This window comes from Tinamus guttatus, unplaced genomic scaffold (genome assembly GCF_059628265.1).
Source record: "Tinamus guttatus ecotype Peru unplaced genomic scaffold, ASM5962826v1 Tinamus_guttatus_pri_ptg000314l, whole genome shotgun sequence".
NCBI lineage: Eukaryota > Metazoa > Chordata > Aves > Tinamiformes > Tinamidae > Tinamus > Tinamus guttatus.
This window is the reverse complement of record NW_028288848.1, coordinates 5,668,404-5,788,127: the sequence shown is the minus strand read 5'-3', so window position 1 is coordinate 5,788,127 and position 119,724 is coordinate 5,668,404. Positions and strand designations below refer to the sequence as shown.

Genomic DNA, 119,724 nt, shown 5'->3' with positions numbered 1-119,724 from the left:
ACAACGGGTCAAAATGTCCAACAGTGACTCTTGTTCTGTGTTGGGAACCAGGCTGGAGAAGCCATCGTCTTGGGTAATGTGCATAGAAAAGGAGGTTTGACATCTATCCCAAGACCTTTTCTACCCAGAGCAGAAGCTTTTATGTGACTAGTAAACATGACTCCCCAGCAAGAGCCGTACCAGGACAAGTCGCGCTTGCTGGGCCTCCTGTATTAACTCTTGGCAGAACTTGGGCCACTAGGAAACATGAGGATTGCAAAAATAATTCCAGGATTTAGAAAGGATTTCCTTCGTGCCCCAGACTGCTTATCCTGACCTCTGCCATGAGCAAAAGAGGGGAGCGATTAATTCACTATTTAGGGATTAAACATATAAATAATGCCCATAAACATAGTTTCCTGGAAAGTCGCCTTGCCAAGCCATCCTCCTGGGTTTGGGTGCGACCATGAGTCTGACAAGTCTGGTTTACCACAAATTCCAACAGTGTTTTGGATTTGGAGCTATGTAGTGCCATGAGATATTCCTGCTTAGGGAGATACGGTGGTTTTGGGGACCAGACGCTAGTTAGTCCTATTTTATTGTGTACTGATGATGAAGCCAAGGCATTGATTAATTTGCCCTGGCACATCCCTCCCTCCTTGCCTATTTACTTGCAAAGTCTTTCATAAAGTCCCTAAAATCCCATCCTGGGAGGTGGTGGCAATTAGCTCTCGTCATCAAAGAGAGTCATCCCAGGGCGAGCGAAAGAGCAGATGGGGCAAGGGGGCTCCCACCTGCAAAAGTCTTCATTAAAAAGGCACAAATCCCCACAGGGGACCTTTTATTTCTCCAGCTTTCCAGAGAAAAGAGGCACCCAGTGCTGCTCCAGCAGCGAGACCCCCGCATGTGACACGCATATGTAAAAAGGCCACAGCTAAAAGACACGGGGGGTCCACAGCCCCGTTTCCTGTAAATCCTTGGCATTTGGGGGCAGGAATGGGAGGCAGCAGGAGAAAAAAACACAAATTCACACGAGTGACACTGCGTGTCGGTGTCTGCCTGGGCCTGCGGGCCGCGGACAGGTCCCTGGACGCAGCCTGGACCCTCCTTGGCGGGGCTTACAGGGAGCCGGTGCCATTTGGGGCAATTTGGGGTGTTCTGGGGCAATTCGGGCCCGATTCGAGACGGCGCTAGGGACTCCCCGCCATTCGGCCCCGGCCGCTCGTCGGCCGCGGGGCCGCCAGGGGGCGCTGCGGCACCGCCGACCGCGCGGCGCGGAGGGGGCGGCCCCGGCTGCCGCCTCCCCTCCCGCCCCCGGCCCGCGGCGGCGCCCCCGGCGCCCGCACCGGGACGCCCCGCCCCGCGGCACGCGCCGGCGCCGGCCCGCCGGCCGCGGCGCGCTGCCATTGGTCGCGCCCCTCCGAGGCCCCGCCCCGCCGGGCGCCAGGCGCGCCGCCATTGGCCGCTCTCCGCGCGGCGGCCCCGCCCCCGCGCGCCTGGCGTACACAACGGAGTCACGCGCCCCCCGCGCTGGGGAGGTCGGCGGGGCGGGCGGGGGCGGGGCCAGCGCGGCCCCGGCGGAGCGGCGCGGGCCCCCATTGGCGGCGCGCGCCGGCGGGCACCGCCCCCGCGAGGCGGGCGGGGGCGGGGCGGCGCGGGCAGCGGCTTGAGGCGGCGCTCGGCTCGGCCCGGCCCGGCAGTCGCCGCCTCTCGGCTCCCGCGGGCAGCCCGTGCCCGCCGCCTCGCCCGCCGCGCCGCGCCCGCCGCCGCCAGCGCCGCCGGGGGAGCCGGGCCACGCCGCGGGCGCCGCGCGGCGATGCGGGGCCGCGGCGGTGCCGCGCTCTGACTAAATATGGCCGCGCTGCCCGGTGGGAACATGGCGGGGGGCGGGCGGGGGGCGCGCGTGGTGCTGCTGCTGCTGCTCGGCGGCTGCCTGGCCCGGCGGCCCCCGGCCTCCGCCGCCGCCGCGCCGCCCGCCGCCGGCTCCCCCCCCTCCTCGCCCTCCTCCGGGCGGGCGGCCGACGAGGAGACCGTGATCATCGGCCTGCGCCTGGAGGACACGGACGACGTCTCCTTCATGGAGGGGGGCGCGCTGCGGGTGAGCGAGCGCACGCGGGTGAAGCTGCGCGTCTACGGGCAGAACATCAACAACGAGACGTGGTCGCGCATCGCCTTCACGGAGCACGAGCGGCGGCGCGGCGGGCGCGCGGCGGCGGCGGCGGCGGGGGGCGCGGCGGGCCGCGGCGGCGGCGCGGGGGCGGCGGCGGGCGGCGGCGGCGGCGCCCCGCAGCGCTGCGGCATCCGCACCTCGGACATCATCATCCTGCCGCACATCGTGCTCAACCGCCGCACCTCGGGCATCATCGAGATCGAGATCAAGCCGCTGCGCAAGACCGAGAAGAGCAAGTCCTACTACCTGTGCACGTCGGTGTCGGCGCCCGCCGCCGCCGCGCTGGGGCCCGGCACGGCCGGAGGGCTGGCGGGCGCCGAGGGGCCCGCGGGGCCCCCGCCCTGGGGCGAGACCACCTGGATCTACCACGATGGCGAGGACACCAAAATGATCGTGGGCGAGGAGAAGAAGTTCCTGCTGCCCTTCTGGCTGCAGGTCATCTTCATCTCGCTGCTGCTCTGCCTTTCGGGCATGTTCAGCGGCCTCAACCTGGGCCTCATGGCCCTGGACCCCATGGAGCTGCGTATCGTGCAGAACTGCGGCACGGACAAGGAGAAGAACTACGCCAAGCGCATCGAGCCTGTGCGCCGCCAGGGCAACTACCTACTGTGCTCCCTCTTGCTGGGCAATGTCCTGGTCAACACTACGCTCACCATCCTGCTGGACGACATTGCCGGCTCTGGGCTGGTGGCCGTGGTGGTCTCCACCATCGGTATCGTCATCTTCGGCGAGATCGTGCCGCAGGCCATTTGCTCTCGGCACGGCCTGGCCGTGGGCGCCAACACCATCTTCCTCACTAAATTTTTCATGATGATGACCTTTCCGGCCTCCTACCCAGTCAGCAAGCTGCTGGACTGCGTCCTGGGCCAGGAGATCGGCACGGTCTACAACCGTGAGAAGTTGCTGGAGATGCTGCGGGTCACCGACCCTTATAACGACCTAGTTAAAGAGGAGCTCAACATTATCCAGGGAGCCCTGGAGCTGCGCACCAAGACGGTGGAGGATGTGATGACTCCACTCCGAGACTGTTTCATGATCGCTGCTGAGGCTGTGCTGGACTTCAACACTATGTCTGAGATCATGGAGAGTGGCTATACCCGCATCCCAGTGTTTGAGGGTGACCGCTCCAACATTGTGGACCTGCTCTTCGTTAAGGACCTGGCTTTTGTGGACCCTGACGACTGCACCCCGCTCAAGACCATCACCCGCTTCTACAATCACCCGCTGCACTTTGTCTTCAATGACACTAAGCTCGATGCCATGCTGGAGGAGTTCAAGAAAGGTGGGACATGCTGGTGACAGGGGTGTGGGGGGGAGGTCTGGCTCAGGGAGCATCCACTGTGTGCCAGCCTGGGACATGGGGGTTCTCCAGGTATGTCCTTTCTTTCCTTGTCCCCAGAGGGCCCTGGGAAGGTTTGCTCAAGGTGGCCCCTGCTTAGGAACGTGTCACATCTGCCAGCTCCCTGACCTGAGAAGCTGGTATGTGCCTGGCAGGTGGCGTGTGTGCCCCCTACCTCTTTCCCCAACGATTTTGAGGGGGGTGTGTGTCTGTGGGCACAGTACCAAGCCAGTGTCCCCCTGCCCCATCCACCTGGGCAGTGGGAGCTGCTCATGTGAATCTGCACCCGTTGCTTGGCGGTGTCTTCTCGGCCTCCTCGGGCAGCAAGGAGGGGGCTGCTCGCTAGGTCTCTCCTATCTTTCAGGCTTAGTGTGCACACATGTGTGGAGATAAACAAGGCTTTTTAACTCCATTCATAGGTCTGCCCGGGTGACTTCCATTCCCTGCTCCAGCTATTTCAATTGACACTCTGGTCTTGTAGCTTGTAAATAGTTGCAGGGTGCTCTTTCTGCATGAGTCTGAAAATATGTTTGAGCGTGCTTGTTAGTGCTGTTCTTTGGGGTTGCAGACCTCCTTACCTAGGCTCCCTGTGCCACAACGGTTGGAGCTGTGTAAGTCCTCATCCTTTTCTCCTCTCGCTGGCCTTGCATTAGCTGCTTCCAAATAGGACTGAGGCTTTCCAGTGTCATCCTAACGGTGGGAGGTACTGACCTGACAAGTGCATCTTAATTCCCATTACCTTTCGCATTACCTTAATTTCCATTACCTAATTCCCAAACCTTTGTTTATGGGAGAGGAAGAAAATATTGCTTTTTAAATGTGTCCTTTTTTTCAAGCAGAGTAATTGTGCAGACTCTATATCCTGTGCAGGAAAGTACTCAAACAAATAGTAAATATCAAATATTTCTGTACTGCCTGAGGTAATGTGAGTGCCATGGGGCTGATCATACCCGTGGAGTTCTGATCAAAGTACTGCTGAGCAGCTCAGTCCCTGGGAGATAACCAGACTGAAAGAGGGATCTTTATGGTGGCATTGACACGCTGTGCGGCTAATGGAGCATATTTAAGTTAACCTTTTATGAGCTGCAAAAGTTATCTCAAGTAGAACTTTGTAAATGGCATTTATGGTCTTTCTAGGTAATAAACTCTACCTTAAATTTCCATGTACTATTCAATCCACGCACTGAGCCTGGACAGCATGGCACTTGAGCTGTTTCTTGTTGAACACAATTTCTGTGATTTAGGGGATTATACCATTGGTTTTATGATCTCTATTTCATCTTCACAAATAAAAGCAAATGTGTTGTTCTAATCTGGTCAGTAAGAAGTAGAGGAAAATATTTCGTTTAACACCCCTCTACCTCTGTGTAGAGATGGGGATTCCTCCTTCGGTTCTGAGCTGTTGGAAGAAGAGATGAATCTGTGGTCTGGAGCTACAGAACCCGCAGCTCGGATCTGAAACGAAGTTACGTCACTTAACTGCTGGCTGGTTAAAGGAAATTCTGCTGCACGTGCGAGTAGAGCGTTTTTCCCCAGCTCCCTCTTCCCCAGTCCTTCAGACCCAAGGAGATGGCATGCCCATGTGCTTAACCTCTAGTGAAATCTGAACTGTTTTGTTTGTAGCAATGTGTCTAAGGCGTGAAAATCATTTTGGGTACTTTATTTTCTCCTGTCTGAAGGAGATGAAACACAGTCCTGTGTGTTAACAAAGAAGTCCTTTTATTTAACTGCAGGGAGAGGTAGGTACTCATTTTAATCCTGCATGTGTGGCTGTGCCAAATACTGTTTCTTACTTTAAAAAGAAAAAAAAAATTGCCTAAAAGAGGCTTCTTAAATTTTTCTGGGTGTCTTGGAAGGTACAAAGGAGGGATTGCTTTCCTGGGTAGTTGGAGGGCTTCCCTTGTCTGCATGAGGAAACTTCCCATTGCCGCAGTTCCAGGATGATTTCCTCGTGTGTGTGTGTGTGTGTGTGTGTGTGTGTGTGTGTGTGTGTGTGTGTGTTCCCTCCTGAAATCACCTTTTGTTTTTTTCCCCTCAGAAATAGTCTCTGTGGTAGTGAATTAACTCAGGATAGCTCGAGCTGCAGAGTTTTGCTCCAGAATATCCATGCTGGGTGGTTTGTATGGACAAGCCCTGATAGCAGAGCCAGCTTTGTCCTAACCAGTTTCTCTTTGAAATCACAGATATGGTGGAAATAAATGCCTTCCTTTGTGGCTTTTGAAATGAATGTAAATAACTGATAGCCTGCTCAGTCTGGCAGAGCCCAGAGTCTTTTGCAAGAGTTCTTCAAACTCTTCCTCAGGGCAACCTTGCCAGATTCCCATGAGAATGTACAAATTAAGGGGGAAGAGTTGAATTGCATGTTGCTCTTTACTATGGCGTTGAAAGTAAACACACTTGCTGTTTTTAATCATTCCCTCCCTACCACATCAGCCTTTCAGCACAGCAGACTTGCTTGGCGAGCCCTGTGCGATTCTACCCTGACCTGGGTTCCTGCTATTGCAGTAGGGTGCAATGGGCAGCTAGTGCTGCTGGCAACGGAATAGTTTAATTCATTTAAAGGAAGAGGTCTGCTCTCTGAGAAGTTCAGTGGTTAGCTGGGCACAGGGATTCGAAGCTCAGTTTGGGACAGGAGCAAAACATTCTTAGTTCAAACTTCGAATTGAGACTTAGGAGGAGATGATTAAAAGACAAATGTGGTAGGATATAAGTACTTGGACTGTCGTGGAAGATGAATCTGGTAGGTCTGAACTTTTTCTGGTGTTTAGGCTGAAAGTTGGAGGGTTTGTTTGTGAGCCCATTCATTAATGTTCTTTGCCCACAGTTACAAAATAAAAATCTGTTTTCCTTCCATGCTGCCAGGCAAGAAATTTTAAATCGGAGAGCGCTCTGCAGCATATTCCCCTCCCTTGTTGCTTAAACCTCTTAAAATATGAATAAACATGACTCCTGATGAGTCTGCAAAAAGGCTTGTCTTATAAAAAGCATTGCTTATTTAAAAATAAATTAATAAGAAGCTTCTGGAAATGGAACAATTTTCTGTCCTGTCAACAGACCATGAATCTCTACCAGTACTGTCAAATCTCTTTGCCTGCAAATTGTACAGGATAGGTTTTAGCTTTCTTGAATTCAGCTCATGTTTAATAATGCAGCGAGGTATAAGGTACTCTTTATTTTAGTCTAAGAAATGACCTGCCTGACTTTGCTCGGCACAAAGGTAGATCTCATCTGAAATAAGTGCGTTCCCAGGTAATCTGATGTTGGCTGTTGCTGTAAAGAGGAGTAAGGTGTTATCTCTCCCAGCATCTGAGTGTGTCCTGGCTCCTAAGCTGCCCTGGGGAGTGAGTGAGTGACAAAGTCTTATTTTGGGAAAGAAGCTGGTCTACTGTTTCCCCTGTTTACAAGCATGTGGGCTTTATATATTATATATATATATAATGTTGCAGTTTTCCTAGCGCTTTACTGCAGTGCTCTCTGGCACTTTGCTCTTGGTGTTTTTCACTGGCTGATCTCCACATGTGTGATCTGAAATCCAAAGTATTCTATTTCTAGCTCCCCGCATGCCACAGCTACAAGAATTCAGCTTGAAAAGCATTGTGTTGTAATACTAATATTTTAAGATTGGCCCCCGTACTATGAGCCATTGTATGGCTGCTTTCCTGGTGGCTGGGACAGCTTAGGAATGCAGGAATTTCTCAATCAGAGTCCTCCTTATCTGTTGCCATTGCAGATCTGGGGACTTTGAGTCATATGTTTTGATCTTATTTTTATCTGTCCCATTATTACGTTATACTAAAGATCAGTTGTTAACCTGTTACAAAAAAAGCCGTGGTAGGTAATTGTGTTCAGTAGTCCTGAGATCTTTTTCTCGGAATTGCATGGCAGCCTTGAGAAACTGACTGGATTCCTTACCCAAATCACTGTCAGTTGGACCGTAAATATTTTTCTTCTCTGAAAACCTTGTCAGATTTTGCATGCTGAACTTCTCTCTGTACTCTGTTGATCTTGTGTTGTCTGTTTTTAATAGTGTGTGGCTATATTTGGTTTAGATATAGGAGCTTTAGGGAAGCTTTCTCTTTCTTTCCAATTCCTCCTCTCTCTGCAAAGACAACCAAGGTGCAGCAAGGCTTAAACCCACAAGCTTTATTTTTGAGAGGAGCAAAGAAGAATACCTAGATCTGGTTGCTCTTGCATGGATCCCCTCTTGGAAGTGAGTAGGATAGTGAGTGATTGGTGGCCTTGGGAATGCAAAGCTCTGCGTTATTGTTCTGGTTTGAGTTTTCTTTCTGTCATTAGGTCCCACATCTCTCTTGCAGCTCAACCCCAAATCTGTGAGTGGTTTCTTTTTTGGTCTCTTGAAGGTTAGATGGGTTCCCATCTTGCTGAGTCTGCATCCAGACCTGCCAGGAGTGACCTTTGAATGCTCTATTTTTTTTCCTAGTTCATCTACTAGATATTCAGTCTCTTTAAGTCATTTTTTCGTTCAGGCTTGTGATTGCAGCAGTGCAAGGAACTGGAGGAAACTACATAAATCCTTTCTGGATTATCAAAGAACTGTTTGGAAGACAATACGATCTTCAAGGCTGTGTGGCTAATAAAAGGGGTCTCCTTTGGTTCAGTTTGGAAAAATTCTCACAAGTGGAAATGTGTTGAGATCTAGCATGGACAGTCTTTTAGGAAGAAGAGTAGGAGATGGAAGTGAGATCACCAGAAAGATACAGAGAGCTGCAGAAATGCCTGCAGATTTGTTCCCCGAAGGAGCATCGCGTGGTGTGAGGAGGTGCCACGGGGCAAACGGTGGGTGCTGGGCTGCCAGGAGCCTCGCTGGCCCCGCAGGGCTCCGCGGGGACACTGCTCATTCCCCTGTGGAGGAGAGGACGGGGTCACTGCAGGTAGCCCTGGGGCTGGTGTGCCCAGGGGTGAGCATTGGAGAACAGCCGCAGTGCTTCTGAGCTCCCTGCTGGGAAGCTTTTTTATAGGGCCTGTGGGAATAAGAGAAGGTGCTGAGGAGCAGCCCTGCTTCTTCAGCCAGTCCTGGTGAAGATCCTGTCTGGAAGCTAAGTTTTGTTGTTGAAAGCAGAATGAAACATGGTTTATGTGGCTGACAGGGAGGGGAGTAAATTAATTAAATGCCTTCATGAATGTTCTGAGCAACACAGAATCTGAGCAAAAAAGTCATACCTGTGCTGGAGGTGTGTATGGGGTGTTCTCTGTGTTCCTGTGGTTTTTAAAGTAGAATAGGGAGGAGAGATTGGATGCAGACTTCCAGTTGAATTCAGTAGTGCACCAAAAAGATGAGGTAATGTAGCCATTGCAGGATTCCCCCAGTGGAGCTAAAGGTATTGCCTTTAGTAAAATAGTCCTAGATATTTTTCCTCTCTGTGAGTGTGTTTAATAAACACTGAACTTGGTCAGCTCCTGCTTGCATGCAGGTGAACAGCAGTAGTGGGGAACCCCATTCTGCTTCAGGGTGTTCGGGGTGGTTCCCCCTGTGTTCTTAACCTTAGAAAATGCTAAATGGGAAACTGAAATGCTATTGTACTTTTGCTGTTTAGTCAGTCAATATTAGGAAGTACTAAAATTGAAGTAATCTGTACTACTGTTATTTGATCTTCGACTGTGCAAGCATTGTAATGCAGCTTCTAATTAGATTATCACAGACTGTCTTTTCAAGACCTCTGGGTAGCTGTGTGATGCAAGAAATTAGTTTGAGACATTCTTATCAGCTTCTTTTAGTGCTCTGCCAACACAGATATTTGGGCCAAAAATCATCCTCTGCTAACCTAATATATTAGATCATCCATCTTTATTTAATGTAGCAAATCCATTCTGATGCTTATGTATTAGGCTATTAGCGTGTACAGTTGAAGGAGAACTCACCACAAAGCCATCCAATGATAAATTTATTTTTGGCAGACTGCAATATCATTCTGGTAACTGAGGAAAGGAGGGAGTTGACTACTTTATGTGTATTTAAAAGCTCTAGCTCTCTCCCTTCTTTACTGGAGAAATCCAGCCCTATGGTAAGCAGGAGTACAGGCAGGTTATTAGGCCGATTAGCTTGCAGCATTAGTGCCGTAGAGAAGACCTCATTTCTGTGCTGTTGAAGAGTAGTGTCAAATTTTGTCTTGCCTCATTTTGAGAACAGACATGCTAGTGCAGAGGAATTAGGTAGAGAATCTGAAATCCCACCACTTCATTTCTGCTAAACACACTGCATTGTATATTTAATATTAGAAATCCCAAGTCAGTTTTACAGCTACGTCGGCATCATAAAGTAAACCTAGAATGAAAGGAGCTGCCGAGCCCTGTGTTGAATGGATCTGTCTGGTCTTGGCATAACTTTTTCCATTAATATTTGAACTAATGACAAAGAGCTGTTATGTTCCTTTCCAGAGCAGTGGTACAACTGCCAGTCTGGGTAGACTTCCAATATCGAGTCCCTCCTGATTCACGAATGGAGACTGTAAAACTGGCCCTCAGCACAGAGGACTGCAGTTCACCAGACCGCAGTGTGTCTGGTGGGCATGACTTGGCTCCCTCGTTGTTTTGACCACGTCCTGAAACACAGCCTGCCAACTACAAATGGGAGAGTAAATACTTGGTGCTAATGAGGTGCAGCCGGCAGCACATGCTAACAGCTCCAGATCAGTTGTTTGATCCCAAATAACTCTTACCAAGGTCACGGAATCAATCCAGGCCCATCTAGTGAGGGGCTTTTGTTTCAGTTTTCTGTGATTATGTACTGCCGAAGTGGGATGAACTAGCCCTTCAGTAACCTCCTCGTGGTGGAACCCACCTTTGCCTTTGGCCTAGGAATTGATATGATCCAACAGTTGTTGGCAGAAAAACCTATACTGGGTATAAACTGGAGCTAAGCGTGGTGGTATAGAAAGAATTTGTGCAGAAGGGCACGAAAAGTGAACTTGGTTAAGGGACCGTAAGGGGTAGAGATGACCTGGTTACCTTGGTGTATGTCTTAAAGAGCTGGATACAGGAAAGAGGAAGGAATGGCCTGGAACAAGTAAGTCCAGAAAGCCCCATGGTGTTCAAAATGGCTTTTTGTACATCATGGGCAGGTTGGGCAGGTAGAGAAACTCAAATCTGCTAAAAATTTTCCTATGGCTTCTAAAATAAAACATGACAGGATGACTCTAGGACACGCAACCATGCCGTTGTGTCACAAAATTGACTTTGTAGAGGTAGGTCTCTGTGTGGCAGTCCTGCCAGGAGGAGAGTTGGCAGAGATACGTCTCTTCCAGAGAAGTCCCTCAAACTAGGGATGGGATGGCTCCTGCCTCTATGGCTGTGCGTACCTGATCCACTTACTGCCGTGGCCAGCTCGGCTTATCTTCCCTTTTGTGGCTTCCAAGAACTTAGAGGCTTTCTTTCCAAATTCCCTTTTTTGTCTCCCTTTGCTCAGGTTGCTCTTACCCTTGTATTCGAGTCTTCTGTACTAAATTTACACTCTGGAGAGTTGTAAGTAGGGGACCTTGGAAAATTTTGAGCACTCACTTTTTTTGTTTTGTGCTAAAATTGCTTAGGAGACCTGTGGAATTTGGGTAGGCAGCCAGTTCTTGCTGTACAGAAGAGTGATTTCATAGATGTTTGCCATGCTCCCTTGTTGTCTATGGGGCATCATGCAGGGGGTCTAACTGGCCTGTTTTAGGAGCACAGCCTGTAAATGTAAGACATATTTCTTTGTCTGGGCTGGCAGGAATGTTGAAAATTGGGATTCTTACAGGAAGTGTTTGTTGTGGTTATATTTGTGGTTTGAAGCTGTGATTCAGTCTTGTTCTTTACCCGCTAATGATGATATCCTCTTGAGAAGCCTGGGGAAATAATACTATAAAAGCAAGTTGTCTTGTAACCAAGTTCTCTTAAAGTACCTGAGCCCTAGATTGAGCAGAAACCTCAAAGCTAAGAAGGCATTTAAATGTGAGCAGGACATCTTTGTTGTCTCTTCCTATTGAAGTATTTTTGTCTCTTAAGTCTAGTTAAGTGCAGTAATTCCAGTATGTGAATGTGAAGCAGCCGCTATTTGTTTTGAGGGACTGTAAGTTGAAGGACAGAGCTAGAGCGATGCCTGTCAATCTGGGAACTGGTGATTACTAGGGCCTCCAGGGTAACAAGTTAAGGAGATTCTGCTGTAGTTACTAATTAATCAAGCAAGAGCCTGGCTGCAGCCAGAGGAGCTGGGCCAGAAGATGAGCGCATGCGTTAGTACAAAAGACCTACACAGTTGTGTTTTCTGTGGTGCCTTCCGTTGGGATTGCACCATGCCTCCTTCCGCTGGCAATCCCGAAGGAATCCGCTCTTCAGGCGAGAGCGATGTTGTAACGTTGCTCCGTGCCCTCGGGAATGGGCTCTCACTTGTCTGAGGTGCTCTCCTGCAATGAGAGTGAATGAAAGGGTTCCTTTATAGTGTGTTTTATGGGGGTATAATCTCCTGCAGCGATATGGCAGAGAAGGCCACGACTGTTGATCTTCGTGGATGTGAACAGAGCTTTATTTTACCCACTTGTCGGTGAGTTATCAGGGCCATGAAATGCTGACTCTGCCTCTTGGTTGTATAGTCTGCTGCCATTGAACAATCTTAACCTTAACCAATCTTAATCTGTTGCTATTCCTGGTTTCCTTCCAGTTTTCCACCTCTCGCCATTGGAACGTTGTCCTGGCAGCCCTTTGTACCAGGGAGTTCAAAGTGCAGGAGTGCAGCCCTCCTTGGCTGCAAAAGAGCCCGCAGGGCCCCTTGCATGCAGCACTGGTGTGAGGACAGAGCTGAGCCCTTACCCCTTTTTATTGCTTGTGAATTGCTTGTCAGTAATTTCTAGTCTTCTATTAAAAAAGGAAGAAAATATCTTGCCAGTGTGAACATGTCCTTGATAAAATTTGTAATTTGGCACGGAGGGTAGGTGTGGCTGTGAGTTTTAGACAAGCTGCAGGCTTAGTTCTTGCTATCTAGCTTGGGACATCTTTCCATTTGAAGCAAGGAATAGAGCTCTTCAACGGTCACAATTCCCATGCATAGCAAGTGCAGGCAAGGGCCTGAATTTAATATTACAGGGTATTTATTAAGAGGCATCGAATAAAGTTTATTAGTTAAAATAGGCCTAAATTGTGACTTATTTGGTAACTGTGAATAAGTCGCTAATTGTGACTGCTCAGTAGCTTAGAATTATTCAGTAGCTTGAATTCCAAGGAACCTCATTATTTATTTATCTATTTATTTTTCTTGAAGGTGGAAAAATCGATGTGTAATACACTTTATGTGAATGTGTGTGTGGTTTTGTTTCTTTGTTTGTTTTTGCAATTGAGGTATGAGTACAATAAAGCTGACTCTTGACTTTTTTTGATGCCCTGATGTAGGTTTTTTTGTTTCCTTTTGTTTTTTTTCCATGCTCTAAGTTGTAAACGTTAGAGGGAGGTTGCGGAGGAAGCGCTGCATCTCCTAAGACAGTGGTTATATAAGGCTGCTCGCTTAGCTGCTCCAGCAGAGCAGAGTTTGGGGGAGGCCGGCAGCGGTGCCCGTGCGAGTGACTCGCTACGTGCATTACACTGCTGTAGCTGTATGAGCTTCACACTGCTCTGGCAGATGTGATTTGATCTTTGCTGCATGCTGGTTCCCTGCCCTCGTGGGGAATAACTTATCTTCTCTTTGGTATTCCAGTTTGCCCGGAGCCTTTGGGGGCGGTTAGGTTTGAAAATGCCAATAACACCCCAGACAGATTCAAGGACTTCACACTGCTTGGTGGGAGGTTTTCTTTCTTCTTTCTTCTCTCTGTGGAAAAATTGCTTGTACCATGTGAATGGAATTTTCTTTTTTCTTTTTTTTTTTTTTTTTTTTTAGGCAAGAATCCTGTCAAAGTCACAGTTTACTTCCCTCCCGTTGACAATCTTGTGCAGACAGCACCTCGGCTACTAAGGCCTGAGTGCTCACGTGCAAGAGAAATGAGCCTGATGTTTTCTTACAGCAAACACAGAGGAAAAGCTACTTTTGTTTCTTTAGCCCATGTGTATTTGTGTTTTTTCTTATGACCCTTACAGAGGTCACAGCAAGGTTAAAGTTTTATTCCGTTTCCATCTGCATCTTTTTCATAGAGCAGGAACTGAAGGTTCTTTGGGGTGTTTCCCCTTGGTAAGGGTACAGGGGGGGTTATGATCGCTCCTGTGGGACTGTTTTGGCAGCAGTTTGCTGCTTTAATCCAACTGGTGTTGCGTTGACTGAAGACTCCTGGGAAGAATTTGGAGACCAAGAAGCTGCCCAGTTCACCCCGTGGGCAGCCTCATGAAGGGGGGAAAGTGGGAACCCCCAAGGTTTAGAGCTTCAGGAACATGGCTGAGCTGGTAAAGAAAAACCAAACCAGAACAAAAATAAACTTAATTTACCTACATAATCAATGCAGTTTCCAAGAGCTACAGCAGTCTGTTGCTTGATGCTAGTCATAGGGTTGAATCTCTTGAGTGCCACTGTGCAAGTGAGTATTGTAGCTTCCCTCCCTCCCTTTCTCCAGTGCCTCTGGAGTTACAGGTGGAGCTGAAGGACTCCCTGCTCTGCGTGATGCATCACAGGTGGGAAACTGGTCTTTCCTCCGCTTGGCCGGGACATACCTGCTGTGCAGGCTGAGAGGTTTACCAGGAGAGCTCTGCTGTCCTGTCAGTGGCTCTATTCTGTCGTTAATGTGTGCTCTTTGTTTTCTGTTTTCTTTTCTTTTTTTCTTTTTTCTTTTTTTTTTTTTTCCAGAACAGCTGTTCTGAATTTTCCAGTTTTTGCTGTAGTCTTTGAAACGAGCGTTTTCTCCTATGAGAGACTAAGCTGGGAGGCAGGGGGGAAGATACACACACACACACTGGAGCATTCAGGGCACTTTCATTTCTGACTCCTGGCTTGAGAGTCAGGTTTGAGCTTGTTGTCTGCCTGCTGCTTGAACATGGTCCAGTGCTAAGAGGGTTTACTACACTGCTGCTTTATAAATCATCAACCTCCCATCTTCCTGTAAAGGAAGGAATTTTGGAGTGTATCTTCCAAGAGTAATAGCCCTCCCAGCCCCATGCAATGCCCAGGCTCCAACCCAAGAGTTTCAAGGAAAGTATTCAGAAAGGGGAAACTTCTCTAGCTAGAGATCAGCATACTCTGAATAGCTCAGAACAAAGAAGTTGTTAAAACATCTCTTATTTTTCCAGGTTTATACTGATGATATTATGTAGTAATTTTGCCTTTTTTTTTTTTTTTTTTCTCCTCCCTCTGCCCAAATTCGAAGCATGGAAGTACCAAGGGCTGCATCTAGGCACCCTGCTTCTTAAAGTAGAGAAAAATCTCATCTCTAGGTTGGTATTTTCTGTGGCTTTGGGGATGGTCAAGATGAGAAATACGTAAAGATGTAACTGCATACAAAAGTTCTGTAAACAAGAACAGGCTCTATCTTTACCTCTAAAAAAACTCGGCTGGACACACAGGAGGTCAGATATTCCTGTTCCTGTTTGTTCAATTCTTCCACAACAAAAAAGACAAGCCAAGGAAACCAAGGGCATAACTCTGCTTGAAGCGAGTTGGAAGAGTGGCAGACAAGCAGAATGTGGGTCTCTTCGCACTTAAAGCTCTTTGAGTGGCCAAGCAAGTGTATCTGACAGAGCTGGTGGGGAAGTTGGTGGGGAGGAGCCTGCGTAGAGGCAGAGTTTGTCCCAGCTTCATGTGAGATGACAGCAGAACCACTGCAGCTTGCCAAGGTTGGTGGTGTTTGCCATCTTTACCCAAGGAAGCTGAATCCTGCCCATCTTAATGTGTCTCGCGTTAATGCGACCCCTTTGCTAGTGCATTAGAGGACAGCAGCCTGTGGTGGGCTGCTGCTGTTGTCCCCTTCCCCCAAATATGTTTCCACTTTCTCCTTTGCCCTTGTGTGAATGTTTGATGCTACAGTGAGCTACAACTGTTAACCCTGGAAAAGATTTTTTTGCTAGGGTAGCTATGGAGTTAAGTGAGCAGCAGATGTGGTGCTGGAGGTGGAGCATGAGAGAGGGTGAGCTCTGGCAGTGCTAACTTAAGCATTGTATCCTGAGACTCCTGAAGACTCAGCAAGATCTTTCCCACTGCAAAACATTGTGGTGTGTAAGAAATTGCCATCTGTTTTCCCCTTAGCACTTTCCTTGAAGTTTGCCTCTGTCACCTGGCATTTTACACCTCAAATTGTTGACAGAAGTGACAGTGGCAGCACCAGAGTTCAGCCAGAGGGACAGACATTTGGAAAGTCACCTGAAGTCAACCTTCTTTGATTCATTTCTAGAGGAATTAATGTCTCCTCCTGTTTTTGTAGAAGGAAAGTCTTTGGGATGGCAAGTAAAAATAAAGCATCCTAGATAATATAGCTGCCCTGGGAATTGCAGGAGCGAGCGAAGTACAGTCTGAGGGCAGGAGGGGTTGTGTTGTCTCATGCTCAGGCCAGAGTTAAGTGTTGGAGCCTTTGGATTTCCTAGTGTTGTCCAAAGTTGAGTACAAACTGTGATGCTTTCTCTTTGTGCTTCTGTTTCTTTGCTCTAGAATAAGCACTGACATTTTAATCCTATTCCCTTGCATCTATTGAGCATTTTACTGGGAACCAGTCTGTTTCCTTTTCTTCTGTAATTTAGGATGTATAATAAGAAGTTAGGCCTTAGTTTACAGGCCAGAACTCCTGTGTATGATGATGATAGCATCTTTCTGTATGCTGACAGTCCCTCTAGTGACTCTTTTTTGTTTCTCTTTCCTGTCAGCATCTCTCTTAATGCCTTGCTCCCCTTTCTGCAGATCAACATGTACTTCAGCCTGGCGCTGTTTGTTGGCAGAGGGTGAGGAAAATCAGATGGGAGAAAGTAGCTGCAGTTGAGGTGCGAGGCCCCCCATTAGACAAGGGTGCGGAGATGCAGTTAAGGTGAATGTCCTGGGGTTAGCGGCTTGCTCTGTGTAGCTTTATGGGTACTAAAATTACTGTCATAAAGTCGAGTATCTCATGCTTTTTAACCCTTTGCTAACACAGGAGCTTTTATTCTGTCTTTGTTAACTGTTAGAGGTACCATAATCCTTTTATCCTGTGTGTCTTGGCTTTAGTTTAGACAGCTGTAAAGTAATAGTTTATGAAAACCTCTCTCCCTTGTGATAACTCAACCTTGGAGCAGGGTTGTGCAAGGGAAGCTCTCTCTGTGCCACACTGTCCCGCTTTATTCCGAGGATGCTGCTGGAGAGTGGTTTCTGCTGCCTCTCACTGCCGTGCGCTGTAGGAAGAGGCTGCGCAGGCCTTTTCACGTCGGGGTCCAGGCTGTGCTGGCAACCATGACATGGGATTGTAAAAAAATAATCTGTCTTGCTGATATCACTGTCACTATGTTTCTTTGTGCTCTCCTTGGTGGGTTTGACATGCGCCCAAGCTGTGTGTGGGCACATGTCCTGCGCGCTGCGCGAGCACGTGGGGGTTGGATGCTGTTGGGGTCGGGCTGCTCTGCCTCGCTCCACCTCGGGTCTTTGCTGGAAGAGGCGGGGGCAGGATGGAGGAACTGTGAATTCTGCTGCTTGTTCTATTCAGAAAATGGATGCGACTGGGACAGTGGAGACATTCATTTTTTTTCCCTCTTTCTCTCAGGGTTTAGGTTTATGCAGTGAAGGTGTGGATAGCCACTAATTTCTCTCTCCCTTAACTGAGTGAATGGTGTCCCCTGGTAAAGTGCAAATGCAGGCATTTCATCACAAGAATTGCTACCAGAATGACAGAAATTTCTTTCAGAGCTTTTTTTTTTTTTTTTTTTTTTTTTTCTTCTTCTTTTTGAAACCCTTTGTCTTGGAGCAGGGAAATAAAGGCAGTGATGAACGAGCTGTGAAGGCTTCACAAGGAAGAGGTGGGAGTGTTGCAACATTTGCAATGTTAAACTTTGCAAGGTGCATGGAGTAGGTGGCTTACAGGCGGCCCTAGTCCCAACTTAGGCACATTTTTACCTGTGACACACCAGGCAAATTGCCTTCTGTATCAGCAGTGGTAAAGGGTTGCTAGACCTGTTTGACTTCGAGTCAGTCATTCTGGGGATTCTCTTTATCTGCACATGTGAGGGTCAGGAGGCTTTGAGAAGCCACCCTCTGGTCCCTGTGTCTGGCCTCCTCTCTGGAGGACCAGTGCTTAATACCAAAGCTGTGTTGGGAGAGGACGTTTTAGAAAGTGCTCACAAAAATAGTGTAGACAGTCCCTCTGCGGTCAGGTAAGGAGGCTGCAATGCTCGTGGGAGAAATCTGCAGCCACCTTTTAATAAGGCAGTGACTTCTAATGGTGGGAGGGTGCTTTAGTATGGGGTTTGAGTATCTTATTAGAAGGGGAAGAGGGGAAAGGAATATTCAACTAGCTTGGTAACTTCTGATTTAAAAACTGATAACAGCATTTACTGCGACTAGATGCATGGAAAGCGCTTGGCAATTCTTAAGCCTGGTAGTCATATGTCTTATTTTCCCTCATAATAACCTGTTTTTAATGTAAGTAACTATATTAATGCCCAGCAAAAATGCCAAATTCAGCATGAAGTGGTTTATTTGTATTGTGTAAGCATCAGTGCATCTTCGCAGCGATCATGTTTCTTGGTATATGGCATTTCTGCAGCAGATGACAATAATTATGGAACAAAGCAATGATCTTATCTATTTGCTTCTATTTTTATTTCTTCCAACTATTGCAGACTTCTATCAGATTGCTGAGATAAGCTGGAATCTTGGTGGGGGTAAACATTCAGAAACTCTGCAGTAGAGGACAGTGTGCAAGAACTGCTGTTATTTTCCTGTGTACTCCCATGCCTGGGAGACACGTAAGGCATAAAATATAGAAAATGTGTAATAGAAAAATAATATTTAGGCCTCACTTTGCCTTTGTGCTAGCTAGCGAGCTCCTAGTGTGCTCATCTGTATATTTGGCATGTCCGAGCGCTCCATTTAATGCCCCTGCTACCAAAACAGGTGCCACATAGGCACAGGCAAACGCGCCTGTTCCACCACAGGATGTGACTCATTGCTGAAGTGATGGTTCACTTAGTGCAGCTATGTTAAAAGGATGGAAAGTGTAAGGGTTTCCAGTGATAACTGTTTTCTTTGGATATTTTTTCTGTTACAGACACAGCAAGGAAATGTTTGAGTGTGGGCACTGGTCTATTAGGAATTAACTTGTAGCCATAAGCTTAATTTATGTGAGCCTCATAGGACAGGTAGCTGCTTCATAATGGCAGCTGAGCTACACTTGAGCCTATAAAAGAGTATTAAATTGATCTTCTAATATATTGGCTCATTTTGCAGTCCTGTTTTTCTACTTGGATATTTTAATTTTAAGACCTCTTTGGAAAAGACACTGGGAAAACTTGCAAACATTTTTCAAACAAAAGATGGTTTGTCCTTATGGCTGATTTGGACTCTTGCTCTGAAGTTTTTTTGTTTGGAAAACTGAAGTTCTTAGAAGTTAGATGGCCTTGGCTTTCTTTGTTCTTTCTCCTGTCTCAGACATCTGTATCGGCTCTCTTGCCGAGCTCTTTATCTTACTTGGCTTTTCTGTGGATGCCTGGAGGCCTTGGCTCACATTCTCAAGAGTGTCCACTGGTTCAAGAAGCCATCGCTGCTATCAAATTACCTTGACAGCTGTTGTCCCATTTCATATTTGCCATCCCCTCCCCCTGGCTCCCTTGTGATTTTTGGCAGAAGCAGTGGCTATTGAGCAACAAAACTTGGATCTGTGAATCCTGTTGTTGGTGGGAAAACGAGAGGAGAGTGTGCGAGTTAATGCCTTGCAACTCGACTTCTTGCTGATGTAAAATCAGTAGCGTCTTTATTTAAAAACAAAGCCTACCACCAGCAACTCTGTTTGTGGATCAAGTGAGTGGTCCATTGATTGCTCATCTGGAGCAGTGTGATGGGTGCCTGTTTCTTAAAATAGCATGTGCTTTTTATAGATGTAAGTGACCAGACAGACTCTTGATTTGGAGCCTTTGGCAAATTCTGGTACCTACAGACTGCAAAATAGTGAGGATGCTCATGCTGGCCAGTAGGTAATCGGGAAGGGTGCACACAGATCTGAGTTTGGAAGAGACCAGTCTCTCATTTTGTAGTCTTACTAGTTTTGTTCACAAGCTTAACCTGGAATAGAGCTCCTTTAGTGCCATTTAGTAGATACAAAAATGACCCTATAAGAAACAATTGCTCTTGCTTGAATTTGAACTACCAAAATACAGAGATAATGTGTTTGGAGATAGCTCCTTTTTGTGTGTGTGTTTAGGGAATGTAGGCACTTTTCTTTCAAATTCAACTGTAAAATCCTTTTGACAACTGATAGAAATGGTGACCTTGAGACCAAATGTTGTAATGGAGCTGCTGTTTCTCTTAACCTTTTCTTTTAAGATGCTTTGCTTTTCCTCTGTTGGTTATCTGAGAAGCTGGCGGATGCGTAGCAGGTTTTAATCTCTGCTGATGATCCCTCTTGCCCCTGTTGGGACATGCCAGGAACTGATTTCTGTGTAACATGCTGGAAAAATTAGGAAGGAAGGAACAAATCTTAATTGAAAAGATGACTGACAGAAAACAATTAGTGTAGCCAGAACACTTAGTTCTTAGGAGCACAAATAGGAAAAGCATATAAAGAATTGTTTTGCTTATGATGTGTGTGATTTACTATCTGATAACATCCGTGTGAAATGTAAAGCTTGTAAAAGTCTGGATCAGACCAGCCTCGTTGCATGTCTTACAACTTCTAAATTACTGTGCTGAAGGGGCAAGACTAAACTCCTACGGGAACACGTGCTAAGGCTGTTTGGTACGTGTCTGTGGAGAAGGGTATTTTAAGCAGTTGGTGAATAGCTCTGTTGTGTCTGCAGTGTAATCATGATTTTGGTCAGTGGCCATAAACTTAAGGGCTGGCGCCTCCAGGCCGTCCTGGTAGGAGCCAGTGGGTTGTTGCACATTATGGAGTCTCTGTCTCGGGTATTGCGGAGTTGGCTTGGGTTATGCCGAGGAGGAGCCAGGGAAGAAGTGTGACCAGCTGGGAAGTCAGGAGGAGGGGAAACGACTTGAAAAAGATAGGGTCGGAGATGATGTCCTAGCTTTGAAAATCACGGTTATGTCCACATAACCCAACGGAAAAAGCAACATAAAGAAGTAAAAATAAAGAGAGTGGACTACATCTACGGGGAAAATGTGTGAGGCTTCCTTCCCCTCGCTGTAATGTGAGAGTCGCAATGCAGGATGCTTGGGTTCTCTGTTGAAGAGTGTGGAAATATTTTCTACTGTCTTCTTCCCCCCCACAAAGCAGGAGGAAAAATATACCCTCATCAGACCTCCACTGGGTGTGCAATTTAATAAAAGGGATTTAAAGAAGGCTTTAAAAGGAGGTTTATCCCTCCTGCCCTGCATCCCTTGCTATCTTGACATTTAACGTGGGTTAAAGAGGGTGCTGCTTGGCTCGGCCCGTTCGTGGAGATCACAGAAAGCGCTAGAACACTTGGGTTGCTTGCAATCCCTGGCACATCTTCTGTTATGTCCTTACGGTTATTGTAGCAGTGGGGGAGTTGTTAGTTTTCCAACTGCAGTTCCCAGTGAGGGTGTCTGCTCCGCGGTGCAGTCTCCTGCATGCTCAGTGTTAAAATAGTTCTATAGCTTTCAGGCATCTTGCATTTCAAATACGGGTGGAGCAACAAGTGCTGGCCTTTAAGGCAGGGGTTTCAAAGCTTTTTGATATCAAAGGCCATGTTGACAACTTGGCAAGCGCTTGTGGGCCCATGTGTGTGTTAGATCTTTAGGGTATGAGCTGATTTGCTGCAGGCGTTGGAAGGGATGTTTTGCATTGCTGAAATGTGTTGTCAGGTGTGTTGGGCCCTTCCTCTGCGGAGCGGTAGCTGGGATGGACCCTCCTTTCACACGTGCCTTGCCTCGCTTCCCTGCTGGCCACGGGCCTGCTGAACGGGCTCCTCCAGCTCGCCTCTCGCTGGCCAGGCCCTGCTGCTTAAAGCTGCTTTTGTGGGGAGGGCTGGCTCCTGTACCCTGGGCTGCAGCGTTTCGTGCTCGCCGCAATGCCAAGGCCGCCAATGGCAAACGGGAGCTTTTCTGGGGACACGGTAAAATCAACCAGTGAGTTGCAGAGCGGGCACGAAAAAGCTCAACTCGGAGCTGTTTCATAGCCCTCTTTCCAGTGTGGGAAGCTGGTAGGATTCTGAACACCCAGGGAAGCAGCCAGCTCTGGCAGGGCAGAGCTTGTCCGCCCTGGTCAAGGTCTCCGAGGTCTCGCCGGGTTACTCGCTCGCGGAGCGTTTGGAACGCCGGCGTGTGGGACGTCCGCTCGGCGCTTGCAACTCCCAACCTCGCTGGGCTGCTGCTCTGCCCTCTTGCAGAGGGAGCACCAAATTCACTAATTCCCTGCGGTATTTGAGCAAATGTGGATGACTTTTGAAAAATGTTACCAGTGCTTAATGAGCTGACTTTGCTGTTCATCTGTAAGGAGGGTTATTTTGCTTTTGCTGTGAGGCAAGGGAGGTCCGAAGGGCAGTGCTACAGCACAGTGTAGGAGGGTAAATACAGCATGCATAGATGTACAAAAGCTTTTTAAAACAGCGTCTCTGAGGCTGCAGGCTGCGTAGTGGTGGCAGTGAGGGGTGCAGGCAGGTTGGTGGTGCGAGGAGGCTGCAGCTTCGCTGAGCTCGGCCCCATGGCTGGTTCACCGGCCCCAAGGAGCGAAGCCGCCGTGGGCATGTCCGCTTTTAAATGCGGTCACAGGCTTTGGGCTGAGGTGGGAGCATGCTTTAAGAGCTCTGCTGTTTTGCATGAAAGGCTAAACAACAAATCTGCAGCAGTTCGGTGCAGGAGCCAGTTCTCCTAACTCCTGGTCATGTGCTTTCCCCACAAAGACCCTGTTTCTTCTTTTACTTAACTGAAGAATTCCATTAGATCAAAAGCTAGTTAAGGAAAATAGAGCCCCATGTGGTCCTGTGCGGTTACTTAGGCAAGGGCTATTTTTAGGAATCCCAGTTGAGTAAGCCCTGACTCTTGCTGCTGCTAAAATCCATGGAAGCAAAATTAAAACTTCCACCTTCATCTCAACCGCATGTAGGCCACTTGGCTCCAGCCATCTGGTAGTTGCATTTGTCCCTCCCCCAGCTCATTCCCTGCCTTGCGGGGATTTTTACCTTTCCAAGGGAGAGTTAATCAGTTTCTTGGGTGTGGGAGATTCAGAATAAAGTTGGTAGAAAGTAACTAGTTGTTCCTGCTGTGTGTGTGCCTGGGAGGACCATTATAAGGAGTTGCTAATGAGCTCATGCCCTCCAGTGCTAGGGTTTTGCTTAACACCACTCAACCGTTTCTCATCGCTCAACTGTTTCTCCGCGCTTGAGCTTCTGTGGCCAAGTTTTGTTGATCTCTAGAAGATGCTCACAGGCTGCTTCCCAGCTCCCAGGAGTGAGGAGCCCGGGTGTGCAGCATGGCCTCTGCCCAGCTCTTTCTCCTTGGTGCGGCTGAAGAATATGTTTTGCTCAATGTCTTGTATGCAGTCTTGCCTGGCCAGCCTGTGGGAGCATTTTCAGGTGGGATCATAAAGACAGATTGATCATAATCCCACTTTATCTCAAGATAGTTATAAGAATCCAGTGCCTCTCTATTTATTTATAATTTTTTTTCTCCTTATACATAAGTGTGTGGTAGTAGGCAAACTCCACGGTTTCATGTCCCTGCTAACAACAGAGAGCAGGGATGTCCTTGTGTGTGTGTGTTGTTTTTTTTTTTTTTTTTTTTTTTTTTTTTTTTTTTTTTTTCTTTCTCTCTGAATCAGAGCAGAAAGACAGTGGAGGGGGGAAGGGGAGGCATGGCCTTGTGGACAGGAGGAAAAATAAGTCTAAAGCCTGAAGCAGCTTTGGGAGCATGGCCTTGGGGAAGGCCTACTGAAGCTTTTGGAGATGAGTGGTGACCGAGAGGGTGGGAATACCAAGTGGATACAATCTTTGTTCCGATTCTTGCTGTGTTTGTATAAATGTCTTTTCTGTACTTTTCCATTAAAAAAATCATGAGAAAATTGCTCTGTCACGAGTGTTCCTGTAAAAGAATAAATTTGTAGGCCTGAATGTTTAGTCAAAGCCCTTAGCTCAGAAGTGACAGTGAAGAGTGTTGAGTCTGAAGACCCTCTATTCTGATCGAGTTATTTGTATGGTAAGCATGGGATAGTAGTTTTCTCCAGGTTGTGATCTCTGCTTGAAGAATCCTTTTTATATGGAAAAAAAGCACATCTCCCCCCCCACTCCCCCCCCCCCAAAAAAAAAAAAAAAAAAAAAAACCCACCCAAAGCCTTCTGAAATTCTGTGTCAGGACTAAAATTAGATGTGCTACCAGGCTGTGTGGAGAAGGCATGGCAGTATTCTGTGAAATATCTAAGGTCCATTTAAATGCAGAGCAAGTGACTGGTGACCTTTTAAGCTTGGTTGACAACAGCATGCTGAAGGGATCGGAGGTTGGTTAGGAATGATAATTGCTGGTATAAATACAATTAGATGTCTGAACATTTCTTAATGGCTTGGCTTTCTCTATTTACAGTTCTGACTTGGGTTTGGCCAGCAAAAGAGTGGCCTCACTGATAGGAATTGCATGTCTCCTCAGTTGGGCAGTTCTAGCTCTATCAGTGATGCTTGGAGAAGATGCAGGTTGCTTAGCCCGAAGTGATACCCTAAAAACATATTAGGAAAGCGTTAACCCTGAGACACTCATGGATTGAAACACCCTTGGCTATGGTCAGAATATGGCATGTGCACACACACACACACACACACTGTACTAGCAAATCTTCTGCGTGTGACTGTCTTAATGCAAAAAGGCTCAGCAATATCTAACTGTCAGGTAAGTGGCTGTTCTTCCACACATGCATGCATTTGGCTCCTTATTCCTTCCCCACCTACAGCTAACTGACCATCACAGCTATCTGCAGAGTTGGGACTTTGTGTGGAGCTCACTGCAGCCCTTGCTTCTGTAAAACTGTTCTACCTAAGCTCAGCTTTCTTCTGAGTATTTATTCAGAGAGACCAGAAAGGATGTGGTTACAGCTCCTCAAAGCTAGGATCTTTTTTCCATCTTGAAAATTGGGAGGCTTTACAGAATGACAGCCCAAGTAAATACTCCCAAATTCTTTGAAAAATATGTGGGACGGATGTGCTGAGCTGCCACTTATATGGACTGGGGATCAGAAACAGAATCGGGATTGAACTGCCACAAAGGTCGATTAACAGCGCAAAGCTATAGGGCTGGAAGCTAGGAATTTAGGTCTGACAATTTTAATCATTTTTCTTGTAGAAAAAAGCAAATTGAGGTAACATCTCGTTAGTGCAGAGTTTTCTTGCTGCAATTTAACCAAGGAATAAGACATTATCAAGCCACAGAATGAAATCAGTGGAATGTAATGTCCCACAGTGATAATCATAAACTAGCTGGCAAGATTCAGCATCAAGCACAGAGACTATAATTTTCTGAAACTTTGGAAGTAAGGTAAACGGAACAACTATAGCATTTTGTGCTTTTAGCTAGAGAAGAAAATGTGCATTATGATGCTCTTTGGTCTGTCAAACTAGTTTTGCAAATGTGCTTTTTGCCAAAACTCCCACATTCTGGGTAGCATTGCACTAAGTCTAGCTACCATGCAAATAAATGACTTCCTGAATTGTTGATTACCCGGTCGAATTTTCCCATCATTTTTATTAATCTTTGTCTCCAAACTAATTTTTAATACTAGCCTTGGGAATGGTTTTCACCTTATCCCATATTCCAAAAGGAAGTTATCCAGGGCATCATCTGTGGCACATATCTCTCTTTAAGAAAGATGCTAACTTTGAGTTAGAAGTTTTGCAAGAGACAAATGAGAAAACAGCATCTTTGAAGTGGTGCAGAATTAAATTCCAGTAGTGTTGGTAGCTGTTTGCTTCCGATGGGAGTTTGTTTCTGATAGAAATCCTCTGCGTGGTGTTGCCGTGCTGCATGCTGGCGTTCCAAAGCAGAATGCAAAAGCTGACAATATAAACACCTAGGAGCAACAGTGTTCGTGCAGTGTCCTATTTGCCTCCAGCTGAAATAAGTGGAGATGACGAGGCCACACAGTGTCTTTTAAGTGGCTAATAGCATGGCTTATTCCTACCTTGCTGTGGTCCCATGTTTCTCCTCTAAGGAAAGAGGGTGACTGGTGCTGTTAAGTGTCGAGGAGGAGCGTGACGAAGGCTGACAGAAAAAGGCCGCTAAGAAGTCGGCAAAGAGCAGCGCAGCAGCAGGGTTTGTGCTCTTGCATAAGCAGTTCACCACCTACTGCGGAAAGCATCTGTAGTTCTTGTTCCCCAATAGATGAGATAGTGCTAGCAGTGGGCAGGGAAGGCTCACTGCATCGAGAGCTGTAGCATGAGAAGAGATGGCCCCGCTTTGCTGCCAGCGCTAGCCAAGCTGCGCGGCGGGAGAGCTGACTCACCGCAACCTGTGCGACAGGCTGCTTCGGGGAGAGCACGCGGAAAACTGTGTCACTTGGGCCCAAGAGAGCTGTTTGAGTGCGGTAATGTATTAAAATTACATCAAAGGCTTTGGGAGATTTTAATGAGATCAGCCCCATATTTATTTTCATGTTTAGGAGCAGAAATAACTGTGAATAATGTCATGGAAATATTCTGGAATGAGGAGATGTAACAGCCAAGACTGTCTCTAGGCTGGTCAGAAGCGTCATTAATTCCAAACCAGCTCCTTCAATTTAGGACATGGGAGTTGTGGCTAAAGGATTTGGGCAGAGCAACCCCATGCCTAAGGCCCTAGAGGAAGGGCTGACACTGGGTGAGCATTTCAGGGTGCTCCCCACGCTAGCTCCCCTCTTCTGTCCCACATGCATCAGCAGCGTGGCCAGGTTCAGCATCATTTGGGTCAATCTCTATTGCTGGGGATATTCATTTGAAATGGGTTATAGCTGCTTTTCCCCCCCGAGTTTCTCCAGCAGAGGGTATTTGGGCCCTGTGCCCAGGGCCACAGCTCCCTCTTCCAAGCCAGCAGTGCAGTGGCTTGCGTCTGCCCTGGAGAGAAGCACGGTCTGACCCTTCTCAGCACAAGTTGCTCCTCAAAGGCTACTGGATAATTCAGTGGGATTGAACTCTTGGTCATTTCAAGTCCCTGAATTTTTTAAGGGTCCTTCAAGCTACAGGGAAACTGGCACTTTATTTGCTGCTTCTTGATGGTATCGGAGCCCAGTACCAGTTCACCCTCCTCTGTGTCTTCCCTCCGTCCCAAGCCCATTCCAGCTGCCAGCAAAGTGCTGGATTCTCCACCCGCAGGTGCCTGGGCATCGCAAGGGTGCTGCAGGAGGCCTGTTGCTGAAGTGGGGTTGTAGAGCAGGGCTTCCCGTATCCCCTTGCATTGCCGTGCTGTCAGGAGCATGCATGGCACCAGTAGGGCTGTGCATACTGTTCTTGTCTAGGCAAGAACTTAAATGTTTTTTCCAGATTTATATTTCTTCTGCTAGAAGAAAAATTAAAAGAAGTGGTTTTATTATTATTTTTAAGTGTTTGTTTGCTGTGCATTAAACTACGCTGGTCAGAGGTTTTTTGGAAGCAGGGTTGCTGCGTGTGCACGGCCCTGATAGAAGTGCACGTATCTAATCTGGCCATCAGCGTGCTGCAACTGTTGGTTTGTGGGCTGGAGAGATTATCTTTGTACGGCATTTCGGCGGAAGCAAAGGCTTTAGGCACTAAAGCACGGGCCCTGTTCCTGCCATTTCAGGGCAAAACATCAGCTTCCATTTGACTGGTTTGCAGATAGTGCCCAGGAGGGGCTTGGAAGCCATGGACTGAATTGGCAATGAATGCATTTTGCAAAATGTTTTCACCTCTCAGGGTTGGTTAAGATGACAGTGGCTTGCTGGGATGTGGAAGTGAGGCTGGAAGAGTCTGTTTTCATTTGGAAGCAAGGCAAGGAGACACGAGGAATAGAGACTTCTTAAAATAGGATCCACTTCTCCCTATTAGATGACTAAGCCAGAAGATGAAGTAAGGTTATTCCTTAGGCGTTATAAAGCCCTATTTTGTAAAAGGAGGTCAGTAATTTTTTTTTACCATATTTTTTTCCATTCTTTTGACTTTTAGACATAAACCTCTATAGTACTGGGAGTACTTTTTTTTTAAAATAATGCAATTCACTTGATTTTTAACAACAGCTTGGATAATTTACTTGCTTTTCCTGCCTCAATCTTGTATGCTTTTCTTCTTGCCTTCAGCCACACAGCGTTTGTCAAACTAACATTGTTTATTTTCTTCAGGGGGAAATATATTTGGAAACTCAAGGGGGGCACTGGAGAGTTGTCTGTAGAGAAAAAGACCTCTTATATAAAGAATAGCAAAATTCTGCACTTAATAAATAGTCACAGAATCACAGAATCACAGGATGGTTGAGGTTGGAAGGGACCTCTAGAGATCATCTAGTCCAACCCCCCTGCTCTAGCAGGGACACCTAGAGCACAGAGTATATAGTCCTTCAGGTCTCGTTGGTTTTTTTTTTGGGGGGGGGGTTATTTTCATATATTTTAAAATATATATTTTTAATGCCCAGCAGATGTATATATTTTAATGTAGCAGGACAAACTTTAAATGAATTGAACAGCAAAAGTTAATACAAAAATGCCCTTCTCGTGCTTAGTCCAAAGAGAGCCTATGTGCTTTTTTTGCCTCCAGCTCCCCGTCTCCACTGGAGCAGTTTCACTTTGAATAGATGAAGTTTAAAAGTCACGCAAAGCAATCCTTGTGATTATTCTCTCCTGTGTTTCATTAAAATTGTTTATGGATGACTGCTGTTTTTCTCCTTTGAACAGGTAAATAGTCTGGAAAATTGTTAACCAGATGGTAAGATTCAGTCTTCCTCCATGGTTGAAATCAGCAAACGGTCAGGAATACTTCAGGCTCATAAAGGTGATGTCAATAAAAGTCCTCACTTCAAGCACAGGTGTTTGTTCTTTTGGTGGTTGTTGTTTCTTCCCCCAGTTTATTCACTTCCAGTAAAACTGCCTAAACTTCTATAAAACCCAGGACAGGGCTGTAGACTTTGGACTTGTGAATATCTTTCAGCGTCGGCTGGCCCTGTGTAGGGGCAAGAGTGCCCCGTGTCTTCAGGATCCGTGGTTGAGTTGTGCATCTGAACTGGTGTTCCCTAAGCCATCCTCTGGTCCCATCCCTTCTCCTGGGTGACTTCCCTGGGAGGAAGCTTGGCCCTGTGGAAGGTGGGAACAAGGCCTGGTCTCTTCCCGGCCTGGCCGGAGCCATCCTGAGGGGAGGGCAGTGGGTGCATGGGAGGGGTGGGTTGGGGATGGCCTTGTCCGCCAGGACCAGCTTGATTCTCTGTGGCCTCCACATGCTTCTGAGGGAACGTCTGTAACCTTCCATCAGTCACTTTAAAGGTCAGTTCCTCAGTGAACTTAATTCCATACTGGTGATCTTTTTTTAGGTCGATTCGGGCATGTTGTCTGTATATGAAGAAAGCACAAGAGCAACTCCCTGATCTTTTCCTCATGCAGCAAGTGATGTTTGATATTGTTCCTACTCTGCTTTAAAATGCCTGAAGTTGTGCTCTGCTTTGGTGGATCTTACAGAACTGCATCTCCGTATTGCCTGGGGGGAGGCTTTGCCATGCTGTCTGCTGCCTTTGGTAGAGTTGTTACTTCAACATATGAAGACTGAAAATTGAGCAGGCTCTGGCAGAGCAAATGAGGATGGCAAGTTGGGAGGCTCTTTGAAAAATGGCTTAGGTCCAAATCTGCAAGTCTCTAGGTACCTGATTCCCATTACTTTCAAGGTGAGTCATGCACCCTAATACTAAGTGGGGCTGCTGCTGCTAAGGAATTTCTGTGGAGTTGGTATTAGCCCAGGTCCTCATCTTGTATGTGGCCCCAAAGGAGAATTCCCGCTTAGTACTGGCTTGTCCTTACTTTGTCCTGTTCAAATGGAAACACTGTTAGGAAAAGACATTATACTTTGACCTTGAAAGATCACATTAATCTGCCTTAGACCAGAGAAGAAAGGTTTTCTGAATTCAGAAACACGTTGTCCTTTTGTGGCTCAAATTGAATGCGTAGTCTTGGGTATGTTTATTTGGGCTCCATAAAATAGAGCGTGAGGGTCATCTTCATCCTGAGCAGGCAGCATCACGTTTTTACAGAAAAAAAATTATAGGATGTGACTGCCTGAAGTGAGCAGCAGCTTCATTTTGCATGCCGGAGCAAATCAGCGTTCCTCCCATCTCTCTTCCTCTTGACAGGTAACCTGCCAAAGTAGTCAGTTACCTTGTAGGATGAAGATTCAAGGTTAGACAAATGGTACAGTGGGGTTAATAGTGTTTTTTTTTTTTTTCTCTCCCCCAGTAGCTCAAATTTTCCCTTTGGAAGTTCTGGCACATGATTTCAGGTGTCCTAAAATACACTGTGGGTTTAGAGTTTCACTAGGAGATTTCTAATTGCTCTTTTTCTCTTCCCTGTCATCCCAGACACCTCTTAAAAAAAAAAAAAAAAAAAAAAAAGGGGGGGGGGGAGGAGGGGGGACGTGGAAATGCAGCTTTTCTTAAAGGGTTTACAGTGCTCATGCAACAAGTTTGGCTCGAGTATGTTCCAGGGCCAACGACAAGAAGATCTATTCCATTATAGAGCATCTTTTCTAGAAATACTTCTACCTCTCAACCCAAGCATTTCTATCGCTTTCTAATGCTAACAGTACAGCATTATACCATTAGATCAATCATTAACTCTTTGAAGCTTGTTAGCACACCATTCCTAAAGGGGAGGAAACTCCCAGTTTGTTAGAATAAAGGAATAAGCAAGCGGCTGAACAAAACCCAATGTTAATTTTGAACAGAGATAACAACTGACTAGAGGCAATTACTGCATGTTTTGGAAGCCAACACATTTGCTGAGTGTTGTGAATGTGTAAGGGTTTTGACAAGTGACTTTTTGGTTGTTTCTGTCTCACGAAGTGCCAATATACCAGTAAAGGTTCCTGGTTTTTAGGGAGTGTTTGGAAGAACAGGTCACTGAGCGGGGAGGTTGAGCAGCTGGGAGAACATTTGAAGAATATCAGTCAATATCAGTCCATGAGGCTGTTCTAAAACCTGAGAAACTAACTTGGCCCTTGGTTTTGCTACCTGCCAACTTAGTTCCGTTTGTGCAGAATAGCTCTGCTGCTTTTACTTCAAAAGGATAAAAGTAGAAATACTCCCCTCAAACAACTTTTTGCTTTACTTGTAGTACACAGTGATTCGACTCCTGCACCTAATGACTGAAAGGACCCAAGTCCTTGAAGAAAGGCATCATCTAAAATACTACCACATAAAACTTAAAGTTACAAGGTGGTGGAAGCTAAAAGCCAAAAGTTGGCCAATGGTCTTCAAAGCAATTCAGCAAAACTTCTAACTAGAAAATACTTGGATAAATGGTCACAATGTCGTCATTGAAGCCCACTGCTGTTTAATTTGTAGTATTTAAATTAAAACTGTGTGTGTCAAAATGTTGGTAACTTCCAGTAACACCCATAATTATTGCATTGGGTTCCCCCCCAGAAGATATTTGCACAGCACAGAGGGTAGATTTTTGGAACTTTGGACAATGATGTCTCTCTCTACATCATTTGGACAATGATGTAGAGGAAATGCTGGACAAAAGTAGCTTCTCTTTTGATGTGTTGAACAATTGCTCTTGGATATGACTACCTTAAGGCTTCAGCCTTAATGATACATGCTTTATAAAGGGGTTAGGGTGGGCTTCAGGGCTTGCAGCTGTTTATGATCCTTTGACTTAAGCAGACCGACTGGAAAGGGGCAAACTGAGTCATGCAAGAGTTGTGCTTTATTTTGGAAAAAATCCATCCCTTGAAGGGATAGATTGCCAATCTTTAGGCAGTGTGCTGGCTACAAAACTGGTAGTGTTTACCCTGACAGTCGCATCACTTTCTCTTTGATGGCTAATTACTATCAAGATGAATTTTGGACATTTTTGTTCTGTTTTGCTGTTGGATGCTACCGATGGACACATCCTAATCTCCATTAGTTACTAATCAGCTTAGCAGACGATTGTACTCTGCTTTGTGTCCTATAAACCGCTTTTAAAAATCTTGCAAGAATAGAGTCCGCTCAGTGTGCAGAGGTAAAGTGAGCAGCAAAATGTCGTTTAAAAAGAGCCCCTCTGTGGCCTGTTCAGGCTATTGATTTAGGGATGTCTTTTCTGGTTTGAACAGAACTTCCCTGACCTACAAAATGCTCCCTCGTGGGGCAAGTTGCCTTGTTTTGAAGCTAATGTGGCAGTGTGGCACTGCTGGGTAGCAGGGCTCCTTTCTCTGATTGGCGCCTCTTGGGGACAGCCATCGAGCCATCGTATACTTCGCAGAGCACTTGCAGGGAGACACTATAATTTGGGGTTTCTCAGTGCATCAAGAGTTTGTATAGACTTTTTTGTCATCTGAAAATGAAAATATGCCTGCGGTGAGATGGAAAGATGTTAAAGACTAACATCTATTCAGTGATCCCTTTGCGGTCAAAAGAGCAACACCCAGCAGTGCAGCAAAGGGTAAGTTGCGCTACTGCTGCTGAACTGAAGAGTGATGTGTCAGTCGAGTGACTTTGGCCAGCATGAAATCTACTTAAAAGACTTGTGTTTTTTTTCCATAGCCTAACGTGGTGTCTGCTATGAGGCATCTCGAGCAGCAGAGCTGCTCAGACGAGCTATGAATGTTTTACTGCGTGAGCTGGGGAGGACACGTGTGTGCCAGCTCGCTGTGTGTGTTAGGCCGTGTGTGTGCAGGGGTGTTCTGGCCTGCTTGGTCCGTCTGCTCCAGCTGGAAGGCCCAAAGCAGAAACTGCAAGTTACCCTCAACCTATCCTGTCCTTTCAGATAATTTGTCCAAATGATTTTCTTATCTTGCCTTCATCAGAAGGGGACCAACACAGCATAAAGATAAAAGCTGTTCTCCATCTGTTTTATCTGTGGTCATTAATTAGAACCTGATAAAAGGAACTGCCTTTGGTTCAAGGCTGCTGGATTTCTTCCTTGCAGTTCTGGCAGCCCGTACAGAAAAGCTGGGAGTTTACGGCCAAGGAAAGCCTACAACTGAAGTGGTAAGACACAGGGCTTGTTCACACCACGATTGAGGCTTTGTATAAGCTGGTAGTGTGACACAGCGTGGTGTACCCATGTGGTACATCTCCATGTTACAACTCTGACTTCTCTCTCACCTTCTGCATTCCCCTTCCCCTCCTTCCCCTTCCTTGGAGTGGGATTAGGCAGAGGGGCGGCTTTAGCCTCTTCCATCTCACCCTGCCACTGAACTGGAGAGCTGTGTGTCCTTGAAGATGCCTTGTAAAGATGTTTTTATTGGTTAAGCAAAGCACTTTCCTGCATAGGCAGATGTCAAACCAAATGTACAATGCAAAGAAAACTGCACAGTGGCAAGCAGTCCTGGATGGATCCAGGGTCAAGGATGCCCTTTGGGAGAGCACGCTCAGCTTGGAGCCTGAAGTTTCAGGGGCTGCAATCTGCAATGAGTTCATGTGGTTACTGCAAAGTAGCAGGAGAAATAAGGTTTTATTTGTGTTTTGTGCAGCTTTTTGAACATCTACTTTAAGGCAAAATGATCAAGCTGCCTTTTCTTCTCTCTCTTTTTTTTTTTCCCTCTTGTATATAACATTATTTTATCTGTATAATGTATCAGTAGCGCAGAGGACTATCGAGGATTAGAGAAATGGTACACAAAGCGAGGTCATGCTGCTGAGAAGTAACTAAATCCTCCTAGGGTTGCTGGGCCAGATAGTGACATTGTAAGGAGGGTGTCCTCTTCTCATTTCATATTGATGGCCTGCAGGAGTTTAACTGACCTTCCAGGGTAGATGGGAGAGGTCATCTTATGTGTAACCTTGTGTCCTTGAGCTGAGATCCCTGTGGGAAATGGGGCTTGTTGCAGCAGAGAAGGATGAGCGGGAAGCTTTATTTGCTGCTGGTGTCACTTGGAGGGCAGGGTCTGCTCTTGGGCAGGAAGCGTATGTTTGACCTTTCGCAAAGCTGTGGTCCTCGTGCCGGTGGTCATTAATTCCATTCCTTCTAAGGCAGTGGCGAGATTATCTTGATGTCTCAACCTTCCTTGGCTTCTGCTGGATAGTGCTGACCTGGGTGTAGGCTGGAGTCTCTTGGTCTAAAGGCAAGAACCCACTCCTGGCAGCCTGGAGGTCTGTGTCCCTAGCTGTATTGTTTGTCCCTGTCAGCTCTCTCTGCTGGAGCTCTGGGTGACAGGTTTCCTCTGCTGTGGGGAGATCTAAGCTGCTCTGGCCTTAGGTGGTTTCATTCTTTTCCTTTGTGGTCCCTGAAGGCCAGTGCTAAGTAACTGTTCTGCCCCAGGACCATGGTGCTCGCCTGCCTGCTGCCGAGGCTGCAGCTGGAAGCACCGCTTAAGCTGGGCCTCTCAGCGAATCTCCCTCTCCTCTATCCCACCAGGTGTGCTCCAACATGTGTTCCTCTTGAGCGCCTCGAAAACCTTCTTCTGTGCTAAATATAGCTCTTTAGCTCTATAGCTAAATGTGCTCTTTGCTTAATTTGGCTAGCTGGCCATCTCAGCTTGTCTTATAGTGGAATGCAGCTTATCTGTAAACCGAACCAACAAGTAAGGATGTAGAAATGAGATGAACAAGTTGGCTTAAAACCTGTTGTCTGGGAGGACCATTCTGTCTTTCTCTGGGCAGTGGGTGCTGTGCGGTCGGACCTGCCGAGCTTTGTGGTGCAGGGATGCTGCTGCTGGTGATGGGACATGGGCCTTCGGCCTCGGTGCAGCCGGTGTTCGCTGCTACGTGTCCTCATCACCTGAGAAGACTCCACGTTGCTGGAGTTGCTCTTAAGCAACGTAGGCTTCTGTTTGAGGAAAATGAAAACCTAAACGTAATAAACTCAAAGGCAAAACCAACCAACCTTATCTTCAGGCGGCTTTTAAGACTCTTTTGTACCTCCTGGCATTTGTACCTAAACTTTTCTTTAGTTTAAAAAAAAAAAAAGTGCAAGGCAGTGTTTGTGTATGTTATAGGGGAGATCTTCAGTAATATGAGGCAGATATATTTGATCTCCATTACACATTCCTTGTGACTCAGCTTGGGAGGATGATCAAAATGGTAGGAGATCAAACCTCGTGGTTTGTCTGGCTGAGATGCCACATATTGGTACAAAAGCAGGCATGTTTTCTTTAAGCTCTATGCAGCTCCCATTGAAATGGGTGTAGCAGCTATTGCTGTGCACAGAATCTGGTTTTGTTTCTTCTTCCTGTATGCAAGGTTGTCTATTTGGTGATATTTGGAAATTTTCCAGTGCTTCAAGTTCTTGTATTCAGGGTCTAATTATGTGATAATGATGCAGGGTAACACTGTTTCCTTAGACAGTGACCTCTGCAAGGCCTCAGCGAGGGTGAAAGTGTGTTTTGCATGTCTGCATCCTGTGCAGTGGAAAGACATCCTGATATGGCTGAGCGGCAAAGGCAGGGTTTTCATTGCACCTTGCCCCTTTCACAGCCAAGTTTGAAATTACTTAGAAGAATAATTTAGAGAAAAAAGTATAATGGCAAATACAAAGAATCCTGTTCCTTTGGGGAAACATCTCTTTGAATGGTGATTGCAAGAAATACTTCGACTATACAGTGCTGAAACAGAGGCACCTTAGCTCAAGTTAGGAAAGAGTTAGGACCTCCTGACTTGCCCAGATGCTGGCTTTTAGCATGGGAAAGGTCTCCTGTGCAGATCCTGACCCTACTGACTCCACTCTCTGTACTTTGCAAGCCCCAAGCTGATAACGTAGATGCTGATTCTGAGTTCCACTGAGATAACTCAGATAAAAATTCTATAAATCATCAGATAGAGTTGATATAGTGGCTATAATTAAGGAATATATTCCCCTTGAAACAGAGGAATTTAGAGATAGAATCCAATTACTTACCTTGGGATTTTGCCAATGTACCAGTTAGCCTAAAGAGAAGGTGCAGCCTCTGTCCTGTAAAACAGGCACATTTCTGTGGTTGACACCGAAGGTCTCTCAGGTGGCACCGTGTGTCCCAAGAACTGCATGTGCGAAAGTCACTTACCCGTGGAAATAACAGGCCTCATTCTGCCCCCATGCTCGCAAAGCCAGTCTGCCCTCTGGGAAGAAATAAAGAAGGGGCACTTACTTTGCCCTTGGCTTCTACCACAGCCCTGTCAGCTTCCTGGCGCCTCTCCAGGCCAGGGGTTTTGTAGTTCAAGGCTCTCTTTCATCCCCCGAATAATATAGAGAAGTAGCTCCTACCTCTCTTCTTTTGTCTAGGAATAATGGGCAGACTGTAGCTCATGGCTTAATTTTGGGTGAGCACTCTTTAAAATCAGGCCTCTGCTGGGTGGTGCCAGCACTCCTTTATCTGCCAGCTATTCTGGAGTCAATAGGCAGCTCCTAAATACTCAAGCAGCTCATCAAGCCCCGACCCTTCCTATTGTAAAATGTGCTGACTAGTGAGGTGCAGATTAAGAGAGATAAAGAACTGTAACTGGAACTTAATTTACTTGAAAATTCTAGAGGTTGTTTTGCTTTGTCTCCTTTGGACTGTCTGTGGAAAAAGCAGTGTCATATCCTAAGCAATATCACCAATTTGTCAAACTCCTTTCTACTTTACATTATTTCCTCCAGGTAGAGCAGGAAGGTATTTTGGCTGCTAAAAAGCAAAGCAATCTTCATTTCCAATGATGGCTGCTGCACGGTATCTGTGATGCTAAACAAAGAGTTCATGTAATAATTACACTAGAATTTAGTTTGGAGTTTGGAAAGGATTTAGAAATCTTAGCTTGCATCTTGACTCTTTAGATTCACATTCACAGAATGGAGTCACAGAATGGTTGAGGTTGGAAGGGACCTCTAGAGAAAATCTGTTCTTTTCCTTTACCCTGTAAGGTTTTGACATATCTTCTTGCTGACCTTGTTGCACAGTGAAACCCTGCCCAAAACCTTTGGGCAGGGAAATACCTTGTGTACCTCAGTTTTTAGGATAATCTCCAAATAATTTAGCAGCTTGCTTGCAGCAGTTCTTTGAAACTGCCATGGTGTTTGAGTGGGAAGGCCAATGGCGAAGCAGAGGGAAGTGCTGGAGAATGTATTAAGACTTGAATTTGCTTGGAAAGCTTTGAAACAAGGGAGGATTCTCTTTCTACTTCCAATTTTCTGTTCTTTCAAACCAGCTGGACTGAGTTTGTGTGTTGCGTGAGTGTGTGTGTTGGAGAGGACTGGGACCGAGACCTTGATGATAGTCTGTCAGGGTAACTTGCAAATTAATCACACTTTGATATCCCATATTAAGTAAGATCATCTTTTGAGCCTTTCTGGGTATAAGTGTAATAAATCTTCTTGCCTTAATTTCTAACAAGAATGAAGAGATGCTGTGACAAAATCCTATTCTATAGGAAAGTAGCTTGTATTTCTAGCAACTGAAAGACTGGCTGTTTTGGCCACTCTTGTGTAGGAGCCTGGAGACTGACTGAATCATATTTCTGTGACTTGCATCTCCTGCATTTCCTTCTGCTGTGGATATCTCTGCAACTTCAAGCCCAAAACAATTCTTGGGCTTCTGAGAATTGACTACGGTACTTTTTCGTTGCAGAATGTGCAACAAGCTTGAAAGGATATGTAAAAGTTTAGTTGTGCTTATGTGAGAATGTAGCAGTACATTGAGTGCTTTCATCTCTTGGATGAGAAGGGTCCCGGATGCCTTTTTCCTTCATTCTCAGGAATTCTTCCTTTGCTGGGGATGTTGGGTCCAGTCACAGCCTGGGATGCTAGGAGGCCTTGGCTTCATAACCATGATGCTGCTGCATCAACTTGGACAGCTGCTGCAGAAATGGTCACTGCAGGTTTGACAACCTAACTCACAGAATTGGTCTTGCAAGTGTGTGTTCTGAACCCCCCGAAGTAGCTTGTCTTCGCGAAGCAGTGATTATTAGTCTAAAGTAAAGAAAAAGAGGACAAGCTCTAATGCCTTTGGGGTTTCTGGGTCTCAGTGGGCCATGATTCATTCCTTAAATATCAAAAATGATTTTTTTTTTCCGAACAGGGGAATATCTGGAAGTTGCTCAACCTACCTACAATGGCTTAAGGAGCCATTTTTAAACAGAAATAGCACCCTGAATATTCACACAGTAGCACGTTCTTGCAAATCACTTGAACTTTGCCAAGAGTTTCTGACTTTATTTCCTGATTCCTTTTCTTCACTCAGAAAACGCTGTGCCCTGGCACTCAGCTACGGAGCTGACCCCTCAGGAGCGTCGCTGCTTTCCTTTGTGGTGGTCACTGCTTGCCAGTGGCAGGACACAAACCACCAGGATGGGGGGGAGAAATAGACCACCTGTTTGAATGTTAATACAACATTATCCTCACGTCAAAATGTGAGATTTCTTAACCAAATACCTCTAAGTGGCGCGGTTGCTGTTGATATAACATAGTAATGATTCTCACCATCTCATGGGGGTCCAAATATCTCTGCTGATGTACCTGGTGATGTGGTTAAAGAACTTGGCTGCTTGGATGTTTGCTGAGTCAAATATGTCCTGTCATTGTCAGCAGTTTTTGGTTGATAAAACTACTCTGCCCTCCCTTTGCATGCATGCATGTTTTCATCATCTTTTTTTCAGTACTCAGGTTGCTTTTAGGTAAGTCCATACGTAGATAATCCTGATGCTGTTCTGTATATAATTTTTCTCCTCTATAGATCAACTATCCAGAAACAAAGGAGAGCAGATAATAATCTCTGAGGGGAAAAAATATATATATTTGGAACTCTTAATCATCTGGATCTTATACGCAAAGTTATATCTCTGGTTATACATCTTGAACTTCCAACAGTGTGCACCATAGGGCAGGATGGCTGGTTATTCAGTCCCAGTCAAAGCCTGAGAGGATTAGATTTCCCTAGACAGCAGCTGAACCTGCCCTGCATACCTGGGAAAAATTATTTCTGATGTTGAGACTCTTTAAGGCGAAGTAAATCTCAGGTAATTAAACTGAGGTCTGGCTGGTTACTGATTTAAGAACCATGCTGGTATTTCCCCTCCCACCCCTTGACCTCGGAGGCCAGTTCAGCAAGGCTTGTGCAGGAAGCTCGTTCTCCTGCCGACGGTGCCTGCTTGCGCTGTAAGAAACTTGCAGTGCGTGAGAGAACCCAAGGACAACGCTCTAGAGCTTTGCTAGACCTCTCTTGCTCCCATGGAGGCATCTCAGTCATGGAAAAAAGGACTTTTATCTCTTTAGAAAATGAGAGAAAGCAGGAGGTGGATGATCTTTGTTCTCTTGAACCCTCTTTTCAGTTTCTACTGGAATAAAGCAACATCTGGTTCAACTGTGTGCTCTATATCATGCATTTTGGGTCCCAATACCACAAACCTTTTGAGTCCCCCCGTATCCGCTGTGGGGACAAGCACGGCGCTGGCTCCGCTGGCTGCAGGGAGCCTGGATGCAGGCAAGGGCTGTGCCGAAGCTCCCCGTTTTTCCTTTGAGATCCGTCTCCTGCTGCTACATTGCTTTGCTTTGAACATCGCTTCATCTTCCTTTGCATGTGGTGCGTTGAGGCTTGAGGTGCTTTATCCCTGGGGGTTGTCTCTGGCCTTGCTGGCCCGCAGGATTTGGGGGAGGAGGCCAAATCCTGCAGTTTATCAGGAAGTTCCCAGAGTGTGTAAACTTTGCTCAGCGCTGCGCTATGCGCTGCGGCTGGGTACATTCCCACAGCTTAGCCGAGACTGTGGAGCTTTTATTGGTAATTAGCTCGTTGTGGCTTTAGGGCTTTCGGACGCGAGTAGTTGTTTTCATCGGGGGTATTAATTATGAATCACAAACCTGTAAACAGCTATAGCCAAGAATGTGCACGTTTGCAGATACGACTGTTTTGCTGTTCGGCTCTGGGTTAGCTCTACACTGCCCTCATTGTTGTTGCAGAGAAGTGTATGGAAAATATGTTTTTAACCTCCTAGGTGCTTTGGAGTTCCTGTTTAGCAGGCTGCAAAACTGTGGGAAAAACTCTCCTCCCGTTTGCTTTCTATGCTGTCCGCTTTAAATAGGATGGTTTGAACAAGACGAGTGCCCTGAGAGCCTGCTTTTCAGGAAGGCTATGTTTTTAAATTCATCTTCAAAATACACTTTGAATTAATTTCACTTCCACTTTTCTTGAGAGAAAAAAGAAAAGAAAGACTTGTTTACACAGTACAGTCTTACGAGCTCAGAGGTCTTTTTGCTGACTTTATCTGCAATGTTTACTTCACTTTCTGCAAGCAGTGGTACCTAAGAGATGAATTTAAATCCATTTCCCATCACAGCTGATCACAAATCCACCTTTTTAATTGAGTGGAGCTTAGTTTTTACTCTGTGTGGGAAAGGTTTGCTTACTACTCAAAGAAACAGGATCCTTATTATAAACCAGGACTTGTGTAGGGCTCCAAACAGCTTCCACTGCCTGTTCAGAACGAGCAAGAGGAACCAAATATTAGGCCTGAGTTAAGGTTTCTGCTGTTGATCTAGTCTCTGATCTTGTGGGATGAATAGTTCTTGACCACCGGATTCATCAACAAAAAGGAAAGAAAAAAGAGGGGAAAAAAGAAACCCAAACCAGAGTAACTCCTCTTTGTAGCTCTGTGGTTATGAATCATGACATAGCAAGAGCTATATTAATTTGTGTTGTATTACTGATGCCCATGACAAAAGGAGCTGCTGTTTTGGGAAGAATAGCGCTGCCCTTTGCAAACTGTCTTCCTTTGGTGAAGAGAGAAGCTGTATCTTCCTCTCTGTTGGATTCTGCTTTGTGTACAGTCCATGAAAAGCTCCGTTTGTGTTAGCCTGGAGCCAGTCTTCCTCAAAACCCATCAAAATTGTCAGGTTTGCTTTTTTCCCCCCTGTAAATCCCTCCTTTCCCGACTTGCTCTTTTGATTTTACTAAGAACTCTCCCAGTACCTGTCTAACCTCAGAAAGCCTTGACAGACTCTTTGGAGAGGTACTCAAAGCTATATCATGAGCTGGCTTTTAAAGAAAAAAGAAAAATAAATCTTTCTCCAGGTATTTTCCTATCCTTGTAGGAGGAAGCATGGAAGCTGCTTGAAATATAATTTGCTTTTTACTGCAAGCTTTAGCAGAGTCCTCCTCTCTCCTAGATTTATCCAAAGGGATAGGGGAAGGTGGTTTTATCTGTTGTTTTCTGCCCTCCCCCTTCAAGTTAAGAAACAGATGGTTTGACCTGTATAGGATTTTAAATTTTGGAATGGGCATCAATATCTTTTTAAGGATTGTTTGAAAAAACCCAACACCCAGGAAGCATGATGTCTTTGCTCAGTGTGAAAGCTGGTCTGTACAAAAATATCTGGCTCGCAATATGCAGTGAGATGATTCTGCTGACCTAAATAAGGAGAGCGATTACCTGGGATCGGGAACAGAGCTCTGCTCCTCTCGTGAGCAGCTCCCGACCGCAGGAAGAACTGCCTGCGTGTCCGTATGCACTTCCCCTAATATTCACACCAACGTTGCAGCTTCAAACATCTCTTGAGCTAAGCACATGTGTGTCCTGAACAGCAGCTTGGAAGTGCACCAGGAGGAGGGAGTCATTGGTAGTGTTGGTGCTGGAATGTGTTTACCCCATCTAATCTAGAGAGAGACAATAAGCCATGATTTTAAATTAAGTCTAAATTTATTTCCTTTTTAAGTTAATGTTTCCTGAAAATGAAGATAAGCTTTGGTATTCTTGATTGCAGGCAGTCAGATTAACAGTGTTGGAGCCCAAGCGCCGCAGCAGATAGATTTGTGTTGTTTCCTATAATGAGTATATTGATTTCCTTGGGTGATACTGTTGATGAGGAAGAAATGCTTCAGAACTGAAATCTGTTTAGCTCTTGTGTGTGGTTCATCCCCACAGTGAGATTCTGTTTTGGATCTCAGAATCCAGCCAAGCCTCCTCAGTGCAGCACAGCTAAGGTATTCTGTAAAGCCTGCCTACTAAATCACCGTGGCTCAGAAAAGCAAGAGGCACATAAATGTAAGGTTAAACAATGTCCTTGCATTAAAAGCATTAAATGTCAGCCCTGATGATTAAATCCTGGTAGGATATCTTTGGATGGTCCTTACTTGCATTATGCTTCTTGGTAATCCTCATGAATGTGGTTATTTCTTCAAATGAATGAAATTATAGAGGTCCCACTTCTTTGTTGTTGTTGTTGAACTATCGTAACCTTGTTCAATCATTAATTTCAGCATGGGGAAGTTGTCCAATTTGTGTTAGCTAGTGGCTGCCTTCACAGTAGCCTTCTGCACAGCAGTGCATGTTACTTGCTCAAAAATTGTCTAACTAATGAAGTTGCAGAAGTGTGTGTGTGTATCTGTTTAAACCACATCTTGTATATGGCATTTAGAGAAGAGATTCTGAGTTGCAGAGCTTTAAAAATTCCTTATAACAGAGTGAAGAGGCAGTTGGTCAAATTAATCCTGTGTGTTACCTATCCACTTGCTCTCTGGTGATTCTTAAGACTAACCTGTTTCTTTTCAGGTAGAGATTTGCACAGTGAAGCCATTAAAATCATGAACAACCTCAACTTTTTAGTTAGTTTAAAGGTTATGGATAGCATCAGCTGTCCTGGTTTTGAACAGCATCTCTTGTTCTTGTAGAAAGTAGCCAAGTTCTCGTTTATACAGTTTTGTTACCTTGAGTAGGAGGATGCTGACCTGATAGCCCTTCTGTCTATCAAAAGGCTAAAAATAAGCATAGACCTTCGTAATACTGGTGAACAAAGGTTAGACCTGGATCCTTAGAATTGACAAGCATTGTACTGAGGAGACCATCTTGTCTCTTCCTTTCTTGGCTTGTGAACTATTGGCCAGACTTGTTAAAATATGAGTTTGTACAACTGCTATGTCCAATATAAGGACTCCTTGAGCTAGGAAGGTTGCTCATGTACTTTCAGTAAACCGTAAGGAGAATAATATTAGCCCTTTAGCTTATGTAAACTATTATTTTCCTTCCATAATATGAATAGATTTGAGTTTTGATGCATAGGGCTTCAGGTCCACAATTTCTGTACTGCATATGTGATGATGGAGTGTGGATGTTAGGAGGCTGCTTTGGCCAGAGACGGTTTTTGTCATCAGTTCCACATTAATGCTGTGGCAGTGTCCCATTCACTGCCTTAGCACTACCTTTAGTAGTTGGCCATTAATTTTATCTTTTCTTGTACCTAGGGAAAACTCAGCCTGGTGGCTAACTATATGTAAACCCATTAGAATTTGTTTTCCATTGAGCACCTATTAACCTATTTCCCTCCCATCACCACTTTTCCCCAACCCCAGACAGCTTGCCATCATGAGCAACAAATGACATGTCCAGCACTTGCTGCACTCTAGGAATCTGGGTCTTTATTTGTGGGTCTTTATTCTTCTGCAATTCTGTAAGAAGGCTGAGGATTCACCTATCGTATGCCCTGCCTGACAGGACCAGAACAGATGGCTGTGGAAGGACATGGGAACAGGGCAGTCATATGGAGACACTTCCCCTGTGGACTTTCCTAAGCTCTATAGATCCTTCCAGTAACTGTCATCACTGGAGTCCTTGACATCAATTCTAAACTGTCTACTCTGTCATTTAAGAGCAAAGTGATGCTTTTCCTCTATTTTTTGTTTTGTTTTGTTTTTTGAGAAATGCAGCCCTTTTCCCCTGCACTGATTGCCCAAAGGAATCTTTCTCTGAGGGTGTGACTGAATGACAGACCTGGCCTCTCAGAGGTCACAGCCTTGGAGTGAAAAGGTGATGCTGAAGGGTGACTTCACGTGCAGTCTTCAGCTTGGCTGGTGCTGCTCATCTCCGTCACGATGTTACACTGTGCAGGGAGAACTAGTCTCCAGGAGGATGGTTTAAAGCCATATAGGGCTTGAAGTCCTCAAACTTGTGGCTGGCCCACAACACTCATCTTTTGAGCCTGTTTGTGCTTGCCATCCACAGTACACTGCAAAAAGGACCCAGAAAAAAAAATATAGCCTGGATTATTCTGTTAGTAGCAAGACCCAGGAACCATGAGGCTACAAGAGTGCCCTAGGGAGTACTGCTGCGTCCTTGCTCTGTCATCTTGTTTCCTAGGTGTCAGCTCGTGAGCCTGAGGGAGAGAAGGAGATCTGTTATATTTGTAGAAGTTTATAGCTTCATTTCTTTAGATTGACCACTCAGCTCTGTTTAAGTTGAAAATGTAGGCATAACTCTGCTCTTCAGTTATGGTTTAAAAGCATATATGACAGTTATATGTGGCTATGGTGGCAGTGCAGGTGGAGAAGAGGGATGGTTTGCTTATCCACTGCTGCAATTCTAGAGAGCAGTATGGAGAATTGAATTAATCTATCAATTGGAGTAAGAATAGCTACTTTAAAGATGCATTTAGAAAAATCTATCATAATCAACCGACTCCTTTCTGAATTAGGTGTGGTTGTGTCACACCTTGTGTCCTTCTACATGCCTGTTATGGACAGTTACCTTGTCTGCAGCTGCTTGGGCTGTTGAAATTTCCTTAAACACAGTGTTCACTTTGCTGTTGCTTCCTTTAAAAAGTGGTATCTGGCGCATCTCTAACTGAAGCCAAGTGCTTGTTGAGCAGACTGAAAATTGTTTGATCTTGCTTATGTTAGGATATTTGCTACCCGGAGCTGTAATGTTGGCTTTTGTTTCTCCATGGCAGGCCTACACAGGCCGCTCACCTAGCAGGGTGACGAGCGTGCTAATCGCAACGGAGCTTGACCCTGCAGTGCAACTGGAGCCTCGTGTTTACTACGAGGCAAGAGTTTCCATATAGGCAGTTGGCCTCGAGACGTTAATGAGCTGTGAAGACACAGCTGCTTGTAGCTTATCTGTCACCGTCATTGAGAACTTCATAAACTTTTCAGTGTTTCCAGCATCATAGCTTTCTCCACTCTGGGCCCTTTGGCGTCACATCTGCACCAATATTCCCCTTGATCTAAATGCTTATGCTTTTTTTCCCTCCCTCTTCTCATTCCCCACTCCCCAAGAGCCACAAATATTGATGTAATTTAAAGCCAATCTAACTTATTTTTGGCTCATATGTGAGAAACCCTTCTTAACCCTTCTTTTCAGAAGCAGCAAGCCCTTTTACCTGAACTTCAGTGATATTGTGGATTTTGTTCTGTTCCTCTCTGTCTTAGGACAGTAAGTCATACTGAAGCCTAAAACCAGTCCACTTCAGTGCGGATGTTGATCTGCTGCTATTTCGGTTCTGACCTGGTAGAGAAAAGTGAGGTTCTTGTTCTTAACCAGATCATATGATTCTGGCTTCTAGCTGCAGAGACACCCACACCCATAAGGTAACTTTGAAATGAAAAAGGAAAATACAATTTAAAATGATGTGTCTCTGTGGAGAACTATTTGTGACCTTCATCCAGAAAGATGTTTGGTTGTATGTGTGGAGGTGTCAGATCAGTGGCCAATCTGTGCCTGCCCAGCTGTGCAGGCTGCGTTCCTGTGTGGAGGTTTCTTGATGGATTTGTGCTTTTGGAGTGTAGAGATAACCAGGTATGGCTTAACAATATTCAACTAGTCTGCTAATCAGATTTTGAAACCACCAGTATTCTTCAGTGCAAAATTGAACAGGGAAGTACTTTGGCCCCTGCAGAACAGTACTGGAGTCATCAGGGATCGTGGAAGGTACCGGATACTTGCTGAAACCAAGAATGTTTAAGAAAAGTTCATGAGTTTAGAAGCAGCTAATCACAGGATGGTGGAACTTCCTCTGTCTGTGACTTGGCTTGAGCCACTGACACAAGCTGTGAATGGGCAGTGAAAATCATGAGAAGTTGAGGGCCTCAAGTGCCTGTTGTTTTACAGCTGAGGGGGTTAGGACTCTGGCTGAGCCGCTTGGAGATGGGCAAGGGCAGACCATGCAGTTCCTGAGCAGGGCAGGCCCTGCTGTTTCTCTGGTCTTGGAGGAGAAATGTCTCTTCCATGTGATGCTTCTGCTGTGGAATCTCTTTCAAATGCACAAAACTTCCTTCTTTATAAAGACCTGGGGTGCTGATAATCAACCAAAAGAGTTATTCCTCTTGCTAGGCTAACTGCAGATACACCTTCAAGTCAAGGTAGGTGTTGAACTTCAGCTAGGAGTAGCATCTTGAGGAAACTAAGAAGATACAGCTAGTGTGATACGATTGTCCCAGTACACAGAAACTCAATCTCTTCCTGCCCTTTCCCTCCAGACCTGTAGTTTGACCTTTGCTACTTAAATGATGGTGAATTCTTACAGAATTACCAGTTACCAGTTTTTCTTTCTGAATTTGCCTCACTGTGACTGTAATGACTTTAATGGCAGCTACTGCTGCTTACCTCTGCAAGGGAGGAAAATTCAGGTTATTGTCGTCATTGTTGTCCCCCTGCTTTTACCAATACTTAATTTCTTTCGGGAGGGGGTCATAGTAACTGCTCAGGTTTTGGTGAGAAGCTACAGGACTGCGATTCCACAGGAGGCTACTTGGTAATGCTAATTTCACGCTTGATAAATACAGTCCCTTGTTGCCTAGGCAACAAGTTACTGCACAAATGTTCATTACTGCATTTCTGGTTAATGAGTCTCCAGTGTTCTGAAAAAATTACAGCCAGAATTAAGTGGGTTTGTTCACTTTAATCCTAAATCACCCGTAATCTAAAAGACCAATCTGTAAAATGTTTCCAGTTAGGAGTGGTACCCAAGTGCAGTAATGATAGAGCAGCCAGCAAAACTCGCAGGAATATTCAGTACATTGTTGATACTGTAACACAGTGTCACAGTCGTACAGATCCTTCTCCATCGCTCTGCACCAAAGTCTTCACCATTTTAAAGGTCTGCCATTCTTGTTACCATTTTATTAGGCTGAGTTTGTTATGACCAGTAGAATATTTCCTAGTTACAAATCGAAATCCCTAGAAATATCCCTCTTGTAGGCATTCATATAGTCTTTCTTAGTATTGTGGAGCTTGGGCAAGTGAACCTGCTGGGTTCTAATGAAATTCAAAGTCAAGCTTTTGTGTGCTGACAGCGCTTTGCAGCCTCTAGTTCCAGATTTATCGTGAAACAAATTAGGGCATATCTGATTTGATGCCTGGAGGCAACCTTAGTATTTTCCGATATGAATGTGTCAAGAGCCCTCTTGCTAGAGTCTGGTTTTGTACCATGTTCTGTTTCTTTTCCTGTAGAAGAATTGAGGTTAAAGATTTCTGTTCGGATTGAGTCAGTCCACATGTAATTAAGGCAAGAATTCCTTGGTATTCAGTTTGTTAAGAGGGGCTCTGTTTGTTGACCTTCCTTTGGTGGCTCAATGTGGGGAATTCAACACTTGCCTGCTGTGCAGAGACCATTGTTAACTTTTATTCTGTTGTTATTTTTCATTTAAAAGCTATTTTACTCCTTCACCTTCAATCCCTGTCATGCACATTATTCCAGCTGTTAAGTAATATGAAAGTTTGTCTTTGGCAGGCCACACATGTCATCTTGCCTTGGGAAATCAAAAGGGAGTATTACATAAGAGCTGACAGTAAGTTTGGCTACAGAACATCATTAAACTAATGAATGTTGAGTTTTCTTTCTCAAAGTTCAAAACTAAAGGCTTTCAATCTTGTTATGTGAAATCTAGGATGTGCTTAGGTGAACTTCAGAACTTTGGGAACCTTCTGATCCTGCACTATTAAACAGAACATACCCATGGGTATGGAAAACATTGGAAATACAATCCAGACATATCGAAATCGGTTGTCCCTAAGTGAGTTTGGATATATTTGACTTTTTTTTTTTTTTCCTAGACTTACTGTCACGGTTGCCTAAATCTGACATGGTTCTGGTATTATTCCTCTAAAAGAATCCCAAAGTACCTATTTGAATGTGGAAAAGCACTGCTTTTTTTCTTTTCCTCCTGTGGTTTTATTTATTTATTTTAAGACTAACAACAAGCCAGCTTTTGTTGAGATCTGATTTTTAAGCACTGGTTCTATTTTGTTTCATTGAAGGCTAGAGAATTTTAGAACATAAAATATCCAAGAAGAAAAGAAATCACATGCCTAGCACAACCACTTATTTATTACATGCTCTCAGAAGCATAAGCAGCAGTAGAATGAAATGTAGTTGCAGATACATGAATTTTAACTAAAACATGCAGTTTTGTCCTGCTCTGTTCACCCTATCATTCTAGTTCCCTAAGATCTTTTGAAGAAGAAAGAAGGGGAATTACTATTACTATTCCTATTTAAGAAACAAAGACAGTTCTACCACGTCTCAGAACTTACTATTTCTTTGAGATTTATCACAAGAATGCAGTTGCTTGAAAAGAGATGCTGTATTTGCAGAGATGCAACTTTGTAACTTCTAGAATTTAGTATTAGTCACAACCTGTGTTTGCACAAAGCAACTTGTTACAGTCCTGCAATTAGTCTTTGAAGGATTGAAAATCTGCTCGTCTTTTGAGAGGCTAATGAGAATCAGATTTGCAAAACAGAGGAGGATGTAATGGGATAAGTGGGGGCACGTGGACTGCTGTTCAGGATCCTGTACACTAGGACGCACTTCATTATTCCTACCTAATAACTTGCTCATCCCAGAAATCATGTTGTAATTTTTTATTGTCACGGGAGAAATAGAATATGAAACATTTAAGCCCCCCTTTCTCGTTTTGCGTATTTCAAATAAAAATTGTGGTTTTGATGTTTAAAATGAGTTTGTCCTGAATTAAACCAAGTGCATAATGGAGATGAGGGCAGTGCTATGCCCACACTCCGTTAAACTACCAGCTTGAGTGTTCCCCAGTGTAGATGGGTCAGCTGTGCATGTTTATATATTTCAGCAGCCTTTATATGAACACAGTAACCTCATATGAGGTGAGGTAACTGTAAGTTTGTTCAGGCTTTTAAATTGCTCTTGGATAGCAGGGAAGTCTATTTTGACCTTATTTCTATATCTCTTTCATGATGCTGGAATTTTGTGGAGTTAATGTTTTCTTGAAATCTGTTCTGAATCTGCTTAAAACTAAGAGGAAAATAAGCAATGCGCGTTCCTTTTGGATAATGTGGTGCTTATGAGTTTGTGCTAGCACCACAAGTAATCTCATGGTAGAATGGATCAACCTGGGAACTGGGATCATCTGTAAAGTATATGGATTTTACTAAATGTTTGAACCTGCAGGCCAATTTTACGTACTAGATCTGCTTACCTCATATGCATAGACTACTCAATATTCAAAGGCAAGAATGTGTTAATTCTTCTATAAAATGCTTCAATCTGGATGTAGTGTTCAAGGTGCTGACCAAGTGTACTAAATGTTGAGGCCTGCTGCCTCAGGGAAGGCTGTCCCAGGTGCAAGCTAAACCAGTAAGCTGTGAGGAGGGAGAGCTAAAGAACCTGCCCCATAAGTGCTGGCATAAAACAGCCTAGGGCAAGGCCTCCAGTTACAGAAGGTCTGGTGAGCATCTCCTGAAGGAGCAAGAGTTCCTGCCTGGCACCCACCTCACTACAATGATACCTTCACCTGCAGAAGTCTCCAAGCTGCAGATATATAACAATCTTGGAACATCTAGGTAAGGTACAAAATATACCCTTACCTAGATGTTTGCTTTTGACTGTCTCTGTGAAGCATATGTTGGGCTAAATGGACCTTTTTGGGATTTGACTTGGCGTGGCTCTTCTGTTTGGGAGCTCCTAGTACAGTGTAGAGGCAGCCCCATGACTCTTAGACTGCAGTTTCCAAGCTGATCAAAACTGGGTGATGCCTCCTTGAGCCAGTTCAGTATAGTAAAACCAGAGTAAGCTATTCTCTCAAATGTGATGATAGTAGCTCTCCTGGATGACCAAGATTCTCTTGCTTTCTCACTCGCTTTCTCTCTTTCTCTCTCTCTCTCTCTCTTTTTCACTCTTTCTCTCTCTCTCTCGCTCTTTCTCTCTCTCTCTTTCTATGTGTTGGCTTTCTCCAGATCTAATGCCCTGAGCCAGGAGAGGGCAAGAAGGGAAGCAGTGTTGGAACTAGGAAGGAGGGGACAAGATGAGAGTGGGACTTGACGGAGGGGAGTGGGACTGTTCCAGCCCCTTCATGGGTTGGTTTGTCATCATGGAGCAATAGTTCCATTTGCATTTACGGAATAGAGAGGTTGCTCAGATACTTTGCCTGTCAGGAGTGGTACTTGTCACTGACGGTATTAATGTCAGTATGTTAAAGATAGCTGTGGGCATCTCTGCTCTTCTAGGTAGCAGAGTAACTGGAGGTTACGGAAAGCAAGTTGTCATTTTATGGGGTTTGTATGTAATGATGCCAGCACAGTAGTGCCCTTGTCAGGAAGGCGGCTGCTGCTGCTCGAGCTCGAATGTGGTGATAGTAGCTTTACTGGATGACCAAGATGAGCCCGTTGTTATCTAGGCAGAAACAACATCAAAATAAGGGTGCTGTGATCTACTCCAAAACCCATATGTGATAAGTTCTAAAATATTGGTAAATTTTATAGACCTTTTTTGTAGAGACCAACTTCTGTTTTTCTTGCTATTACTATTTATTTTTGATCAAAAAAAACTTTCAGAAAAGCCATTAGAACTTAGGTGTTTGTTATAGTGTGTGTGTGTGTGTGTGTGTGTGTGTGTGTGTGTGCATGCTCAGCTTAAAGGAAAAGAATAGGAGAGAGTCAAAAAGGCTCTGTGTTTTTCATCTAGCCTGCTGTGCTTCCACAGCCTTTTCCATGGAAAAGGACCAATGCAAGTACTACAGATCTTGCGTCTCTTCTCCCTCTCTCTTTCTCTCCTTCCCCTCTCAAATGCAGGGACTGAACAGTGCTTCCTTCTTTTTGCCCAGTGTACTTGACTGCCCAGGAAATTTTCCTTCCTGAAGAAAGGCAGAGAACTCCACTAATTCACTCTTATTTTTTCCAAGAAAAGCAGGAAGACTGTGCGCAGAGGCAAGTTGCCAGTCTAGGTCGCCAGTAGTTCAATCATCGCTTTCAGCTAGTGATCGTTCCAGTCACTGTTAGGGATACTTAGTAGCGGAACATCCAGGTGAAATGTGAAGATGTTGGAAGTTATTTAAGGACAGGGATGTCAGGGATTTATTGTCAGCAGTGTCTGATAAGCGTGGCAAAGGCCACCTCGGTGCCGTTTCTGTGTGATAGCCCGTAGCTGTTCTGTCGCTGTGTACATCCGTCCTTCCAGTGCTCCTACTGCAGTTACAGTGTAACTAGCTTATATCAGCCTGACCTGCTGCCAGGATCCCTGCAAGATCCCAGTATCCCTACGGATGCCGCAGGGCCGTGGTGGGAGAGCTTGCTCTTAGTTCTGCTGGCCAGTCTGTTTGATAAGACAGTTGCTGAGGACCTTTGCTGCTTTGGCATTTACACTGCTTGACACTCTTCTCCATGAATGCTCCGTGGGAAATGAGGCTGAAGAGGAAGCTGTAGACCCCAAAAGCACTGGGCCATCTGAGCCGCCACCGTTGTATTTCCTAGGAACCTCTTCAGGCCCTGCTCGGTGTAACATTAGCCAGTATGTCCCTTCCTTTGCTCCAGGCAGGTGTGTTGCAAATCTCCAGCTGTGTTTGCACCTCTGGGTGAGCCTTCTGGTTGAGATTTCAGTATTACTGGTTAACTTGAGTGCTCTCACCCCTGTTTCACCAGAGGAAGCTTCTAACCCTACAGTTTTGAAGCAAAAGCTGCATTAGGTCACTTTCAACATGTTAACGTAGCCAGTAGAAAATGTGGTGGGAGGCTGTTGCTTTAGGCAGAATGGCTGTAGCTGACATGGGGAGCTGTTGGTTTGCATCTGGCAGGCTCTGGGCATGACGAGCTCTGTCTGGTGGTGATAAACTCTTTGCTGGGGTTGGACTGTTCCTGCCACTCGTTCATCTTCCTTAACTTCTGATGGCTTTTGCTGTGTAACCTCTCCAGGAGAGCAGTGTTCTGCTGCAACTGTGATTAACTGTGTTAAGAGCAGTTGTTTTTAAGGTGGAGGTCTACATTTATCTTCTGTCAGCTGACAAGATTATATCCTGTTCTTATTCAAAGAGCAGTGAACCCTCAAAGAACTAATTCAAAGGATGTTTTTTCCTTTTAAGCAACACTGTTCTGTTTCTAAAATGCTACATACTTGTTTCTGTGAAGGGAGCTTGTCGCAACATATGTCTCTAATACCCGCATGTCTTATACCAGCATAATTTAAGAAAATGTGCTCATCATTTTCATGTGGAGTCACAAACTGTTTCTTAAGCCTGATTAGGCCTGACTGTAATTAACTCTGCATTGAGCTTGGGCTTGTGGGGGGTTGCTGCTTTTTTTTTTTTTTTTCCCCTCCCCTAAGAAAATGCTGAAATAATATTTCTTGACTTTATTGGGAAGGATTCTCAAATACCAGGATGAGGTGTCCGGCCATAATGAGAGGGGAGAATAATCCTAGCTCTGGGTTGTAGCGTTTTATTTATGTGCAGTAGGATGGCAGAGCGTGAACTTCAATTTCCATTCCCTTGGGACTGTGGTTCCAGAGTCTCCTGGGAGCCACGTAAACCTGAGCAGAGTCATGTGCTTCTCAGGGACCAGCTCTTCTAACACTGGGTTAGTAAATCTGGTGGCTGGATGAGGCTGGATCTAGTCAAAGCAGCATCATACTGGTTTTGTCCTGCCGCAATGTTCCTGGGTCTCCATGTGTGGAACAGCCATCCTGAGTGAGACCAAGAGCACATTCAGCTCAGGATCATGGTTTGAGTAGCAGCAGAGAGCAGAATTGCAGGAATAAAAGGAAGAGCAGGGCAAGCATATTGTGGTCCATTCCCACTTTCTCTATTTCATGGGACCTGCAGCTCTAGACCTTCCTAAAGCAGCCACAGCATCCTTGTATTTAATAGCCTTCAATGGATTTCTCTTCCTTGAATACTTCCAATTCATTCTTTTAACTCATGTTTGTTTTTATCATCCACAGTATCCTGCATCAAGACATTCTCATCCACAGCTTGAGTGCACGTGGCAACATAACTTCCTTCATTGTTTTGACCTTGCCATGGGTTCATGTGCCTTATTTCTTCTGGAAAAGAGCACGAGCAGTGCTTTCACCCTTTCCGTGTCACTGTGACTTTCATAGACCTGCAGAAGCCACCGTGAATCTGGAAGTGCTTATTCATTTGAACTGCTCATCCTAAGGGTACAATGCGAGCATATGATCAGTGAAAAAACTGAACCAGCAAAACTGTGAGTCTCCAGCTGACCATAGGAATTCATTGCTTGTTCAGGTTCTTGTTCCCTGATTTTACTCAGTAATTTTCTTTTTTGTTATGTTCTCTTTGAGTTGGGCTAGACTGTGGAGCTTGTTCAACGGGACAGGATAACACCATGTCCTGGATTGTTTAAGGAATAGAGTCTGAAGCTGCAGAAGGAGTTTTTAAATGGTAAACTACTCCCTGAAATAACTGCACCAGTGCAATGGGGTGTTAATGCACCCCTCCTCCTAAGGCAAGCAGGTAAAAGGCTTAAATACCATCTGTGAATATTTAAGTTACATATTACAAAAAATAATCTCAGAGCAGTGGAATAGGTTACTTTGGATTTTGGTCAGTGCTGGAAGATGAGGAAACTCAGGTTTGAGATTGGTGAGAAGGGGGAAATAGGATCACATCTGCCTGATTAGATCATTTCCCTCCACCATTATTGGTCTCGGGTAGAGGTAGATATTACAGGTGTTTGGTGTGTGGGCAGTAAAGTATTTTGGTTTTGTTCATTTTAGAGTAAACTATTCCCTTCTATTTGCTAACAGTACATATTCCTCCCCTGTGTAGAGTTTTCCCTCAAAACAATATATTTTTATTAAAAAGTTAACAAACCTTGTTTATATTCTCTCTGAGAGTCTACTCGGAAGGTAGGAAGGCTGTCACGTAGAGTAAGAGTGAAAATGCGATTTACCTGATGATGCTCTGGATAGATCAGCTTAATTCTTCACATTACAGCTGTTGTTTCTGTAACCATAATTACAACACAGCTTGTTTAAAATGCCAAAGAAATAGGACCACTTTAGAAAAACACTTAGGAATGCAGGATTCAGATGTAATCTAAAGTGACAGAACTATCTTAGCTCAAGGGAGGTTCAGCCTGCGGTTTGCATAGTGCCAGTTCCTTTATGCTTATGTCCCGGACAGCTTGGCTCCATTATTAACCTATGATGTTACTGCTGATTGTGAAAAATATCTTATTTTAGAAACCGCTAAAAGCTGTGCTTACATGAATAGCTAAATCGCGCATTTTCCTTAGGTTAGGCAAATGGTTCCCATTGTTGCATTGGTGCTGTCCACCCATGACATGACTCCTCAGGCGTGTCTGGCAGAATTCCTCTTCCCCCACTTCTGAATTATCTTTCTCTTTTTTTTTCTTTTCTTTTTTTTTCTTTTTTTTTTTTTTTAAATAAGTATTTACCTAACCTCTCACTCATTTCTCACCCCCCGCCCTTGTTTTCTACTGTGTTTAATATAAGTCTTAATTAATTATGTGTCATAATTTTAAAATCCCTTCTTCCTGCTTAGTCATGACGACTTTTCAGAGTTTTCCAGGAGGACTTCTTTACATGTCTTAAAAAATATAAACCGTGGAAGTAAGATGTTGCTGGAGGCGGCATGACACAACCCAACAGTGTTTAGCTCAATACTATTCAGTAAAAGCTCAGATATTTTTAAACGAGCAGGTACAGAGCTTTCCTTGGGGTAATCTTCAAAAAAAAAAAAATCCAACATCAAAATACAGGAGATTCCAGTGGTTTTCATGGCTGGATGTACTAGCTTCAGGCCCAAGGCAACCTACTTCTGTTAACGTACTGTGGTGCTTGGGCTAATGAGCTGCAGATCTGTCCTAGGCTGAGTTGTCTTTGCACTATTGCCTTTTTTTCTGACCTAGACATGCTCTTTGGATGTGCTTGATCCCGATCAAGTAGGATCTGTGACTGGGAGTACTGTGGTGAGGGGGATTATTTCTTGGGTGGAGGTAAGAGATTATGGTGACTTTAGTATTTTAGGATTTTTGCCTTTTTCCCCCAACCCTCTGTGTCTGTACATGCTTTTCTGATGGACCATCAGAAAGTGAGGGTTAAGTTCTGACAGGCTTAATATTCCATTGTTTTCAGTCGCAGAAGGACCCGTCTCTACCTCCTGTCTTGAAACGCTAAGTAATAAACTCTCTATGGGTTATATCAGGTGTATTTGTGTCTCTTGATTTGCCTGGTACCATTCTGTATTTTTTTTTCATGCTGTGGGGAGGCTGGTGATTAGTAGCTTTAAAACTAAATACAGCTAAACTAAACTAAATACAGCTCGCACTGCTGCTCTTGGCTGTTTATTCTTTTATCTGGGATGCCTTATAGTTAGGTAAACCCAGATGATGTCTCCTTTTTCTATCCGGAAATGTTGCTCTGGTAAAATTTCATGTTTGTCTTATCTGGGTTTTGTGAATAGACAGTAGCCTATTCTGGTTGCTTTGGGATGTTTGTATACAGTGGTTGTTTTTGTTTGTTTGTTTGTTTTACTCTCTGCTTTAGGTCACCTTTTCCTAGCATTGTCCCTGAATTGTATGGATGTCCCAGAGTACTTTGACCTCAAAATCTGTAAGCAGATTTTGCCTTGCCCGTGGATTTATTTTTTATTATTATTATTTTTAAAGATGCTCTTTGAGTAATTCAGCTGTCAGGATGTTGTTTCATCTTCTGGCAGCACTATGTATGCAAACTACTAGAGTTGGGGGAAACATGGGCACGCAAAACAGAGCTGCAAGGTGTCTCGAGTTTGCAAGTGAAGGAAGATGCTTGGCCTCTGTGTGCACTACGTCACGTTTCAGAAGAAAAACTCCCTTTGGACAATGTGAGTCTTGTTTTCTCTGCTGCTCTTCCTGAGGTAGCGCTGGACCACAGTGCCATTTTCAGGTGCATGCTCTTCTGAGGCACGCAGGGCTCACCTCACTGGATGTGTGTAGGGCTCATTACCCGGTACCTGAGGCCCATAGTGGGATGAAGTCAAATCAAGAGCCCATCCTGCCTGTGAGGGCGTCATTGCTGCATTTATTGCAGCTGTGAGTGTTGGTAGCCCTGGAGCAAGGTCCCTTGGTGTAGGGGTATGGCCTGCTGCAGTGCCCTGCCTTGGCTCCCCGCAGGTTAATCCCTGCGGGCAGGGGAAGGGGCTCGTGTGGGAGCTGTCTCTGTGGGGACACACAACATTTGGCACCACAGCTTTGAGGAGGCTTTTCTGTGGCTATGCTGTCCTCAGTCTGCATGTGCCAGTGCTGCTCCTCCAGCCAAACTGGCCTTGGAGTCAGAGGCAGTGTCTAGTTTGGCATCAATCAACCCCAAATCTTGGGTGACTGATTTTTTTGTGGGAATGCCAAATTTAAAAGGTGTCCAACACAACTGGCTTTGCAAAATATAGACTGGACTGTGACCAAACTGTTCATTCTGGTCATTTCATTTTCTGGAGAAGTAAGTTAGGAATAGGCTGGGGTGAATGTGAGCCTTGTCCAGTCTTTCCCCTTCTGCAGAGAGGAACTTTGTGTCAGCGGGAAGACATGGAATTGCTGGAGCTTGTCAACTTTGGGAGAGGAGGATCCGAGCTCTTGGCTGGTTTGCTTTGGAGTAAGTCTTTGTAGAAAAGTCTCATGCCCTTGAGAAGAAGTTGGGATTTGTTTTACTGTCCAGAACCAGGTTGTGGTTCTGCCTCTCTCCTGACAAGTAACCTCAGGATAAAGAGTGAACTACTTAGTTAAAACCTTCTTCGATACGTGTGGGGCTCTGAGTTTAGAATTGTCTTGGAGCAGGCATGGAGGGCCCATAAAGAAAAGAAAAATAAAGGCAGCTCCATGAGATCTCAGGTGGAGAATACTAGGCCTGAGAATCGTCTGGTGGTGATCCAAATGCAAATGCCATTGTCAACCATCCTGGTATACATAATTGATGTGAACAGCACCTTATACTTTAAGGTTAACGGTTTCCACTTCTCTCTGGTATTGAGTAGCTGTCCTGTGACAGTCTCCCTAAGCACACAGGTGATAGTGTCATGTTTTGAATTCCTCCCTCATCAGAGACGTTCAGGCTCGCAGTGCGGAAGGGAGTGTATTCCAGTGTGTTTGTGCCCTTCTCCGAACATGATGGGCCCTGATTATGTGCAGGGCTGGATTTAGCTGCCTCTGGAGGGATGACCCAACCCTGCGGCCTCCCCCTTGCTGTGGGGACAGCAGTGTGTGCCATGAGAGATGGCAATGCAGATGCATGAGCTGCTTCCTAGAGTCTTCTTGCTCTGTAAGCTGCTGGGCCCCTAATTATGCCCCGTAAATTGTAATGTGAAATAGCTACGTAATGCAGTTAATTTGTCCAGCGTCTTTGCCCTATAAACTGAAGATAAGGTGCTGATATAGTGGAAACATGTCCAGAAAACAAGAGGCAATCTCTGTAGATGTGTTCTGATCCAAATTTTTGTGGCTCCGGGAAGCTCATTTGACACCCAGTGTGTCAAATGAGGAAAAGAAACAGAAGCAGCATTCTTATGGGATGTTTCAAAGGGCTCAAAGTGTTCTAGATAAAATATCTCTGAAAAGGATGCTAACAGTGTTGATAACCATATATTTTTGTGCTCACTAGCATTTTACTGTCATAGTCTGAAGAGTGGACTGCTCCTTCTCCCTGATGCTTGTGCATAGAGTGAAGCAGAGCCTGATTAGTGACCCAGCCTGGTGAGCGAGTCTGTGCTGCTCTAACCTCTCTGAGCTTTCAGAAAATGCAGTGTTGGAGGGGCCTTTAAGAAAGCCCTGATTTAACGGAAAAAGCCTGCATGCTAATTGCGTTTCCTGATATGTCTCATTGAACAGTAATTGCATTAGAGGCCCTGCTGTCCTGGCCTCTGGAACACCAAGTGGCCCCAGACTGCCCCGTTTCAGCCTTGGTGACTCATGTGGAGGCCGGAGTTCTGCCAGGTCCTGAAATTCCAAGCTCTGTAGATGTCCTTCGAAAGGCACTAGGGTCAGTGATCACCCCTCCAGTGCATCAGCCATGAACACGCTCCTTGCATTCATAAGAGAAGGCTCTTGCCTTCATAAAGAGAAGATTGTGTTATTAAAAGGTAAGCAGCAGACTGTGTGAGCTTCTGGGAAATGTGTGTCATCCCTATTCTATTGGTAGCTCTCTTCTTGACCTTCTCAGGACTCTTCATATCAGGCCTAAAAAGTAGTGAAATGCTCCCGGAAAATTAAGGAAATGGGGCAATGCCTAATTCTGGTATGTGGAACTGTCTCTTTGGAGATCTTTTTGGTCTTGTTAAAGAGGTAAGATTTTTTTAATCGACTTGTTCATCTGTAAGTCTTCAGACTGCTTTGTTTCTAATAGAATAACAGAGGAAAAGTAAAATTGGCTACCTTGATGGGTCCTGCATGATTCTTCATTTCCAAGTGGTCTCAGCTTCTCTGATATTTTAAAACTAGAGTGAGTTTTTAAAATTGCAGAATTGAACAAATGCAGTTTATTAGGGAAATGAGTCTATGGTCTGGTAATTTGTAGCTTATTAGAGAGGGGGAAAAAGGGAGAGAGGGAAAAGAGAATAGGCTGTTGCCTACAGGAATTGTGTGCTTGATGGCATCCCAGAAACATGGTAAACCTTTCAGCAGATGTTCAGGAAAGGAGAAGCAACTCCTGTTGGCATAAATAGTTTAGTGAAGTATCTGGAAGGGATTTTGATATGGGGTAAAGGAGCAGACCGATGAGGCTCTTGGTAGGTGTTTGGGCTCATGACATTTGTTGCTGGTTCACTCGTTGTGTGGCCATTCACTGTTACTCCCCTCTCACAAACAGTTTTTTTGTGAATTATTTCTACATCCCTACATAGACAGTTTCCTACTGTTTCTTTAAGTTAAGGCATTTGTCTTATCCATGCTCTTGGACAGAGTTGTCTTATATAGCTAGCTCACTTGGAAGGCCACCTCTTTCTTCAGAAACTGCAACAGGTTTTCCTGAATACTTAGGCTGTTTTTCCTTTCTACCCTGTTTGAAGGAATCTTTAAACACACAGTCCCAAAATATTGCGCAAGAACAAATATCCATGACCTGTCTGTACAAGAAAGTTGCAAACACTGTCAGGAACAGCTTCCCCTCTCTTGACTTGATAGCAGCCAGTTTTAGTTAGTTTGAACAGGTCTAAGGCAAGAACTCCGCTGTTGGTTTGCGCAGTATCCCAGCAGGATGAGGCTGTTTGCTCGGGAACAGCCTGGCTGTGCCGTTAAGATGGGACTCACACTCTGCAGGCAGGAATCAGTGATGTTCTTTTAACGGCATAAATTATTGCTTTCCTTCATCACACATCACATACCTGTATTGACTGAGCATCTTTTAGGGTGAGGATGAAACCCATCCTGCTCTGAAGAGCATCCCTTGACTCTTGCCTGAGAGCATCCTGCTAATGCATTTGAGCTGCGAGTTGTAAATTCTGGGGATTAGTGGATGGGTGTAATCCCACTACTCAACCCAATCAGTTTTAATCTCATTACCCTGCTCAACTGATTAAAATGGATGGTGATTATGGTCAAGATACAACTTTCTCTAACCTATTTTCAGCTCTTCTTGGGCACAGTTTTGTAACCTGCCCTATGCTCCTAGGAGGTGCCGAGTAATTCACTCCTTTGCTGTGCACCTTGCACAATTAAACCCTCCGAGGACTTTGTGTGTGAACATCATTAGTAATAGCATTTAATCAACTGGAAGAGCGCTTGGATTTAATCTTCCTACTTTTCTATAATAAAATCCTTGTTAATTGGAATGTGTTCCTGTGGTCTATCTTGTATATTTTTAAATCCTTTAAAAGGGACAGAAATGAATGCACTTGTCTTGGAGGATAAACCTGCTACCTTGCCTGACATCAGCACATCTGGAAGATGAAGACAGTTAAGTAGCATTAGCAAGAATGCCAATGTGTGCTCTTCTTTTCTGTTGCTAGTGAACCTCAGACCTAACCTGATTGGTCCCTATGCCCCATCAATCTTTTATCTCAGGAGAGAGTCCTAATGCTGAATATTGCAGCAGCAGTGTTGTATTGCATGAGCCCTGTCAGCCTCGCTGTCGCACTTTTAGCAAGTCCTTGCTAGTGCAGGTGCCTGGATTTCTAGGTTTAGATGTTACCATCATCACTCATGTGATTTCCATCCATCTGCATAGATACATTTTCCCCTCCTTTCTCTCAAGAGTTAGAGTTGTGGAAGTTTTCTCGGCTCTGGGTTGCTGACTTCTTAGAGAGCAGCTTTCGCTGACCGCACGTCAGTGCTCGTGGTGCGTTGTTGCACAGAAGGTGACACTTGCCGTATGAGGCCTGCTTTCCTCTGGTTGGGTAGTGCCTGCGTTCCTGGCGAATGTGGATGTGGCACTGGGGGAAGGTCTGTGCCAGGCCATTAGGGTCCGCGATGTGCTCTAGGAGCCTCCTCTTAGTGGGTCAGCTAACTTTCTGGCCACCCTAAATATCACTTGGGTGGGCTATAAGCTTGCAAGTGCCTGTGCAGACTTGGGATGCACTAAAGTCTTTTCTGTTTTCTGGCCTCTTCCTACAGGCTTTGGAGAGCACTGTTGAGCAAAGTACTTCATCAAGATAGGCTGGTATTGGTGTATTGAATAGGCACAAAAACACGTTCTGGAAGAGACTTGCCTGCGATGATGATGAATTGATTGTGAAGTGGGAATGGAGCTAAGATCCTCTGATTATTGCCCTGTGTCCTGCTGGCAGGACCACCCATCCCCTCTGCATTTTTATAGTGGTGGCAAGTATGAACCCAGCTTTGAATCCCTTTAATCTGGTGGAGCTCATCTGTTTGGGAATTTTAACTATGACTGATATCCACCCCCCTCACTTCATTTCCAAAAAAGCTCATGGAATTAGACATTCCAGGCTCCGTAGCCAGAGCCGTGCTTCCTGTGAGCCGTCTGGCTGCTGGGAACGCTGCTCCACAGGCTGCCCGGTCCCTCCAGGAGCAGCAAAGAGCTCTCCCTTGACTCAGTGCTCCTCTGGGAGTGTAGAAAACTTTGTCTTTTATAATGATCATCCCTGTTGATGCAGGAAAAAAAGTCCTGCTGTTGATCAAAAAAGGCTTGGAAAATCTCTAAGGGCACAGTTCCATAGATCAGCATTGGGAATTGCCCCATTTCTCTCAAACCATCCAGGCCTTGAGGAGCAGTATAGAGCCAGCCATTTTCTTCTGCCTGGGCTGAAAAATCAGTCGTCCTGTTGAGTTCCCTGCTGCTAGTGACCAAGGTGACTAAGAGAGCTGCGACTTGCTCTGTGCAGGGGTAGAGCTGTGGAGAAGCTGCTGGTGAACACGCGTGAGTCACCTCAAGTGGCATTAGGATAGGTACAAACATGAGCCTTTCTGCTAGGCAAAGATGAGGCTCAGTTTGAACTTGGACTTCCCAGTTCCAAGGAGATGCCGCTATAAGGCAAACTTTGTTCTAAGCAAACACCCTGGGCAACTTTAATTTTTCGCTTGTATTTTAGAAGTTTGCATTAGTCATGCGGAGCTTTGTGCCAGTTGCTAATTGCAGGGCACTTGAGTGTTCGCATTGCACTGCAGCCCACTGGTGTTTTACTGTTGTTTTTCCTGGAGGCTGACGTAAAATTAACCCAGGGAGGGAGAACGAGGGCAGCGTGCTTGAGAGAAGAGGGAATTATGCAAAAACCTGGCAGATTCTGTAGAGTAGAGGGATCAAACTAAGGAGCTTTGCCGACATGCAGCAGTGTCAGGGTTGCTGACCCCTGCCAAGATCCATGCCAGGTCTGTGGCTGGCTCACTGCCCAGGGGATTGTTCTGGGGGATTTTTCTATATAAAGTACTTTTTCATTAAAGAATATTTGTGTTGCATTCAGAGCAGGCTGCATAAGTATCAATAAAAAAAAACCCTCAAATATTTCATGTTGTGCTAAAGTAGGATTTTTGTTTATAATCCAGCATGTAAAGATAGTGGTAGCTGTCTTAATGAGACCTATGCTCATTAAGGAGACCATGTCTCCTGCTGAAATTTGAGAGTTATCCACTGAATTTATAGAAGTCACTGCTTAAGAGCTCAGAAACAGGATTCGTTTGAAGTGGTACGGCAACTTTTGATGACAATAGTATTGCACGTAGGTACCTAAAGGAATGCTAAGAGGCTCCTTATTTCTGATTTTTAGTGACAGAAGGAAATCAATTGGGAATGGAAAAGGCAGGATAAAAAAAGTAAACCAAGTCCATCCATGAATAAAAGAGCTGGGGTAAGATGATGACATCTGCTAGTTCCAGGAGCTGATTACCATATACTTCAGACAGGTTCACTTCCTTCACTGCAGACAATACTTCCTCTTTAATGGCACAGCTTTAAAATGCAAATAATATTCAGATGAACTTAATCATGTAAAAATTATGTATACAATATAGTCAAGGCTGTTTTAATAATTCATGTTTTAAATGTTGTCATCTTTTGCATGAATTCAATTCCAGTCTCTCTTTTAATGGATTGAAACAAACTGTAGATATATGTGCGTGTGTGTATATAAAAGCTTCCTAACATAAGAAAAAAAAAATCAGGAGTGAAGCATAGTTATATTGTTCCTGGAGAGGATGTGGATTGAATTATCACTGAGCCAGCACAGCTCAGGTGGCAGCATGGGGACGAGAACGAACCCTAGAGATAAGAGATGGGAGAAGGGCTGCTTAGCAAGGCTCTCCCTTCTGCTGGCTGTGAAACTGCAGCTGGAGGGTCTGCCAGTCAATTTAAAGATCAAGGGGTTTTATGCCACCTGGATTGGAAGCAAACATGCATCTATGGTAGAGAGAATCTATTTTTCTGTGGGAAAGCTTTATCTGCATTTCTTTAGCTTGAGGAAAATGGAGTTTCAGTTGCCAGAATTCTTAATAGGAATTTTAATTGTAAGTTATATCTCTTTATTTCCCCATCTGAACTCGAACCTGATTATAGTGGCTGATGCCTTGTGAACTGCTGAAGCTAGAAACCGGTGCATTATAGTCTCGGAAAGTAGCTCTGAAATGCCGGCTCTCAAATAGAATGAAGTATTAATCTCTAATTCTACCAATTCACAAGGTATCTGCTAAAATCCTGTTCTGCTTGAACTGTTCAGCATAAAGGGAACAAGATACTTTGCAAGATACCATTATTTTAAGGTCTGTATCCTTTTTGTCATGACCTGAAATACTTTTAAGTTATCCTGGAAGCATTCTGCTACTTTGCTAAGTTTTTGGCCTAGATCTGTGAGGAGCCCTCTCAGGAGACCTTTTCCTTGCTGCTGTTCCAGGAGCTCCTGTGGGAGGGTGTGCATGGAAACTGCTGCCTCAAACTGTGTTGTGCCTGTCTTTGGTGTTTTGCTTTTCAGCTAACTAGAGGAATGTTGGCTAGTGGCTGTGCAGCATGTGATTGCAACGTGTGGGACTTTCAGGAATATTTTTGCTCTGTTGGTGCATGTTTGCGTCTTGCAGAGAGTGACACCAACATTTGACGTTGATATGATTCCTAGAAGACCCCAAACCAAAACGCCATGCTAATATTCCTCAGAATCCCTTCTACCCACTTTTTCTTTTGGGGTCTTGACTTATAAATTTGGGATGTCTGGATATCAAACAATGTGTCATAACGAAAGTGTGTGGTATCATAGTTATTCACATAAGTTGGTGTTTCGGTGTAATCCTATTTCTCCTCAGTAGGCACTGAGTAAATATAACGCTGCTCAGTATGAGGCCCAGAAGGACTTCAGTCTTGCTAACACACATCTTTCTCCCTATTTGCCCTTAACAATCCTGTAAGTGTTTTTCCATCTTCTTTAGCTGCTGCCTCTCTATGCAAGATTGTTGTTCTGTCCACAAAATGTAAAGGGCTGCCCAGAGCCAGACAGAAGGGCTTGTATCGTGTTTTCTTTCCTGGCATGATCCAAAGCCACATCTCAGTGGATTTTAGTTCTTTTCCTATTCCTTTTCCTATGGCTTGTCAGAGCTGTTCTGCTGGGCGCTGTAATGCCCTAGGAGTGTGTAGGGGTCTGCACAGCAACTGAGCGGCTGGGGACTTCCAGCCCTGGGGAAACAGCTCCCTGAGACACAGTCCTTTCTAAACATCTAATTAAACTCGTGGTAAGAATAAGGAAATGGTGGGGTTTTTGACACTCAAACTGGTGTTACACCAAAATTGATAAGTAAGAGCCTGTTGCTATAACTGCTGTCCTGCATATGTGTAACTGGGTGAAGTATTTTTTGTTAGCAGGAGCAGTTTTCTTTCAGAATTGCAGTAGTGCAAAAGAACTTTGGGAGAACGTCAGCTTGTCTTTTCCATTCTTACTTAAAGAAGATGCTTTATTGATGGATACATGACGGATTATTTTTCTGAAGTGGCTGTATCAGGAGCCCTCTCTGATGGGGTGCAGGGAGTGCCGGTGCTCCAGACGTGTGTCTGTGCAGGACAGTCAGAATGGCCTTGGTGCAGGAACGGTCCCATGTGCGCAACTTTTTTGGCGCTTCAGAGATTGGTAAATGAAGACTTCGGAACATCTTCCTTGATCAAAGACAATACAGAAGACCATGCTGATGAGATTGCTTAGTGCTTATAGCTATATAATCCCAAGCCTGGACTGTAGCACTGGGTAAATATCTCACTGTGCTTGTTTAGGTGCTTTGGAAGTGTTGCGGAGCTAACAACTCTGTATCTGTTGATGCATTCAGTGACAATACTGCCTTTCTGAATTTCACAAAAATCAGCATTTTCACACCACAATTATTCCTTTTAGATAATACACTTTTCCTGAATAAAATTAAGGGGTCAGGAGGGAGAGGGAAAGTGAAAAGTAATTTACATGCATAGGTTCTCCAGAAAACTTCAACATTCCACAGATGTATGAAAAATGAGGGAGCTCATCAGTGGAATGAAAACACCAGCTAAGAAAATGGGATTAAAGTTAATTTAAAACAGGATCCTGTAATTAGGAACTTCCTACAGAGTTGCATGAACTTGTCATCGTAACATCTTCAGGCTAGACACACAGCTTGACAGCCCTGCTGGGACGGAATTTGATGTTGTTAGGCTTCACTAAAACACTTGTTTTTGACAGCTCAACAAGTTACGTCTATAAAAGACGGTGTCTAAAGATAAATGTTCTGGACCATCCAGTGCCTGCTCTTGTTCACCCTGGTGCTGTTTTGTTGATCAGCTGTTGCGCGAGCCCTGTTTGAAACTTCTTCCTCTATGGACATGGAAGGTGAAGGGCTTTGTGCTTTTGTATTTCAGAGGGCTCATTTAGATCTGGAGAGACAAACTGTGTTCAGGGGACAAAGCTGCCTGTTAGACTGTTGTTCAGTTTCTTTCTCTAAAGAGTTGAAAGGACGTCAAAGGCAAAGGAAAGCCAGGAGAGCCAAAGAGCACCCTTCAACAAATCTGTTTTCATAAACCTATGCAGCTGGAATTATGGTATACTCAGCCATAAATCCTTTTAGTAGACATAGTGACATTAATTTATTCCGACTCTTGGTATTATTTAAAGAGTCCTTACAAGAAATGAAAAAGTCCAACGGTAGTAGTAATAAAGTTCTTCATTTGCTTTAAAAAAAGAAAGAAAAAAAGAAAGAAAAACCTTCAGTGATGTATAATTATCTTTCAGAGCTGTAGTAGAGCCCCCACTGTTAAAATGGACGTCTTAATGCAGCTTTAGCAGAGCAGAAAGCATTCTCTAAGAGTTATTTGGAGTAAGAGGATCAATGCCAAATGCATTATTGGACTTTATGAGCTGCTTGAATTTTTAAGGCATATTGGAAGGAAAAAGCATAATGTGAGGTTAGTTAGAATTATTTCAGAAAGTGCTGTCTTGCTGAAATGTTTTCATTATTTTGCTCAGTCTCCCTTTGAAACATTTTGTGCTTTATGTTCTAGGTATGAAATTGCATGGGTTTGCATGGCTGGCTTTGCCATTGAAGGTAGGGAAGGTGCGCTGAAATCTGCAGTGTGATTTATAATAGGTGCAAGTTGTCACATATGGAATATCCATGAAAGGTTACAGTATGTAATGGTGCTGCCAGTTATTTGGCACACAAGGCTAGGGGTTGTGGTTGATATTTAGAGTCAACTTGCAGAAAATGGCATCAGTAATGGACTTGAGGAGAATGTGGGTATAACCTCACCATCTCTAGATCCCCTTGGGAAATAAAGATGCTGTTTTGAGCCTACTTCACCTGCTTTTTGGCTAAGAGACCATGGCCCAAGTCTTGTGCTTGGCCTCTTCTGTCCTCTATTTCTGGGACATCCCTCTTGAGGGCAAGAATGTCATAAGCCCCTGCCAGTGCCTGGTACGTCTGTCTGCTCTGTTGGGCCAATGGCACTGCCTGGGGCCTGCACAGGGAGCAGAATCAGAGAATGGAAGTGGATTAGAAATCTCACTAAATCTCTAAGTGGGTTATTTTTAATGAAAATTGGTATCTGAGGATGCTCTAAAACCAGCTGTAGCAGCACAGGGGAGGGAGCACTGCTCAGGCAAGGGGCTGGCAAGCTGGCAGCCACTGTGGAGAAATGCTTGTATTACCACCGGGAGGAACGGAGACTAACAGGCCGAGCACTCCCTTCTTGTCAAATGACACAGCCTCTGTTGTCACCAGTCTTTGCATTATCCCTCAATTTTGAATTTTAAAGCACAAGCCCTTGCGGTCCGAGCTAGGGGATGAGAGCTGTTGGATAAAAGATAGGAGCAAACTCTTACAGTTCAGTATGACACAGCTCCACTGGAGACATGAAGCTGTCAGTATGTATGACCCAAAGTCCTCATGGACATCTTAAAGAGCCAAGTGGGTGTATCATTCCTCAACATTTCATACACATGTGTTGTTTGCTGGTGCAAGTCCTTGAAGATGATTTCTTCCATCAAAAGTTGCAATCATGCCTAAATGCAGAAAGCCTAAAAAAAAAAATTGACAAGTTAGGCTGAAAAACAGACATCAGACAAAGGCAAGTCAGAGGATCAACCTGCAAAGAGTGTCAAAATTAGTGTGTGCAGCAGGAGCCCAAAAGTGACAGTCACTAGGGAGAGGGGGTCAGGGCTGGGGAGGAGCAAGCGAGCAGGATGAGACGACCACGGCAGAAGAACCATAGCTGAGACTTGGCCTCTGTGAAAGAGACCCTGAGGAAATGGTGCTCATGGAAAGATGATGCTGATCGACAGCGTGAGCAGTAGTGACTGGCCAGGCCCTATGGGATTCACTCGGGAATTCAGTGGGGGAGTCACAGCCAAAGTAGATGAACTATTAATATCAACCCATAATCTCTCACTGAATGTTTTCTTGGTACCAGAAGACTGAAAGATGGCAAGTGCGTCACTTTCTGTGACACCCAAGGTCTTCCCAGCAGATAGGGAACTAAGGAATGAACCCACAAATTAAGAAGGTATCCAGCTCTGTCACACCAGGGACTGTTACCCAAAGCCTCTGTGTATTCGCAGCCCTCCTAGTCTTACCTGTCTTGGGTAGATTACTGGTGCGATGGCGTGAGTGAAGACACGAGCAGAGGAACTAGAGGAACTTAAAATCCTGCAGCAAAACAAAGGCTGAGGACTGATGTTTGCTCTCTGTCTGGATAAGCAGAAGCACGTCAGTTAAAGGACAGTGCTGGTACAAGAGCATGCCGCTATAGCGGGCTGTGCGTGTAGCTACAGCGGACGTGGGAGGATGGCCGCTTCACCATTCCAGTGGTAGGTCTGGAATGGCATGGCAAAAACAGCAAGATGCTGCTGGATGGTGCTTATCGAAGCATTTTTCTGTAATGAATGGCTTAGAATGCCCCTTTCAGTCCTGCTAATATGTAAGTAGGGTAAGATCCAAGTCATGAACAAATCAGTCTTTGCAGCAGTGTTATCACCTTAGAAAATGGGGAGTGGAAAAATAGCTCTGGTTACTTAAGGAGTGAGCTACACACCCAGCTAAACCTCCCAGACAAACACAACCTGCTTAGCTTAGCACTGCACTTGGCTGCTTATTCGCTAATGACAGTTGTGATTAAGCATTTAGGAGGAGAAGACTCATTTAGCATTCCCTGTTGGACATTTGGTTCAGGCATTGCTGGTTTTGACTGCAAAGCAGCAGCTGGCCAACATTAAATTTAACTATATTGGAAAAGAAAGAGCAAATTACAAGCCATGGTTAACAGTAGGAAAGTCCTATCATTCCTACTAAGGAGGAACTGGGAAAGACCACTGCTTTATAGCCTGCTTATATTATAGTTCATCAGATATGTAAGAGCAACTTCTTGTTTTTAGGTGAGGCTCAGGTAAATAATCTATCTTGTCCAGATGAATACCCTATCGTTGTCTCTAGCTACCACCAAAATACTTCTGAGAAGAACCCAGCAAGAGGCAGAGGTGTGACCACCTGCTGCTTTCACTGTTTGTCTTAATAATAAGTGATAAATATAACTTAGAGGTAGGTGGCCCTTGAGTTCTTGTATCCTCTGTCGTTAATGTATATTTTGCCTTGACATATGAGCATCCCTCCTATTTTTGACTCTTACCACAAAGCCTTGCTCCGAGATCCATATGGTACTGGATTCAGTACAATTGTGCATTGCCTGAAAAAGAGTTTTTCGTTGGTGGTAGTTTTAAACTTACCTGATTTCTCAAATTATTAGCTTGTTGCTTAATCTGAGTTCCTGCAGAAAGGAAGTTTCTGCTTGCTCTATGCATATTTCAGTGCCTTTTCTTCTTCCTTTATCATTTTCTTTTGAAATAACTTTTGAAATTCTTTCTTTTATCAGATTTGACATGTGAAAAAGGGCTTTCAAAATGTAAAATTCCTACAAGTTCTGGGAAATTTGGAAAGTGAGAAAAAAAAAAGACACAACTTCCAGGGCATTGGAAAGCTGTTCAACATTGCTTTTTATTTTTTATTTTTTTAAAGGAGTGAAGGAGATTACTGTGTAAGTATTAAACTGCATCATAGCCCAGCTCTGTTGACAGTAAGAACTGGGATGAAATTTGGACTATCTGAAGGTCATGTGGCAAAACTGGGTGCAGAAGCAGGGTACTGTAAAGCATGTTCTTTTACAATGCCTTTTTGGAATTTGATTGGAGTGGATTTTTTTTTGTTTAACAGAAGTGTGGTATGGCTTAGATAGGTGTGGCTCAAAGGAAAGAGAATCTTTAATTTCTCTGGGGTTTTTTGTTTGTTTGTTCATTTTGGTGGGTTGTTTTTATTTTACCTGATTGCAAAAGGCTCCTTGGGATGCTGAGAAAGCTGAGCTAAGCACTTAGTAATGTAGTGCTTGCTGGTGAATGAAATTACAGAGATTGCCTTCATGTGAATATACAGTCTTAAATCCATCAAATTTAGGTTTGTTCAACAACTGCCCTTGCTTCCTTCTCCCTGACTTGAGTCATTAACAACTCTGAAAACTGTGGCAGGCTGTTGTTCTATTACCACAGTACTGGTGACTATAGATCTAATTTTATGTCATATTAGATGATAATGTCTTTAGGTTTTTGAAACTGTGAACAGGGTTATTTCTGATTAAGGATAATCACAGAGCTATACAGGGAGGATAGGCATTTTTCCCCCTAATTTTATTCTATGTTCAGGATCAAAAGTTTAGACAGTGTTGATGCTGCAGGCACAATGCTGATAGCGTGTTTTGTCTTGGTGATTCAAACTGAAGTCCTGATTGTAATTTTGAGGCACTTCCATTAATCTTCACCAAGTACTAATCTCATTTTGATTCTCATTTTCTTCTGCAGTTTCAGTAGAAACCATTCTTACCTGGACTTTGTAAGAATCTGTTGCACAGTCTGACCAGGCACTCTGCAGAAAACTGCTCTTTTCACACACGTGGTGATAGCAGTATGAAGAGCTGGATGTATTCTCAGCTTTTCAGCAGTACTTATGTGTTTGTGATGTTCTAATATTTGACCAGTTTGAGATACCTTGAAGAGACCCTCTCAAGTGCAGAGGGACTTTCTGAAGCTCAGCACTGCTGCCTTGGTCATAATTACTCTGCTTGGGAAGTTGCAGAAAATTCAAACACATATCTAAAGAGAAAGTTTCACCCTTGACTAATCTTGACTAGTAAGAATAGTGAATCAAAAGCAAAAAGGTCTCAGAAGTCATGGGCTGGTGTCATGAAATGCTTATCACATAAATCTGTGCAGCAGAGAGGCAGTGAAATTAAGAAGCAGCTGGTGAAATGCACCATAGATTGAATTTGCTGCTAGTAATTATGAGCCTGTTTGAGCCAAGCACTTTTCTCCTTCATGCTTGCTCTGGGAAGTGCCAAACCAATGAATTACTCTTCATACCAAGAGCAAAGGGTAACTTCTACTACTGTATTTTCTATTCAGTGTTTTTATTGGATGTGAAACAGTCACAGAGAAAGTAACAGAAATACCACACATGACTGAGGAAAAGGAATCTGCAGATTTTATTGCATTCGTGCAGTTGCTGACATCTCAGCCCTGCGCATAAATCTTTGGACGTGCATTGGCTTCTTGGGAGGTTTCACAGTTGCTTCCCATAGGAATTATGTGCCAGACAAGGTCATACTTAAAGGCTGTTCAACTTCATGTCCTGTCTGTGACAACAGCCTGGCCCAAATGTTTCATGGAGCATGGACTTGTACACACTGGGACCCATCTTCTCTCTAGACCCCATCTTGGGGTCTGCAGTAGAAAAGTTTGTACAAAGCCTTGTGTTTTCTTGCGCTTTGATGCCTCTGTCCTCATGCAGAAAGCCTTCTGGAGGAGAAAGCAGCATTCTTGCTGATCATCAGTTCCCCTCTCGTGCCTCAGCGTGAACTGGGAGTTGTTTTAGGCTTGTTTTTTTTCCTGGAGGGGTATTTTGGATGGTAGTAGAGTGCCATCTGTAGGGAACTAGTTAAAGAAGCACAGAAAGACAGACAGAAGTGACTGTGTAAGGTATATGGCAAAGAGTGTGTTGCACTGCTCCCCGGTCAGCCTTTCCACTGCATCTGTGCTTGACTTTTAGAGGTGAAAGAATCACCCTTGTAACTTCCAGCTGCTCTCTTTAGACTCCAAGTGCTGCTCGTGGCCCCAGCTTTCTTACTGTGTCTATGAAAACCTGAGGAAAGACAAAGCAGGTCAGGAGCGCAAGGGTTGACAAATGAGCCTGAAAGTCCTAAATCCTTAGGACTGCACTAACAAACAGATCTGACCAGATGACTTTAGTGAAATGCTGTTGCAGCAAAGATACAACCGTGCTTCTCCAGTGTTGAGTGAACTAGTGAAGAACGTGTCTCCTCTGCGAAACGCCGTGTATGCCCTGGGCATAGACTAGCAAACGTAACGTTCCCCAAGCAGCATTTGGTGCTGTTGGTACTGGCTGTGTTATTGCTTCTATATCTGCGCCTGACCATGGTCTGTCTACTCTGCTTCGATTCATGGTGCTGGTGCACTCTGGAGTGGGCATTTGATGGCAGTTTGTAAGTGTTTGAGGAGAATAATAGCCCATGGAAGAAGGTTTCAACCTCATGCTGCTAGCCCAAATATGGGAGATGCAGGATAAAGAAGAATCTAAGCCGAGATCGTCAGCAATGCAGGAAATAAAAATTAGTTTGCAGCAGATGAGATACTGAGTTTCTCTTTCAAGAAAATCAACCATCTTAACAAGATGACTGACATCAGGCCTTGCCTCTCAAATTTAGGAATCTAGGACAGTTAAGACAGTAGGGCCCGGAAAAGTCTCTGTGTTTGCCCAAACGCCAGTTGCCTGTCTCTTCCAATTTCCCCTCTTTGCATATGAGATTCTGAAAATACACATCTCTCATCACCTATACTTCGTGAGTTTGTCTTTAGCAGGAAATATGCCATTTTTCATGCAGGGCTAAACCCCTGATCTGGGCATGCAAAGTGTTGGTTTATAGGCACACCAGCTTCTGCCTAATGCTGCCTCGAGAGTTACTTGTCCTGTTGTGCTCAGGGTGCCGAGCAGCGCGTTAAATTCCCTTGGCACATTGAGGTAATTTGTTCTAAGGCACTCTTAGAAAGCCTGGGCAATGTCTGCTTTATTAGTAGCCTTTATATTACAGGCAGTTTATGAAAGTAATTTGTGTACAATGTGTGACCTTAAATAGGTCGTAGAGCTGCCCTGGTGCTCTGTGATGAGGACCAAGGCATTCGAGGTGGTGCGGCTGCTGCAAGCTCGCGATCGCTCTGATGAAACAGCCTCATGGTGAAGGTGGAGGTTACACACCCAGACAGATGCCCTCTAAATTCCATGTTTCTTGGCTTTTTAGTGTTTGTGCTCATGAAGGAAATTTTTTCCGTACCTAGACCTACACTGAGCTGGCACATTTTGTCTTTGTGAAATAAGATGTTCTTGTGCCTGAAATTCTTGGGGTGTGGGAGATGGCTTCTGACATTTCTTTGGAGTTCTTAAGGACTTTCCTCTGGAGGCTATGAGATAGTTGGAGGACTCATTTTTTTCCAGACCTCTGCAGGACCATCATCAAAGGTGATGGCCCTGAACTCCCTCATCTTCCCAGGGGAGAAATTTTGTTGCTTCTGTAGCAGTGTTGATCTTTGTGCAAAGTTATGGTCTGAAGGCTGAGTTCATATAGACGTCAGAAAACCTCCTGGAAGGAGAAGCAGAGGCAACTGAGGGTAATCCTCTACTCCGTAAATAAAGGTCACTAAGCATTAGGTGAAGCCCTTTGATGGGAACAGAGGGCTCTTTCTGTTAACAAAATTCTGCTTATGCTTTGAGTGGGTTTCTTCAGGAGGGAGATGAAGACGTAAGCTTTTTCCCAGTAATTTTCCGGTATTTCTCTTGACACTTGAGATTACTCCAAAGTTGCTGCTCTGGCAAGGGTACATGTAACACCTCATTCAAAACTGCATGTTAGTGAAATCCTGGGCAAGCTAGGCAAGACTTGCCGTGGTGTTTTATTTTCTGTCTTAGCTACAAAAAGACTTAGAAATACCAGTATGAAACATCAGGGATTCTGCTTTTTAACGACAGATCTCACAAGGTTGGGTCCAAATCCACAGTTAGATACTTGAGCACACAGGTTCCATCTCACGAAAGCTGCTCTCGAGTTCACTGTGGATTTGCATGGGAAAGTAGGTTTTTTTTTTTTTTTTTTTCCCCTCTACCAAGCCTGACCTACCGATTTTGCTGTTGATGGGACATTTTATAGATTAAGGCTTTTTTGAAGGCAGGGTCAGGAAAGGGTCAGCTGGGGTTTATAATGGAAACTCGACGTGAGCCGTGGCTGCGGAGCGGCTGCTGTTTCCCCGTAATTAGAGCGGAGGAGCGTGGAGTCCCCATGGGTCAGGGAGTGCGCGCTGCCGAGCCGCCGCGGGCCCTGCTCCTGGGACAGGGAATGTCCATCCGTCCGTCCGCACGGGGTGGGCTGCAAAGGGACGGCCCGCGTGGACACCGCGCGGGACAGGCTCCTCTGCCTGGAAGGTCGCCGGCTTCTCCTCGGAGCTCATGCGGCCGCTCGGAGCGGGGTCGGTCTCGCCGCCCGCGGAGACGGAGCAAACAGGTAGGGCCCTGACGCAGGCAGAGCGAGCCTAAACGGCTGTGAATGGAACAAGTTACCAGCAACTTTTTCCGTTTGCAGCTCCGGGTTGAGGTGATTAGCCCAAATGAGCTCCAACTGCTGGAAAATCGCAAGTGCAATGGAAAAGGAGAAGGTCACTGCGTGTTGCAGGGGTTGAACAGCTGGACTTAAAAACTTGCAGCACTTTCTGAATTAATGGGAAAAATGCAGAGATTCATTAGGTCTGATAGCTCTTGAAATTACCTCTAAGTTGCTTATAACTTTTGCTTGTCTCTTTATTTCATGTCTTTATTTTACTGATCTTTAAGTTTGTCTTTAAGTTCATGGCTGATGAAAATTCATCAGAGAAGAGTTAAATCTACCCCCTCAATTAGACATGTTGGGGCCTGATTTCAGTGCTCCTTCTGCCAAAAGTAACAAAGGGCACAGTGCCCCCCTCATCAACACCCTCCTCCCACCAGCTTCATGGCAGATTGCTTCCTTTGGCCCTCTAAAACATCAGGGAAAAAAAAGGCCATGTATGATCTCATAATACATAAAGATTTTCCATTCATTCTTTGCTTAAGGGTGGCTTCTTCAAAATACGCAAATTACAAGTTTTGACATTGAAAATTTTGTCTGGCTCAGAGCATCAGCACGCAGTGAGGTGAGCAGAGGGAATCGCATAGGTGGGTGCACAGTGAGGGCCTTCTCTGCCGTAAACTCGAGTGGGTTTCCCTTGGAGGAGGCAAAATCCCAGGTATCAGTTGATGCTGTTCCTTTCTGAGACCGAGAAGGATTAGGGTAAAGAGGCTTTCCGTAACTGAGCATAATTAGACTAGAGCCCTTCACGGGAGAAAGAGAAAATTGCTGATGAGAAGCTATGAGAGGATTGGTTGGGAAATTGGATTGGGAAAGCACACTCATTCTTGCTTAAAATCTGTAACTCTAATTCCCCCGAAGGGAACGTGTAAGCACTTGTGTTCCTCTCCCGGGCTGTGCGTCTCGCACAGAGTGGGGGCTTTCTCTTGCCTTCTTGGTTGCGCTGGGTGATGCAAGGCTTTGGGAGAAGGGGAGCTAGTTGAAGGAGTCCCTGTGTCCACTCATTTGATCTCCCTTTCTCCCTCGCTTTATGTCCTCTCTCCTCCTTCCCCTTTAATGCAACATGGCTCTTTTTGTCACTTTGGGTGCACTCTTAGCCATGAGCAGTTCCATGGTTGCTCAGGTGAAGCCCTGTTTTAACTTGTCTCCTCCCTCCAACCTCTTCAGCGAGTACTGTTGTTTGCGATGGAGTTTGCACCTCTCCGTGCCTTATTTTTGCCCACAGAAGGGCAAAATGTGACGAGCTGTGCTGAGCCTTTCCAGTGAGGGATTATCAGGAAGGGAAGCTCATCGGCAGCCCCAGTTCTCCAGAAGAGGCCAGGAAAAAAGGCTGGAGCTTCATGTACAATCCTGTTGTAGACCATTGAGCACAGCAGCTCTGTTCAGCAAGCGTTTGGGTTACTGTTGCGAGTAGCCAGTTTTGTCCTCCTCATCCTTCAAGCTGGGTGATAAGAGGGCTTTGTAGGTCCTCTCACAGAACCTACCAAAAAGATGGTCTGGTTTTCAGAGCCATTGCTCATCATTATCCACCTTTGAAAATCGCATTAATTTGCAAGCTTGCCCTCTCTTAATCATTCCTTCGGGATACAAGTGTGTTTCATTGCCTTTCTTCATATCCTTTCAGACATCTCGCTTTTGCTACAGGATTGCAGCAGTTATGCTGAGTCCCGCTTACCTCACTGACTGTTTTCCCTTGGTATTTCTGTATGTGTCTGCATATATCACTCATGTTAAGACTATAAACTCTTTGGAGCAGTGCCCAAAGAGCTGGTAGCCTGTGGTACTGGCAGATGTCTGGTGCTCCCAGATACTAAAATAATATAGGAAATTATTGGTAATGGTTGACTGCATGCCTGCTGCATGTACTCCTTTGGAGGAACAGTATTGCAAAAATAACATCTAATTTTGGTGCACGCAAAGGAAAGTCATTGATTTGAATATGGCTGGTTAAAAGTATTTATAGGTGTGTTGCTATCTCTAAATCCTCACCATTTTTTGATTTAACTATCAGATTCCTTTTTGTTCATTTCCCCCGTACTGCGTTTCCTTACCTATTTGGGTAGTGGGTTTAAGTGATCTTTTTCCCTAGATGATTCAGGATCTAAAACATCTTCTGTTTGGTTTTCCGCACTTGACAAGTATCATTCACTGGGGTGGGGAAAAATACATTGCCACATCTGCTGGCAAAGGAGATGTGGAGCTGGGTGAATGAAGATTCTTTTAAGGAAATAGTTGAATCTTATACTGAGTTAGGTCTGATAATGAAGCTTATCTGTGCACATTTGAGAAGCTGCAGGAGGTCCGGTGACTGCTTTTACTGTGCATTTGCATTGGCTGTTCTGTGACTCCAGGTGAACAAAACCACCAGGACTGACGTGGTTTTACCAGCTAGATGTGTGTGGCCCTGCCTTTCGCCTTGGTACCTGTGCGGGTACAAGCGGGATGGTGAATGAACAGCCACGCAGAGTGCATGTCACACCAGGCTGCCACCTTGTTACCCCTGTGAATCCATATCTGGGCAGGGAATAAGACATCTTCCTTTGAGGACATCCTTACAGCAGCTTAGCTGCAGTACCACTGTCATACTGTCATATTCCCACACTCAGCATCTTTCCCTGTTAGGAAGTTGCAAAGGAAAATGCTGGAAAACTTAAAGTAAGGCATCTTTACGAATCATTTGCGGTAAAAATACCTTGTTCCAGTGGGATTTTCTAACATTTTCTGTTCTGCCTATTTTTAGGGTGGCTGCCAAGTTTTCGCCGCTGCAATGTGGATGGAGAGGATCTGCTCCCTTTGTTCACTTAGTCTCACTACAATCTGAGTTGTTTCATTTGCTAGCTTAGTGATGATAGCTGGGACTTGCATTTCATAGAGCAAATGCTGAATAGCAAGGACTGATTAGAGGATCCAGGTGCCTGCCTTGGTCAGCTTGCGGCATCGTGGCTGTTTATTTCCCTGAGGCTCTTTATTTTCCTGAAGATGCTGGTGCAGGCTGGCTCCCCCTCTCTGAGCAACATCTAGGAGCATCTCAGAGCAGGGTCCAGAGTAGAAGTCTCTGATTTGCCTTTCACTTCAGGCCATTGAGTTCTCTTCCACTTCGCTCTATCCAGAGTTCACAGCCCAAATGTTGTGTTTGGGATGATGTTTGCCAAAGGCACCAGGCATGCTTCTTCCTTCCTGCAGAAACTCTGGCCTTATAAACCTAAAGAGCACGGCAGGCACCAAGCTGCTGTCCTGGTGCCCATGTGCTGGGCCACACTCTTGTCTGAGGGGTCGGGACAGTTGACTGAGGAGCCTCACGTGCTGCATTGGGGCCCTGTCGGTGTCAGCGCTCCGTGTGCTAGTGCCTTTCCCCATAGGAACCACAGGTCACATTCCTTACAGCTCTCACTCTAAAGCAGGGGGCTTTGGTTGCCAAATAAGTCTTCTGAGGCAGAAAAGAATGTTTTGTGGAGGGGATTTACCTGGCAGTGGATTAGGCTACTGCAGGGTCAGCGGCCCTGCCAGTTTTGCAAGAACCTGCGCGCTGCTGCCTGTTTGAGTGTTGTTTCCTCTCGCACCCTTGCGAGCAGCCTCTGCAGGACCCTCTTGCCAGTGCTCACAATTTGCTTGTTTTCTCCCCAGGGGAGCCCTGGGCAGGTGAGTTTAGCTGTGAGGCTGCTCTAGACTGCTCTTGCAGGAGTCCTCTTGCATCCCTCGAATGGGGAGAGAGGGGCTGAAGTTGAATGAGCCCTCAAAGCACATTGCTAATTTGCAAGTTGTCCCAGGATCTCAGCATGACCAAGAGGCAATTAACTGTGACCTTCTGCGGTTCAGAGATCCGGATCCAAATGCGGAGGTTTTTGAGTCGTTCTCCATCTAAAACCCTTGACCACAGTTTCTATTTTTAAGCACATGCTGAAGGCCACGATCTTCTGGAATTCACCAGCTTCCCCTCCCTGCTGCTCTCCTGGGTCCTTCCTGCTTAACAGGGATGTGGCTGGCTCCTCTTCATCTCTGCCGTGGTACATCCAGGGCCATAGCTTGAAGTCCCTTGCTGCCCTTGTGCACTTGTGCTATGTACCTTGGGACAGAAGTGGCTCATTTTTGCTCCCTTGGCTGTGCCTCACCTTTAATTCCTCCCTTCCTTCCACCTTTTTATTTTTAATTTTATTTTTTCCCCCATGTTTCTATTTTTCTTGGGAACAGCCAGTGGTGCAGTTGGTCTCAGCACCTCCTGCGGGTCAGGGTAGAGCTCCAGGCCTTTCTGCAGCTCCTCGCTGAGCTGTGTGAGCGCCCAAACCATCATGTTTTCCCATCGCAGCCAGGCCACCCGCTGGCATCCAGTCCAGTCTCTCCACCAGCCCTGGGGGCTTTAACTCTCCTTGCAAAGTGCAAACTTGATTATTAGACCTTGGATTCAAGGAAAGGTTCTGGGAGCAAAGCACAGATCACAGCCTTGGTCCACTGAGACGTGTGCTTAGCAGCAGGGGTGTGTTTCCTTCAAGTTTCATATTTGGATTAGAAATGCTTTCTTTTGGGGGCCAAATTTCATTCTCAGACACTGTAGTCAGTCCTACTATCAGCTCCGTGAAGCCTGCATGTCTAAAGGAAGTGACTAAAATAGATACATTTGTTTCCAAAACAAAACCCTTTAGTCCAGAGAAAAGATACCTGTCTCTTGGGAAAGATGAGAAGACTCCCATCTCTCCTATTTTTCCAAGCTCAAGGTCTCTTATCCTTTGTCTTTGACTGTTTCTCATCGCTTATCATTTACTAGAAAAACATTCCAGCATGTGTGCAAGCCTAGACCACCAAAAAAGATGAAGAGGAGATGGATGCACTGCTGCTCTTCTATTTATAGGGATAGACACAAACCAAAAATGATATGGGAAAATTCAAATCTTTAAATACTCTGGGAGTGATGGAAAAAGGGCCGCTCTCATTGTTCACAGGGTTCAGGAGACTTTCTCACGAGCAGCTTTGTGGCACCACCGGATGACTCGCGTGCCCGCGGGCATTTCTGGGCACCAAACCCCCTCTTGTTTCTGGAAGGACTGCTCTGCTGCTCAAGGCAAGGAGAGATGGGCCAGCCTGTTGCATGCTGCATAACAGACCCAAAGTTTGTGCCTTCCCAAAGTCTTTCTTCCCGGTACTTTCTCTGTTCATCCTCTGGGGTCACTGATGTCAGCACATCCAATCATTTCACTTGTCTTCATTCTGCTCTTCTTTCTATGTGAGGTTTGAGCTTTCTAGTCACCGTCTTGTGAGCCTTGGAATATTTCAAGATATTCCTGCTCTCTGTGGAGAATATCAGGCTGCTCTAAGGTGGCTTTTCTTCCTGTCAGATCAGTGAAATCACTTTCTCAAGTTACTTTCTTGATATCTGTGCTTTCCTGGTGTTTTTTAGCCTGTTCTAGAAACAGCAGCATCTTCTCTCTGACCTCCCTGCTAATCAGCTTTCACTTGTCCCAGTGTTTGGGAAATATATCTGCTTTCGCTGCCTTTGTCAAAGGAAGTGCTATAATCCTTGGCTGTAGAGCAGTCTTTGTTCTTGGTTAAAGATTTGAACTTTCTTTGTGCTCTAGCTCCTAGTCTCACCTCTGAGGTTGGTTCAGGCCCAAGGATGAGGAGTGGTTTTCCATTTTTATTTTTGAAAGTGTGTTTCATAATGGAGCATAAGAGCAGGATGTGAGGCTAGAAGGTGATGCTACTTTGAAATTCAAGGAGGAATTAAAGGCAGTGGACAGAGAACTGGGAACTGAGGTCTCCTTTACCATTGCAGAGAGGTGCAGGATGAGCAAGGGCTTCTTTTAGGTTTGTGTATCCCATTAAATGTCTTGTCCCTGCAGATCTGGAGCAGTGTTGTCCCCAAACGCACATTGCCATGAGCCCTCTTGCACTCTCCCTTTCCGCATAAAGCCCTTCCAAGCTTTATCTCTAAACAGTTCCCCTCAGATCACCTCTCTTGTGACACCTACAGGAAACAACCATTTCGTAACGGCTACAGGACCTGGCCAACTTGCTGATATTTATATTTACTAGAACAGTAAATCTGCTGAAACGCTGTAGCGCTTGGGGCAGTGGTGCTGAGCCAGGCAGATCCTGCCGCCGTCTCCCCCGTGTTCCCAGCTCCTCCCGTCGTGGAGCTGCCGCCTCTCTTGCTGCCCGTCGGCAGCCCGGGCTGTCCTGGCCCCTCTCATGCCCACGTTGCTGTGGCTGCTGCTGAGCTTCACCTTGCAAGATCAGGCAGATTGGTAGGGAATCCAGTGCGTGACCTTTTGAGCACTGATTTGAGCACTACCACAGCACAAATAACATGAATCTCATTTGCAGTTCCCAGAGTTCTTCCTTTCCTTCTCTTCCCCCTTCCCTCTATTTTGGCTCTGTTGATAACTCTCTAAATGCTACCTTTAGAAAAACCGCTGTTGCCAACCTCTAATTTCAGCTGCAGTTCTTCCTTACGAATACTCCGATGTGGGATTGGGTGTTCGGAGACCATCCGAGGGCTGTGTCCGCTCTCCCTTTCTGCTCAGAGACCCCCGGGGCTCTGTGTGTCGTGATCCCGGTCCCAGGGCAGCCCCCGGCTTGTGGCCTCCTGTGCGGAGGGAGCAAATGACTCTGACAGCAAAAACAACCCACATTATTTTGATGTTTAAATCAGTAGCTGTGCTGACTGTACGGTAGCTGGGTTTACACACACTCTAAACCTCTCTCTGGGAACATTTTTAGCTTGCTCTGACTGGCTGTCTTATAATATTACTATACCATAAATCTATAGGCAGTGCAACAATTTTTGCTGAAGCCTGTTTTGTTACACAGAAAGATTTCTGAGCAGCAAACGGGAGAGGTGCTGTCAGCAGCAGTGCCCACCAGGCTTAAGGAGAGACTGGAGCCACCAGTGCTTCGAGTTGTGTCATTTTACCATATTACTTAGTCTTTGGTCTCCTGTATCTTATGTGAATAGATTGCTTTTGCTAATGTCACTAGTAAGATTATATTTTTTTATAGGGAGCTGTAACAAATTGATTTCAGGCTTTTAAGCTTTGGCTTTGACTCTGGTGAGCAAGGTTGCTCAGTGCTTGGGTGAAGAGTTCCAGAAAACCATGCGGTCAGGTAATTGCCTTAGCTTGCGCCTAAGGACCATTTCTGGTCACTCAGTAAAAGGCAATATAAAAACAAAAAGCTTGTTGTCAGTAGACTTATTTACTATTGAAAGTTCTGCGTTACCACTGAGCATTTTTAGTAGTCTACAAATTGAAAAACATTGAAGACTGTTGTTGCAGTCAATTTGGCAAATCGTTTCCTTTGAGCTGTTGCACTGCATAAATATTTTGCTGTCGTGCCAAGAGCTGTTGTTCTGCCAGACATGTCATCATCTAAATGAATAATAGATGTGAGCTCCTGATCTCTTGTGGTCATAGAAGGCCTGGGGACTCCTATGAGGCTGGGTAGGTTTGGGGCTCGTGGTCCCAGGGTCTAAGCTCAGTCTAATCTTTCTGTCACAGAACGGTGCCCTTCCCTTGGACCCTGAGATGCAAGAATGGGATTGCCATTTTTTTCAGTAGTTTTATTATGTTTCGGAAGAAACCTTGAGGTATTTATTGCCCAAGTCGTTCATTGAAGAGTTATTTTTGATGATGCTAATTGCTGTGAAACTGCTGCAGAAGTACCTGACCTTTTTTGCTACAAACGGTCCTTTTCACAGAAACCAGAATTCTGTACTCATCAAAAATGCATCTAAGCAGAACAATTTGGCTGAATGCTAAAACAGGCTCCTGCAACAGTCATAAGAGTTATAGTATAAATACTGTGATTGGAGACTTATGGCTTACAATAGTGCTTGAATGGATGAAATGAAATGAAATGACATTGAAGACATGTTTGCTTTAAAAAAAAAAAAAAGATATTCTGCACCCATTTTATTAATCTTTTTGGAACAGGGAAGAGAAGAATTATTCTCATTTTGTAATTTTAAAGTACTTTTCTGGTGCTCCCTGGTTGGTTTACTTCCCTCAGCTTAAACAATGAAACGGATCAGACAACTTTACTTTTATCCTCAGATCTAGCGCGAGAATGTTGTGGTTGAGACACCAAACCACAAAGGAGAAATTAAAGAGTAAAAATAGAACGGCTCGACCATATGCAAATAAGTCATATGAATCATTCTTCTGGCCCTAATGTGGTTTCCAAAGTATATTTCTTTTGTGAAAGGGGGGACGGTGTCTGCTCCCCCAGGGGCAGCAGTGGGAATCCACTCCTTGGAGTTGTTTCTTCCAAGCAGTGCTAGATGCTGAGGGTTGTCGCCAAGCGGATGGTCTTTTGTTACCCAGCAAATGAACTTTGGGCCCTAATGAGATCTCCTTGCCTCTCACTTAGGTTTCATTACAGAGTTTTTAGATTATCCGACAAGAAAAGAAAGATGCAAGCGAATGTTTTTCCATTGAGCCTCTCGGACGCATCTCCTAGTCTGTTTATTTTTGTGTGTGTTTCTTGCTGTGTCAGAGAAATTCTGACGGGAATTCGGCATTTCATACAGAGATTATCATAAAACGAAGGGGGTTTTGTCTGCTGCTGCTTTGTCTACTTCACAGAAAAGCTCAGTGGATCTTTTATTTTATTTCTTGAGTGTGCCTTCAATTCCATGTACTAATATTAGTTATACAATGAGGACACATCTATATATAAACACCTAATTTTGTCTGTTTCCATATATACTCATGTTGCTATATATAATCAAAATGCTTTCATAGGAATATTTCAAAAATATTTGTCACATTTTGTCGTGTATTTTATGGTGGGAAACTGTATTCGGAAAAAATGCATTTAGCTCTTGTGGGACAGCAAGGTAAAATAGCTACTTGTGTGAACTGGGTCTTTTTTTAGATGCCGGCGCTACAGAAATAGCTGAGTGATAGCCCTGCCGTGAACTCCGAATGCGTTTCCTTTTTGCCAGGATTTGCTGGCGTGTTTGTGTAACCCTTGTAAGGACAGCGGTGCAGCGTGCGTGGCCGCGCGCTGAACTCGTGCGCGGCCTGGCCGGGCCTCGGCCGCCTCCGCGGCGCTCCCGGGCAGCCCCGCTGCGTCCCGGGGCCGTCGCTCCGTGCGCGGCAGGAGGAGCGCGGCAGGTGATGCGGGTTCCCTCTTCCTCAGGCTGAACCTGAGCCTCGTCTAAGTTGAAATGGACAGCGTTTCTAGTAGATAAAATTTGCACTTTGCCCACAGTAGGGGTTGGTATAAGGATTTGGCGTTGTAGCTTTCTGGAAATTTGTTTTTTTTGTCTTTATTTTGTCGAGAAAATGGGTCCATCTCTTTCCTGTAAGTGGAAATAATATCGTTGTTTTGGAGTCTGGTTTTCTCCAGTCACCTGGGGAGCTGGCAGAGGCTCTTCATGGTTTTGTGGGGAGGGGTATCTTGAGGGATTTGTTTTTATTTTTTAATTCAAGTTTCTCTGGAAAACAAAACTTGTGACTGAGCCATATCTCAGTGGATTCTGTCTCTCCTTCCTTACCTGTCCTCATCCCTCAAAACTTTGAAAGTCATTGAATTGCAATACTCAGAAATGTTATATTTCCATAAGTCTCATGAAAATAGGGGGTCTGAGTACCTGTTTGGTGAGGCAGCATTGCCAGGTGCTAGATTTAATTTAAAAAAAAAAAAAGACAGATTTTGTCTCCAATTCTTTAGCTTTTCCACCTTTCTCTCATGCCCCAGTCCCCTTGAATATTTTGTGAATCACATATAGCAATACACGTCCTTCTGCTTTGGTTAGTATAGCAAATGAATACATTTGTTTATGCTCTAGATTGAAGGGCACGTCCTCAGCGTACAGTAGACTGGATTTCCGCTGGGGTCCGTGTTGATGTTTTTGGATGGGCATACCCAGAATGTTTGGATTTACAAGCGGTCATGGAAAATATCAGTACAACGCGTGTATGTCTGTTGCGTGACCTGCTTGCCCGTGTCTCTTCTAGCAGAAGTTTGGGCTGTTTTACTTCAGTGTTTATTGGGATGTAGAAGAATTCAGCCTAATCCTAGCTAAGAATAAACAAATTCAAGGCAGAAGCCGCCCCATTCCTCCGGGCCGTTTCCATGATGCTGCTGGCGTTGTCCTGGCACTCTTGGTGTGGGCACAGGTTTGTGGACAACCCTTTGGGGCACTTGTGTTTTAATTCCCCCTCACCAAGAAGCAAGAGTGAACGGTAACATGTGGGTTTATCAAAGTGTTCTGAGCTGTGCCAGAGGCTTCAACTGCCATAGCCGTTATAGGGGAGTCCTTACCAGAGCTCTCATCAGAGTCCTGCACGAGGCATTGGGTGGTTGGTCAGCATTTCCCAGCTGAGTCCATGAGATCATGGACCAAGTACGTGGATTATTCAAGTGGACCCTTGTGGGCTCTTCCTCTTCAGTGTTTCTTTGTGAGGAAGTGTGATTAGGTGATGTTAGTAGAAATGTAGGAGAGCTTAACACTGATAAATCAGAGATCCTCCGTGACACCCGTGTTTGCAAACAAGGTGAATGATCTGAAAAATGTCCCTGAATGGAAGAGCATTTTGCTTAGGTCAGAAGCCTTGTCCCCACAGTAGAAACTGTGCCAAGAAGCTTGTTCTGGAGTAAAATTGTCAAAGTAAATGAAATCCCAGAAGTCAGTGATATTAAAGCTAAGTGTTTCGGTCATCTGGGGGCAAATGTGTTCAGATTCATTTTGGATGGGAATAAAATAATGATACAGATTTGCGTGGAATACCACAGATGATGCTGAATTGGCTCCACTACATCTTTGCTGAGCTCATCAGGCAAATCATGAAAGAAATACAGTACTGTCAGAATTCCTGTTGCGGCGCTAACATATCACCCTGCCAGGAAAAAAAAAGAAAAAAGAAAAAAAAATGTCTGGACCATCACTTCACTGTATGGTAAACAACTAACAAAAAGAATTGGAATAATCCTGTTAATACAGGTGTAAGTCCCATGTCATCCACACACAGTGGCTGGAAAGTTGTTAAGCTACCCTGATTTATGTGCCCTCCTTGAAATCATTTTGGCCTGTATTTTAAACTAAAACAATAAGCAGCCATTCCACTAATTGTTTGTACTGTTGTCTTGCTTCCTCAAGTGTTGTGCTTTGTGACTCTGTCACTGCGTTAGGAAAACTGTGATAAACTGCTCTAGCAAAATATTTTGGGAACAGATTCATCTTAAATAAACCAAATAGGTTAATCAAGAAAATAGTGAAATAGACCTTTAATATCATTTTTTGAGAAAATTACTATTGCTTTCTCTGTATTGAAAGAAGGTGGTGTATTATTTTTCATTGAAACTCCCGTGTCTATGAGTAACTGAAAACACCTAGGAAGAAAGCCAGTCCTTCTACATTTGTTGTTCAGTAATGTTAATAATGATTTCAAATATATCGTTACTGTCACTCTTTCAAACAAGGCTCTATGCCTTAATCTTTCCTTTTTCTGGAGCTGACAAATTAGCAGTTGAACTGTAAATCTTAGTTCACTTGTCTCATCAAGATGAAATCTATTTAAATCCTTACTCCCCCCTCCCCCCCGCATAGATTATTGTCTTCGTATTTTGAGTGAAAAATACACTTTACGGGGCCATGTTCAGCACTGGAACCAGGGGCCCTCTTCGTCTCCATGTTTCTTGTAGTGTCAGACAGTTTTGGCATGTTCTTGGGTGGTTTAAATTAATTTTTTTTCCCCTCTTGCCCCTAACTGTTGCTCCATATAAGCTCTCAATACACAGGCATGGGACTAGCAGTGCTCATCTGTCTGCCATCAGCTAAAATTGCACCAAGACAAATTAAAGGTGTTGCTGGTGGGTTCAGAAAGTTGCAAATGCCCCCTCTTGGTGGGATTTCCTGACCCACGGCTGCCTCAATGCTTTGCACTGTACCTGTGGTATATAAATTGGCCAGAAGATACATCCCTGTCCCCCATCGTGTTTGGGACGTACGTGTGTGACATGTGGGCCTTTCTTTGGGCCCTCATGGTAGCTGAGCCAAAACGCGACCCAAAGAAAAAGCCCGTGGAGAAGTGGGTTGCGTTCCTTGCGTCTTCAAATTGCATCTCTTTGGCTCTGTGACTTGACGTCTTCTCTCATGGTGGCTGCCCCAGGCCGCTATGTGAATCAGCAAGTGCCGGTTTACGTTTGGGAGAAATGCGCAGCGTCAGAGCCCGCACGCGCGGTCCCCATTCGGTGCTCGTGCAAAGTCAAGGTCACGGGCAGCGCTTCTGCTCCCGGGCACGGCTGGGAGCTCAGCCCCTGCCCTCGCTGATAAAGTGAGCGCTCAAGTGGCTCTGAGGGTGCATTAATCTTGTCACAAATTTAGAAATAACAGGGTGGCTTTCTGCTGATGACACAATGTAAATGTGAAAAGCCTGGCATTGTGCTAGAAAATCTGGGAGAGCGGTCGAGCAGACGGCTTTTTGAGCTGCAGGGATCGCAAGCTGCACGCCGTGTAACCTTCCCAAAGGAAAAGAGGTCATTAAAGCAGGATATTAATGATCTAAGATGTTGGCAATGCCAGGACTCTTTAATTTATGTCCTAAACAATGAGCTAAACGCAAATTGCGGGAGCTGACGGTGGGAATAGGAGAACAGCTGCAGCCCCCGGCTCCTCTCCCCAGCTGCAGCCCCTCGTTGCTGCTCTTCCCTTCCCGCTGCGACGCCGGCGCTCGGCGCTGCCGCGCTCCTTACGTAAGCGCACTGCCCTCGGCTGCCCTCAGCCCCGGGCCCGCGTCCCCTGCGGCTGCCTGCGCTTTGCCTTTGTGGGATTTAAAATCAGTGGGGCGGATACCAAAGGCGAGGCGCTCCTGAATTAAACCGTGCTCGTTCTCGGAAGCGAGGCAGGTGGGAGAAGGGGAGGGGAAGGGTACCGGGGGTCTGGCTGTGGTAATGCAGAGCAGCGTTGGTGGTGGTGTCGTGGTGGTTTTACCCGAGTACCAAAGTGCTTGGAGCTCATCGCTCTTCTGGGACAGCTTCTCTTTTTGCCCCTCGCAAGCATCACTTGACGTGCCTGCTTTTGGGTGGCAGCAGCAGGGAGAGGTGGCCAGGTGGCGGCAGCCTGGCGGGTCGCGTCTCCCCTGCGTCCTTGTGAGGACTGACCTCGGGGCTCCAGACTCATGTGCTGGACGCAGCTTGTGGCAGCAGCACAGCCCGAGGAGGCGCCGACGGCACCGCTGCAGCCAAAGGAGAGTTCCCCACATGCAGCAACGCAGCGGCCCTGCTGCCCGCGGCCGGCCCTGGCTCCTGCTCCGCTCGCGCGGTGCCCGAGAGGGCCTCGCGTTCCACCTTGAGCCAACTCGAGGTTTTGCGCTCCCTCTGCTGGCTGCTCCTGGCTGGCTGGTGCCTGCGCTTGGTCTCCAAAGGAACACCGGAATCAATGGGGACAATCTTGAACAAACAGGGAAGTAATAAAATTAGCTTGGCTCCTTTTTAGGTTCCTTGAACACTACGAAAAAATTCCCCGTTGGCCACGCTGTGAATGTGCCAGTCAGCAGAGTTGCATTTCTGACATTTCTTTTCAAAAGATCGTTCCTTGCCCTGGGAAGCCGAGGCCCTGGTGAAATCACATCAGCATAGGGTGCCCTTTTCAGTAGCTGTTGAAATTGGTGTTTAAGATTTCTAGTGACCAAGAATGACTCCAATGTTCTGTTTGCTTGCCTAAAATTTTATCTGAATTTTTCCTTCTGCATTAGCCCAAATATTGATAGGTCTCTCTCCAGGCTCAGTATTTTCTCCCCTCAGTGTTGTGCTCTCTTTTTTCAACTTCAGTTTCCAGCACTCCCTTGAACTACTTGATGTGATTTGTTCTTAAACTTCTGGCCAGTTTCTCATCTCTGACTGTCTGCATCCAGATATCACAACCTTCTTACGGGGCACAGAGCCTCAGGAGGGTGGCAGAAACTGCTTTGCTTTTGAGGTGGCTTCTTCTGGAGCCTCGTGAAAGTTTCAAACTCTTTTCCCACTGTAAGATCCAGTGGATACTTTCAATAGGACTTTAGCCTCCAGTTTTAGGAAGCACTTTATATTTGTCTATTTACCAGAGAGATGTCATCTCTTCTGGACAAAACCAACAGCACCCTGGCTAGAAATGTGCGTTTTGTGTCCCTGGAGACCCTGGTGATTGCCAATCCGAATCCCATTTTTGCAAACAGCCCAAATTCCCTGCTGGGTAAGGACTGCATGCCTGGGGAGGGCTGGTGTTCTGTTCATGGCAAAGGTGATCAGTGCTAATTGGCAAGAAGGGTCTGAAACTTTTCTCTGGTCTTTCTTTTTGCTCTTGCTGCCTGCCCCCACCAGGTAATTATTTCCTCTAAATGTTCTCATGTCTCCAGACTCTTCCTTAAGATTTCCACTCTGATAACAGAGCTCCATGTTTAAATGACCTTTTTCCTTACTCTCAAGTTAGTTCTGATTGCCTATTAATTTATTTTACTCGTGGACCCATGGTGACTTCGCAGCTTCTGCTCCAGATTTGATGCCAGGTGCAGTTCAGTTACATTCAAAGCTGCAGCCTGTAGCAGCTTTCTAGAGCTGTGATTGTAGGAACAGCTCAGAGTGCTTCTCAGGAGGCAAAAAATCACCATGTACCCCTTGGTGACACTAATATTTTCACTCACTCATGGGGCTATGGGAGTTTTATATATTAAATGGATATTTGTTATTGGGTCCCCTTCCCAAGCAAGCTTCAAAAAGTTGGGTGTTTTATTGCAGAAGAAAAGCTTGATCTAAGGAACCTACTTTCCATTTAGATTATGTTCACACAGACATTTTGAATTTAAAGATTTTCACTTAAGTAGTTGAACAGTTAAGTAGTCTGGTGTTACAAACCTAAATGCAGTGTTGCTTGCACGTGTGCACCAGTTAGTGAAATGAGGTGATGGGAAAAAAAAAAACAGCCAACATTTCCAAGCATTGGCAATGTTCAAAGTGCAAAAGCAAATGGCACAAATGCAAATTTTGGCTAATAGAAAAGAGAATTAATGTCCTTGAACTGTGCTGCAGAGAAGAAATTTAGTAAAACACTTGTTACTTAGCTATAATTGCTTGCAAGCCAGTGCTATTCTAAAGGGATTTGTTTCTAATGGTTAAATTATACAAAACATTATAAATTTGATAATGTTTTGCATAATGCATTGTCAAACCTGTGAATTTCACTGACAGACCAAATTGTTTGCTCTGTTTTGCTCAGTCGAAACCAAAACAGTCACTTAAGGGTAACCTAGAACATTTTTCAGAGACAGAGATTATTAGTTAGCAAATTCAAGGGCAACTAAACATCTCCTGGGATTTTTCTCCATTTAATAGTAGATATATTAAACAGGTTATAGCTTAACATTCAAGGGCACTCAACAACATCGGCTGGAATTGGATTACAGACTTTAACAAAAATGATCCAGCCTGAACGTAGCTTTACTGCAGAAGGGCTAGCAGGAATCTGCTACTTGCCTACCAAAGGTTTAATTTATGCCTTATTTTTTAATAAAAGTCAACTGATGTCCTTTTGTGAGATGTGATGCTTGCACAGAGCAAACAAACATGGGAGGCTTCCCAGGTACAAAGTTCATAAGCCTGAGGTTTTCGTTGTTTTGCCATGGCATCATCTTACACACACTGCATGCAGGTTGCTGCTCATGGCTCAGAGAGGTAAACCAGAGCTGTACCTGTGTGGCTGGGCCACGTAAAGTCTTTGGCTTTAAACTTATGAGAGCAGTGTTCTAAATGCCTGCTGCATGATCTGGTTAGTGGTGTCATTTTGCTATTATGTTTGGTCACATACAAGGACATATTGTGCCATTCCCAATTGGTAAAATGGAAATTTTGCTTGTGCTTAGGTTCCTAAGCAGAAAAATGGAAAACTGCAAATGAGAAATGCTAATTCTTGCTATTATTTAACTTTTTTCGCTGAGTTTTGGATACCTCCAAAGATGGCAATTCCACATCCTCTCTGGTCCTTTGTCCCAGAATTTGGCCACTCTTGTGGGGAAGAACATTTTCCTCATCTAATAACAGTTTCTGTTTTTGCAACTTGTGTGTATTACCTCTTGTCCCATCAGTGTCTAGCTCCAAGAAGAGTCTGGCTCTGTCTCCTCTCTACCCCACTGGTAGGTAGGTAAAGACAGCGGTAGTGTTGCCCTCTTAGCCCTCTCTTTCCAAGCCTGAAGCAATGCAGCTCTCTCAGCTTTTGCTTGCACACCATGAGCTCCAGCCCTGGCTGTCTCAGTGGCTCTCTGCTTCATCTCCTCTATGGCAGTGTTAAACAGGAGAACCTGAAACTGGACATAGCACTGGCCATAGCAGGCTCACGAAGGGCCTTGCAAGAGGCCGTGGAGGGAAACAGTCCTTTCTCTTGAAGAAGAGCTAGGCTCGGGCGTGTAGTTATTGCAGTATTGTAGTGTGGTGTAGTTATTGGGCAGTTGGGTTTCACTGCTGCAAGATGCCCTGGCACCTCCTGTGCACCACGTCTGCCAGGACCACTGAGTCCTTCTCTGCAGACCCAGCCAGGTGGTGCCCAGCCCGTACCAAACCATGGGGTTATTTTGAAGGTGCACTCAGGTCATTAGTGGAGCCAACACTGCTTAGCATCCTCCTTCTGAGTCCCTCAGAAATGTCACTAATAACTGAACCACTCGCCTCTGGGCTCTCTAGCCTATTGGTCTTGCCTGCTTTTCCCCCTGCACTCCACTCGTGTAATTTATATATTTTGACAGCAGTCTCAGCTTGGCTACAAGGGTACTTGGGGAGTGTGAGGCTCATGACCAGGTATTTACAGTTCTGGTTAGTGCAGCATGTTAATATTTTTAGGTCCCTGCTGCAAATATATAAATGCCTCAGTAAGGATCAAAGGGTCAGGAAAATGTTTCCATCTGTCTTTTTAAGGACCGGTCAAGCTATTGCAAGAGAATCAGTATGTCAGTACTTTTTTTGTGCTTTTTAGTTAGCTTATTAAATTGAAATCAGAAGTTGTGGTACAGAGGAAAATCCAAACTATGCTGTAAGATTCTGAGCAATAAGGATTTGCTTTAACGAACTCCCTAGTCCTTTAGGTGCCTGTGATGGTAGCCGAGAAATTAGCATTTATCCGGTTTGTGCCTTTTGGGATCTGAAGCTGCACACAGGTGAGCTCTGAGGGTCCTCGCGGAGGTTGTTACCAGCTGCTGCTCTAGCTGGGGCCGCTCGGCAGAGCCCCCTGCGTGAGAGCGCTGCCGCGCTCCTGTCCTTGCAATGTTTATTGCACATCATTTGCCTTTATCATCAGATCTCTTAATGCTGCAGAGCTTGCTAAATCTCACTACACTGACACCTAAAATGAGTGATTAAAGAAAGATTAATGTCAGAGATGTACCGTGGTTACAGACTGTTGCAGAAAACCAATGAAGTATAGAAATAATTTATATATATTCCATTCACACTTGCTCTCTTCATTTAATTTGGATTCTGCCCTCTAAGCCCTGGTGGTAATCTAAACAGTCCAGACTTCCTTACCTGCACATTTACCCTCTTCAGATCTTTCTGCAGTATGTGCCCTAGGCCCTTAGCAGCGGCAGATGCCGTTGGAACTTGCCTCTGGATAAAAATGAGTAGCAAATACCAGTGGCCTGGTAAAATCTTTGAATAAAACTGTAGCTAATTTCTATTTAAAATACTTGGAGGAATGGTTATTTTTCTCACAGGCTGCTTTTAAAGTTAGGCACATGCTGTGCTGTGCTCTTTTATGATCTATAAAGAAGGCTTTACGCTCCTGGACTTTCCTTTAGCCATTTCCTCCTTGATTGCTTCCATGCTCGCAGGGGATGTTTTTGCAGTCGCTCGTACAGCAGCTGAAACCAGGCTGGCCCTGAGAGGGCAGCCAGGCAGTGACTGGGTGTTCCTCTCACTTCTGTGAGAGGGACTTTTGCCAAGCCCCTGGATCTTCATGAAAATTAACTGAAAAAGACCCAATAAATGTAATTTTCAGATGGATCAGCTCTCTGCTCTGGCTGGCCATGTGATGTCAGGAGTATTTGGAGGACGGGACTCTGGGAGCACAAGGCAGCCTTGTAGCAGAGCCTGCTTGGATTGGCTTAAAGTCTGCTAAGCCCACAGCCTTGGTTTTCAGTCCAGTGAAGTGATGAATTCATGACAGTCAGGAATAGGAAAACTTTACAATCAAGAGGGAAAGACGGTAGTGTCAGACTTCATATGTATTCGTGGCAGGTAAACACTCTGCAAATGTTATTTTAATAAAAATGATAAATCTGAAAATTGTTGTTATCTATCGAGACGTTCATTGACGATTGACCCTAAGGGAGACAAGTTTCAATGCCACTAAGACATTGGAGATAAGTCAAGACAACAAAAATCAGAGATTATGACAAAAACAGGCAGACTTTTCTACCCTTCTTTTCAACTGCAGAAAGTGCAAAATGTCCCAAACCCACCTTTACTAATTCCTTATCAATTCATATTTAAGACAAATTGCATTAGAACAACAGCAGTCAGTACAAACTTTCTAGAAGCTGGTCTCGCCCCATTAAGTACTTTTTATTAGACTTAGCAGTCCTAGCAGTACTGTTAAGTGCTATTAATTAGAACAGAGTGTTGCAGATGCTAAAATGGGGACAATGTTCAACAGTCCAAAAGTGTGACGATCCTAAAGTCTTGGTCAGGACAGGACCCCAGTGGGACAGTGAATAAAGGGTTTGGTGCATGAGAGTCCCGCACGGGTTCTGTGCTATTGCGACCTTCAGCTCCTTCTTGGACCCTTTTCCATAACTTACAGATGTGCCTGCTGTTCTCTAGGACTCTGTTGCTGATAAAGGGCTTGTCTTTTTGTGCCAAATGTAAAATTACGTAAAGTAGTTCAGCCTTATGGTAGGAAATAGAGAATTGCAGGAAAAGTTGGTTGTTTTGATCAAAGCTGTAACACTGAGTTAATATAATACTGGTGTTGTCTGAGGAGGCCTTTTTTAATTTTACCCATTTGTTTGGATCTGAGTACTCTTAGCACACACTAATGAATGGGCATGGTGATCCTCGGGAACCAGCATCTGAATGAAAATGAGCTACTCTGCTCAGTTACAGAAATAGTTCCTGAGGGAGTTAGGCCTTTTGACTTGAAAGCAAATATACTAATATCAGAGCAAACACCAGGAGTCAGTTACAGTGTTTTGTTTTATCCGTGTGACCTTTTTTGTGCTGCAGTTCGTTCTTGAATATCATTATATTGAATGGATAAAATTGGACTAAGGTATTATAGGGGAACGACGACGGCGCTCATACCTCGCTCCTTTACCAAGTCACCTTTCTTTGGTTTTTAATGCCGTTGAGCAGTAAAAAGAGCTGAAAGTCTTGCAAGGAATTTAAGGAAATAAAAACTGCCACAGTGAGAGGCTTTCATTACAGTGTAGATGTCGAGCCTTTAAAATCACAAATCATCTTTCTAATAATTCACTGTAGAATAAGGTCTCTTCAAGATAAGACTCAGCAGTGCTGTGGAGCTGGTATTTAAAGCATGTCCATCTGCATCTAAACGAGTAGCTCCAAGACAATCAGATTATGCAGCAGTTACTTTGGTGAGAATATCGCCTAAGTGGAATGGAAACTTCATTTTGAGTCTAATATTAGACCCTGCTTTGGAAAATTCCTTTTAAATGATCACAAGCTGGGAATAGCAAAAGAATTTAACTTTCGACAGACAGCATTCACCAAGAATTTGTTTTTAACTGCTTATGTTGGGTCCCTGGGAAAGCAGATGTGAAAATCTTACCAACGTGAATTGACTTGACCTGATGCAATGTTTATATCAGTAGTTGATAAGTTTTTCTCCCTAGTCTAATTTGTTCAGGATATTTTCATTCTTTGAGCATGAGCAAGTCTGGGTTGGAATACTTTGAATGCTTGCTGGTCTAATAATCTGAATCTTAAAACACACAGACGTTATTGCCTATAAAGGGGTTTAAGCAAAGTTGAGCTATTTTGGTTATCTTCCACAGATGGGGACAAGTATCGGTTTTTGAAGCTAATACAGAGGAACATGAGAGAACATTGCTCAGCTCCTAATGTCTCATGAAGCATGTTGAAATCTGCCATATTTATGCTTCAAAATGCTGCTTGCGTTTGGTGAACTCTCTGAACGCAGAGATCCCTGTGTCTCTTTACGAAGAGGTGACTTCCAGTGGCAGCTCTGGAAACTGGCTGCCACGGATGTCAAAGCGGATTCAAAGGGTCATGATATTCTCGTGATTCCTCCAGCGGAAGGGACTTCAGGAGTTATAAAATGCACTGTGAACGATGCGCAGCTTAGGGATCTTTAGAGCCTCTAGTGCATCTCATCATAGCTTTTCTCGGTGCTAAACAGACACTGTCTCTTTGAATATTTTAATTGATTAACTCCTAAGTAAGCCCTCTTCTATACAGAGTGTATCTAAATAAATTATTTGTGCAGCGGGAAGGAGGAGAACAACTCATGGCTTGGACTGACCTCTTCTCCCCTAGCTCTGTCCTGTCCTTGAGCTTCTGAGGCTTGGCCGTTGATGCTGTTATTTCCACATTTGTGAAGAACATGCATGGGAGGCCTCCACAAAGGAGGACTCCAGCCTGACCTTCTCATGCTAATGCATGAGGCGAGAGGAGAAATAAGCATCAACAAAATAGCGTGATGAATCTGATGCTCGGGTGACAGCTTCAGTGGAGAAAGAAATTATGAAGAGAACATCAGTGTTGTTGGCTGTCCTCCTTTAGTGTGTTAGGTGGATTTGTGATCCAGGAATGAGGTTCTCTGATAGAAATCAGAGTAAGATTTTAAGTGCTGTAAAATTTTGCCTCTTCTGTTGTGTGAGGTCTGAAACCAACTTCTGTGTCTTTTGGTTTATACCCAAATGTCCATAATTCTGCTATGATTTCTGGTCTTTTAGGAATATCTAAAATGTCTAAATTGCTTATCTGTCTTCTTGCAGGCAAGTCCCACCTGGCTATAGTACAAAGAGTAAACAATGAAGGAGAAGGAGATCCTTTTTATGAAGTCCTGGGAATTGTCACTTTAGAAGATGTGATTGAAGAGATCATCAAATCCGAAATTTTGGATGAAACAGATCTATACAGTGAGTAGAAATATTTGCATTTTATATTTGAGAGGCGAGATTCCATCCAGCAGCATGTGTGTCTAACAGCTTTGTTTTGAGAGCTGCACAATGCTGATTTAAAATCTAAAGGGTTGAATGACCTGCAAATCCCTCGGACGGTCACAGTAACATCTGTTTTTACAGCATGGGTGCCTCACTCCTTAATGCAATATTGATACAGAAACGGAGCAGCTTTATTTATTTGACTCTGCCATCTAGAAGACTCACATTTGTAGCATTCTGATCTTTTCTGCTAGCAGTTCTCCACCCGTGTTTCATTACAGTGCTCACCACCTCCTGCATTTTCACCGCTTTCTACCTCAAGGGCCTTTAGCATGTGCTGCACTTCAGTCAGCAGTCGGGCAGGTAACCATGCCACCAGGAAGGGGGATGTAATCTGTTTGGAGCTTCTTTCTGTCCCTTACTCAGAGCCTGAGAAAGGAAATGTTTCCTCAAGTTGCAAATCAGTGTCCTAAAGGGCTCCTTGTTTTACCACTCTGTACAGTTCCTTTCCTCCTCAGTGTTAACATACATTGAAGAAGAAGATGTTACAGGTAGAACAACATTACTTGGGGCTTGAGAGATCTGGGCTTTTTTCTTTGCCACTTTTAAGAGTTTCTGAAAATGCCCAAAGTGTTTTTGCTACTGTTCCCATGGGTGCTTCTGGCATGTATATGCTGAACTTTCTTTCCATCGTTCCCCATGCATCCTATCTGTACTTTGCTCTCTTGCAGGCAGATGCTATTTCTTCCTATTATATTTGTGTAGTACGGAGCACAAGGTTGTCCCCAGACTCTGTGATCATACAAATAATCATTTAAAATATCTGTAATACTGTTTAGAAGTTCTTTGCTTTGTTCCTTTTTTCCCTGTGGAAGGGATCTGAATATTTCTGCACAATCTTTTCCATACCAACATGAGAATCTTCTAGCTGCCCTCCAAGCGAAACGAACTCTTTCCACCATGAGGCAGACATACTCCTACCACTTTTCTTAAGATTGCTATTCCCTGGACTACTTTCAGTAGCTGAATCAGTATTTTACTGGTATTTATGTGCACAAAGTTTCATGCAAAGCATACAGTTTTATGCTACACTGTAAACAGTCTAATTACTATCCAGATCACAGAACTCCAGATAGTGTCCATATTTCTTTTTGTTCAGAGTTTCATAAAGGTATTATTAGGCTAATCAGTTATGGCATATTGCTTTTACAGGGTGAATTGACATTTTCTTTTATAATTCAATCAGTGTCTTGTCACTTCTGAGAGATATCCATGTTTCTACAAGTAAAAATAATTGTATAGGCTCTTCACTGCAGTTTTTCTTTGTATACTAAAAGAAACTGCGTGGATGATGCTATAGTTGATGTTGCAGGAAAAAGAGGTTAGACTACTAATAGCTGTTAGAGGGCAAGGAAATGAGAGCTTTATTTTGCTATATGAAGACTTCCTAGATTAACAAAATAGAGCTGATGAACATGGCTTCATTTGAAACCATCCTTCGTGGGAAGGTTTTATTATGGAAAATTCATAGGTCGGAATAGGAGGATAACTTCCTCTGCTTCCTGGATGAGGCAGGAAGTTTTGAGGGGTGGCTTCTACTGCAAACCATTAAGATGATCTTCTGCTCTCCTTATGAAGCATGAGAATTCATCCCACTGTTCAAGTCAAAGGAAACTAGGGAGGTCGGGGAGAGAGGAAAAATGTGTGTAGAAACGGAGTGAATCACAAAAAAATGTGGCATGTTTTATAATTGAGCAACTTGGGACTGTGGAACCGTTTCAAGTTGTTATAGTGGTAGGAACATGCTTTTGCTTTACTGAAAGTAGCTTCTTGTCTGTAATATGTTAAGCTGCCACTTCTGTTGCAGATGTGTGTCAGTGCTAGTAACCACCAGGTACCTGAGTTCTCTGATAATGTCTATTTAAGACCAGGCTAGCTTGCTTACAACATTGCCGAATTGGAATTTGGGGCTGATTTACTCTGTGCTAGATGTTCACTTAAAGACTAATTTTGGCACCAATATTACACTTCTGAAGCTTTAAAAATCTTTTTGCTGCCTTGGTATTGGAGATGTGTCTTTCTGACATTTACATGAAAATCCTTTGAATGCCCATGGTGGAAGCCATGGTGAGTTTGCAGCTTTCACCAGGAGGGGCTTGCTGAAGCTCTGCAGCTGGGTTCCTCAGGGGCTGTGTAGCTGACGTGCACCTAGCATTATTTCAGGCTGCTGTGGTCTGCTATGCCTTATGGCTTGTAGAGGTGTTGGTGAGAAGCTGAGAGCAAGAAAAGTTGGTTAATATCTCTGGCATGGACATCTGGTTGGGCAAGGTACTTCTGAGCACTTTCTGACTGAAGTGCTGAAGTTAAACTGAGTTTAATTGTCCCCTCTTTTCGTGCACGTGGACTGCTGCTGTCGTGCACACACACAGCTGCAGGGAGGTTTCACCCCACATTAATCCTGGCCTTATCTACAACGCTCCCCCTGCGCACATGCTCCATATGTTTCAGGTGAACAGCCTGGTGCTAAGCGCCACTGTTACCTCTTGCTGCCTTTTTGCATCCTTCCCTGCCCGCGTTCAGGAGCCGGCCGCAGCCCATGCAGGCCCTGGCGAGCAGATGGATGGTGCTGTGCTGTAGGCTCGTGCTGTGCCAGTCATGGGGTGCACAGGTTGTTAAGAACTGCAGCTGCAATAGCTTCAGGATAATCATCTTGTAGCCTTGGCCAGTGGCTTCCCCCAGGGGAAGACCACATCATACCTCAGCATACCCTATCTCCAAACAGATGTCAAAACAGATATGTTAAAAATGTATAATACACTGTTAAGTGCTATGCAACTTTAAATAGCTATGCTATTTAAATAGCAGAGCTATAGAAATAAATATTATTTGCCCTAGTTAGTATTTTCGCTGGTCATCTAGTGAAAGAGTAATCACATAGAAAAGTCTAAAGAATCCAGTCTTCAAACATGCCAGGACTGTCACCACCTTCCAGGAAGCGATGTCGTGCCCCGTTGGCACTTGCAGCTCTGGACCTGATAACGTTCTGCGTTCTAGCACTGGGAGGCTGCAGGATCTGCATCCTTCCACAAAGCTGCTCTAGGCTGCTTCAGGGCTTCAAGTTTAGCCATGCTGGCTTCTTCTCAGTTGCCAAAACATATGTGATACACAAGGCAATGTATTTTTTCCAGCTAGAGGAAAAAATCAAAGTAGCATAACTTGCTTAGTTACATAATAAACTTTAATTTTAGCATGAATCAAACCCACAGGCTTAAGAACTGGGCAGTGTATGGGGCATAGATTGTCAGCCTGGGGACCAGTATCGCCTGGGGAAAGAGGGCAGGGGAGCCATGGGGTGTGCTCTTAGCAGGGTCAGAGAGCAGGTCTCTGGCGTCCACCTCTGACTGCCTTGGCCAGGCAGCGTGGTGCTCAGTACGGGCACAGGGTCAGTGACTCTCACCCACTGGGCATGGTACTTCCTTCTCTTTGGGCATCTGATGGAAGAAGTCCCAAGCAGGAGCTTGTCTCTGCCCTTGCTGGTTCGTTGTTGTACAGCCCTGGTGTTTCAGGGTGGACTACCCTTGAATGAGAGACTTTTTCCTTCTTCTCTTGCCTGGAGTGCACTGAGGGTATCTACACTGATTAATACAGGTTGTAAAGAGAAAAGGGCAGAAATAGAACAGAAACCTTCCCGGAGATTTGTGTGTCTTACCCTGCCTTCCAGCCCAACGAAAGGCTGCTCTGGGATCTGAACTCTTCTCTTGGATCCCTTCCTCTTGAGACCTCTCCTTAGCCCAAGAGCAGACAGTCAGCCTTGCTGCCTTTTGATTTGTAGGAAAAGTCTAATATTTCCAGAAGCCACTGAAGAAGACTACAGTATTTGTTGACATCTCACCAAAAGTTGCACTGGGGGCATCCTTCATGCTGCGGGTTGTTCATGTTGCAGAACCAAGCAACATCACAGTGCTCTACAAGCAGAGTTCTCTTAAGCATGCCAAGGTGACTTCAATGCTGAGGTCTCCATCTCACTTATTTAGAAAGAGTAGACAGAAAATAACTGCTACAGATTCAATTATTTTTATCACTGTCCTTGGATCCTGCATCTTACAGGAAGCTAGGAAGTTGCCTGAACAGCAAAGAACAGTTAAGAACATGGCTTGCAAAACTACCCAAGGTAAAGGCTTCTAGCCACATAGCTCTGCTCACACTGCATAACCTTCTTGGGAAAAGACTTTTGGATAAACTGCCGAGAGAATAGCAGGAGGAACTGAAAATCCCCCCATCATTTGTTTAAGAACCTATGCGTCCTAACTTGATGACTCTGATACAGGACGAAAGATTTAAGGTGTTTCTGCAAGGTCTGGTGCTCGTGCTGTGGTCAGGTACCAGAAGTGTGGTTATTTCGGCAGTGCTGAGCAGGACTCTTCCCCTGCCCTGCACATGTGTGTGCACGTTACGCTGAGGCACATTATCTGTAGGCAGAGCCTGGGCTGCCGTTAGATGCTCGCGAGCACCTACGGAGATATTTTCTCCCGTTGAAGTAGGGTGGCAGGATCTGCACAACCGGGGCCTGCAGTCCAAGTTGCGGGTTGTTTCTCTTGGATATCGTGTCTCCACGAGCGGGTTTTGCATGCGCTGCAGAGGGCTCTTGGCTCTGGGCTGGGCTGTCCTGGCTGCTGCGTCTGGCGCGCTTCACGTGAACCCTGCTCTAACAGAGCTCCCTTCCTTCCTGTCTTCCCCCACCCTCCCCTTCCCCAGCTGATAACAAGACGAAGAAGAAAGTCGCCCATCGGGACAGGAAGCAGGACTTCTCGGCCTTCAAGCAGACAGACAGCGAGATGAAGGTTAAAATATCGCCGCAGCTCCTCCTGGCAATGCACCGGTTCCTGGCAACAGGCAAGTGTGGCTTATCAGTTTTGTGGTCGTGCCAGAGCCTCGGAGGCAGTTTGTCAGCAAAGGCCGGTGAGGCGGGTTGGGACAGGATAGGCGGGAAGGGAGGCTGGGCTGTGGGGTGACAAATAATGCCACTTTTGTGTTTTTCTTTTTAAATTCTCTCCTCTCCTGTGTTCAGTGTCGGCATGAACCCTCTGAGACATTTACCAGGGGTGGACCAGTAACTTTAAATTGGTCTGAAAGGTAAGGATGAATGCCAAGTGCCGCACTGCATGTCTAGAGTCCGTCAGATTAACGACTAGCAAGCGCACCCCATTAGGAAGAGCTCAGGGAACAAACCCAGGAGGACTCGATACCGCTGGCCAGCTGACTTTAATTCCACTCAGGCGCCTCATCCAGAGAGAAGTGACGGACTTTTTGTAGGAAAGCGTTAACTTGTTCTGGGAGACTTTTTGACTTGAAATGAAAAACTCTGCTGACACATTTAATACAGACTACACAGGTGGCTGGACTATAATTTTTTTAAAAAATGATTTCTTGCTGGCTTGTATGACCTCCATTGATGGCTTCGGGTTTCAGAGGACAGTTGTCTCCGTCCCAGATCACCTTGATGGTTAGCCCTTGGGCACGCAGTCTGGCAGAGAGGCCAGGGCTTGAATGGTTCCTTGCAGCTGACATTGCCTTTCGTCGTAGAATTGGTCCCTTCACCTCAGAGATAAGACCTGTTCCAGGGAGAGCTTGTGGAAAATGTACCTTCCTATTGCTTGTGCTGTCTCTTTGACATATAAAGAATTTTCACATGCAGGCCTTTCAGATGGGCATCTTTGCTGATGTGTTCAACATACATTCTTGGGTTGCAAATGATAAACTGCTTTCTCGGCTTGCCAACTCGAGTTGGAAGTTAGTGCTTGCCCTCCTCTAAGAAGCCATACCTGTCAGCCTAGATGCGCCCGCTCTGTCTTTATGCTTTGTTTTGCCTCTGCGACTTGAGACCCATGTTAAGTGATAGGTTATCATACCTCAGCTGAAGGGCAGCAATTCCTTGGGCTCGGACTCCTGCTGCTTATGTGCATGTGAGCATGTCCTTGGTGAAAGGAAGAATTCAACAGGAAGACTCGGATTTAACGGCAAGCAAAGCTTTGTTCGTGTTGTTATACAAGACTTCGTGGAGTTCCCTAAGCACCTCAACAAATAGAGTGTTGCAGTACTGCCTCTCTGCTTGTTCTGTGAATGATAGAACTGTGCAGTTTAAACTAAGCTCTGACTAAGAAGTTGGATGCTACAATTTTGCTTTTCCATTGTAAATTAAGAACAGTATCTCCAGGAGATTAAAAGTTCAGGTTTATTAACAGTCCAGTTCTGAAATGGGGTATTAGGAAACCTTATCAATTTGCATGTTTAAATCTTGACGTCTCTGGCCTAACTCTGCCACACACAGATGAGCTTTTTCACTTCAGACAGCTCCTCTTGGGAACACTGATTACCGCAAAGCACGAGGATAGGGCATGTGCTCTGTGTGTCAGATATTAATCCCATGTGGTGTGAATTGACCTGCACTGTCTCTCACTTTGAGTAACTCTTCCCATATCAGTGATGGCAACCTGGATGGTGTCTTTGACTTTCTAGGTCCCAAACAGTGATTTTTTTCTCTTTTTTTTTTGAAACAAGTGATATGTATAAGTTATCATTAATACTCTTAGGGGAAGAAAAAATATTCAGAGGTTCTTTGTGCCCTAACTGTAATACTAACCCATTTGTAACTGCAAGGAGCCTGTACAACTGTGACTCTGAACTCTCAAGTGAGCAAGTCTGCCTTTTTTTTTCCCTTTCAGATGAAGAAATGATTCTTGGCTGTTTTCAAAAGTACTTCTGTAATTAAAGTTGGGATTTTCCTTTTTTTCTTTTTTTTTTCTTTTTTTTTCCTACAAATCTAAGAGTATCAAAAGACAAGAAGCCTGCAATTCCATAATGGATCTGTCTGCATCTGTGTTTCTTTTATAAGCAAATGCTTATTAATGATTATGACTATCTTCTTGCCAGGCTTCTGAGTGTAATGCCAAGTTGTGTCTTGTGTTGTAGAAGTAGAAGCCTTTGGTCCATCCCAGATGTCAGAGAAGATCCTTCTCAGGCTGCTAAAACATCCCAACGTCATCCAGGAGCTGAAATACGATGAGAAGAACAAGAAAGCCCCAGAATACTACCTCTACCAGCGAAACAAGCCCGTCGACTACTTTGTTCTCATTTTACAGGTCAGACATGTGACTGTGTAGATACGTGCAACATCATCTACTGACATCTCCCTCTCTATATTTCTTCTAGCTGTTGAGTTTTGTCTTTTTTCAAACATGGGAATGGAGCTATGGCTCCTGGGAACTGTTCTGCTTCCTTCATAATCTTGCTAGCTCTAAACAACTCATTCAACTGCTTTCAGTTTAATCCGCTCTGAAGTGTAGACAACACTTCCCACTTCCAGTCATCTCCTGAAAGCCACGTGCTAGGTATTACTAGGATTGGCAATGCAAAGGAATCTCTGTGCACAGCTGGCATTGCTTGGAAATCACACGTACGCAGAACGCAAAGGTCCTCACAGGAGTTTGGCTGGGGTGTTTTCACTGATGCGTTTGGTCCTTTTGCAAGAGGAGGCGTGGGGAGGTTGACAGCTTGGCAAGGTGCAATTTTGCTGTGCACCCATGGGGTTCGCACGCTCGCTGCTGCGGGAAGCGCGGGGGTTGGCAGGGGCAGCACCGTCTACTGACCCCTGCCCCGCCGTTCCCTGCGCTTGGTGAGTTTGGGATCGCAGCCCTGGGTGTTGTGGAAGGGCTGTTTGCTGTTTGGTCGCTGCAGGAATGCGCTCAGTGCTCTTCTGCAGGAATAGGCCTTGGAGGGAAATTTTGCTGGACAGATTTTATGCTTCTAGCCTGGATAGACTGGAAAAAATAGCTGACGTTCTAATGCAGTATGGAAGTCTTCCTTAATATGGCCTTAAAAATTAAAAATGGAAGGAAGCTTTTTTAGTTTTAAATGCCATCCGTAATGAATAATAAAGCAAGCACCAACACATGACATTGTGAATTGGACTTACTACAAAAGGATTGATTTTGGAAGTCTTCTGGGAGCACTGTAGCTCTTTAACTGCCTTTCCTTATGTGCAGGATCTGTGCAACTTGGAATAATCCTGAATGAAGTAATACTGCAAAGATATAAGTGAAGGACATGTATGATACAAAGAACAGTCAGTAACGAATAAATGGCTGATGAGCAAAAACAATGTGCAAAAACAATATTGCATTTGGAAAAGTGAGCCTTGCAGTAGATATATACTGTAAAAATGGTAACAAGTTTGGTTCTGCAAAATCCAAAGGGGATAAAACTTCTGCTTTTGTTACTTAAACGATCTGATTTGGGGATTTATTCTGTCACTTAGAGACACCAGAATATCTTCAGAGTAACAGAAAACAAGTAAATAGGTTTTCTAGACATTAAATTTACCAACTTATTCTTTATAGAGTTATTGTTGTAGCTGAGGTGCCACCTGTTTGTACCAGCTTTTCATTTAGCCACTGAGAAGTTCTTTTGTGGCACTTTGAGATTGGTTTTGTTACTGTTTTTTCTTTGATTCGCAACAGTGGAAAATAATGAATAAATGAAATAAACAGTGGAAAAACAGAAATCATGGACATGTAAAACAGGGCAGAACACACCCAATGGTATGCATGGAGCTATCTGCCCTTCAGCTGCCAAGGCAGTGCCACGCGAACCCGGTCTTTATATGGCCACAAGCAGGGAGCCTAGAAGTTTTGTGTGCTGATGGAGGAATAATCCTGGAACCAGGACACTATTCTTATGGCTAAATACTAGTTTGTGGGTTTTTAGCTACTAACTTCACAGTGACTGTGCATGAAGATCAAAGCTTCACGGGTGGATGTATTTTGTAGACCTGAGCTTGACTGGCAAACACTGATGATAAGTAGGCTGGGAACCCTGTCTACAACCAGTCTTTGCTGACCAAAATAGTACCTTTTGGAAGGCTTATAATGAACAAATAAGCTACTTATTTGTATTGTGAACTGAAATTGGTTTTAAAAGGGATTATATGAAGTGATTGCCTCTGATAGCAGGAAAGGGGATTTGTGAGCTAGATACTGTGTTCCCGTTAGATACCTTTTGTGAGCTTTTCCTCCTCTGGGACAGTCAGGCAAACTGGCTTGGTTTCAGGTCTCTTCCAGATTGATTTAATTTTCATGTTCTTCTGCCCCAGTACAGTACTGTAGGGTTAAAGGTATGGTTAGTTGTTTTAAATAGCTTTTGCTACAACAAATGCATAGAAAGAGTATCTACCTTTTATGCTCATTTTGACCTGACTCTGTCCATTTGATGGTTAGTCTAATCAGCACACGTGGGACTGGCAGCCTGTCTCTCCTTTCCAGCTCAGCCAGAGGGAAAGCATTGCAGGTAATTATGTGGTTTGGCTAAAATCCCAACCGGAATGTTGCATGCAATTTCCTTCTGCAATAGTGTACTGCAGCGCTCAGTGCAGTACCAGTAAGGATGGAAATGAAAGACATGTCCCTCTAAGAAGCCAATTATTTTTGCCTATTTATATACCGAAGGAGATGTTTACAACTGCATTTGATCAAGTAGTTTATCTTCTAGGCTCCTTTGTATGATATCAATACACAATGTTAAATATTTGCCTCAGTCCACATCCAAAACAGCTGCATTTGCTTGTTTAGCTTGGGAAGGATTGGAAGGTCCTTTAGACATGATAAAAGAGCAGGATGGGCTTTGGGCTGGAAAACTGGAAGAATCTGGAAAACTCCTAGAAACTGGAAAAAACAAAGTAGTCCAGAGAGTGCTTCTCCAGGAATAAGGACTTCGTTTCTGTGGAGATCTCCGTGGTGAAAGCCGCCAAGCTCCTTGCACGTTGTCTCCCATCGCCATCTCCGGTGTTGTGTTGGGCTCGGAGAGCATCTCCAGGCCCCAAGCGACCATGGTGCATAGAAGCTCGCTGTGCTACTGGGGGGAATGTTTGTTCCCTGGCTTGATTTTTACTGGCCAGGGGCAGCCCAAGATTAGAAGAGCTCAGGGAATGAGAGTTTTGCTCTCTCCTGTCTCAAGACCCCATTACAAAGTGCAGGGACCGTGGTGCTACCTTGATGACATCAGGCAAAACTAGCTCTGAGGACACAAGCCTGTTGTAGTGCCTCTGGTCCTGTTTAATTGCTGCTCTCTCTCCTTTTCCTTAACAGGGGAAAGTGGAAGTGGAGGCTGGGAAAGAGGGGATGAAGTTTGAAGCTGGTGCTTTTTCCTACTACGGGGTGATGGCCCTGACAGCATCACCAGGTACGTTCTCTGACCGTCCGCTCTGGGCCACGCTCGCGCGCGAGCCCGACGGCGACGTACGCGGTTCCCGCTCGCTAGCAAAGCGGCCCCGTGTCGCATCCCCAGCCGGGGCCGAGGCCGTGGCGGTGCTGACTCCGAAAGCCGAGCGGCTCGCACGAGCTCGCGTGCAAGCGCCGGCCTTACCAGTGATGCATTTGGTACAGGGTGGCAGCTTTGTTTTTTCCTTCTCAGTGGCATACTAGGGATGAATTAAGTAATTCGTATCAGGGAATAAGTAATTGGTAGCAGGGGGACATCTAGTGGCATAAAACACAAACAACGTGTTAGTTTGGGGGCAGCTTGTTTTACTGTGGTTTCTAAAGCCGCCTTGAGCAAACCGAGAGCAGCAGGTTGCAGACATCACCCCTGCCAGGCTGTGCAGCAGTCAGCACAGGGGAGAGCTGGTGGCCAAGCCGAGAGGGGAGCAAATTCCCCCAGCACAAACTGTAGTGTCGCGAGCCTCCTCCCGCCTTGCAGGTCCGTGCTGGAGGATTGCTTTGGAATCAGCAGCCCAATGCACTTCTTGGTGCCCTGATCCTTTATAGCTTTGTCACCCGACCTGCAGTTTCATCCTGTCCCACTCGCTGAGCGGTGCTGGGCTCCATGCCGGCCCTCACTGCGATGCTACCGATGTACGTGAGGGCTGGCAATGTTGCCTTTAGATGGCCAAGATCTTGATCTTAGCTGGGAACCCGCAGCCCTGTGCAGAAGACCTGGGGCAGTCTGGTTTCAGCAGGAGGTTAATGCGCACTCTCCTTATGTGCGCGTGCATACTTACATGTATATTTGGATATATGGATATACTAAGGATACAGCTGTAGTAGAGTAAGCTCTCCCACCAGAAGCACTTCTCACGGCTGCCCAAGGTGAGGCCGGTCGGTGCTGTGCTGCCCTTTTCCTCATCTTCTGCTGGATCTCCATTAGGAGCCCCATCCAGAGGCAAGACTAGCTCTCCCCTGAGCCCGTGCGCTTCCGTTCGGCTCCTCTTGGTTGCAGCTTGGATGGATTTGGAAGTGTGCGGGGCGGATTTTGCCTGTGCACGTGGTACCTGTGATGAGCCGTGTGTAACACGCGTGTGTGTGCGCAAGTGTGTCATACCTTGCTGTGCCATCAGCTCGAAAGCTCAGCTTTTACAGTGTGGGCCAGTGGCCCATATGAGCTGGAGCATCAACCCTACATGACCTACTCTTGGAAATCATTTGTGGCTTCTCGTTTTGCCAGCAGTGATTATTTTGAATGTTTCAGTGTTGTCCCCTTTTTCTCCCTTGTGTTGCTAACCATCCCTGCGTCCCTGCCAGTCGCTCCCCATCCTGTGAGGTCAAATCATCGCCCCTTCGCGTGTGTCTGCACTGAAGCCCATCATAGATTTTGTCATGTAAAATTTAAGTGCTATTTTAAATTAATTTCTGTTAACCCTGGATTTGTTTCCTTACAACTGGTTGTTTTTTTTACCAGCAGCTAGTCCCTAATTTTGCCAGCTTTCCCCCCAGTTTTCAGAGGATTTGTTTTATGATGCCTTACAGCATCCTGAAATTTCTGTTAGGATGAGCTCATAAAAATGAAGTAATTCTTCTTGCCCTGGGTGGACATGAACACTCGGTTCAAGTATGAACCTTTGCAGAACATGAGAAAATGCCCATTCTTCCCTGTGTCCTAATTGGACTTTATGTGTCTACTCTCTGCACTGGAATATGAAGTGAGTAACAGGAGATTGAAGCATGTTTTGGGAAAAAAAAAATCAGTGAAGCTTTTTTTTTTTTCCTCCTTTTTTCCTTTTTTTTTTCTTTCTTTTTTAGCTGCAGCTAGGGAGGGATTTATGGTAATATTTAGCAATCTCGTAACCATTCTGACAAGGATGAGCTAGGAAAATTATAACCTCACATAGTGGTGTATTGAAACCTTGATGATCTATAAAGTCTCCTTTGGTTTAGTTTCTATTTTTATTTTACTCCTATTAGGAATTGGACCCATAAAGGCTTCCTGCCTTGTTTTAACTCTTTGTCTTCCAGGCTGAAGTGGGCACCACCACTCCTTTCAAACTATTTAAAAAACACGTATAGCTTGATAGACCACTCAAACTAGCAACTTCACTGTGTAATTCTGCAGGCTTGGATGTTTGTTTTATTTTATTCCTAAAATTATTTAATTGCCTTTTTGTTTGCTTGTTTTGTTTTGTTTTTTTAACCCTTTACTTTTCCACAGTCGATTTGCACTTTTGGTTTTTAGTTCTTCAGTGTGTGAACTGGCTCCTTCCCCTGTCAAGTGTGGATAGCTGCCGCCTTTCTGGTCGTGATCTCATCCTTTTTCTCTCCCTCTTCTAGTTCCCTTGTCCCTGTCTCGTACCTTTGTTGTCAGCAGAACAGAGTTGTTAGCAGCAGGTTCTCCAGGTAAATCCGCATGCTTCTATTTTCACCATTCTTGTGACTGCCCTGATGCCATAAAAAATCAGTCGCAGTCTGTATTTATGTGCCCCCTTTGCTCGTTAGGGAGAAGCCCAGCACAGCATTATGCCTCGCAGGTAGGTATCCCGAACACTTACTTGTAACGAGCCGGTAGCAACGTGACGGAGCCACCAAAATGGACAGAACTAAGCTCGTGGTTCAGAGAATGCGTATGGTAATGTGCACTTGTTCTTGGTTTGCATACATACCCCGGTGAAATATTAGGAGGGGAAATTTTAAAGGACGATATCCGCCCCTGAGCTGACGTTAAAAAGTACGTAAAAGTTTTTGCAGAAAATACATTCAGCACAGTGAGTATCTGCTGCTAAGTTGCCATGAAAGAAGAACTTGTTAAATTAAAGACTTTTTCAAACGGTGTTAAATTCTACCACTTAAGTCAAAAGTGTTGAATTTTCTTTCAGTGAGGTTACTGCCATGGACTGCACAGTGATTTATAGAGGGGACAGACTTGCAATACAATATGCAAGAAGGTGTGAGAGCTCCTGTTTTTTTGTTTCGTTTTGTTTGCTTGTTCCATTTTTTTGCCAAGCATTTGAGTTGACTGACATAGAAAGTCCCTTGATCAGGGCAAACAGATAAGAAATTGGGCCAAAATGCACTCCAGGATGTGGTTGAATGCTTAGAAGTTGGCAATGGTTAAGAACTGAGCTTTGCAGGCACCATGTAGGTGAGAAAAGCAGAAACCACCCAAGAAAGTGTACAGGAACAGCAGATTCCTAGAATAGTTTGGGCCACACTGAACATACTTCTTCTTTCTGAAGTTTTCAGATGAATTTGTCTTCCTGGACCTAGAAACAAATAAGATAATTATGTGCATATTTAAGTGAAACAACTCCTAAACATTGGTACATATTGTACATTTCAAAAAATTTCACCATCTGCTGCTTTTTCTCCCCCTCTCTTCCTTTCAGTTTTGAAAATGTATTTCACCATCAGTCCTTAGACGTGTGCATTCCAACCAAGTTACAGGTTGTTGATCTGCAGGGAATTTTTTTCATGCCCTGTTAAAGGTCCCTGCTGCTAAACTTGAAATAAGAGGCAGAAATTTAATCTCTCTTTAATTAAAGTATCCTATGGCTTTCCTTTAAACTCAGCAGCTTTGATTATCATTTTTAGCCTGGTTCTTTTGTTTTGTAAGGTCCCACACCTCTTTTTTTTTTTTTTTCCTTTCTTTTTTTTCCTTCCTCAACTCCCAAAATTGATTATGCAAATTAATAATGCAGTGAATACCTTATTTGAAAGAAACTGATGTAGTATCCGTGGTCACCATGGCAATGGTTGCAGATGAACATGAGATTGTGCATGGCACCAGGTTTGATGAAACTTGGACCTTCTGCTGGGTCCTCCTATCAAGGACCCTGCTTTTTAACCCGAAATACATAACGTGCTTGTGTTGATGTTTGTTCTGTGGTTTGTGCTCTTTATCCCTGGTACAGAAATATAGGAATTTGAGGACTATGGGAAAACCCATGTAGAAAAGGTCTGTCCAGACCTGCTGGGGGTTGGCAGGGCCTGACTCTGCCAACATGGAGCTGCCTGGTTCTCCATCTGCCTCCTGCTCTTTCTGCATTCTCTCTCCTTCATCAACTTTCTTCTCCCTTCCTGACTTGTACATAGATCCAGAGGTGATGTCTTTTCCCTCAGATTTTCTCTCATCCTACTCTCTTGCTCTGTCCGTTCACTCTCTCTATCCCCTGCTTTCTTTAGCTGGCTTTGTCACGTTGCTCTCTGTCCTTCTCTTTATTTACTAGAAACAAACTATGGGTCTCCCAGAGAAGAGAGCGAGAGATCCGAGTCAGGCGAATGTAAAGCTGTTTCAGGTGGAACTCTTCACTCCAAACAGCAGCAGAGCTTGTCACACACAGCTCTACTTTGTGTATGCCAGTGGGAAAGACCGCACACTGATTCTCCAGGGAGAATTAGAGCCTCTCTGGCTGGGAGCACATTTCAGGCCCTGTTTGGTTCCTGCCAGCAGCTCTTGCAGCCTGCTGTGGCTTCCCAGATGGCTAGTTGGCATCAAGGGAGAATGTTGCAGACCTCTGCGTGCTTGCATCTAAGCCCGTACTTGGTGTAACCAGAGGGGCTTGCACTAATTCCTCACAGTGCAGAAATGCCGGGTTTTCAGAACTTGTATTTTTCCACTCACTTTTTTTTTTTTTTTTTTTTTTGAAATTGAAGGAAGGAGACAACCATCTTTAAGTGGCTAAAAAAGAAGTAGGACAATTCTGTCATGCATCTGGAAGAATCTAAATTTTAAGATTAGGAAAGACTGGATGTAGAACCAGGCGTGTCCTCTGGCAAAGAACAATTATGTTCTTAGTAATTAAGTGACAAGGGTAGGGTTGTATTTGGGAAGAGGGTTTTTTTTTTTTTTTGACCTAAGTTTCTATATCGAAAATTCACCAGAAAAGAAATTGTAAAGCTTGCAAAGATGCTGTTGCTGACTTCCTCAAAGAGGCTTCGTATCTAAAGATGATACAAAAACGATCTCAGTTGCCAGCGTGGACGGCACAGTGAGTAGTATAGCTCACATCAAGTTTCATTGTGAGCTGGATGGATGAGATTTGATTAGAGCAACATCCAAAAACTCACCAGTGCCAGAGATGATTCTTTGATTCGTCTGTGTTATATGTGCATCCAAGAGAAGTCCATCTGTAGGAAGGCTTGGCATCTCTCTTAGGATGCATTTCTGCCTACTCTCTGTCCTTCTGGGTCCCTTTTTGGGGCAGAAGCTGCAGACACGAAATGTTTGTGGCTCGCTGAACTCAGCACATTAGGAGAGCTGTGGTCAGTCACTACTCTGGTTCCCTGCAAGATTTCAGTCGTTAAGTAAAACCCTGCAGCACATACAAACCAATGGCAGAAAACAGTTTCTCTAGTTTTGCTTCTTTATAGTCCATATTTTTCCTGGACACACTTTTTTTCTCTGTAGCGTGGGCCATTTTCTCTGTTTTGCTGGCTGGCATGTACCAAACAGAGCTTGCTCACCTTCACTGAGCTTCCATATTTCAAGTTTCAAGCACTGACAGGTACTAGAATAAATTTTATTGAAATAATTATCATGTGGACTGCACAAGAGACACTTTGGTCCACTGAGGTCTCTGCCACTCACCACTCTTACACTTCTGAAAATGTGTCTGATCTAATCCAGAAGACAAGGATAATAGTTACAGGTACCAAATGGAATAAAATTATGAGGATAACAGCTGGAGCTCGCTCTGTAGATGAAAGGTCTGATACTGGTGGTATGATTATAAATCATTAAGAAGAAATCTATTGAATGTGGTCTGACAATGAAGGCTTTCCTCCTAGAAAGTCTTGGGAATTTACCTTTCCCTGCAATTCCCATGCACAGCTGAAATGCTGTGACCAACTGAGCACAGCACATTAAGAAGAAATCTATTAAATATGGTCTGACAATGAAGGCTTTCCTCCTGGAAAGCCTTGGGAATTCCCATGCACAGCTGAAATGCTGTGACCAACTGAGCACAGTGCCTTATCTGTTGTAGAACAAATAAAACCAGGTGTGTTTAAACTATACTAATTGATATCAGCTACCAGCTCTGGATTCAAAATGTACTTTTCTCAGGGTAGTTTGGTTGTTGAGCTGCATGTCTTACGTTATAAGTAGATTAAGTATTTACAGATTGTCCATGTTACATCATGATTTATTATGTCCCTTTGAAACGGATGGTTTTAAATGCTTTCTACTTAATTTTAAGAATTCTCTCCCTCTTGCCCATTTCTCAGCTGAAAACAAGTCTCCACCTCGGCCCTGTGGCTTGAATCACTCAGACTCTTTAAACCGAAGTGATCGCATTGATGCAGTGACGCCAACGTTAGGGAGCAGCAACAACCAGCTGAATGCGTCTTTCCTCCAAGTGTACGTCCCGGACTACTCAGTGAAAGCACTCACAGACATTCAGTTTGTCAAGGTAGGAAAAGAGCTGTAAGGCCTTGCTGAAAGCTGGGCTTAAGAGGCACGTTGGAGAGCCTGGGGAAGGGAGGCTTCTGTGAGTAGATAGGGTGATGAAAGCAGCAGCCTGTTTTAAAATCAATCAGTTTAAATTACTTTTTCCGAACAGCTACAGTCTGTTGGTTTCTGCCTCCCTTTTCCTCTCCTGTGATGGGTCACTTGGGTTCCTAGATTCCAGGTCCTCTGAGGAAAGTTTATAGAAAAGACCCTTTTTGTGCTTTTAGTCATGGAGATGTATGCTCACGAAGTCTTCGGAGCTATCAAGAGTGGAAACCTTTCACTAGATGACAGTGCCAATTCTTAAAGGATAAGATATTTTGTGTTGGATGCAGTGTTTATCCACTTTTGATTTTGGTTTCAGTTTGGGGCTCTCAATCTTACTTTCTGACTTGTCATCCTTATTCTGCTTGGAGAAGTCTTGGACATTTATCTTAACTTCATGTGTTAGGCTCATCCTGTGCCAGGTGCTCTAGGTGACCCTGCGTGTGCAGGGGGCTTGGACTAGATGACCTCTAGAAGTCCCTTCCAATCTTAACGATTCTATGATTCTATGTCTCATAACACCAGGGAGTTGCTGCATGAAGACAGCTCTGTGCCCCAGCATGGTGCATCCTGTGCTGTAGTGTGTGCGAGGCCTGTGGGATGAGCCAGGGTAGCCGAGCTGGGGAACAGCTAGTGCTGGCAGCAATTCCTGCCCGCCTGGGAGTCCAGGCAAGCTGACGCCCCATGGCCAGAGATTGACCTTGATGCCTTTCTTAAGGAAAGTGCATGCCTTCGTATGCCACTCAAGAGATTGGTGAACTCAACTTCTGTCAAAGTTAATTCAATATTAAAAATACGTGGAATAGAGTATAAGTGCTGGGATACTAAAAGAATTGTTCCATGTCTACAGGGAGCCAAATTTTAAAAGGAAGTGCAGTTTTGCATTCAAAATCTTGACCAATACGTGTGTACTGGTTGATGAATCTTTGACATTTAGAGCAGTGCATATTTATTGCTAGGCAAGCTGATCTCAAGCTCAGCTGCTATTACCAAGTCCCGCTACAGATTTGAGTGGCCAATCTGCTGTACAGAGCAGCTGCTCATCTTGTGCTGGTTTATGAGGAGTCCATCCAACTGTCACTGTGTTCATACAGAGGCTGAACTGTGTCTGGTGTCTCTGCAATCAAACCTGAACACCTCTTTTTATGTCACTCTGCTTCTATCCTATTCATAGGATAGCTTATTCAACATGAGTGTTTTCGCTGTGCCACATGGGCATTTAGTCAATTAACACCTTTTAAGCCAAGGCTGTAACCTGCTTGTGCCTATTTGAATTTTTACTCTGGATACTGCAACTCGGTCCATCTGACTGTCTCCATTTCCAGCTCTCCTTGCTCAGCCTGTTCCATCTTCCCGCCTGCTGAGGTGCCCCGCTGCTCCGCTAGCACGTGGGCTGCCAGCACACGCAGATCCTGCTGCCTGTCCTGGCCGTAAGGGCTGCTCCAGAAGAGTGTATCCTGCTGGTTCGGGAGGAAGTCTCCCCTCTAGCACCGTGTTCAGCAGTAGGGCACTCTGGCCTGCTTGTCCCGGGGCATCGCGGGCAGCATGGACAGCTCCCATTGCAACCCCTCTGCTGAGCGCAGCTGGCTCTCGGAGATACCAGCTGAAGACTTCTCTATGGGCAGCTAATTCGATCTCGTCTCTATGGAGATCCAGTCTTTACTAGAATCAAATGTCCTGTGTATGAGAATAAGGATCTAGGTGTTGCTGCATTTGTTGGCCAAGACCAGAGCAGCAGAGCTCTTCCTCTCTGTCTCTGTGGGGACAAACCTCAGAGCCTCATCCGGAGCTTGCTGAAGTTGGGAGAAAGACTTCACTGAACTCTGGTTCCAGCCCTACAAATGTGCCTGAGTAGAAGGAAACAGAGATTTGATTTAGAAATCTCTGCATGGGAATAAGTTGCTTCCTTTGAACAGCATGGTGATTGCACAGCTCCATGCTTCCACCCTATGGAAATGTCTCCATGCCATGATGTTGAGTTGGGGTGTTCTAGGCTTGCAAAGCAGAGGGATGTCTTGTAGAAGTGGAGCCGATCCCAGGTAAACAGGAGTTTAAGTGCAGCCATCTGGAAGGGGAGGGGGACTTCATTTTCTGTGTGTGTCCCATGGGGGAGACAAAAGTGTGACTGGCTCTTCTTGTTCCTTCCTTCTGTGCTTGGAGCAGATCTCAAGACAGCAGTACCAAAATGCCCTGATGGCATCCCGGATGGACAAAACACCTCAGTCCTCGGACAGTGAAAACACTAAAATCGAACTGACTCTTACGGAGCTGCATGACGGTTTGCCGGACGAGACCGCAAACCTGCTGAACGAACAGAACTGTGTGACTCACAACAAGCCCAACCACAATATGCACAGTGAAGGAGCCATCTAGGAGCTGACTCCCCACAACCCTCCCATCCCATCTCCTCAGCAGGACCAGTCCTCGCTCCTTCCTGCCTCCTCCCCGAGTGTGAACACCGTTAGTTTGTGCTTGCAACACTGTGCTGCATCCAGTGTTCTGAGACCAAAGACTTTTGCGTCCGTTCTGGGAGCAGAAGAGGAAGAAACAGGAAGAAAGGAGCAAAGAACAAGATAGAGGGACTAAAGCCTCAAGCGTACTTTGGGAATGGTGAGCCACCCTTGAGAACGATGAAAGTACTTCTTGCAAAGTAGAATCATGTTTATTTTTATCTGTATTTTGCACCCTTGTTGGGTTTTTCCTCCTCAAACACATATGGAGAAGTTTAAAAACTGCTCCGATTATTTTTTCAAGAGAGATCATGTTTTTAAAAAGTATTTTGCAGAGTTTTAAATTGTTTCTGTCCCTCCCCAACCTGAAGTAAGCTCTACTGTGGTTTTGTAAGTTGGCTCCAATGTCCTTAGACCTCTTTTCACCTCTTTCTGGGTCTTTTTGTTGCCCTGTTGAAGAAGTTAGAAACGGTACTTGTATGTGTTTGTCTCCTAACAATGTGCAAGCTTCAAGGAACCTCTGGTTTCAGCCACCTGGAGGGTCAAGGGATGCGTATCGTTGCATTCTTGCAGTTAAGTTTCAGGGAAGGAGTGGTCATTTTGGTATGTAATATCATTTGGTATGTAATAATCTTCAAAGTTGAGAAGGTTTCTTTGTAAAGCAGACAAAAGCATTGTTACACTTAGTTTTGTAACCTCCAAAAACCTTGTGTATGTTAAACATGATACTGGGGAGAAGGAGTTCGTTAGCGAAATGACAGTCTTGTGAAATGAAAGCCAGGGTAGCTTCCCACAGTGGTGTAACTGGGTGATTTTCCTCTGATGTTCTCAGAATTGCATCATTAAGTTGACTCTGCACCCCAAAGTGACAGACTTTAATGGCCATGTGCCATAATAGTCTGTTTGCAGCTACCTTGGCCACAATGGACTCACATTTTTGCTAAGTAACAGAGAGCAACGCTCCCTGTTCCCCACTTAAAACTCTTAACGTTAACAGAAAAGATGCTGCTACTATTAAGCCCAAAGGACATCCTCCAGGTGACAGTAAACCTCTGCCAGTGCAAGGATGGGCTCCGCTGAGGGGCTGGGACCATCCTGTCCTCTCCAAGAACTGACACTACTTTCCAGACACAAGTGTATTGCACTTCAGGGATTCAGAGAGGTTCACTTCCAGGCCATTCCCAGCCACATTCCTTCCCTCGAGAAAATTCAGCGTAGTTCCTTCTTTCTTTCGCTCTCTCTCCTTTTTTAACAGCCGTTCTAGGGATTGCCATGGTAGCCCAACTGAGAGCCTCCCACCTGGCTGCTGTTAGTGCAGGACAGCACGTGTCAAGCAGCAGAAACCAGTTCCTCCACGCTGAAAACGTGCCCATGGCCAGGGTGCAAGAGGACCCTGTGGCACTTGTGTGTCACACCTTGGGCTTCCCGCTTGCTCAAGTGGACTTCTGAGCCCCAAACAGGTCCTAAAGTAGAAGTCACGTCCCCCTCTCCGGATAATCTCCCCTTCCAGTGTTGTTCAACTTCTGAACTTTGCCTTTAGTATTAGGTTCTGGAGAGAAGAGCAAATGAGGCATTGAGTTCTCTGGTTCAAAACTGTTCTGTGGCCCTGGTTATGTAGCATTTCCCTTCCTTTCTTTACTCAGATAGTCCCACCTGACCCTCAGAGAAACCCCCGGTCCCACACGCAACTGCCAGAGCTCTCTGTCCTGCCCCACACCTCTCCTGCTCTCTTTAGGGCAGCCACTTGCCTGTGAGCTCCCATGATCCGTCTTTGCAAGTGTTTCCTGGAAAGGTGCAATATTTTGCTGCAGTAACTCCCTGCAGGCAATCGGGGCGCGTGGCTTTCGAGCGTGGGGCTCGCTCTCACGCTCTCTCAGCTTCAGGGAGCAGCCCTAATTTTTTGCTCTCCTCTCTGCAAACAGCCTCCGATGGAAGGATGCACTTTCCTTCTCAGAAGGGGCGGCAATCTGGAAGGGTAAAGTCCCCACAAGGGGGCATAGAAATTCCACGGTATCCAACGTGTGCGGGGAGCGGTAAGGAAACCAGCCCCCAAACTTGGCTCACATGTTCAGCTTTTATTCACTGTTTGGAGTCCCGGCTTTCCCCAGCTCAGAGGGAGCCTCCAGCCTCGCAGCGACGTGTCCCCAGCTGCACCGTCCCACCACGACCACCGACCCAGCGTTGGCCCAGCCGGTGTCAGCCCCGCTTCTCCCCGCGGATCTGCTGGGTTTGCACCTTTCGCACGCAGCCAAGCGGCGACGTGTTAGCCCCCTTGTCCTGGTGGGGCCGGTGACGCGTCTCCCCATTCATCCAGTGTTGCTGAATGTAAACGTTTATTGAAAGTGCTTGACACGGTGGTGACCCTGAGATGCAGTATCCATCCTGTCACCCCTGCCAAAGAAGGGAAGGCTCAAGTCAAGGCAGCTCGTTCTCTGGGACAGCGTTGCTTGCTCGCTCTTACTTCTGCTTCTTATGTCAGGTTGTGGGTTTGGTTTAGTGTCTGTTTCCATTAAAAAAAAAAAAAGCCTGTTTTTCCAACCAAAGCCATGTGATCCCAAAGCAAATACCTCCTGCTTCTGCCCGTGCTGCACTGTTCTAAAATTTGCAGGCAATTTTTGCATGACTGTTTTGTCGTCATTTGTACAGTTCCAATAATGGAAAGTGAAATAATTTCCATAAAAATAGTTGATTATAGATGTGTTTCATATGGAAAATATGTACCTGACCCAGAGGGGTTAGGAGCTGCTACTACTAATTAGCTTGAAGAGCAGGGCATGGTCCTCTCCACAGAGGGGAAAAATCCAGACTCCCTGTTCTCAGGGTATTTCCAGTTTTACTGTTTCACAGATGAAAGGGGTTCCCAGCCCTTGCTGTGGGAACCTATATAAATAGAGGAGCCCTGTGCCCAGCTCAGGATTACGTCTGAGGCTGTGGACAGTGTTTGCAAAGGCAGAGTCTTGGCTTTCCCTTGGTGCTGGAAATGCTGTGACTCCTGCACCTGCAGTGATGCCAGGGCAGGGCTGGTGTCTCTGGCTGCTGGTGGCCTCGCGGCGTTCGGCTGGGCTCTCACGCTGGATTTCTTGCCGCAGCGCCACGTGGCAGAGCTGTCAGACACTGTGGTAGCGCAGGGCCCCAGCCGATGGCTTTGGGAATTGCTGGACTTGACCTCAGCCCTTGGCCAGGCTTTGACTTGTGGGAAGGATACTGCATCTCCGTTCGTCAACTCCTACTGCCTTCGTTGTTCGCCTTGGCCATCTGCCTCCCGGTACAGGCAGAGGGGCAGATGATGACCTGTTGGCTTGGGAGGCTGGGAGGGCATCTAGCCATGGTTTCTACTGTCAATACAATTTTGCACAAAAGTTCTTTGAAGTGAGGTTTTCAACACTAATATCTTAAATGCATAACTGTGAATTATAACTTTTACACTCCTGTTGGTTGAATTTCCTTTAAATGAAATGAACCTGAATCTGTTGTAACTATGATTTATTTTTTTTTAATTGTGTGTTTTGCCAAACCTTTGTAAAGAGTGAAGGAATGTCCTGGCTTTCCAGTGAGAATCTTTCTGCGAACAAGGCTGACTCTGGAGCCCTGGAGATATCCCGAGCACGCTGCCTCCGAGCAGAGAGGGGCTCGGAGCGAGCTTGGCCAACCAACCTCATCTTCTCTGTAGACCCCAAGCACGGAGTGGCCAGAGTTTACAGAGTGCTTGTTGTTTTATTCCCTGTTTGTGTGCTGAAATCCACGTGTGGTTGAAGGCCCCTGTCCCCGAAGAGCCGGGGGAGGCCGCAGAGCCGGCTGTGCCGCGTGGCGGGGCAGCTCCCCGCTCCCGCCCGGACGCTCCTCTGGACGCCGTGCGCCCCGCGGCCTGTCCCGGCCGGCGCTGCGGCGCGCGCGGAGCCCAGCGAGCCGGGCTGGGCCGCGTTCCGGGGCTGGGGACGAGCCTGGCCCGCGGCGGGGGAGACGGCCGCCGGCCGCGCTGGCCGCTCCTGGGCTCTGTGTGAAGAGGCGTCAGCCGCTTGTTCGGCCTGGTCTGTTCCTGCTCTGTTCTCCTAGACTTACATCCCCTTTCTCCTCACCTTAGGGTTTTCTTTTCTTTAAGTGCCTTTTTGGGCGGTTGGAGCTGGCAAGAGTAGGTATCTCAGGATACGGCCCTTTGCACTCCCCTCAGGCCCGCAGAGAGCGCGGGGGAGCCGGGCGAGCTGCTCCTGCTGCTCCTCAGGGCCCTGCCCAGGTGGGGACGGGCTTGTGGCAGCGGTGACGCGGGGCTCAGATCAGCGCAGAGGGCAGGAAACCAGAGAGGGAGCCGTGGGCGCAGGGCTGCTCAGGCCACAGCACTGCTGCCCGGGGGATGGCAAGGAGCAGCGCTGGCTCCTCGCGAGTGTCCTGAGTACCCTGTGGCACGGCGAATGCCGCCGCGCTCGCCGGGACCAGCCGGAATGTGCATCTTCCTTGTGCTGACAGAGTGTCGCTAGAAACTAGTCTCACCTGAAGGATGTGCTGTATTTTATATGACACGTAATAAGACACGTCTGTGGGTTTTAAAGCTAGTACGTGTGTGCCAGTTGTCAAGCTTTCCCGGGTCACCAGTAGGAAACCAGGGCTGCGTGGGGAAGGGAACAACGCTCTGCAGAGCATCTCTTGTTGTGATGCTGCCCCCAGGCTTCATCCTGATGGTGGCTGGCCTGCGATGGGGTGCCCTTGCGCTGCAAACCCTGAGGTGCAAAGCTGGCGTGTGCTGAAAAGCAGCAAGTGACGCAGAGCCTGGTGTGCTGCACAGCTCACTGCCTGGCCCTCACTGTGTGGCTTTGAATAGACCCAAAGAAATACCTGCTGCTGCTGGGAGAGCGGCTGTGGGTAGGGGCTCATGTCTGCGATTCCAGGGCCATTTCTCCCTCCCAGAGGAGCGGAGACCGAAGGGAAGCAGCTCCGGTTGGGGCGGAAGGGCTTGTCCTAACATCTAGTGCTTGTGGAGCTCCCCAGCATCACATGTTAACAAACAGCTGTGACACTGCAGAACGGGGCAGAGGAGGGTTTTACCCTCGAGGCCTCACCGTGACACCAAGCCCTTCCAAAGCCAAGCGAGAAACCCATAGCCCAGTGGCTCTAGGCCACCTCTAGCTGAAAGTGCCAACACGGGCACCTGCCTCCGGCCTAGTCCGAAGACGGCGGTGGGGGCGGCCGCATGGGCGGTGCCATGGCCAGGCTGGACGCAGGTCCCGCGCGGGGGCTTGGGCCGCGTCGTGCTGGGACCGCGGCTGTCCGTGCGGGCCGCCCCTCCGGGTGCTCCTGGTCCCGCCAGGCTCGCGGGAAGGCCGGAGCGGCTGTGCGGGCGCCGCTGCCCCAGGGCTCTCCTCGCGGCCCGCACTAGGTGCCTGGGGAGCCGGGAGCAGGTCCTCAAGGACTCGCTTGCCTCCACCTTCCCTGGGGCAAAGCTCGTGAGCACAAATCCATGGGGAACCCTGGCACCAACGAGCCGACCGCGCTGCATCCGTGTCCTCTGAGCAGCCAGGCGGGAGAGCGGCTCGCGAGCAGGTCAGGGCTGGCCCCAGGGGCCACGAGGCTGCTGCTTGCGTCCCCAGCGCAGCTGGAGCTTAACCCTGGGTAACTCAATGGTGGGGCAGACGTCCAGGTGTCAGGCAAATTGAATCTGAAAACCCAAATAACTGAGGATACGGCCCTGGGTCATGGGAAGCCGTGAACAGCTGGTTCTGCACAACCAGCGGTCTCTAAAACCAAACTTTTCCCTGTGTTTAGTCCTTTCCTGTAAAACCTGCACCTATAGTCTGCACAGGATCTGTTCTGACTTCCAGCCATAAGCCCTTAACTTGCCCCGTGTTCAGCAGCTCTGCAGTTCATCCTTGAAACACGTTCCCGGCGCTGTGTGCAGCCACCCGGCTGCTTTTGGTTACGCTGCCAATCCTAGGTCTCTTCATCGCTGTGTCTTATTTTCCATCATATATGGTCTCTGCTACTTGTATCATATTGTACATTGGGGTTTCAGAGTTGTAGTATTCTGACTACAGTATTTCCAATGGTGTACATAAACCTGAATAAGCACAACTGCAATCCATGAATGAAGTGTATACGTTTCATATACTGACTGTCATACAAATGAATTTTATAATTATTCCAATTTTGTTGTAGATTTCCAATCTTTCCTATTTATTTTGTACCAGATTTATTTGTATATTTTGTGATTTTGTTTAAAAGCATTTTGTTTATTTCTATTCTTTTTAGATAAATGATGATTTTTTTTTTCTGTTGACCATTCCAGTTTATGCATTTTTCCCTCCTCCATGCTTCCCCCTCA

General features: G+C 45.3%; 1 protein-coding gene and 1 long non-coding RNA gene across 2 annotated transcripts; both read left to right on the top strand.

The window, feature by feature from the left end:
- Window positions 1-1,831: 1,831 nt before the first annotated feature.
- On the top strand, window positions 1,832-113,999 carry CNNM2 (cyclin and CBS domain divalent metal cation transport mediator 2). Its single transcript, XM_088528658.1, has 8 exons — window positions 1,832-3,431; window positions 94,045-94,188; window positions 98,968-99,105; window positions 101,182-101,351; window positions 104,352-104,445; window positions 106,806-106,871; window positions 110,697-110,881; window positions 113,128-113,999. Exons 1-8 carry the CDS (start codon window positions 1,832-1,834, stop codon window positions 113,335-113,337), a joined length of 2,607 nt encoding a protein of 868 aa, XP_088384784.1. The 3' UTR covers window positions 113,338-113,999.
- LOC148593964 (uncharacterized) lies at window positions 27,164-28,443 on the top strand. The gene is made up of 2 exons (XR_015913605.1): window positions 27,164-27,500; window positions 28,319-28,443. It is a non-coding gene; the product is annotated as an uncharacterized LOC148593964 (long non-coding RNA).
- Window positions 114,000-119,724: the final 5,725 nt, after the last annotated feature.

What these genes read in the sequence shown, in the direction of transcription:
- CNNM2 (XM_088528658.1), top strand. Translation starts at nt 1,832, where the DNA reads ATGGCCGCGCTGCCCGGTGGGAACATGGCGGGGGGCGGGCGGGGGGCG. An exon ending in GCTGGAGGAGTTCAAGAAAG is followed by an intron (nt 3,432 to 94,044) that starts GTGGGACATGCT and finishes GTCTTCTTGCAG; the next exon opens with GCAAGTCCCACCTGGCTATA. An exon ending in ACTTTGTTCTCATTTTACAG is followed by an intron (nt 101,352 to 104,351) that starts GTCAGACATGTG and finishes TTTCCTTAACAG; the next exon opens with GGGAAAGTGGAAGTGGAGGC.